Source organism: Rousettus aegyptiacus, unplaced genomic scaffold (genome assembly GCF_014176215.1).
Source record: "Rousettus aegyptiacus isolate mRouAeg1 unplaced genomic scaffold, mRouAeg1.p scaffold_m13_p_6, whole genome shotgun sequence".
Classification (NCBI taxonomy): domain Eukaryota; kingdom Metazoa; phylum Chordata; class Mammalia; order Chiroptera; family Pteropodidae; genus Rousettus; species Rousettus aegyptiacus.
Window position 1 is genome coordinate 32,272,978 of NW_023416309.1, and position 144,179 is coordinate 32,417,156.

The 144,179-nt window shown below is 34.7% G+C and overlaps 1 protein-coding gene and 2 long non-coding RNA genes across 9 annotated transcripts; 2 read left to right on the plus strand and 1 right to left on the minus strand.

Moving 5' to 3' along the window:
- Positions 1–19,006: 19,006 nt before the first annotated feature.
- LOC118603994 lies at positions 19,007–30,394 on the minus strand. The gene is made up of 2 exons (XR_004951582.1): positions 30,150–30,394; positions 19,007–19,202 (listed from the first exon to the last, which is right to left on the minus strand). It is a non-coding gene; the product is annotated as an uncharacterized LOC118603994 (long non-coding RNA).
- A 9-nt stretch (positions 30,395–30,403) lies between these two features.
- On the plus strand, positions 30,404–99,277 carry KIF20B (kinesin family member 20B). 7 transcript variants are annotated; one of them, XM_036223628.1, is made up of 35 exons: positions 30,503–30,539; positions 31,539–31,604; positions 33,803–33,950; positions 41,888–41,974; positions 42,087–42,203; positions 42,684–42,822; positions 43,354–43,538; positions 45,171–45,207; positions 45,682–45,909; positions 46,840–46,951; positions 47,816–47,887; positions 47,980–48,126; positions 48,817–48,979; positions 49,528–49,815; positions 52,854–52,993; positions 53,262–53,400; positions 54,353–54,581; positions 55,416–55,468; positions 56,463–56,579; positions 60,125–60,263; positions 63,169–64,408; positions 64,744–64,882; positions 72,345–72,464; positions 74,133–74,193; positions 80,095–80,220; positions 80,864–80,991; positions 82,795–82,950; positions 88,339–88,518; positions 89,484–89,594; positions 91,444–91,641; positions 92,420–92,488; positions 93,854–93,949; positions 94,357–94,507; positions 97,758–97,897; positions 99,037–99,277. In XM_036223628.1, the coding sequence occupies exons 2-35, from the start codon at positions 31,588–31,590 to the stop codon at positions 99,112–99,114; spliced, it is 5,550 nt and encodes a 1,849-aa protein (XP_036079521.1). In that variant the 5' UTR covers positions 30,503–30,539; positions 31,539–31,587; the 3' UTR covers positions 99,115–99,277. The 7 variants fall into 7 exon arrangements, with proteins under 7 accessions (XP_015983425.2, XP_036079521.1, XP_015983428.2 ...); XM_016127942.2 differs by having other exon boundaries at positions 54,473–54,581; XM_016127939.2 differs by lacking the exon at positions 31,539–31,604 and having other exon boundaries at positions 30,404–30,539.
- A 28,933-nt stretch (positions 99,278–128,210) lies between these two features.
- LOC107501622 lies at positions 128,211–138,082 on the plus strand. Its single transcript, XR_001594817.2, has 4 exons — positions 128,211–128,590; positions 133,516–133,604; positions 134,819–134,917; positions 137,926–138,082. It is a non-coding gene; the product is annotated as an uncharacterized LOC107501622 (long non-coding RNA).
- The last annotated feature ends 6,097 nt before the right edge of the window (positions 138,083–144,179 follow it).

The window sequence follows — 144,179 nt, forward strand, 5'->3', positions numbered from 1 at the left end:
TGTGTGGTGAGGATCTTCCCAAAGTTGTGTAGTCCCTTGAGGCCTCGGCTTTTGATTCTACTTGAAAGTTACCTGATACAACCCTGGCACACAATGCTTATCCTTATTACATTGTTATTACTATTTCAACCTTCATTTCAAACCAGGGAGCAAACCACGCTCAAAGCCATACTTATTGATTTTTGTGTGTGTGATGTTCTCCATCATTTGTACTTAATCTAGGGAGAAGTCAAAGGCCTCCCGGCATTCAGCAGCAGCTGGGACCTGTAGCTCAGTTGGCAATGCCCTCCAGCAGAGCCTTACCTAGAATCAGAGGTTCAGAACCAGTGGCCACTTGAGATCTCTGATCTGTCCACTCTTTTTTTATTTTTTATTTTTTGCAGCCACAGAGTGATGGCTGAGATTATTAAGAGCAAAACTGAGGCTAGACCCTAAAGTTTCTAATTATCTCTGCTTCCCTAACCTTATCATATTTGAAGAAATAGAGAAAAAACCCTAGGTGATCTGGCCCCTTGCTGCCTCATCTTAGGTTCCCTGTGCTTCCCTCTACAAAGCAGGCTTTCAGCTCCCCCAAACAAATAGTTATTCCTTTGTATTGGCTGTTTGCATTACCTGAAATTCTCTTCCCCCAGACCTTTGTCTACTAGATTCCAATTCAATCCTCAGATCTCCAGTTCAATCTCTTGTAGAGAAAATTTCCCTAGCCTTGGGACTAGGTTAGGTCCCCTGCTCCTTACCTTTTACCTTCCTGACTTTATCAGTTTTAACTCTACAATGGAGATACTAGAAAGAACACCACTGAGTTGTTATGATGAATAAATGAACATATATGTAAAGTACCCCTTACATCATAAGTACTATGAAAAAGTTAGATATTATTTGATTGTCCATCTTCCTTCACTACACTGTAAGGCAGATGACTTCTGTTCATTATATCCCTAGGAAGCTCTTGGTAATTATTTGTGACTGAATAAATGACTTAGGTGATATTTCACCCAGGGTGTCTGCTTCTACTGTAAATTTGCTTAAAAAACAAACAAAAACAAAAAACATTGCTACTCTTAAACATTCAAATATATAGTCTTTAATTTCCTATATAATTTAAGCCCAGTAGTTTAGGTGGCAATTTACATCAGAGATGCAAATAGAAGCTTTAGCAATGCAGAATCTCCAAGGGCATAGTCTCTTCAGCTTCATTCCCAGACATGGTAAGGAAGGCCTGAGCCAGGTGGCTCAGATCCAGGTAGGGCAAAAGTAGTGGTACTGGGGACAGAACGTCCTCCACCTGCTTCCTTTCTCCCACTCTTGTCAGAATGGATCAGTTACATCCCTGCATGTGGTAGGCAGGAGCCCGGTGGCATCTCACAGGTTTATTGGGGGAGAGGGGGTGTTGGAGGAGTAACTGAGGCATGAGCTATCATGTGCTCTAGCAGGGACATGGAACAAATGTTTGGAAGAGCACGAGTGTGGAAGGAACCCACAAGCCACTCCTCTCCTTCTGTTCATTCATTTATTTGCAATTATTTATTAAGTGTGTACTATGTTGCTATGGAGGTTAAGAACAAATCACCCCGAGATGTGCATCGGTAGTATGCATATTCCTTTGAGCTAAAGGTAATTTTAGCTTCTGGTTCAAGAGAAACTTTGGCCCCTCTAAAGTTTCTACAATCTATAGAGCAGGGAGAACTTCTATGTATTAAAACTGTTCTTATCATTCTGCAATGACCCTTTGAAGCCCCCAAGATGAATTAGCTCATCCCCAGCTCAGGATGTCTTATGTACCTCAATCCACCTTTCTATCTTCAAACTCCTCTTGCATGCGGGATCTCTGATTCTCTCATGTATGTGGGACTTTGTACTTCTGTATGTATTAAATTTGTTCCCCCCCCCCCTTGCTAATCTGTCTCATGTTGATTTGATTATTAGAACCTTGTGCAGACCCTAACACAGATGCTGGGAATACAAAGACAAAATAGATGTCTTCACTGCCTTCTAGGGCCTTATAATTTATTGAAAGAGAAGTAAAGATAACTCAGCTGGTTTTTCCTTTTTAACTTTTTTTTTTTTTAATAATATACATACAGAAATGTATATACATATTCTAAAGGTAGAGCTTGATGAGTTTTGCACAGATGAATACCTTGTGTAATCAGCACCTGATCAAGAAATAGAATATTACCTAGATTTTTACAGAGTAGATTCTGGGTCCAGGTCCATAGACTAATTGTGTACGTTTAGAGCACAGGTGTCTGCCTGATGATGATAATAAATATATTTTAAATTAAAGAAATAAAACAATAATAACAGTTTTTAAAATAGGATTGTGATGCACATGGTCTTTGCTTGGAGAAACAACAAAACAAAGTATGTCACCTATGCCATATGGATGGAAGAGGCTGTGTAATAAATTTAACCAAAAGTAACCTCACAGGGTGATCTGATCATAAATTCCTAACTCGGTGGTCTTGGTGGGTAGTCAAGCCCTCTAAAGTTTTCATCTTCACCTTGAGCAAGCCCTATCTAACATACCTTTGAATGCCTCTTTTTAAAGATGCTTCCAAGGACCCTCTAGAGAGCACATGATCTTGTTAACTACCTTGTACCATGTTTTCTTCCATCTTCATGTAACCTTCCTATAATCCCTCCCTAATTCCAAATGTATAAAAGAAACTGCAAAACTGTCATTCTCCAGAGCATGTGAGATCTTGCATCCTGGCATGTTGTCAGTTTGGCTCAAATGAACTTATAAAAATTCTCTACATGTTTGGATGTTATATCAACCGAGCTGACTCTGGAGGACTCCAGAGTGAGCAGTGATCGAGTAGGGGAAGATGGAGGAGGGAGGTGTGCTGAGATAGATGTTAAAACAGGCTTCAGGGAAGAAATGACCCTTAAACTGAATTTTCAATAATAATGCGATTTCTTCAGAGAAGGAAATACATTCAGAAATGAAGGGAGTGGAGAATCTGCAGATGTGTTTGAACCCTTCTGGAATGTTTGGGAAACTGCCAGTAGTTCAACAAAGGATGAAGGATGGCCAATGAAGGGAGGAGGTAAGCAATGATCCAAATCTCAGATGGCTTTCTGCGCCATTGGAAAGAGTTTAGACTTTTTCCCATGGGCCAGGGAAAACCATTGAAGAGTTTTAGATTGTGGGAAAACTACTAGATTTGTATTCTGGAAGGATCTTTGGTAGCAGCCTGGAGAATAGATTGGGGAAGAGGTCCCTAGTCGGGGAGACCAGAAAGAAGACTACTGGAAAAAGACTAGATAAAAGGTGATTAGGGACCGAGTGAAGGCTATCGCATTTGGAATGAGATCATGGAGTGGTTAGAAGAATTACTGAAAGGTAGAATCTGTAGGACTTTGTGGCCCATTGGCATGGTGTGGAAGAGGCATGGCTAGGATGATTTCCGTGTTTCTGGTTAGACAAGTGAAAATGTGGTGGTTTCAGCACAGGAGATAAAATATGCAGAAAAAGACCTTCTCCTTCTACCTGTATTCTCTCTGGGTCTTACACTTTAAAAAGAATAATCCTTTAAAAATATATATCTGATCACAACATTCTTGTAGCAAAAACAAATTCCCTAGCTTTATAGATTACAAAAAGACAGGGCTTCAGCACATAATCACCACAAAAGCAACGATGTAAGTACATTTTGAGAAGTGCAAAAAAAGGTAAGACTCCCTCCCAGAGTTATGACGACACATACCAAGGTAACCTGGTCTACTTGTAAGCTTTAGTAGATGAAATGGCATTTAAGCTAAATTCTGAATATTGAATAGAAGTTAACTAAGGTGGAGGTGGGTGTGGGGGAGATATTCTTAGTCTATCTTATATCATTACTATGGTAGGCACTTCCTAAACACTTGCTGAGTGAAAGAATGCATTTACCCTCTTTCTCTCAATAGGTCAAGTTAAATGTAAGCAAAATTATCCACATGAACAAACCATTGCAGAGGGGTTAGGCCAATCCCTTGCTCTTTACTGTTCTATATTTGTTGCTTTTCTCTCTGGTGGCGGAGTATTTTCTATTAGATAATCTTGCCGTCTATTTTTTTTTCTGGTCAAAGAGATGGAAAAATATAGCTTCAGCATCTGCCACTACCAATGAAAGCTGTGTGTACAGGAATAAAATACACCCCACACAAACAAACTTCTTGTCAGTGGCTAATATTTTAGGGTACCTACTAATTATGATCTGGTGAAGGGAAATGGAGTAGAAAATCTGATATGATCAGAGGAACCCCAAGTATTGGGTATAATTTCAAGAAAGGAGCTTGGTTCCAAAATTAAAAGTCTTATTATCTAATATTTATTGAGTCTTTATATGCCATACACTGTACCAAGCACACCGTAAACACACTTTTTAGTCAGCATAGTAGCCATGTGAATTGGGTACTATTACTATCCTCATATTCCAGATGAGGAAACTGAAGCTTAGAGAGGTCCATTAACTTGCCCAAGTTCACACAGCAGAAAATGTATAACTGATATTTGAACTCAGGTCTGGATGGCTCTAGAAACTGCGCAATTCATAACCGAACTATAATTCTTCCCCAACAGGTGGTGCATCTCCCATTAGCTGCAGACTTTGCACCATGGCTGCAAACACCTGATATAATATCCCACCTTCCACGTAGCATTGTCTTTCATAATAATTATTGGGCCTCTTTACTTCTTACTAAAATAGTTTTTCAGTCTAGTATCTTAAATTCTTGTTTTCAAAAGAGCCAATTTGTCCCTTTAAAAAAAATCCTAGATACAACAATCTCTACTATAGCGTCTCTATATTGTATATTTATTCAATAAATACTTTTAAATGCTATCTTGTACAAAGCCACTGTTCCAAGTACTAAGGTTACAGTGATAAGCAAGGTGAAAAAGGCCCCTCCCATCATGGAGCATACATTCTTTCGGGGCAAGGACAAGGGAAGATAGAAAATAAACAAGTATAAGTAAATAAATATAGACTGTGTTAAGTGACAGAAAAGTTCGAATAAAATGAAGTGAAAGACTAAACAGAAATGAGGGCAGTTTAGGCAGGGGTAGTTGAGAAAGCCACATCGATGCTGGTACCTGATGGTTGAGAGACTGAGGTGAGAACTGTCATGTAAAGCAGAGCATTCCATCACACAGAGGAGGAGAAAAAAGTGTGTCCAGCATTCAGAACATTCAGATTTGTCATATAGCTTCCCTGTTTTCTAGGTAATGTTTATTCTAAATAGTGGTTTCTTTAGCTGCAAATAATATACTTACTTTAACTCATTTCAGCATAAAATGAATTAATACAGGGAATTGGATAGATAAAATTCACTGGAAAGGCTGAAGGAACAGCCTCTAGTGTGGGCTCCCAGTAATGGCTCCTGGGATTCCGCCACAGAATCAGCTTACCTGAGAAATGTGTGCCTGTATTCTGTCTCTACAAATCCATAACATCCAAGATTAGATGTTGGGATCTCTGGTGCCACTGCACTGCTCACCAGACAGACAGCAAAAGTGCAGTCTTCTCCTCAATCTGGCCCTCCAGATGTTGCCATGTACAGGACCCAAGCTCTGCAGGAATCTTGGAAACGAAGGTGTCAGCTTTCTCACTTCTAGCCGGAAGTATGGCTTTTTACAAGGGGCTGAAATGGAGTTGAATGAGCCCATCTATTTACCCTCCACAAACCTCTACATAGAATTTTGATAATTAGGTAGCATCCAGGGAACTCCCTCAGTCCCAGGCAAACTGGAATAGTTGGTCATTCTATAAAATGGCCAGGTTTGAAGTTCTTTCGGAGAAGTGAAATTGAAAGTAGGACTAAGAAAGCAATAATGATAACTATGTTACGGTGTTGAGTTCTACCTCTGAAGTCACTCAGAGGTAGGTTTGAGTCCCAGCTCTTCCTCTTAGTAGCTGTGTGACTTTGGTTAATTTGCCTCTCAGCCAGTTTATTCTTCTATCTAGCACTTTCCAATTAAATTCTGTGATGAGTAAAATACACTAAATCTGTTCTGTGCAAATGGTAGTCACTAGCCACACATGGCTTTTGAGTGCTTGAAATGTGGCTAATGTGACAAAAACAAAACCTGGATTTTAATTTTATTTAATTTTAATTAACCTATATTTATTTACTTATTTTTAAAAAATAATTTTTTATTAAATATATTGAGATAACATTGGTTAATAATATTATATAAATTTCAAGTGTTCAACTTTATAAGATGACATCTGTATAGTCTATTGTGTGTTCATCACCTGAAGTCTAGTCTCCTTCCATCACCATATATATGACCCCCTTTATCCTCTTCATCCTCCTCCCCCTGCTCTGGTAGCCATTATTTTGTTGTCTATCTATATCTATGAGTTTATTTATTTTTGAAACCACTGTATCGAGGTACAAATGATATATGAAAAACTGTACATATTTAATGTATACGACCTGATGAGTTTGGAGCTAAGTATGCACCATGAAACTGTCACCACATAAACCTATCCATCACCTCCCAAAGTTTCTTTCTGCTAGTATTATTACTATTATTATGATGGTGATAATGATAAGAATACTTAACATAAGATCTACCTTTTTAGAAAATTTGTAAGTATACAATGTAGTATTATTAATGACAGACTTTACAGTATAGTAGGTCTCTAGGACTTTATTTATCTTTCATACATATGTGACTTTGGGTCAAAGTCAATGCCGATAGTGAGCAACTGATTTTTATATAGGAGCCAATTCGACAGCTAGAGTAGAGAGGGCATTTATTTTCAGCCAGTGTTTCTCATTAGAATATCTTTTTTAAACCCTATAGTGGATAAAGAAAAGTCTTTGTTTGTTTGTTTAGTGGCATTAAACAACATTTATTATGCTCTTGATTTTGTGGATCTGGAATTTTGACAGAGGTCAGGGGAAATAGCTTGTCTATTTCACAATAACTAGATGGCTGGCATGGCTAAAATGGCTATAGTTGTCTGGGATGGTTCAAGTTGGTCCATAGATCTGAAGCCTTAATTCTAGTTGCAACTTGATTCCTCAGTTTTTCTCCACATCATGCCAGCTAGAGCTGAAATGTCCAGGATAGCTTCTTCGCTTCCATATCTAGCACTTAGGTTGGAATGACTGGAGCTCCTTGGGTTGGCTGGTCATCATTCTCCTTTCACATGCTATCTCTACAAGGCTAGCTTGGGCTTCCTCCCAACATGGCATTCTCAGGGTAGTCAGACTTATATGGTGGCTGCCTTTAAAAATGTATGTTCACACTGCTTAGATTAACCCCCTTTATGGCATAAAAGAATGTCATTGAGAAGATTAGCACTGTAATTTAGCCACAAAATTACTAAATTATTAACACTTGAACATTTGAGAGAAAAATCAACTCAAAAGGTTTTCCGTTCTTTAATCCTAAGATTAAATCAAAGGCTGTATTATGAAGTTAGGCCAACTGCTGGCCAAGGCTCGTTCATACCATCTTGCACCTTTTTACACTTGTTCTGCCCCCATCTTTAGTCTCCAGAGTGCTTGACTCAATCTGCCTGATCATGTATTAGCTAGGATGACTGATGGTCTTGACACTTTCACCTCTTTGACACAAGCTACAGCATGTTAAGTAAAGTTGTTAGTAGACGTACGAAGATTTAGAAATATGGCCTCACCTTGTAATTCATCTTTAAATCTTTCTCATGGGAATTTATCTTAATCCAAATTCAAAAGAAGGAAAATAAGCTATATGTACAATTGTGTGTTACAGTGCCATTTATATAAAGAGAGAGAGAGAGAGAGAGAGATTGAGAAAACAAGTAACCCTTTACCAGTAATAAAGGGGAATGGTTTATGTTATTTGTTCAAGAGGTTGTATAGTGTAGTGATGATTAGGAGGAAGGACTCCAGAGTTGCAGTCACACTACACAAGTTCAAATCCTGATCTTGCTAATTATTAGCTGTATAATTTTGGGCAAGCTACTTAACCTCTCTGGGCCTCAGTTTTCTCAATTTTAAAATGGTAACAATAGTATCTATGCTATAGGGTTGTTTTTTTAAAATAAGATTAGATGAGATAATATGTGAAAAACAGTCTGAATAGTGCCTGGAAAATGTTGCCAAATTAGCACAGTAGTTATAATTATTATATTAATGAAACACATTTACTGGTACTTACTATGTCCCAGAGGCTGAAGTGCTGGAAAGAACAAGCTGAATGGGACATTATTCCTACTCTGATGAGAGAGATGAGCATGAAGCATGCATGGGAAGTATAATATAGAATGGAGGTATGTACAAGAGTGTCTAAGAATGTGGAAGTGGGAGCACCTCCCTCCTTTTGAGGAGGGAGACAATTTTACACCAAGCCTTAAAAGAAATGTAGAGGTTTGCCAAGTAGATGGGAGAGGGATGGGGCTGGTGGGGGGTAGTAACTCTGGACAGAGAAAACCCCATACGTTATGCGGCATGCTTTTCAGGATACACAAGCAATATAGATTGGGAGTAGGGGGAAGAGGAGTGATGAGGCTGAAATTGTAGGCAAGAGTTCCAACCTGAAGGGCTATGTGAGCCATCGGAGTGGTTTAGCCTCTAGTGTTGGGAGCCATCGAAGACAAAAGTTTTAGGCCTGGCTATTGTGTAGAGGATGGATTGGTAGAAGATCAGCAAAAAAGCAAGGACACCAGTTAGTAAACTCCTGTGCAGTAATCTAGGCAAGAGAGTAGACTGTTCTGAACTAGAGTAATGGCAGGAGTAACCTGGGTATAGCTCAGGTTTCTGGCTTGGGTGTCTGAGTGGATAGGGGAATGCAGTCAATTAGATGGAACATCATATAGCCTTTAAAAGATCATTATGAAGACTATGTAGCAAGATGAAAAAATGTTCATGATGTAATAGTAATTGTTGGAAGCAACCTACTAGTCATGTTTATACCACTTGTAACTATGAACCAAGCAAATATATTCAAAGATGAGGTGAAGAATAGATTAGAAATTATCAAAGTAGTTTCATTTCCTAGGATATTAAGAATGTGGATGATTTTTGTTTTGATTTATATAAATGCCCTTGTAATTTTGAAGGAAAAGAATAGTATACAAAAATTATAATAAAATACCGTGTTTGCAATTTTGTCTTTGTTTTAGATTTCTTTTCATTCTTTTTAACTTTTGGTAACAGCTTAATGAATGTATAATTCATGTACTGTACAATTTGCCCACTTAAAGGGTATAATTCAGTGGTTTTTAGTATATTCACTGAATTGTGCAACCATCACCAAAATCAATTTCAGAACATTTTCATCACCCCCAAAAGAAACCCCATGCTCATTATCAGTCATTCCCCAATTCCCCTTAAACTCCAGTTCTAGGCAAACAGTAATCTACTCTCTGTTTCTATAGATTTGCCTGTTCTAGACATCTATATAAATGGAATCATACAATATGTGTTCTTTTGTGACTGCTTCTTTTACTTGACATATTTTCAAGTTTCATCCACATCGTAGCATGCGTCAGTACTCACTTTCTTTTCATGGCTGAATAATATTCCATTGCATGGATATATCAATTTACTTATCCATTCATCACTGATGGACATTTGGGTTGTTTCCACTTTGAGGTATTATGAATAATACTGCAACAAATATTTGTGTACACGTTTTTGTGTTGCTGTATGTTTTTGTTTCTCTTAAGTATACATTAGCTTTTAAAGTATGAAAATGCAAAGGGGTATAAAGAATATTGGGGAGGCAATGGATAGATTATATTATAATTATGGTAGTGGTTATATATATCTACACATTGGTCAAAATTCATTGAATTGTACAGCTTTCATAGATGAAATTAATTCTACTTAGGTTATAACTCAGTAAAACTGACCCCCAAAAATAAAAGATAGACTTATAGGGGGAAAAAAGTAAAAATAAAGAGTTGTAAGGAGACATATTTAGAGGCATATTAAATATGTATAATGTTTTAACACTATATAATGCTTTTCTGTACACCAGTATTTTCATATACATTATCTCTTTAAAACAAACAAAAACTATGATCATTCTAATAAGCCAGTGAGATAAGTAGGAAAATATTGTTGTGTTCATTTTAGATATGAGGAAAATAGACCTGCAGAGGTTAGTTAAGTGGTTTGCCCAATATCATCGAGCTGTGAAGTATCAAAGGCAGCATTTCTTCCACCTTTCTTCTCTGCAGTTTTCAAATGCTTAATCAAAGTTGCTTACAAAAATTGAAGGAAAAAAAAAAAAGCTAGACCTGCATAGATTTGATATTTCAACACAAAAATAAAGAAGTTTCCCATATGCTGGTTCTTCATGACCTAAAATAAAAATGAAAAAAATGATAACTTAAAATCACAATAACTAGAACAGAACCTCTGAAAAGCAAAAAAAAAAAAAAAAAAAATTAAATATCCCACTTTTGATCACAACGCTCTTTTAAGTTCCTCTAACTCCTGGGCTTTGCCTTTATTGAAAATAGGATGCCCTTGAGCTCTTATTGTTTCTACCAGTTTCCGCGGATCCTACATTTACATGTGTTCGGATCCTTTGCCTGCTGTCCCCCTGCCACGTGCAGTAAGGCCTCTGCCCCTGCCTTTCTAAGGTTTCAGAGTCAGGTGTCATCCAGCCAATGGGAGGCATAGTAAGAGAATAATAACAGGGTATTCTCCTTCCCTCGCTGCCTTGGGTGACATCTCCAAAGCTGCTTCTCTGTTTCTGGGGTCTCCAGCACATATTGATTCTGTCTCCTGCAGGGTGAGCTGAATTCCTGGGATCCAGTTATACCACCTTCTCCCAGTGTCTTGCCGGCCTAGAGGTGATGGTGCCTTTGTACATTGTCTCACTGTCCTCTGATTAGTTTCTCTGCCTCTTCCTCTTTCTTGAACCACTGTCCATTTCTTCTGAATACCCAGGATAGTTTCTCTTTTCCTGGCTGGACCTCGAATGATTAACAACCTGTGATGTTGAGTCGGGACTAGACCTAGGACCATACCTGAAAACAGCGTTAAAGCTTTAACCACTTCATTTCAAATCCTTTTCTGGCCCACCCCTCAGGTACATTTAGACATGACATTCATTATTCCATTATTGTGGATCAGAAATCCCATTGTATTTGTGTCAGAAAAGCAACCCTTAGAAAATTAAAATTTTATTTATCAAATTGGCTGGTCTATGGTCATCCAATAGCTGAAATAATGTATTTAACAGGTCCGGAATCTGAATTAACATTTAACTGCCCATTTGTCATATAACATTTAGCATGATAAATTAGTATACTGGAAATTTTATTAGTCAGCATAATTAATACTGTAATAAATAATTCTGAAATCCGAGTGGCTTAATACAATAAACGTTTATTTGTAGCTCACAAAGAATTCAGTGGGGTCGGCTGCGGCTTCCTGCTCCATGCAGTCATTTACAAACCAAGTGTTGCCAAAGATGTTGATGAAGGATGCAAGAGAGCATAGAGGGTTGTGGGGGATGTTTTAGGAAATAGACCTGGAAGCAATGTACACCAACTCGGTCCACATCTTATTGGCCAGAATTCAATCATGTGCTCCCGCCTAACTGCAGGAGAGACTGAGAAATGTAGTTTAACTTAATGCCTAGGAGGAAAAAGAGATGAGCTTGGAAAACAGATGGCCAGTCTCTGCCATATCTGGTCAATAAATTTCCATTTCACTCTTCCCCTCATATATAAAATAAACTCCTCCAATCACCGCTCCCACCCCCACCCCCACCCCCACCCGAACATTATTTAAAGCCACTGTAGCCAGCTAAAAGCCCTGGGTGATGCTCAGTCATCTCCATCTGGTTCACATGTGATTCTTTTGGGTCAAGTAATTTAAACACTAAAAAGAAGAGCCATTTGCCCCCTGCTCCTTCCTCATCTCAAATATAAAACAATGGCGAGCAGACACAACTTCGGTGTTCCATTTGGAAAGAGAAGAAATAAAAGATACAAAGCCAACACTAGTCTAAAGCAGCAGGGCAGGCATTGTGACATTTCCTTCCCTGCCCATGGCACTTTGGGAAACATCTTTGGTTGAACTCTGTTTCTCCTCTATGCTAGGAATGATTCTGTTCGTGGTTCCACTCTTCAGGAATTTTCTTCATTGTTCATTACCTTTCATGGCAATATCTGAAGTGGATGATTAGGAGGAGTAAGTTATCTCTAGGGCTATGTAGATTTTGAAGTCTGCTTCTTTCTCATGAAAAACTGGGAGTGGAAGGCTGGTTATTGTTTTAGGCCTTGACTGGTCTTCATCCCAGACTTTTGTTTTCTTTGGAAATACTACTTCCTCAGAAATTTAACAAGCTTCTCATTGATTTACTTTTAGACAGTTCCTATGTCACAAACTACACCCCAAATGCTTTCCTAGACATAGTTATCAACTTCTTTATGTGTTTTCCCCCTTGTCCTTTTGTCTTTTTCAACTTAATGGTAGCCACCTTGATGCCGTCAGGATTAAGTGGGAGGGCCACAACGTTAATGTCATCTTTGCCATATGGTGCTAATCTGGCAGGCCTTTGCTACTCATAGTTTTCTCAGTCTTCCTACTATTTGGGGTCTGGATGACTTAAAGACCTCAAATTTATGTAATTTTCCTATTTTATTTCTTCCTGCCAACTAACAAAACTTGCCAACCAATAGTGGCCAACATACCCCAACAGTTCGGTTCTTTCCAACTGTTTCTCTTGGACCTGACAGATCAGTAAGCATATGGCTTGCTTCTTAAGTTATTATAAGCAAGAATTTTTTCCAAACGTTTCACCATTTTACAGCATGGACTGCCACATTTCTGCCTCTGGAATCGATTTCCTTTCTTCCCACAACTGGCATACTAAGCCAGTGACACTTATTTTATATTTTTGTTTTAGGGGTGCCTGACTTCAGGGTTCCATTTGGGGTTTTCATCACAGTGTTAGTGCTGCTTGCATAAAATAAACTTCCAAATCTTAGGGGCTTAGCATAAAAAAACACAGTAATACTTATATAATAAAGTTTATTTCTCACTCTACACTCCTACGAAGGAGGCGGGGGTTGAGAGAAAATTGCTTCATGTAGTCAGGTAGGGCCTAAGCTAACAGAGGCTCCATTATCTTTGATGCATGACTACCAAGTTTTCTCTGAGCATGGATATCCAGCTAGCAGCAGGGAGAGGACAGACTGCACGGATGATCACATAGTATGTTTTAGAAGCCATGCCTGTGAGGGACATATACCTTCAATAGTTTCAGAAAAAGCCTTGGGATCAGCTCTGCTTGATCCTGTTGGGTCATCATTGCCTTCTGTTAACTGACCCATGTAGCCAGGAGAATTCAGGTTTTTCTTATCAGAGCTGTGTCACATGCTTAATCCTAGAGCTAGAGGCCAGGGTCAATTCCATCTGAAGTTACATTGAGAGATACAAGATGTGGTTTCCCCAAAGAAACCACTAAAAAAGGAGAAAAGAGATATCAGAAAGTCAAACCAACAGATGTTTATTATATAAACTTAAAAACTTGACAGACTTCTCTAGGAGATATGCTTAGCAGCTCCCAAGCATAGTCTCATGGACACAGTAACTATCAAATAAAGCAGAAGAGGGTAAAAACGCAAGTGGCAGGAGGGAAATAGGGAAGGGTGATGATAGCAATCCAACTGAGGAAAACATGGGGTTCCCAGAAAACCTTATTACTTTATTTTACACTTCTTTCCTTTTGTTATTTATTAAATTGACCCCCACCTCCAGATCTGCCAAAAGACAGGGAAATCTTGAGCATTACTTTTACCACGAATCAGATGTCACAAGAGCCAAGTAGGTTATATAAGTGAGTCGAGTGGGAACCAGGATGAATACAAGAAGTACGTGCTCCTTCCAAAGTGGGCAGTAGCTATTCAAGTGCGACTAATTATTGTCAAGAGGGAATGCAGACCCAGGATTGGCAGATCTAATTTTTCAAGAGATGTCAGAAGTGAAATCTTAAGATGTTTGAATGTTCGTGTTATAGTCTCTGAGACTGCCTCCAACGATCCTCTCCCCATGGTTTTTGCATCCTGGGTAGTCACCTAACAAAGTATATCATTGTATCAGGGTCGGTCTGAGTGACCGAGAAAAGATGGCAAAATTATGATATGTGACCTACTTCCAAGGTTAGGTCATCAAAGATATAAAAGACTGCCTTGCTTTCTCTGGGATTAGGTACTCAGAGAAATCAGCCACTCTGAAATGAGGATGCTGAAGCAGCCTGTGAAGAGGCCTCCATAGGAGGAACTCCGATCTCCCAGCAATAGCCTAAGTACCACCTTGTCAACCATGTGAGTGAGCCAGTCTCCAATCAGACCTTCGATTGATGCAGCCCCAGCCAACATCGCATCTGAAAACTCATGGAAGACCCTGAGCCAGCTAAGACGCTGAGATTATAGATGTTTGTTGCTGTTTTAAGTCACCAAGTTGAAAGGTATTTTGTTGCACAGCAACAGGTAACTAATAATGGTCATAGAAAATTTAAAAGTTAAAAAAATTAAACATTGTACAAGTAAAAAGATTTCTTTGAGTTGAATTTAGACTGCTAGTTTATAGTATCTACAGAGAGGAACAAGAAACAGAAGTCCGTTTTCTAATTCTTGCTTGCTTTGAACTTTTCAAGCACAATGAATTCAAGAGGAAAACTGATTTTATAAAATGAATGTTTTTTTCCAGATAGTTAGATTTGTGTTCAAATATGATTCCACCACTTTTTGGTTATAAGATCTTGGAAAATTTACTTAACCTCTTTGGCTACAATTTCCTCATTTGTAAAAGGGGAATAACAATAGAATTACTTTTGAGGAAAATTGAGAAATACTTGAACTGAAAATAAGAAAAAATTAGTAGGTGTTCTATCTAGTTTACTCATTCAGATTATCTCTGCATTTCATTGTCTTTGAGCAATTTTATAGCTCTGTAAGTTGTAGAAAACAGTGTAACACAATGATTCCTGTGCATAGAAATATAAATTATGTCTAGTGATTACTGTTCTGTGACTATAGATCAGTTTCATACCTATAAAGTAAGTTCATTTTAGCATGTCTGCTCTTTGGATAGTCATTTGAACTGGTTGTAACAGCTTACTTACTTCATCACTAATCGATAGGTTAAATAAAATCATATTTAACCTATCGATTAGTATTTGTATGTGAATCATGATTCAATTTATAAATTATCCTTGAACAGATTTCAGAGTGTCATTATAATGAGCAGATTAGTCAGTGCAGGTAAAGCCCTTAGCATAGTGCCAGGCATATAGTACTCAATAACATTAGTTCATTTTATAATGATAAAGAAAGGGTAGTGAAGAAACAATGATGCAAAGTCACCAATTTAGGTGAAACAAGGTCTACACATTCTAAAGTATTTCTAAAAAGGAGTACAGACAACAATTTTGTAAATCGAAACAGCAGTCAAAACTGTAACACAATAATTACATAACCACAAGATCTCAGAAAAATCAGCTAATGTCACCCTCCCCAATGAGAATGTAATACTGCAATAGTTGTGAAGGCTTGTAAAAGTAACATACATGCAATGGGAGTACCGTGAATGAACTAGAAAGGTCGGCGATCTGCAGACAGATTTAGAAAGCATGTGTCTGAGTGTTCTGTAAAATTCTGTGCCTCCTGTCCAGTAACTGAAATGCCTTAAATGGGCCAGGTATAAGACACAGCCAGCTATCCACCTATTTTTGTTTTAGAGATAAAATATTTGATAGAGATAAATATTTTTTGTTATAAGATGAACAAGAGCAAAAACCCGATGATAGTTGAAATTGATACTCTGACCTGGTGTCAGAAGCAGTATGGAATGGAATGGTAAACTGGAGGGTTAGCTTCAGTTAATTGTTGCCACCCAGTAATTCAGGCTCAGAGTTGTATAAAAGTGAGAAATCTCCTGTTAATTATTATATGATATTTATTCAGGCAATTGGTTAAATATCTGTGCCAGCCAATCAAAATACATCTACCATCTTTTTGTGACCTCCGATTAGGCCATAATGTTTTAGATGTGCTCTTTGGCAACTGCTTGTTGGTGACACTCATCATGGATTGCTCATTACTGAAGGTTTTTTTGTTTTTGTTTTTGTTTTTTTAACTAGCATGAGTAGAAGATAAAGTGCCAAGGAACTGCCTGGTCATTTTTGCTGATTAAGCTGGAGTTGTTAGTAGTCAACACATAAATGATAATTCTAGCTCTGTTGTCAAAGATGTCAGGCACATTGTTTTTGCCCCTCACACTTAGCTTTGTCCATCACAATGTGTAAATGTGGGGACAAAGTGTTCTACATTTGTTCATCCTTTTGGGAATCTTTGTAGTATAGTAGAAATAGATGACTTTGGAGTCCTACAAACATAGATTTGAATCCCAGCTGCACTGCTTGAGAGCTAACTGACCATGAATAATCTGCTTAATGTCTGAGTTTCAGTTTCCTCATTTATAAAAAGAGGTTAACAGCAGTACATTGAACTAGGATCCTTTTATCTTTCTGCTCTGTAATCTTCAGTGTACAGTTTTTAGTGCTTAGGTTACAAGGTGGCTGCTGCACCTGTGAGCATTGCTTTTGAGTTCCACGAAGGAAGAAGGGAGGAGAGTTAAGGTTAAAAGGCACATATCAGGTGAGTACATTTCTTTTATAAAAATTCAATAGCTTTCCCAGATTTCACAACTAGTAGACCTTGGGCCTTATTAGCCACCCTCGGTTATGAGGAAACTTATGAAATAAAGAGTGCTTATTTCAACTGGGCACATTTCCATGACCATATACATCAGAGTTTTAAGAATCCAAATGGAAGATCAGCTACTAGGTAACAAAACAAAACAAAACAAAACAAAACAAAACAACCCAGCAGTATCTACCGAAGTACTCAATAATCCTAAATATTATATTTATATTAACTTTGATGTCACCTAGTTGCTCTTCTGTCATCATATCCCAAATGCTGGGCATATGGTATGTATGTGTGTGCATGTGTGTGCATGTGTGTGTGTGTGCGAGCACGTGTGTGTTCATTCTGGTTTCTTGACCATTTAAGTGGTACATCAGAAGTATGCTCTTCCTAGGTAAATTTCATAAAAGGCTAAAAATGTTTTAAAAGAAAGGACTTCTTTTTATAAGTAACTATATCAAGAAAGTACTTTTGGGTTTTCTTTCTGTTAAAAATTGCTATAATAACAATAACCATTTTCATTATAATACTAGCTAAGATTTACTGAGCATTTACTGTGTGCCAGACAGTACAAAGTGCTTCATGTTTATTATATTCATCATAAAATCTCTATAAGGTAGACTACATAATCCCTGCTTTACTAAAAGTCATTAATATGGGAACTGATGCTCGGAGAAGTCAATTTGCTTAAGATTATACAGTAAATACATAAAGGAACTAATACGTGAATTTGGCTCTGTCTGCAAAACTGCTCTTAGTCACCAGATTATACTCAGATTGCAAGATGTTTCTCACCTACCTCTGGAGAGTTGTCCCAATTCTAAAGCTCAAATCTTAAAAAAATAAAAATAAAAAATAAAGCTTAAATCTTGGCTTTACCATTTGGTCAATACCACAGTAATAGTTGTTGTAGTTTAGAATCATCATAGGATGTTAAATTACTGGGACTAAGTTTGATGAGAGACAGGATATATGCATATTTTCAAAGTATCTCCATACATGATCATTATTAATTATAAAGAGAATAGGAATAACTTTACAGTGGAGAAATTAGTCGCAGCAACCAAGTAACTGAAGTTAACATCACTAGTAATGATGTGACATCAACATCATATAAATCCTGAAATGATGTGCTAAGAAGGGCACAGCATCATTTCTGTATATTCTTGCCAAAAGTGCATAACCAGAATTTAAATCATGAGACCATCAGACACACCTAACTTGAAAGACATTCTACAAAATCAGTGGCCAGGATTCTCCAACTATCAATGCCATAAAGGAAAAGAAACACTGAAGAACTATCTTAGATTGAAGAAGACAAAGAAAACATGAGAACTAAATGCAATGTGATCCTGGATTGGATACAGGACCATAAAAAAAAATTAGTGACAGTGAAATTTGAGTAAAACCTGTATCTTAGTTAATAGGATAGTATCAAAGTCAATTTCCTGATTTTCATAATTGTACTATCATTTAAGTTGTGAACGTTTGGGAAGCTGGGTGAAGGATATATGAGCACTGTATTTTGGGTTTTGGTGATAAATTGGTTTCTTTATCTTTTTGCAAGTCTGAAATTATTTTAAAATAAAAAGTTAAAAAAAAACCCTTATCTCCCCAATTTATTTGTTAAAGTTGTTTACTTATCAAAATAATGTCTGAACAAAAAGTAAATGGACTGTAAGTATGTCTCCAGCAGCTCTGTCATCTGTTCTGCATGCTGTGTTCTGTCTCTCTATAATAGGCTGCCATGTTCTTTTGTCCAGATGGTGCCAGGCTCAACAGTTCCAGATCTAAGAGAGAACTATTTATACCCTAGATAGCATATACTGTATATTCATTATGACAATTTTCTGGCAAATGAAGGAATAATGTTTTGTGCTAACAAAATCAATGTATTATGACAGTTTACCATCATATGGAAGTAAAATATCTGGGGTAGGACTTTTTTTTTTTTCTAATTCACATAAAAGTACAGAATTGGCTAGCAGTTGCACTACACTCTGTCCCCTCCGAAGTTACCACTCCTCCTGTAGATTAGATCTAGTCACAGCCCTCTCCTGGCAGGAGGAATCACTCCCTTCTTCATCCAACCTTCAGCCAACAGAATAGAAAACGCCTCTCAGATTTTAAAATGTCCCAAAGCAGATGTCCCCGGGGATGGTTGTGAGAATACATTGACAAGTCAATGTATAAAGAAGAAATGCAGCAAGAGCAGGTGTTGACCTCAGAGTTGTAAGATAAATAAGTGATTCTCAAAAATTTCCCCTAGGGTTTATGAACAGTAGAAGAGAGTTAAATCAGATAGGATGCTTTGAGCTGCAAGGAACAGAGAACCCAGCTCAAACTAGTTTAAGCAATGAATAAGTTTATTAATAGAGTTAAGGTCTCTAGGCCCAGTACCATGGGGGTGCCACTCTATTCCTTTGGCATTCTCTTGCTTCAGTCTTCTTTTGTGTATCAGTTTTGTCTCCAGATTAGGCCTCCACTGTTAATAAATGGCTTCAGGGAGTATATGGGGACACACATCCCTTTGTTCATGTTCTGCAAGAGAAAAAGAAAACCTTTCACTCAGTCGTACTACAGAAACCTTTCCCTTCAGTCTGATTGGGTAAGCGTGGGTGACATGCCATTCCTCTGCCAATAACACTCCTCAAGGGAAAGCTGTCTCCTGAATGACTGTAGTCTGAGTTCCTACACCATTCAGTGGCAAGGTAGTGAGATTATCATGAGAGGTCTAAAGTAAGCAAGATACGCTTCCAAAGCAGGGGACGAGGTTAAATTCCTTTGAGCCATGGGCCTTCTGATGGAAGAGTAAACACCTGAACAAAATCAGAGCTTTGTCAGGGAAAGGAATGGAAATAGTGGAAGCTGGGGAATCGAATTCTTGCCCTTTATGAATCTAAGGTGTTGGTCCAACATAATCCTCTACAAGCAGGATATTTCTTTGCCCTTTCTTCTTTTTTAAAAAATAGGTTATACTGCTATAAAAAATAGTATGGAGCTTCCTCAAAAAACTACGATCCAGCAATCCCACTGCTGGGTATATATCTAAAGGAATTGAAAACAGGGTCTCAAAGAGATATTTGCCCACTCATGTGCTCAACAAAAGATGAATGTATACATATATATATACATATATACACACATACATATATATGTGAAGGAATATTATTTAGCCTTAAAAAGGAAGGAAAGCCTGTCATAAGCTACAACACGAATAAACCTTGGAGACATTATTCTAAGTAAAATAAGCCAGTCACAAGGAGACAAATATTGTGTGATTCTATTTATATGAGGTATCTAAAGCAATCATAGTTATAGAAAAAGTAGAATGGTGGTTACCAGGGGCTAAGGAGAAGGTGAAAAGAAGAGTTGTTTAATAGGTATAGAGTGTCAAATTTGTAATATAAAAAGTTGTGGAGATGTTTCATAACAATGTAAATATACTTAACATTACTGGACTGGACACTTAAAAATGATTAAGAAGGTAAATTTTATGTTACATAATTTTTAAAATCACATATTTTTTAATTTTTAGGAAAAATGAGTTATAAAAGTCCCTGCATAAATCCATTTTTAAACATACGATGTTTCCGATAAAAAAGAAATACAGAAAACTTACTTTAAATAATACAAAAAGAAAGAAATATAAGAAAAATTATGCCAACATGTTCAACAATAAAGGGCACTTTTCTTGTTTCATTATATAAAATATAAGCAAAATATATGCATACTTAAAATGGAGCAGAAATTCAACAGAAGCAAAGCAAGGTTTGGTTTGGTTTGTTTTCCTATGTATTCATACAGACACTGCCTTCTTACATATACATCCAGAAGATGTAAAATTAAATATTATAAAAGACTATCACATAGTTCTGCTAATATGTCAACAAAATCATTTCCTCTTCAGCCACATTTCATTTAATTTTTAAAAACCTTTTCCTGCTTTATCTTAAAAGTTCATTTCTAGTTCTATTTCTTAATACATCTTGATTGGGTTTATTTTAGAATGAATCTCCTCTTTCAATTTTGTGAAAAATTGATTACTCTAAGAAGATATTTATCTTGTGGCATCTAGAAAACCCTGGTAGTTGGCCACATACGCCAATGTCGGTTTGAGAGGCAAGGTATGGAATCCGGGAGAATGGATTTGCTAGAAAACAATCCTTCTATGTCCATTAAGAGAGAACTAGTGAATTGTAATGCGGCCATGTGACAGACTAACAGACGGCCATTAGAAGGGCTTTTGAAAAGCCAGTTTTTTAAATGAGGAAAATGCTTATTTTGTAATAAGAACTAAAAAGAGAATGCAAAGTTGACCCTGACTATAAAAGAAACAGGCAAAAGAAACAATAGTGGAAATTTGAAACATATGTCTATGAAAACACCCCAAAAGAAACAGATGAAAATGTTAACAGTAGTCATTCTTTGGGTGGTGTATCTTCAGGAGAATTTTTCTTTGTACTTCAATTTTCTTGAACTTTTTCTTTCCATATTTTATGTCATCTAAAATGTTTTAAACTGAACTGAGTCATCACAAAGATGGTGAGTCCAAGGGTCTCACTTATGAAAACCTGAACATCAAAAATCCTATTGAGGCTGTTCAGAGGACTCACACTACCGCCCCATCCCTGCTTTTTTATTTTTAATGTGTTTTTGACAGTTGCGGTCAATACAAAAACATTACTGTAAACATAAAAATAAAGATAGATCCAAAATTAAAAGATGGCTCTGTTTTCTCTGTGATTTAACTCCTTAGCTATTTAAAATTTAATTCCTGAGTAATAACAAAAAATTCCTATTAGCATTGCAAGTAAATTAATTTAGAACAAAATGAAATTCTTGGTTGTCTGAAACAAGATTAAAAGTCTTCCACCTAGAAATATGAAATTATTGTTCAAAGGAATATAATTCGAAAATCTCCTAAAAGCGCATTTGTGTGTAAAAAGTCATTTCATTTTATATCTTCCTTACATAATGCATTACAATTTGAGCAGGTGCCAGGGTTTGTTCCATTTAAGTGCTCATTAATAGTGTTGTAATTCTGCTTCTGGCAAGCACAGTTTTACATAAACGTAAACCATGTTGAAATTACTATATTGAAATAATTTGGATTCTGTCCTTGGGACACAATGTATTTACATAGTATAAGACGTGAATGTCCCTCTGTAGGTGATAAAGTTCTGGATTTAAATTGCAGACTCTGTTAAAACATAAGTCCCTGGATCTCATCTGATCACCATCAGGGAGGTCACAGGGCAGCTCTCAACTGCGACCTGCAGCTGCTGCTCTCTGCAACAAGTGCAGGTTGAACTTTGCATGTGTGCTCTATTTAAGGGATGCACATAGCTCTTACTACAGTGAGGCTGTGGATCAATCAGTTATTTAAGTTTTTTGCAGCAGGAAAAATTGAGAATCAATTTTTCATATTCTTTTTATCCTGTGCTCACTCTAAGAAGAAGATTCTTGGTATTTTCTTACCTTGGGGATTTCTGCACAAGGAAAGCAAACATTTCCATGGAATAACTTTTATTTTATAAAAGTTCAAACTCTCCTAGATTCGGCTAGGTGATCTTTGAAGGAGAGGAGAAAGGGAAACTCTTGAAGGGCAACAAGAAAGAAGAAATAAATACCTCCTTGTCACTAAAAAAGGAGTGTCTGGTGGACAGAGGTTTCCTGAGATCTGAGTACTCTCAGTGCAGTGGCCAGAGAAAAGTGCTCAGAGAGGATGGCTGTGTGGTGAAGTGTACCTTGGGATATTGAATCCCAGGGACTGGGACCCCAACCTCTCAAAGATTCTTGACATCACAGGTCACACAGAAGCCATGGAGTGGCCCAATCCAGAGTAAACTTTTCCAGTACAGAAAATGGGCAGGTATTATCTTAGCAAATACTTGTGCAGATATTATCTTAGCAAATCATCAATGTAATTTTTAGTGGTTTCATGATCAGCTTTTTCATCATAGATTTTAAGATACTTTTTAAATTTCTGCAGCCAGACTTCTGAATAGTCACACAGATCTTCAATGTTCAGTTCTTCATGATATATTCTAGCTTATTTCATGACCAACAAACCAGTCAGTGGCATATCTTTACTTCTTTCCTGTTGAATCCATTCAATTGATGCACAGTCAAGATTTTCATTTTTTGCCTAATGCATTTTTAAAAATTTTTTCATTGGTTACCACCGTTACTGTAAAATTTCAACTACCTGTCTTTCTACTTCTTCATGTCATATATGGTGGTCGTTTCCTACCATATTCCTCAGTAATATGTCTCAAAGACACACCATCATCAAGCCTCTGTAATAACTTCACTTTCTGAGCTATTAATAAAGACAGATGCTTCCTTTTCTTCTCACTGTCACCCACAGGTATGTCTTTAACCCTTTTGGGCATTTTCACAGTGCAATTAATCCCCAAATCACAAAATGTCAGCAAATAGAAAAAGGTACATGACTGATGGACATGAGTGCTGAGATATAACCTAGGTTTCACATTTGTCCACAGCAGGTTTTGCTGCCAAATAGACCTAGTGCCAAACTTACAAAAACAAAAACATTTCCAGGTTTCAGAGGGTTTTTATCTTTTTATTTTTGTCTTATTTTTGAATTGTGCAATAGAGATTGTGGACCTATATTAAAAATGTTATTTTAATAATGAAAAGACCGAGACCTAATTTAGTAACTTGTCCAGGGTTACTCAGCTGCTACTTGTCTTTTCTGCTTCTATTCAGTCTCCTAAAATTTACTTTACTGAACAAAGAAATTTGAGTTGGGGGGAGTATTGTCTGCCAAGATGATTTGAGTTGGAATATTTTGAGCAAAGGACCTGATACTCTTAGCTATTTGACTGACATAGTCAGTACTTGAGTCCAGTGCTGGATAATAGGAAGGTGCTTTGGCAAGAAGAGGCTGGAGATGCTAAATTTATAGTTATTGAACATAGATATTTCTTTTTATACCAAATTATCTGTTTGGTACTTATCTGCCTAGTTATATTGCCCCACAATGAGCAATCAGAAAAAAATGAAAGAAAACAATTCATTTCAAACATGTCCCAAACACTCCCACGAATTTCCCCTAAATATCCACTCATTTGAAAGGTTTATTGTTTTGTTTTTCTTCAACTGTTCCACAAATTATACATTCCTACTGTGGCTTAGAATTATTGCTAATCCAGGTCAGAATTAAAATATATTTTAGGCATCTTACTAAAATACTTCCTTCGACTTAGAATTCATCAGAATTTTGAATGATTTTTAAGCTTCTGTGGTTTGGGGCCTATTTTGTGTGCCATTTTATGAGTTCTTCTTGGAGAGCCAACTTTTCTTGCTCATTCTCATCATCCCCCGTATTTGTTTAGATCTCCATCAAACGTCTCATAAGAACTATTGTAAAGACTGAAGCTTGTTGATTCAGTCCCAAGTCTCTCTCTTTTTTCCCATTAGGTTCAACGGCAGTTCTTTGGGTTGAAGGATTTACAAAAATGAGTAAAGCATAGTTCCTATAATTCCAAAAGGGTTTAAAATCTAGCAAATAAATACAAGCAATGTATAAAATCTAATGAGGATTAGGAGAGGAAGAGATTATATTTCTTAGGTGGGGCTGGATCATTTTCACATTGTTGCTCTACATTGGACTCACCTGTTAGATTGTAACTGTAATCACCATTTATTGGGTATTTTCTGTACCTAAGAGAAGCTGGAACTTAAGAAGCATCAGACTCAGAAAGGTTAGTTGACCTTGCCCAGTGTGACAAACTTGTGAAGTGACAGAGCCTACAATCCACCCATCTATTTGACTATGTGGCTCTGCTTATTCCCTCCCAGCCTGACTTCAACATACTCTTTCTTGTGCCTTGAGCAAACATTCCATATTCCTACCTCTCCCTCCATTACAGTCCATTCTACTACCTTATAAAAGAAAGGCAAGCTTTCAACTTATCTGGAATCTTCTTTGTATATTGTCCCAAGGAATAAAAATCTCCTGATTGACCAACAAAGGAACAATTCAAACAATTGGTTTTAGGGAAGCTTCTTGAATAATTAATCAAAGCACATAAAAACCCACTTAGTGCTCATATTTTTAATACATATTTCTATTAAGGACCAAGTGTTGATTTAGGACCAGGGTATTTTGGCCAGTGTTGGGATATTCTGCATTAAATTAGAATGGGTGGTGCGGGTGACCCTGACTCTCCCCCTATTGGACCATCAAAGAATGCAAACGCTCCTGCGAGAGAGTCCTATGATAGCAAAGACAAGTTTAAAAAAATCTTTTTTTAAAAAAAGGAATTCTTTCAGTTATTTAAAAAACACTCATCGTAGCACTTGTCATTAGCTGGGAAGAAAAGCACCTCCAATAGCCTAAACAGTGGTGGTGGCAGTATGGATTAATTTTTAGGAATACCAACTTTTTAAAGAGATATTAGTTAATATGCACAGTTAAAAGTTTTGTAAAATTTCTCTCAGATGAGTTGTACATCATCCAAAAGGTAGTTTATCAAATCAGCTCATGTAATATTTATTGCAATTACGGTCGATTCCTTCTTTACTTCTGAATTATTCAGTTTTACTATCTCCCAATAAGAACACACAAATATGCTAGCCATGAGGCCAATTAGCTATTAGCTATGCGGCAGAGATTGGCTAATATGCTTATCAATGCAGTTTCCTCTTCCCGAGTGTGCCAGAAAACCACATTTCCCATCCTCCCTTGCAGTTAGACTAAGGCCACATGCCTGGGTTCCTACCAAAGGAATATGAACAAAACTATTAAACCCCTCTGCACCATTATCTGAACTCTCTTGTTCCCTTCTCCTAGTTCCATGGAAGTCAGTACTGCAGATTAATGATGAGAGGAGCCGAGCCACTGTTCTGAAGGCAGCTGTCCAGTACGGTCACTCTACTCACAATCACTGGGGCTATGAAACAGTGTGGAGTCATTTTTTACAGCAGCCAATTTTAATTAACTTGATTAATATAAATAGTATATACCTTTATCTTTTATTAAACATGTAAAAGTTTTGGTTATGATATCTAATGCAATTAATGACTTTGTTTCTGAATTTTAAGCATGCTTTTAATTATATTTCAAAATTTAATATCAGAGTGCAAATCATACATTAGGAAACGTGTACATTTCTTAAAGAATATCACACCTACTCTCATAAGTCTTGTTTAATACATAACTTTACTTTTAGCTGGATGCTACACTGCATTACTACAAAGTAGGTAATGAAAAATGTATTACGTTGTTTTAATTAACTAATGTAAAATTAATTACATTAGAGCTATATAATTTTAAGCTTGACTGCTTTTAGAAATATTTTGTACAGCACAGATTCTATAACTTATTTCTCAGTGTTTTTGATACTATTCCTTAAAACAAACATTACCATATCAACTTGAACTAAAAAATAAAATCAGACTTTTTCTGACAGAAAATAAGCCTTATTTGACTGAGTAGTTTGACACCAAAGACTGGCTTTGGCAATTGTGTTATATGGCAACATTTTCCCATACAATCAGTTAACAAGAACTTTAATATTTTGAAATAAATATTTTTAAAACATCCGATAAAAGTTTCATAAAAAATATTGTATTAGCTCACATATTGAAATTAATATTTCTAATTTTTACTGAGTATATTGGTTTAAATAAAGTGCCTCTGGGTGAAAGAGTAAAAGGTATAATTAATAGTCACTTAACAATCCTTGATAAAGACATTTTTGGTGTATTTTCAGGGACTGAGACTCTAGTATCTGTGTAATGAAATCCTTTATAAGTTAAATGGTTTCTAACTTGGCACTTTCAACAAAATTACAGAAAACCTAATTAAATTATTAGCTGATAAATCTTTACAAATAATTTTGAATAATAAATCACTGTTATTTTTGGCATCTAATTTGAAAAAAGTTCAAAGAACTGGGTGACTGTTATAATTAAATTCTTCTATTCCTATATTATTTTTCTATGTAAGGTAACTTTATGCTTACATCTATAACAATCAAAACCAGCAATACAGTAGAAGTGGTACTTTGTTTCATTTTAGACATGAATTACTATTCTTTCATAAGTACCTGAACTAATGGAAAATAAATCTCCATTAATGTCAATAAGAGATTTCTGAAAATGTAGATATTCAGTAATTATCAACTATATTTATTTTGTTTTAATTGTTTATATTGTTCTAACTACTTGTATAATAATTGTCATGATAACTACAGGAGTGTTTTTTAAGTCCTTTTGAGCACAAACACTTCTACATTAGAGTAGAATTTGGGGGAAAATGGAATGAAAAAGAATTCAGGAGGCGAAAAGAAGTATATTAATTTTTTTATTGCTAAAGAATTTGTTCATATATTTTTAAAAACTGTGTACTATGAGCTCATACTATACTAATTATTTTTTCCTGTATATCTATTTTTTAGAAATTGGTTATATTCTGTCTATTCATATTCTGGCTCTGCCACTCACTAATGAGCATAGGGCAAATCATTTATTTTTCAGAGTCTTGTCTTTTTTCTTAATATAAAATGAGAAAGTTGAACCAGATCATTTGTAGGCCCACTTTTGTCCCTTATCTTCTATACTTCTGTGACTAAAGACCCAGACATATTTCTTTAGATGACTGAAAACAAAAAGTATCTAAAAATGCATTTCTTTTTTTTTTTTCCTTCTTCATTTTCTTTCTTCCTCTCTGCCTCTCATCCTTCTTTTTTCCCAATATTACTAATGCCCTGTTGGTACATAGGAAATATTTTATTTTTTGAGGAATTTACTGAAATTTGTCTTGTTATTAATTACAGTCATTCAATGGTTTCCCTTAACCAAAAATAATCAAAGTATTCAAGACATCTTGATTTTCCCTAGTAATTGAAATCTGAAAAGCATAAAATAAAGACAATATTTTCTAAAATAAAAGGATCATACTGGCATGATTCTACTTCTTCTTTCTGAGAAAGCTAGAACCTTGAAATAGCTCATCAGAAATAAAACTCTTTGGAAAAGATATATTCACTAGAAAGTTTATAATTGGTGCTGAAGAATATGTATGTAAGGTTTACCAGCACTGCCTTGTGCTATTTTCAAAACAATGCAAGACATGATCTATAAAGATTGCCATTTTGGTTTTCAATAGTTCTATTTTAGTAATGAAATGTTCTGTTTTTTCGTATTTGCTATGTTATGAGCAGTGAGAAAAGGTCTTGAAATGTTAGTGCTGTGCTTTTCTTTCCCACGCCACAATTTCACGTAGCAAGTGACTTGAGAAGTGAAGGGAGCAATTTCAGGTAGGGTAAGCAAAGATAGCCTCTTTGGGGAGGGTATGCTTAAGATGAACATTGAATAATGAAAAGGAGCTTGTTATATAAGACATTTGGAAAGAACAGAAGCTCTCAGGCAAGTACCGGTTTAGTATGTTCTATAAAGATAGACAGTGATGCAATCTCTGCAGGCTCAGGAGGTAATGGGGTCTTATAGCCTGATACACAGTAAGCGCTTAAGAGGAATGCTTCCTCTGACACATTAAAAAAAAGTTTACTACATATTTAAAGAGAATTTATTATAAAAATCTCAGTCATCCACACCTCCAGTTCTGGTTCCCAGAAAAACCACTCTAACAATTTGTTTTTAGTTCTTTTGACAGTTACTATTCATATCTTTGAATAACATACTTCTAACATTATTTCTTCATGCATCAATTATAGATATTATCTATTTACTTACTACAATGACAGATCAGCATTTAGCTCAAGAGAATTATGGTGATTTTTCTTCTGCTGCTGGTTACCTTTTACCTATAAATAATAACCTTCTATGTTCTGTTCCTTCATCTCTTGACTCCCACTTTGTAAGACTTAGATATTATAGACACAATCTTTCCTCTGCTTTTTCTTCCATGTCTCTGCTGGGCACAACCTCCTGGGCATTACAGAACATAAATTCAACTCTTTTGAGCATGTCATAGGCCTTTTATGATCTAGGGCCTACGTTTTTCATCTGCCAGTATCCACTTTAGCTATACTAACAGTCATACTGCGCAATGTACCTACAGTTTTGGGAAACTTTTATGTGCTCTTTTTTTCTCGTTGCCTCACATGTTTTCATCACCTAGGATGGCCTCTCTCTGTGATTCACTGGCAAATCCCATTCATTCGTTTTAGCCTATGTGCCACTTTAAAAAATCTTTCCTGGCAGATGCTATTTACTAAATCAAAAAATATTTATTGAGTGGCTATTAACATGCAAGGCACTGTTCTAGGTGTCAAGGTTATAGTGGTCCAAGACAGACATTCATGAGCTTGCATTATAGTCACTTAATAAGCAGACTCTTAAAAATAACCACCATCATGAAAAGTACTGTGCATTGGGACTATATTACATAACTCACACATGCCATTTTAGTTTTCACAACTGTATGAGACTCAAAGAAGATAAAAGTCTTTCCTGAGGTCACTTCCTGTAAGTGGTTGAGCTTTTCTCAAACTTAAATCTGACTTCAGAGTTGCTACTCTTAAATTATACTCACTCACTCTGCTCTTATCACTCCTTGTACAGTTCTATCGTAGCATTTGTCATATTGTTTGGAAATTGTGCACAGGTTCCTCATATAAACTATAATAAAAAATTTAAAAATTGTGTGACTATTTTTTCAGTTCTCTCAGGACAGTACAGAACTAGTACCATTCTAGATGCACAGGAGAGAAATTAATACATTCCATGCAAGGGGTACCTTAAGGAATTAGGGATTAATTCTCCCTGGGAATCCTAGATTGAGAAATGCTGGTTTGGACTAAAGGCTTCTTAAGGGTGGAGACATCTGCCACATCGTAGGTGCTTGATAAATATTTGTTAAACCTGTTATTCAAACGTTTGTAATCAATATGTACTCAGTTTTTGGACTGAGAAACCAACTTCATTAGTCCTGCTTTTGGAGGTGGCTTGCTACGTACTCAGTCTTATTTTAATAGCATTCCAGGGGTGTCGGGCCCTCACTTTGAGAGGCAGTAGACTGCAGTGGTTACTTGCACAGATTCCAATTCCAATTCCACTGTTTACTTTTTATACAAATTTAAGACATTATTTAATACAAGAAGATCACTTTAAAAGAAGCAGAGAAAGATGTCCTGGCACTTAATTTTGAACACTGCAAAGACCTTGCCTTTGTGTGGAATTTAGATTGTCACAGTACAGCGCCTCCCAGCGGTAGCTGCTTTATATTTTCAGAAAGAAAAGATAGGAAGAAAGAAAATGCTTATAAAAATCTATTCTGGGAAAAATTTATTTCGTCCATTATGGTCCCTGCGGAAGACAGGTAGGGTCATGCAGCGAGGAAAGTGACCCTCGGAGTGCAGGTGGCGCTTGTTCTAAGCGACTCTCCAGATGCTGGCCCACAGAGACAGGGCCGAGCAATGACTAGCCCCGCTATTCTTCGACTCGTCTTTAGGGGAGTCGCGGGGCTAAGTGTGGTGGCAGCGGTCTCACCTCTGGGCTTCCAACAAGTCTTTACTGTCTCTGGGATGGTATCCGAGATCTGCGTCTCCGCCAACAGAGAGGGTGGTACACATCGCGGCCGCGAGGGGGCGCCGTACCCGGCACCAGGTGCCCAGAGGCGCGAGAAGCTCGCTAGACGTCCACTAGCACCTCTGCTCACTTGTCATCCAGCGTTCTGAGATTCGCCCTCAGATTTGAAAGCTGCTTTCGCAAGCAGGTGAGAAACCTACAGCGCGAGCCTGCGGCGCTTACCAGCGTCGTTCCGGAAGCTCCGCCCACTCCCAGCGTTCAGTGCGCAGCCCTGGCCGCCATTGTTTGAATTTGAAAACTACAAATTGGTGGCGCTGCTCGCGGGTCGGGCAGGCCAGGCAACGTTTGCAGGTGAGGAGGTGGTCCGGTTGATGGTGCGGAGGAGGGGGTGGCTGATTGCGCGCATACCACGCCCGAGACGGGGAAACGGTTCTGTGGCAGTGAGCACTGTCCGTGGGGGGTTCGTGACGACCTGGAGGTTACTCTCAGGAACTGGGCTGCGGAGCGATGGGGGCGCCTAGGGCACCTGGTGCGCGTTGGAGAGTTGAGCCGTATTACCTTGGTTGGGGTTTAAATTTCGTTTTCACCGTGTATTAGCTGAGTGACGCGAGGCAATGTGTTTAATCTTTTTGAGCCTCAGTTTACTTATTCGTTAAAAAGATAGTAGTAGTATCTACCTTTTCCGGTTCTTGTGAAGATAAAACGATAATATGTAAAGTCGTTAGGAAGGTGCCGATGTATAGTAGGCACTGAATGTTTTCAACCATTAACATTTTTATTATTGTTCTGCTTTTGTTCAGGGGTAGGCCTCTACTGCCAAATTAATTTTCCTGAATCCCCGAGGTTGAGTACTTTGCTTGGCAGGTGATATGGCCTGTTGTGGCCATCTGTGCCATGTCCAGGCTGCTGCCGTTCCTGGGGCTTGTCCGTGGGCTTTGCAGTACCAAGCGAAAGGAGGCGTGTGTGGCTAAGTGTAATGATGCTGTCATCATTCCCCAGTTTAGAAAGTTTCTCCCATCTTATTTCACCTCCTGCTTCAGTGATTCATGCCTGATACAACTCTAACATTCCTTGCTGAAGGACTAGTTGACACAAGTTCATGACTTAAGCAGGCTTTGCCTAAGGTATTCAAATTCAGGTTTGCTTTTATTTTTAAAACAAGGTAGCATGTTTACCCAGAAGCAGCGTAGCAGTGTATGTTTTATTAGCTGTCTAAGACCTAACACTGCAGATTCCACAGTAATATAAAGGACTCATCAAGTAGTTAATGAAGACTTTTTTTCAGGCTGTATTTTGTTGATGATACTCAGAATCCTCATTCAGTAGCAAATTTTTAAAATTTTTTGCTAGTCTTCAACCATGGAATCTCACTGGAGAGAAGATATTCAGTTTCTCTATCATGGCAACAGCCTTAAGGTGAGAAATGAGATCTTGAACCCTGCCGTTGCTAAAGATAAGATCACTAAAAGAGTAGTACCAATTTTATTTATTTATTTATTTATTTTGGTACAGATGATTTTATTATTATTTAAGTCACTATACAGGGAGTTTTTATCACTCTTACATTTCTGAATGTGTTGTAAGGGATACAAAGTTATATAAAACGAGGTCCTTGCCCTCAAGAAATTTCTAGTCTAGTTAGGGAGACCACACATAAATAGAAGTAAACTAAAAGTACAGGAAGTAATAGTACACCTCAACAATTTTATAGTTGTTAAGAGACAGTTTAATCAATGAAAACAGCATATGAACAAATACAATTTACTATAACCTTTTTTTAGGAACAAATATTCATTTTAATTTAGTAATTTTATAAAAGATCACATTTTGGGGAGTGGGGGGAACATTAATTGAAGGCAAAGAACGAAGCTTACCTTCTAGCTTCTTGGGCATTTCCTTGAAATCTTAGTTATGAAATGTCAAGCCAGCACTTTGTTTTTGTAACGTTTCCCCTGTCGTTCTAATTCAGTGGTTATTTTTTACTCTATCATCAGATACCTGTTTTTTAATTTTTACCCATAAATTGCATGTTTGAAATATTCTATCAAACTGCATTAAGTAATTTTTCCACTTTCATTACATTACTGATTATACAATAAAAACAAAAGCAATAAAAGTGTTAAACTTGTCTGTATGATTGGTTGATCCTGTAGTTTACTTGGCTTTGTTGAAGGTAAAGGTATAATTTCTTCTTCTTCTTTTATTTTGCAATTAAAAACAAAAACAAACTTGTTGTATTGAGTTTGGGGGTTTCACGGTTTATCAAGGAAAACGATATGACCACAAAGTGGCAAGAGCACATGTAGGAGCTTTATAGGGGTAGCACTCTGACGGGATTGCATGCAAGAGAAGTCCCCCACAGCATGAAACCTTTGAGACTAGGGTGAAGGACAACCACCAAGAAGGGGAAGAGGGCAGTAGAGCTTGGAGTAGGGAGAGGAGAATCAGGGCACTTAAGGTGTCTTAGGTGGTGTTGCTCAGCAGCACAGTACAGAGTCCGAGTCCCTGGGTCAGAAAGGGCAGCAGTGGCTTAGAGTCTTGATAGTCCTGGGTTTATCTGTGGCTAGCAAATGTTGGATGCAGTTTCATGAGATGTCCAAAGGAGTTAGGTTATAAATGGTTAAACATAAGCTTATCCGAGCTATATTAAAAACAAATGGATGTGTAAAAATTTAGGTTTGGTACTCAGTGGGCTTGTGAACTAATGTTCCTGGCCTGCTGTGAAGAAGTGAACAATGTAAGGCCAATATACAGGAGCCATTTTTGGCTTGTTTATGTAACACCTGTGGATGCCCATTACTACCTTCCTGAGCCAGGAACCTGAGTTTGGGAGTCACTGTCCTGGATATTTCACAGTATTGTCAAAGAACAGTAGAGAACTCTCTCTTTCTCCCTGGTATTATGCACCTAGTAGATTCTCAGTAAATATTTGAATGTTAATATTTTTTCAGTTAAGGTTACCCCTATTTACCTTTAAGTTTAGTGACTTGATGTTTCACTTAGTTGTAATATTTTACTGATACATTATTCCATATTCACCTTTAGTTTTTAAGACTTATTATGTGTCAGGTACTGTTTTGAATATGTTCACATACATAATTTCCCTTTTCACTTGCATTATTTAGACGGATTCAATTGAAAATGTCCAGGTAACTTAGTTTAACTCCTAAATCCTAAAACATTACAAAGTAAGTAACATTCTTTAGAAGACACCAAATAACTAAAATAACAGAAGGTTATAATTTAGTCCATCCTTACCATTTGATTTCTGAGAAGATTTCAGGCAGAAACATAAAGTTTTATATTGTCTTACTTTATGGATTACCTTAACTCATGAAGTCTTTTTGATGAATCGATCCATAGGTTGGATCATAAGAATAATAGTGGTAGGCTATGTCCAATAGTATTTGATAGAATGTGTAATAATTTCATCTTTTGTTCTTTTCGTGGGTCATCATGTTATAGATTAAGCAGTCTAATGTTTTCCTTCTCTGGAAATCTAGTGATGCGTGAGGGGGCGGGGAAATATTGGGCTGGACAGACTTTTTAAACTATAAGTGGCTTACATGCTGATTTATTAAGGATGTCTAAAGAAGTTGCTATTATTCTTGCAGAATGGAATCTAATTTAAATCAAGATGGGGTGTCTAGACCATCATATGTTTTTAGTGCTGACCCAGTTGCAAGGCCTTCGGAAATAAATTTTGACAGCGTCAAGCTTGATCTCTCTCGTGAATTTTCCTTAGTTGCTTCAACCACTGAGGTAAGTACAGGAAAATTACTCTGATTATATGTTTGAGTGGAAATGTATATGGCGCACACACACTTGCAGACAGGTCTTACTAGACCAGAGCTTTCCAAACTTGTAGATTTAAAGCAACCTTCTGAAGGGGACCAAAGTTTTGCCACCTCAAGACGAGCCTTTTGGGATATTGATTTTAAGCTGGTTTTTAAGAAAGAAAAGACTCAGAATCTTTGACCCTTTAACTTTTCTGCTTAAGGTAATTCAGATGGAGAGCCTGCTTTAGGAAGGGAATCTTAGCATATTTACCTTAGCGTAAAGGATTTCACTTTAGCCTAATTTGAATTAAGTATGGTAGACAGGAAGAATCCAAGCAGGGATCTGTTAGCTAGAGTCCCCTGTGTCCCATTTTATCTGGGTTGCATAGCAGGAATTTATTTGCTGCACGGGTTCTGCTCTTTTGCCCATTTCCCCTTTGAAACCTCTGTCCCCCTTCCTTTTCTATGGTGGCATATAAGCCTGAACAACCCAGTGCCTCTTTGGAGTTTTCATATTCTTATGGACCTTCAAATGTATGTTTGTATAATAAACTTTGGACATTTTCTCCTGTCGGTCTGTCTCTGTTAATTTGATTTTTAGCCCCATTAGAAGAACTTAGAAGGTGGGGAGAAAATTTTCTTTTTAGTCCCCACACTTCTTATCTCAGTAATTTTTCATGATGCCTTAAATACATAACAGTTTCTTTTAAAGTAATAAGTCCAAACAACTTAATAACTATGAACCTAGTAGGCATTTGAAAAAAGAGTTATGTAAGAAAAATTTTAACTTCATTCTTCAGTTACCATAGTTAATGTGATGTGTGCCTTCTGGGCACCACATAATTTCTCAAGCTTTGGAATCATGGACATTGCCACCCTCATTCCCTGTTCCTCATTGTTTTGGGGTAGTACTTTTTATCATAGTAATCACTGAAAAATCTATCTTCACAAAGATATGACTTAAAATAAAATAGTGTGATCCAATATTGATACTATGAACTACTTTGAGCTAATAGTTCATAGTGTTCAACATATGTCAGGTACTATTTTTACCTTCTCAAAAATGTAAAATATTTCACAATGCCCCTAGGAATTTCAGGCCTTAGTTTAAAAAATTTTTACAGATTTTTAAAAAGTTAAATAACTCAGTAATATTTAACTCATTTTATGTTTAGAAAAAATAAGTGTAGCTTGCTGCCATCTTTAATTTATATAAACCCTCTCTTTGAGGCTGGACAAATCTGACTGGTTTTCAGTCAGGAAATAAAATATAAAAACTGTTCTTGGAATTATATTTCTAAACAGAACTTGTCCCTAATCCTATTATAACAGAAATGTATACATAAATCAAATGAATCTTTGAACGACATTAACATCACATGTAGCAATAATGTGTCTTCTAGGATTTGGTATTTTCAGCGATTGAGAATTACTGTGTTTTGTAAATGGAAGTACCACTACTAAAAATGGAATGCTATAAATAGAATGATATCATTTGTTTCTAAAGACTATGGATATACTAGAGTGGTGCAAAAATAGTAATAAAGGTGAGCTATTTTGTGGCAAACTTTGGGGGGTGAGGTTAGGACAGTAATCTGAGTTATCTCGGGGTAAATGCTGCAGCCCCAAGCACCACCAGCAAGTATTCTCGGGGTAAATGAGAAATGAGTTAAGTAAAAGTCCTTCTACCCTACCTACTACTACTGCAGTGTTTGCTATATGTCCTGGTAGACCTTTTCTTGTATGTTTAGTTTTCAGTTTGTTTATGTTCAATTTTTACTTTTTAGATTGTTAATTTTGATATTTTAGAGAGAGGGATTAACCCAGTTAATAGTGATGGATGTAGATAAAAGAATAATATTTAATACTAATCATGTGTGAGGCTTTTTCACTTTGGTTCATTTAATCATGAAGAAAAGAGGAAGGGATAAGTGCCTCTTGGTATATAATGGAATCATATTTATGTAGTCTTTTGTGTCTGTCTTCTTTCACTTTACGCAAAGGTCAATAAACTGGTCTCTTTTTGTATTGCCTATTTTTGTAGTGCTTGCAAGCTGAGAATATTTTTTACAGTTTTAAATGTTTGAAGAAAAATCAAAGAATAATGTTTGATGACATGAAAATTATATGCTTTTTAAACTTCACTATCCATAAAGTTTGTTAGTTAGCATTGTACTCATTGGTTTATTTTCTAGGTCTGCTTTTGCACTCATGGCAGAGTTGAGTAGTTGTGGCAGACTGTAGGGCCTCTGTAGCCTAAAATATTAACTATCTAGCTCTTTAGAGAAAAAATTTGCTGATCCCCTGACTTAGCATGGTATTTTTTTTTAAATCGATCATGCATCTCATATCAGTAATTTGTTAGTTTTTATTGCCAAGTAGTAGTTCATTGCGTAGATATGTCACATTTCCATTACGTTACAATTTGATGGACATTGGTGGTTTCATTTTAGAGACCGTACAAGTAATGCTGCTGTAATCGTTCAGTGCAAGACTTTCCGTGAACTTGTGTTTTCTTTTGTTTTGGTTAAATACTTAGGAATAGAAATTGTGGGTCAAATGGTAAGTACATATTCGAATTCATAAGAAATTGTCAAACTATTTCCCAAAGTGTCTGTACCAACACCTGCAATGAAGATTTCAGTTCCTCCACCTTTTTGCCATCACTTGGTAATTTTGTGAGTGTGCAGAAGTAAACTTAGTGTGTTTTTAGTTTGTATTTTCCTAATGAGCACTTTTTCAAGTAATTCTTGGTCATTACTGTGCCTTCTTTTGTAAAATGTCTCTTCAAATCATTTCTCCATTTAAAAAAATTAGGTCGTGTTAGAATTGATTTCTAAGAGGGTTTTATAAATAATGAATACATATTCTTTATCAGACAATGGTGTCTTGATCAGTAGTGTTTTCCCCCGTCCCTGGAAAGGGTTACAGTTGTTTTAATGGCTATATTTTGTTATTCATCTTGAATTAGTTTTTATATATAGTCAATACAGAGATTCACGTTGATTTTTTTAAACTTTCATTTACTTAGTTATTTCAGCATTATATGTTGAATTGTTTTAATGCCAGTTGATAATCGAATAACTGTGTGTGGATCTATTTTGGAATTGTTCTCTTCCATCGACTTGTCTTATAACTATACTGCTTTATTTCTGTAGTGCTATAGTAATTCTTGAAATAAGATTGTGTGAATTTTCCAACTTAGCTTTTTAAGGAATGTTTTGGCTTTTCTAGGCTCTTTGCATATTCATAAATTTTAGAATTGACTTACCAGTTTTTGCAAAATAGTCTGTTGAGATATATTGAGAGATTGTATCGAATCTATGAATTAATTTGGAGAGAATTGACATTTTAATTGAGTATTTCAATCCATGAACATGGTACATTTCTCCATTTATTTAGATCTTTAAAGTCTTTGCAGTGTTTTAGAGAGGACTTTTATGTCTTTTGTTAAATATATTTGTAAACATTTCATGGTATTTTATGTGTTGTAAATTATATTTTAATAGCTTTATTGCAGTCTGATTAGATAAACTGCACATACTTGAATTATCAAGTTTTACAAGTTTTGACATATTCATAAGACCATCACTACAATCAGTGAATATTTCCATCACCCATAAGTTTCTCTGTATCTCCTTGTAATCCTTCTCACATTACACCTCTAAACACTCCAAATAACTACTATAATCAGTGTTCTGTCAGTATTCATTAGTTTGCACTTTCTAGAATTTTATATAAATGGAATCGTAAAGTTATGTGCCCTTTTTCGCGGGGAGGGGATCTACTTTGATTTACTTGGTACAATTATTTTTAGTTTCATGCACGTCGTGTGTAAAAGTAAGTCATTTCTTTTTATTGTTCATGGTATAGATGTGCCATAATTTGTTTATTCATTCACTTGCTGATGGACATTAGTGTTTGCAGTTTTTGGCTATTACAAACAAAGCTATGAATGTTTGTGTACAAATCTTTTTATGGACATATATCTTTTATTTTTTTTCTTGGCTGAATACCTAAGGATGGAATGGCTGGATCATTTTTAAGAAAACACCAAACTTTTCCAAAGTGCTCATAGTATTTTACATTCTCCACAGCAGTAAATGAGAGTTCTAGTTCCTCCACATCCTCACCAACACTTGATATGGTCAATATTGATTGATTGACTGACTGACTGGTTTTACTGACTTTTATTTTTTAGAGCTGTATAATGTTCACAGCAAAATTGAGCAGAAGGCCTTTTCATGTTTTAAGAGCTCACTTCTTTTTAGCACTGAATAATGTTCCATTGTCTATACCACATTTTATTCATTCATCTGTTGAAGGACATCCTGGTTGGTTTCAAGTTTTGGCAGTTATTATTAAAGCCAAAATAAATATTTACAGGTTTTTGTGTGGCCATAAGTTTTCAGTTCCTTTGGGTGAATACCAAGGACCGCAATTGCTGGATTATTTGGCAAGATTAGTTTTGTAAGTAACTGCTGAACTATCTTCCAAAGTGGCTGTACCATTATACATTCCCACCAGTAACATATGACAGTTCTTGTTATTCAACACCAGCGTTTGGTTTTCAGTATTGCAGATTTTTATTATTCTAATAGGTATGTAATGTATATCATTTTAATTTACATTTCCTTGTTGACATGCATTGGGGAACTTCTTTTCATATGCTTGTTTGCCACCTATATATCTTATTCGATAGGTATCTATGGAGATCTTCTCCCACTTTGAAATCAGGTGGTTGTTTTCTTATTTTTGAGTTTTAAGAGTTTTTTTTATATTTTGGATAGCAGTTCTCTATTTGATATATCGTTCGCACATATTTTCTCCTAGTCTGAGGCTTGTTTTTTCATACTCTTGTCAATGTCTTTCACAGAACAGAATACTTTCATTTTGGTGAAGTTCAGCTTGTCAATTTTTGATTTCATGCATTGTGCCTTTGGTGTTGAAATCTAAAAAGTCATTGCCAAACCTAAGGTCATCGAGATTTTCTAGGACTTTTATAGTTTTGCATTTCGCATTTAGGTTTGTATCGTTTTTGAGTTAATTTTTGTGAAGGGTGTAAGGTCTGTGTCTAGATTTTTTTTTGCATGTGGATTTCAAGTTGTTCCAGCACCATTGGTTGGAAAGCCTGTCTGCTCCAGTCTATTGCCTTTGCTTCTTTTACAAAGGTCAGTGGTCTGTAGTCACGGGGATCTATTTCTGGGCTCTCTATCGTGTACCTTTGATTCTATTCTTTTACCAACACACCACCATCTTGATTACTGTAGCTCTTCAGTGTGTCTTGAAATCAAGTAGTATCAATCTTCCAACTATTTTCTTCTCCTGCAATTTTATATTGGTTATTCTGGGTAGTCATTTAATTTTAGCCATTCTAATAGGTATGTATTGGTATCAAATTATTACTTGCATTTACCTAATAACTGATGATGTTGAATGTGTATTCATGTACTTGTTTGCCATTTGTGTATCATCTTTGGTGAAGTGTCAATTTAAATCTTTTGCCTATTTTTAAAAATCGGGCCGTTTTCTTACTCTTGAATTTTAATTGTTTTTTATATTTTTCTGATACAACTATTTATCAGCTATATCCTTTGCAAATGTTTTCTCCCAGTTCATGGCTTGTCTTTCATCCCTTCATGTTTTTTGAAGAGCAGAAGTTTTTAATTTTGATGAAGTCCATTTTTTCTGCTTATTCTTATTAGGGATTGTGCTTTGGTGTCATATCTAAGAAATCTTTGCCTAACTCAAGACTAAAAAGATTTTTTAAGTTTTCTTTCAGAAGTTTTACAGGTTTAGTTTTATATTTAGTAGGTCTATGATCCGTTTTGAGTTAATTTTTATATACATGAGATGTGAATTCAATTTTTTTATGCCTATGTTGTTGTTCCAGCACAATTTGTTGAAAAAGATATTCTTTCTGTACTACATGTCCTTTGCACCTTTGTCATAAATCAGATGTCCTTATATGTGGGGGTTTATTTCTTAATACTGTATTGTGTTTCATTGATCTGTTTGTCTTCCTGCTAATACTCCACAGTTTTGATTATTGTAGCTCTAAAATAAATGTTGAATAAGGTAGTGTTAGCTCACCAAATTTCTTTTTCAGAGTTGTTTCGATTATTCTAGGTACTCTGCATTTCTGTATGAATTTTGAAATGAGCTTGTTAACTGCTACCCACCCCTTCACTCCTACCCCTGCCAAAGCTTCTGAGATTTTGATAGTAATTGCTTTGAATCTGTAGAAGAGCTTGTAGAAAATTAACATCTTAACAATATTGTCTACCAAACAGTGAACAAAGGTGTATCTCTATTTATTTTGGTCTCTAATATCTCTGAGCAGTATTTTGTAGTTTGCAGTGTACAGGTCTTTTGCATCTTTTGTCATATTTATCCCTAAATATTTCATAATTTTTGATGCAAATGGTATTGCTTTTAAAAATTGATTTTGACTATTCTCAGTATGTAGAAAAACAATTGATTTTCCATATTAATCTTGTATCTTGCTTCATTGCTAAACTTGATTTATTAGTTCTAGTAACATTTTTGTAGATTCTGTAGGATTTTTTTATGTAGACATTCATGTTGTTTGTGAATAAACATCGTTTTCTTTCTTTACAATCTGGATAGATGCCTTTTTCCTTTCTTTTCTCTCCACTTTCCTCTCCTTCCTTTATTTTTCCTGATTACATTGGCTAGAACCTCTAATACAATGTTGAACAGAAGTGGTGAGAGCAGAAACTTATTTATCTTGCTACTCAGATTCAGTTTTCCACCTTTAAGTATGACGTTAGCTGTAGGTTTTTTGAAAATGCTCTTTATCAGGTTAAGGAAGTTCCCATCTATTCCAATTTGCTGATAATTCTTATGAATGAATGTTTAATACATGTTAAATTCAAGTCATCAATCAAATGCTTATTTTTGCATCTGTTAGAGATAAAAGTTTCTTTTCTTTTATTCTTTTAATGAAGTTAACCTAATTGATTTTTGAATACTAAATTGACCTTGCATTCCTACAGTGAACCATTTTTTGTTAAGATATATTATCCTGTTTTATATATTGGCTAATATTTTATTAGGGAATTCTTACATCTATCTTAATTAGGAACATTGATCTGTAATTTTTTCTAATGGCATCTTTGTCAGGTTGTGGTTTCAAGGTTGTCAAACTCAAAATTAGTTTAAGAAGTTTTCTTTATCTTTATAAAGAGATTATTGACAATTTGTGTTATATCCTTTAATATTTGAGACAATTTATCAATGAATTACTAAGGCCTGGAATTTTTTGTGGGACTATTTTGTTTGAATGTAAATTGAATTTTTTTAATAGATAAAGGGTTATTCAGTTTTTCTAGTTCTTGCCTATTTTTACTAAGTTGTGTTTTTCAAGTAATTGTTTTGAGTAATTGTTATGAGATTTATTCTTTTTACTTTTTAAAATATTTAAAACATTTCTTTAAAATTATTTAAAAAAATAAACTAGGCTTATTTCTTCCCCAAAGGAAACAGTAAAGAGAATACTATATAGCAAAATATTCTAAATTCATGGAATTGAGCATTTGTGTTAATAGACTATTCTCATTACTTGTAATTTATTCTAGAGTTTATGTTTTACTGCCTTAGAGCCCTATTATTTGTATTTAGCTATAAAGTGTAGGATTTTATGGAAAAGAAACTTAAAGTGTAAATATAAAAGGTAGAGGAAATTGAATTTTTGTGTTTTTTTTTTTAAGATTTATTTTTCTTATAGTAGGGTTAAAAACAGAAGAATCACTGTTCACTTAGAGGTTCTATATAATCTCAGATTGTTATGTAACAATTAGATACATTAAAAAAAGATCATCTCTGAAAAGCCTTTTTTTTTTTTTTTTTTGGTATTTTGTATTTTTTAAATAGAGCTTTTCTGGTCTCTATTTTTAGGCAGACATTTTGGAATCCAAAGATTATCTCCAAGTTTTTCTTCGAATAAGACCATTCACACAGTCAGAAAAAGAACACGAGTCTGAGGTTTGTGTTAAATTTAATTGGGTTTTAATATTTTGCCTTCATTAAACAGACAAAATACCATTGTTTTTATTTATTTAGTGTAAGATTATTCTTGTTTGTTTGTTTGTTCTAGGGCTGTGTGTATATGATGGATTCACAGACTGTTCTGCTAAAAGATCCTCAAAGTATAGTTGCTCGATTAAGTGAGAAAAGCTCTGGGCAGATGGTACCGAAATTCAGTTTTTCCAAGGTAAAGTACCCTTGTGAAACTGAAGATTTTTCTCTTAAGAAAAGAGACTTAGGCTAAGTTGCTACCTAATGGTATATAACTATATATATCTTGTCCTTATGGAACTTAGATCTTAGATACTAATACTTTTTTCTCAAGAGTCGGACTCAAATTTCAGGTCTGTAAATATATATTGGAAGTGAATAAATCACAATATAGTTATTATGTTTTTCAATTACAACTGATATTCAATATTACTCTATATTAGTTTCAGAATTTAGATAAAAATTCGTTTGGCTCAGTTATTTCTATCTTGAGAATTTTATGAGAGTAGGTAAACTCAAGTGTGTTTGTGGGAGTTGGGGATGTGGCACCTATTTTAAGAATGAATCTCATAAAATGATTAAAAAGTTTTAATAAACATGAGAGATAAGGTAGAACTCATTGTGAATATTAACTTGAATTTTCTAAAAAGATTTGTTTTAAAAAATGCCTACTTAGGTTTTTGGCCCAGAGACTACACAGAAGGAATTCTTCCAGGGTTGCATTTTGCAGCCAGTGAAAGACCTCTTGAAAGGACAAAGTCGGCTGATTTTTACTTATGGGCTAACCAATTCAGGAAAAACATATACATTTCAAGGTAAAATGTTTTATTTTTGCTGGAACGGAGAAAAGCACTAGTCACTTATTTTCATAATACTTGCATGTAGTAATGTTTCCATTACTGAGTATTTTTTAATAGTAATAGCATAATTGAATTTATTGTTGATGGCTTTTAATTTACATTGATTTAATTCATTTGTGAAACTGCTTTACCCGTATGCTAGAGAATTAGGTGATAAAAATTCAGAAAAAGGATTGATGTGACATAGTGAGTTAAGCATGGATAACCAAAGAAACACTATATTTAATTTATTTTTATACTTGGTGATTATGAGTGATTGCAAATCTCTGGCCTGATCTGAATGTAAAACTTTAGGTTTTGCATCAGAATAATAGTTGATAAAATGTCTATTGTACAATGAAGACTAGAGTAATAAACTGAGTAATCCTTCAACTTCTCTCACTCTTGTGTTAGCTGTTTACTCTTGCATGTAAAAGAAACCTTGGTAGTCCAGGAACATTTTTGCTTTCCTAATACTCAGAGTATGAAACAAAAGTTCTTTCACAGGCACAGAAGAAAATATTGGCATTCTGCCTCGAACTTTGAATGTGTTATTTGATAGTCTTCAGGAAAGACTTTATACAAAAATGAACCTTAAACCACATAGATCCAGAGAATACTTACGGTTGTCACCAGAACAAGAAAAAGAAGAAGTTGCTAGCAAAAGTACATTGCTTCGGCAAGTTAAGGAGGTAAGGAGGCATTTTAGTTTGTAAAAAAATATGTATAAATCATGACTTGTTGTAAACTCCTTAGTTTGTTTCAGCCCATGTTGGAACAATGGTGGTAGTGGTGGTAGCTTTTAAAAGGTTGTTTGAAGACATCTCTTCTTATTTTATATTGTACAAACAGTAGAAATGTTTAAACAAAATAAACGTAAATGGTTTTTCGGTTGTTGTAAACAGCATTGTACTTTATGTAATAGTTTAAAATTTTTTTTAGTTGTAAAACATGTATACACAATCTAAACAAGAGAATGTGAAAAATAAAAAAAAAGTGAAAATTTATTATAATTTCATTTCTGAAGAGAAAACCACCATTAACAGATTGGAAAATATCCTTTATAATCTTTTTTTTTTTTATACAGAGCATTTTATATATGTCTGTATATGCACACACAAATAGCAATCATAGTTGTATTTATCTTCATATCTTTACATGTATCATATAGTCTTTTAAACAAAATTGAGATTTTACTATATGTACCTACTGTTCTATCATTTGCTCTTTCAGTTAGCACATTTTAAGTCTCTTATTTCGTCTCATATATTATGTATTTACCTTTTTTTTTAATTGGTTTTTCATGAAAAAAATTTGAAATAAAGTTATATTTGTCTATTCCTCCTGTTCCTTCTGGATTTTGTGTTATGTTTTCTGATATTTATCCTATTCAGGATTGTTAAAAACTATTAACAGTTTCTATAAAAATTTTTTCATTATCGGTGGAGATTTTTAAAAGACATTTAGAAATCAGGGTCTCAAGGTAGTAAAAAGTTGTTGATTAGTGGAGTTCAGAGTTCAGAGTCCATAATTATGGTCGCTGAAAGTAAAATGAGTATTTTGTAAAAAATTATGGAGATTGGCGGATAATTGCATAGATAATATGTAGAGAAAATTAATCATTAATAATGAAAAAATTTTTCCCAGCAGGTTATCCAGTTAAATTATTATTTTGCCTATGAAATTTAAGATGTTAAACTAACGAGATACTCATTTTCATGCATTGATTGAAAGTGTATTTCTAGAAAGTAATTTGGCAATACTATTAAGAGTGAGAACTTAAAATTTTCTAATACTTTGCCGTCTACCTAAGATTTAGGTATATGTCTTAAGGAAATAATTAGAATGCAGTAGAACAAAATAATATATTAAGATGTTTATCTTAGTATTATTTTTACTGATAAACCGTTGTAAATGGTCTAAATTTTCACTAATAGAGGAATAATTAAGTTATTTCACATTTATTCAGTTATATAGCCACCAAGTGTTTATTAATAAATTTTAATTATAGAGAGGAAAAACAACTGTAATAAGTCTGTAGAAAAGAATAGGAGGAAATATATTGAAATAGTAGTAGTGATTGCCTATGAGTGTCAGGAATTATATATAATATATTTTTTTAAACTCTTCTGTAGTTTCCCAAAGTTTTTATTATGAAAATGTATTATTTAACTAGAAAAAAATATTAGTAGACAGAGGTCATTGAATTGAGTAGATGAAAGTCTGTGGTTTGATTTTCATTATTTGGATAGGTAATTAATATACTGGTTATTTAAGCTTACCTAAGATGGTTTTTAACTTTTAAAAAAATCTGTCTTTTACAGGTTGTTATGCAAAATGACAGTTATGATACTCTTTATGGTAAGGTTTCCTTTCTTACCCACCTTTAAATTGTTGATTATATGAAATGCATTTGAAAAACTTTTAATTTTTGAATCACTCCTTGTGATTTAATTTCTTTAATAACATAATATTATTTGAAAAATGATACATAGCTATGTAATGTCAATTACTATAAAGTTTTATTTACATTTCATATCACAGATATCCCATTAACTGATTGTATCTTTTATGTTGAATTAAATGTCATTTACATTTAAATGTTTAATTTCAGATTACTTCATTAGTATATTTTCAAAAAGAAAAAATAAGAAGACCAACTTTGGTTGTTTAATGCATATTTTTTACATCTACTTTGGTTCAAAAAGTGTTTAACATAGCTGATCAAAAGATTAAGGGTACTTAGTTTTTTCAAGTCTAGGAGTCTTGATCTGTCTTATCTCATTTTTTAGTCAATTGTTTAATTTAGTAATTAACCTTTTTTATTTTTCATAGGAAATTTAACAAACTCTTTGAATATGCCAGAGTTTGAAGAATCCATGAAAGATTGTAAACAAGCTAGCTTGAATATGGATAAAAATATAAAATTTTCTCTGTGGGTTTCTTTCTTTGAGATTTATAATGAATTTATTTATGACTTGTTTGTTCCTGTGTCATCCAAGTTCCAAAAAAGAAAGATGCTACGCCTTTCCCAAGATATAAAGGGCTATTCTTTTATTAAAGGTATACTAATGAATGAGTGTGTTTTATTTTATTGCTCTGAAGTTCTTTCTAGGCTTTGTTATAGCTATAGGAAAGCATACTAGAAAGTGAAAAATTTATTACTGTTATTAACATCAATATAAGTTAAATTTGTGCTTTGGAAGTATGTTTTGCTATGTTAATTAATCCTGAATATAAAGGGGTCTATATTTGTATATATTGTGTTTACTCAAGTATCATTGATTGAATTTTGAGAGATGGGAAAAGATATTCACGTTATTCTGCTGCTTTGTAACTGTCTCATCTTTGGAGATGTGGAAATGTTTTTGTCCTTTAACTGTGATGTCTTTTCCAGCTTTTTAAACCATTACAGTAGGTAATACATATATGTTAATAACATTATCTTCTGATACGTGTATGTGTATGTATGTATGTATGTTTACAACTCAGAAGTCCCTTACAAGGAATGTACTTTGATGTTTTCTATATTCTACATCATTTTTACAAAATGTTGGTTATGACTACACATAAATCTGGTTCGATAATTTCCTAATGAATTGAATCTGCAGTGTTTCACAGCTAGGTAATTTTGTAGATTTAATCTGTACCGTGTTTTGTTTTTTTCTTTCTTTTTTTCTGGATTTCAAATTCTAACAAATCTTACCTGTTTATAATTTTCTCTTTGGCTGAATCTGTAGAAGAACATTTACTTTGTGTGTTTATGTGACTTAACTACTGGAAAATAATTAAAATATCCTTTTTTGTGTACCTCTTTTCTAGTGGAATATGGAATAGCTAGCTGAGTTGACTTCATCTAGGGCATGTTATTAAAAGAAAGATTTCATTATATGTCTTTGAGAAAAAAGATTATAAATCTTCAATGAGATTACATTGTATAATAAATACTACGTTTTTTTTTAAATTGATATGTATCCTTTTTATTTTTTAAAGATCTACAATGGATTCAGGTAGCTGATTCCAAAGAAGCGTATAGACTTTTAAAACTAGGAATAAAGCACCAGAGTGTTGCCTTCACAAAACTGAACAATGCTTCTAGTAGAAGGTAAGTAGTAAACCTATGATATAAGCCTGAAGCACTCAGAGTATCCTGTGCTATTTTAAGTACTACTAATTTATAATTACAGTAGGTTTTCTGATATGTTAAGTCAATTCATAAGCATGAAAACATTTTTTAAACTGAAGAACATTAAACACATGACTATCAGGACTATTCTAAGAAAAGATTTACTAATTTGCATGAAGTCTCAGGTTTTTTTATTCTTTCTTTATATGACTAAGCTCAATATGTTAAGAGTTGCCTATGATGGTGGACTTCTGTGTCTCTTCCACTTAACTCATGAATACAAACACCATATGCAAATACTGTTAAGACAGAATCTTAAGGGGTTAAGAAAAAGGATGTTTGATGAAAGGGATTGAGAGGTGAAAGACAAGGAAGTAAGTTTAAGCAGTGAGAGATTTAAAACACATTTTTTCTTAAGGGGAAAAGAGCCCTGTCCCTCATAATTGGTGTGACACAAGGATAAATGTAATTTAAATAAACCTATATTTAGGCCAGATGTGTGCTTTGCATAATTTATGTATTCAGAGAATATTAGCTATACATAGTATTATTTTAACTAACAATATGATCTTTGAGACTTTATTATAAACGATTACTTTAGTACAAGTTGGAATGTTAAGAAGAGTTGGTTTGAGGGATTTGGAGCTGTGTGATATTTCCTTTTAGAAAGGAATATAGGTGACAGTGACACATTGGATTAAGTACCTGACAGCTATTTAGCAAATGCATTGCTGGAGCTTTGGCTAGTATTAGGATATAAATAGATGTCAATTTAGATGCTTGTGTCTCTTATTTAGAGTACAGAAATTAAAAATGAAAGATAATATTTGATGTCTCTTTTAGTCACAGCATATTCACCATTAGAATTCTACAGATTGAAGATTCTGAAATGCCTCGTGTAGTGCGAGTCAGTGAGTAAGTTGAACATTCTTCAGCTTGTAATTATTTTGAATTGTTGTTGTTTTTTTTTTGAAGAACTTCTCAAGGTTTTTTGTTTGTTTATTCAGATTATCTTTATGTGATCTTGCTGGTTCAGAACGAAGCATGAAGACGCAAAATGAAGGTGAACGGTTAAGAGAAACTGGGAACATCAATACTTCTTTATTGACTCTAGGAAAGTGTATTAATGTTTTGAAGAACAGTGAAAAGTCAAAGTAAGTGTTGCTGAAGGTATTATTTGCATATTAAGTATTATTTAAACTTTCACCTTTGCTAGTTTTAGAAAGTTCTTTTTTGTTTTTAACCTGCTTTTTGTATAATGACTATAGATTACGATGAACATACTCAGAGATCTTAGGTTTTAAAAAATGATTTAAATAAAAAACAGTATCATTCAACAGTGACTCAAAAAGTAACCACAGTATTTTCCATAGCAAATATATATCAACAGACACTTTCCATAATAAACTTATCATGATGCTGGTTTAGCATCTGAAATCACTTTATCTTTACTAGTGTAATGTGTTCTAGATGTGATAGATTTCTGCATTAATTAACATGTTAGGCTGAGTAAATTAGAAATCAGCTTTCATCATTTCTAGTTAAGTGTTTTATGGCATATATTGTATAACTGTTCTACACTAGAGAACACAACCCAGTTCATTGTGGTTTTCTTGACGTTTTGCTTAATGGGTTGTTATTATGAGTATTATTATTAGTAGCAGTAATGTTTAAAGAAACCAACATAAATAAACAGAAAAATTACTGTTACAAGTGGAACTAATCACTAATTTAGAATTTAAGTCCATAATAGCTAGATTGATTATTTCTTTGTAAAATTTACCAGCATTCTGATTTCATGAGATTTCTTTTAACTTATGATCATTTGAATATTTTTTCCATAGGTTTCAACAGCATGTGCCTTTCCGGGAAAGTAAACTGACTCACTATTTTCAAAGTTTTTTTAATGGTAAAGGCAAAATATGTATGATTGTCAACATCAGCCAGTGTTGTTTTGCCTATGATGAAACACTCAGTGTGTTGAAGTTCTCAGCCATTGCACAAAAAGTAAATATTTTCAAACTTCCGCAGAGTTTATTAAGCATCTTATTAGAATATTAATTATTTTTTTTCTTAGAGAAGATAATATATTTTGCATTTATAACTTAAACTTAAGAAATAATTGGAAATTGAAAATGTGAACATTTGACCAAGTAGGAGGACATGAGGAAAGATCGAAAGTTACCCCTGTAGAATTGAAATGACCTCAGTATTAAGTATTAACAATAGATACCTGTCACAAATTATCAGTACTGTTCTTCCAATGGATTGTCTACTTTTTCATTCAGGTTCATTTGGTTACTAATCAAGTACCCCCCTGCTAAGGATAGTACTAAGAACTTAACCCAATAAATTTTCCTGTAGTATACATGTGTAATTAGCTTTTTTGTTATTGGAATATTCATTTAAGGATGCTGGTTCCTTTTCGAGTATTTGTTTGCATAGGTTTTCTTTTAAACACTTAAATTGTCATTTGACGTATATGTATTAAATTATTTTTAAATAGACAGTTCTTGCCTTTTCTGTTTTAAAAGTCACATTGGATATTTTAATAGGTTGCTGTTCCAGACATTTTAAATTCCTCTCAAGAGAAGACATTTGGACCTGTCAGACCTTCTCAAGAGGTATCACTAGATATCAATAAATCAGTTAAAACATTAAATGTAAAAAGATCTACAATTTCATGGGAAAGTAGCCTGGAAGATCTGGTGGAAGATGAAGACTTGATGGAGGATCTAGAAGAAGCTAAAGAAAACCAAAATGTGGAAACTGAACTTACTGATGAAGATCTAGATAAAACATTAGAGGAAGATAAGGCTTTCATTAGCCTTGAGGAGAAAAGAGTATGTATTAACAACTCATACTTCTAAACTTGGTTTCTAATTCTGAAGTTAAGGTTAACAGTTCTTAAGACTCCCTCTTGTCCAATTTTTTTAAACAACACTAAATTTTTATATCTCAACTTCATACTTTGAAAAATTTCAAACCGACAGGAATAGTACAATGAATACCCATTTACACTTCACCTGGATTTGCCATTTGTTAACATTTTACCATATTTCCCTTAGTATTCTTTCTATGTGTATTTGAATACACTGTAGGCATAATGACACCTTATATCTACTTTAGCACGTATTTCCTAAGAACATAGAGGTTTTTCTCATGATCTCAGGTCATTTTCATTCCTAAGCAATCTTAACATTGATATAGTAATAAAATCTATTATGCTGTCCACATTGAGATTTCTCTAGTTTTCCTAATATGTCCTTTATAACTACTTTGTTTTTGATTTACAACTAAAGTTAACACATTGCTTTTGATTGTTATGTTTCTTTAGTTATCCCTAATATAGTATAGATATTTTTTAAAAGTTGACACTAGTTGTCTTACAGAATACCCCCCATCTATATTTGTCTGATGATTTACTCATGATTCAGGTTTAATGCTTTAGGCAAGACTGTTATATAAGTGAAACTGTGAATTTCTCATTGCATCATATCAGGAGACACATGTCCATTCTTGTCCATGCTGTTTTGTTCACATGGTTAAGGTATTGTGTTTTAGATCTCTCTTATTGTAAAAACATAATTATCTGTGGGATGATATTTTGAGACCATGTGAATATCTTGTTCTGCAGTATCTTTTCACTCAGTAAATTTAGCATATTTCATCAAGCTTTAACTTTGCAGTCTTAAGTGCAAACACTCAATATGTCTATCCAGTACCAATTATTCTGTTTATTCAAAAACATGAATTGCTTGGTTGTCTTACATTTATAGTAAATAAAGAAGATTTAACAGCCTTGTTCAAATACAGTTCACACATGTATTTAAGTTGTATTAATCCCGAAATCTAGATCGTGTCCACATTAACTGGTCATAACTTCATGTATATACCTGGAGTCTTCTTGCCAGATAAACTGGTAATCTTGTGCTCGTGAATGTGTTCTAATGATGATGATACATCTCACATCATAGTACTATTTTGGACTGTAGAAGTCCAAGTAGATGGATGATGTATTGAGTTAAATACTCATTTTAAGTATTTACTTCAGTGGCCCTGAAAGCCATCGTTGCACCTGTGTTGTTTGGAAATGAGCATGAAAACTACAGATGCTACTTAGTCCTAGTTTCTCTGGTCACTGTGTGATTGCACCTTGTTTACCTTGGGCTTCTGTAATATATCCCTCAGTGACAAAAGGAGCCATTAATAGTCCTATTTTATTTTGTACCCATCTTAAAGCTAAAGTTTATATATAATGTTAATTAAACTTGAAATATTAGTAACATTTCTGAATTTACTAGGGAAAAGTGATGCTATAGTTTATATTAGATAGTGAAAATCCATATCATAACATCGATTAGGTACTTTAAAATAATTCCACCAAATTTTTTTTAATATTTAACTTTTAAAAATTAAATGATCAAGTTTATATGCTTTATGTTAGCCTTTTAATTGGAGGATTGGAAGTATTAAAAATCACATTGGGATATACTGATATTAGCATATTTATGCTTATAGTTCATTTAACTAGAATAACCAGAAATTTTTTCAGTAAAAACTTTATCAGATGCTAACAATGATAAACTAAATGTCGAGAATTATTAAACCAATTTCTCAAAGTATACTTACATTCATGCAGATTTCTGTAAGTCTTCCACATTTCTTCTACAGTAGTTACTGTTTTAAATAGTAGGATAGTGTGTAGTTTAACATTATAAAAGTATTATATAATCATGGTGGAGTCTGGAAAAGGAAAAAGAGGGAAAAAATTAAAGATCTCTAATCTACTTCTTATGTTAACGGATTTTTACTATACACCTGTTTTATAATTATTTTTTTCATTTAATAATAATTGTGAAAAGTTTGAATTAATAAAATAAGCCATTATTCATTATAGTAGTTGACAGTACCATAATTGAACCAATCTCTTTTGTGTAATTGTTGAGTTGGGTTTTACTTTAAAAAATTTTAAGTATAACCACTGCTATAAAACAACAACACTGTAATAATCATTCTTACAGCCAAAACACTGGGTTTTGTTGTATAATTACTTTCTCAGTATAGGTTCTTAGAAATGAAATCTCAAAGTTAGGATATTTATAAAAACATTTTTAAATATAAAATCAAGACATTGAAAGATCTGTACCTTTGAGAGTTAATTGGTTAACTTATTGTTAATAAACTTTAACCAAAAACTTTAAAGAATAATAGCTGTTATTTTAATTTTATAATTTATTACAAATCTATACTGGCCATGTCAAGTGTTAATTGCTTTATTTATTGTCCATATTGCATGATTATATATGTTTTTAAAGGTTATAAAGTTGTTACTCACAGTTGGATAGTTATAAAAGCCCAATGAGGTAAGTTTACATAACATTTCTCTTTGCCATTTTGGAAAGTGTTGTGGGATACTGAGTAACTACTCTATGTAACATTTAAGTGTTAGATTTTGACTAATTTTAAACCCAACCTTAAGCATTTACCACAAATCTGGTCCTTATTTTCCCCACCTACAAATGTGGATGCTGCTACCAAGCTCACAGCTTATGTTGAATAATATCAAATATGAATTCCCCAAAGTAGTTCCTGGTGGATAATAGTTGCTCAAATTTTCGTTTCCTTTCTTTCTTCTTGTAGCTAGACATGGAGAGATTTTAGTTACTATAGGTCTTTTTCCAGAACACAGAGACGCCTAACTGATTTTTCAGATTAATGAATCTCTGTAAATACATAAATTTCAATGACAATATTATTACTGTTAAAAGGATGCATAATTATAATCAATTAAACGAAAAGTTTTTTTTTGAACATTCAGACAATATTTCTCTTGGGATATATTTGTTCTTTTATTAGAATTTTAATATTTATGTTTTAGAAACTGTTGGATTTAATAGAAGACTTGAAAAAAAAACTGATTAATGAAAGAAAAGAAAAGTTAACATTAGAATTTAAAATTCGTGAAGAGGTTACACAGGAGTTTACTCAATATTTGACTCAACGGGAAGCTGACTTTAAGTAAGTTCTTTCATGTCCTGGTAAAAATTGAGAATTTTATTTATTTAAATTTTTTTAAACTTATATTTTATTAAATGTCTTCTGAATTCCTACCTTTATATATAGGCTTAAAAATAGTTGTTACTTAACTCCATGGTGATTCTGAATTATACATGGATAATTACTTAAATCTGCCTTTAATGTATGATTTACTTAATCTTAGACATTTAAAACAAAACATGGAGTAGTGCTTTTTCTGTTTCTCAATGGGACTCATTTGATTATGCAGGGAAACACTCCTTCAGGAACGAGAGATACAAGAAGAAAATGCTGAATGTCGTTTGGCTATCTTTAAGGATTTGGTTGGTAAAAGTGACATTCAAGAAGAACAAGTGAATCAGGATTGTACCATGAAAGTTGAAACCGAAGTACGTTAACAAATATTAAAACCATTGAGGTTTTTGGTTTAGGATTTTGTGTATCACATCAACGATGAGAAACAATGTACTTTAGAATTAAAAAACTTACTATGTATCTTTATTATAATTAAGCATGCTTTGTTAGGAATGTCAGCATACATAGTTTAAATATAGTTATTGGACCTGAAAAATTTGTGTCTGTTAAATTTATATTTCATTTGGTGTAGCTTAAATCATAATATTGATTATAGGTAGATAAATTCCTTTTTGTTTAATTATGAATACCCCTCTCGGGTATGCTTTAATTTAAGCTTAAAGAATTTTAAAGGTATAAAGGACCTAATGGGCCATTTACTTACTGCTCTGATGAAAACAAAAACAGTTCTATATAAAAGATTGTTGTTGCAGGCCAACTGACCATTCTCTACTATTGAAGAAACGTTCTTTTCTACTGCTTCCACTGAGGCTGAAATTGATCACATTTTTTTGTTTTTTCTTGTTTTATTTTTTAATTACTCAAACTAGGGGCCTGTGATGCTGATGTCCAGGCTTTTGCAGTCACATCATTATTCTGTGTCTCTGATGTGGTTTGGGTCTTGGTCTGAGTTGTGGAAATGGAGGTTGGTTTTCTTGGCTATCCTAACAAAGCCATTTAAGACTCATCATATAATTAAAAGTATACCTGAGCTAGATAATAATAATTGTTCTATAATGACTTCCCATAGTTTACGACATCGTTTTTATAGGGAAATATGTATGTCATGTTACATAAAACGGAAAATGAGTAATGGAACACAACTGTTTCATAATTGGAGGTACTTTGACATAATTTATTTAAAAAAATTTCAAGTTGTGAGTTTTTTTTGCTATGTGTTTTTAAAACTGTTGAAATCAGATGATAATATACTGTAAGAATGAAAGCCACTGTTAACATTAGGCATGTGGTTTTTGCTATTTTTAGGAAGCACATAATTATGTAGGAATTGAAGATATTATTGATTCTCTTCAAGATGATGTCACTGATATTAAGAAACAGGCTGAAATTGCTCACTTATATATTGCATCTCTTCCTGACCCCCAGGAAGCTATTGCTTGTTTAGAAATAAAGTTTAATCAAGTTAAGGCTGAATTAGCTAAAACCAAAGAAGAATTAATCAAAACCCAGGAAGAGTTAAAAAAGAGAGAAAATGGTAAGTAGATAGATATATTTTACTCATATTTAAATGATATAAATGCATAAAAAGACAGCTGGTTATTAGTATAAGAGATTCATGTGGCTTATTTACCATAGTAACCAGAAAATTATTTGATATGAGTAACATAGTTCATATTTTATCATTTTGATGACTTTATAGTAGTTTACTATTAAAATATTGTTTACCTTCATTTACTTTTAGACTAATATTAGACAATTGACCTCTAAAAAAATAAAGGGAAGAACTAAGTATTGGCTTCATTAGCAAATTATAAAATCTCATAGGAAATTGTAACACCATAAATTTTGTTCTATATTCTTTATGAACTCTCTTACTAGTAGATTCTCTTGGCTTGCAAGTTTGGGATAGAGCAACTCTTGTGGAGTGGTCTTAGTCTGTTAGGCTGGTGTTTCATTCCAGCTCTGAGAGCAATATATTCATATATATGTATGATTGTCATATCTGGGTTTTAAGAAAGTTAGGTGAAATACTCTACCCTTTCCTCTGTGAAACAAAGTGGGTAGAAAATTGCAGGTAAATGGTGCCTCTTCATTACAAGTAGACCTCAAAGGTACTAGCTCCTTCTGTTCTCAAAGTTTTTGCATGTCGTTCATTTTTATTCCAAATGTTGAACGTGGCTTTTTCAGAAACATTACCCTCTGGTGGTATAATTAGTAATTGAGTGCTGTGTGCTTCTCGTGCTGTCAAAAATCTTTTTTTTCTGAATATAACACTAAAGTGTCAACTATAGCAGCTTGTTTCGTGATTATTAAGTGATATATTTTTTATATGCTTAGATTTTTTTTTCACTATTTTTATATTTTTCAGAATCAGAAATTAACTTACATTCATTAGTTGAAGAGCTGGAGAAATCTAATGAGGTAATACTTTAAGCTTTATTTTTGTGTTGATAAGGAACTTAATAAATAATTGAAGGGGCATGGGTTATGACATTTTTTTAAAAAATTAAAGTAATAAATAAACATGATTTTAAAAATGGAAAAATATGTGTCTTCACCCTCATACCTCTTTACAATGATGGTCGCTGGAAAGTTTCTTCAGTCCTTCTAGAAAACATTTACTTAGAGAACACATACATGCATACATATACTTTTTAAAATTTTTACACAGATGGGATTGTGGTTCTGGTCTTTCTTCCCTTAAAAGATGTCTTGGATTTAATTCTACATCAGCACATACAGATCTATGTCATACTTTTACTAGGTGCATGGCATCTATTAGATGATTTAAACAGTAGCAGAAGATATCACAGCTACTGTTTAGACAGTTCCTAATATTTTTTTTTGTAGTTATTAAAATAGTAGATGCTAGTTGTAAAAATTTACTTATGTTAAACTATGCAAGATAGAAAATAAAAACATCCCCTGTAATCTTTTTATTAGATTACAAAAAAAGGGAGAAAACCAGTAAATTCCTTGGTAGCTTTTAGATTTTTGCTTTACATGTATTTTTTATAGAGCATGTACTATGTACTCTTTTAAGAGCTTTATATATATTAATTTACTTAAATCTCAGAACACCTTTATGATGTAGATACTATTTTATTTTTACAGAGACATTAAATAACTTGTCCAGGATCCCACAACTAGAAGGTAGAGAAGCTAAGATTCAAACCCAGACTGATTCCAGATTTCTCTTTCCCAATATGCTATATTGCTTCTATTTCTTTTGTTTATATATATAAATACATGTTATTTTTTAAATAAAAATAAGGTCATGCTATGCATAGAATGTTGTTCTTGGTATTTTTGCTTAGTCTTAAACTTCGAAGAAATTCTAAGACCGTATCATATCTGCAGTTTACTTATTCTAAAATATATTTACTAAACATTACTATTTTTCTTATTTTCAAAGAAAATAATAATGCAGAATCAAAGAATTCAAGAATCGAAAGATATGATCGATCAAAAAGAGGATACTATTAACTTTCAAAACCTAAAGTTTCATGTGGGAGACACATTTAAAAGCAGTGTAAGAATTTAACTTTGCATTTATAAATTACATTAGTATGTTTTGGTTCAAAATAAAATTAAATAGCTTAAGACTAGTTTTCTAAGAATGTTAAATTGTTTATTCTGGTGTCGAATTCAGTTTGCTATTTACAAACCTGAATTTTTAAGAACTTAAAAGAGGGCATTTGACCTCTTTGAACATAAGTAGAAGAATATGAGACGAGAAGAATTTATAGCCTTTGCCAGAAGAATTTATAGCCTCAACTGTTCAGAAGGGGAGTTTGGGGGTTAAAGGAGCTTTTTGATAGGCTTAAATTTTCACACATAGTAAAGATGTCTATCTCTGTATCTGTAACCTAATAATATCTGTCTATAGGACTATAAATGAAATTCAGTGGAATTCGTTTGTTTTTTTTCCTTAGTGGCTTGTTTTTATTATATGCATGTTAGCTAACATTCATATGCTTAATATCAAGGGTATTTTCTTTGAAAAATTACATTATGTACTGTAGTATGTAAAGCCTTTAAGGGTTTCATAATGATAAATTTATATGTTTTCATAATAGTTGGTTTTGTCTTAGACAATTAGCCTGTCTTAATCCTTTTTTAAAACAATGGTTTTTGGTTTTCTTTTTTGGGGGGTAAGTTCCTTCAAGTTACTTTTTAAGTAGAAATGGTAAAATATATAGTAATAACGCAATAGGCTGAACACCTAATAGCCAAACCGCTTTGCTTTGTTTAGAGATGATTTTGTATATATATATTTTTGTATATCTTTTCTCCGACCAGAAGAAGCCAAGAGGGGTATCTTATCAAAAGTGACTGTTGACCCTCCTTTGTGTCTTGACAGTCAAACTCCAATACCCACCAGCTTCTCTGAATCATCTCAACATTAGGTGGGCTTTGGATACTACAGGGGTTAAATAAGAAGCATTGTAGAATAGTAGCTTACCTCCTGTCTAATCTCTGGGAGCAGTCTTCTCTTTTGGTATTAGTTGCATTAATCAATCTGTCTGACTTTCCTGTACCTGAACTGGGAAAAACAGTTTGTGATAAGTAGAGAGTAAGGATAAGAAGCATAAAATTATTTATTTTAGTCAAGAAACATGTATTCAATGTCTACTTTGTGCCAGGTACTATACCAGTCCCATTAACGATGCCCCAATGGGAGAGAAACCACATAAACATAATAATGAAATGTGCAGTTGTAGTCAGTATGTACAAGGAGCTGAAAATAGGTTGGGGTTTAGGGAATACTTTCTGGAGATTAAAATCATTAAGTTGAATCTTAAAGAATGATTAAAATTTAGCCAGTTGAAAGTAAGCAGAGGGTATAGTTTGTAGCCAGAAGGGACAAGAATATATACTGATCTTCCATGTATAGGAATCAGAATGCAGTCATGCAAATGAGAAGCCTCTCAGTCAATAGGGAAGTACAAGCAATTTGTTATTCAAGAAAGTTTGAATCAAGGAGAGGTGAGACATGAGGGCAGGGAGCAGTAGATTGGGATGGTTGAACACCGTCAATACCGCATTAGAGTTTGGATTTTATTCTGTAGGCAGTGAGGAGTCACTGTTTTTTCTTAATTTTGAGTAGACGTTTTTGGAAACTTGAAGGATGAAATTGTTATGGAGTTATACTGGAGGCAGACCAGTTAGAAGCCTGTTGGAAGAGTTCACATGATCATTGATGAGGACTTTGATTTAGGGTCGTTGGGTAGTGGTGGTAGAAATTAAGCAGAGGAAATTGATTTGTGAAATAAGTGGGAGTAAACTTTTCGCGGCTTGGGGCCTGAGTTTTTCTAGTAGTTGAATTGCTAGACCTTGAGGCTCTCAGCACTTTTATTTGGTTATTCACCACATGCTTTTGCTCTGATCACTTGATTTGTATTTTAAGTCTGATCTTTGGTTTGGTGGAGGAAAGTGAAAACAAGAAAAAAAGCCAGAGACAACATCCTGGTGACTACAACTTTGAAGACAATTGTTGGAAATTTAACAAAGAATTATATTTATTTTGTAATATGTTGCATACCATAATATTAGTAACGTTTAAGTAATAATAAGAAAGCAATATAAAATAAGCAATATTCTTAATTTAATAGTCCTGGCTTATAAATACACTTTTTAGATAGGCTCTATACGCTGTATCAACTAACTTAAAACAGTGCTAAATTGTTCACATAATACTTAAATAAATGCAAAATAGTTTGTTGTAACTTAACCTGACCCTGCTGATTAACTGTTGATGTAGGGTCACTATTGCAAGCTTGTCTTGAAAGCATATTCTTTCTAATCATGAAAAAGTTTATTTTGAATGGCGGTTATTTACTGTCCTTCTAACCAAGAATAACCTCGGGGCAGAGAACACTCCTTTCAATAATGGAGTTGTGTAGCATAGATTTTTTTGGTGAAGATTGTATCATTTAAAGGAGGAAAAAAATTGACCAGGTCATTACGATGGGTCTAGGAGTGGTGAAGGAGACAACTTGAACTATGGAGTTGAAAATTCTCAAGCTTTGTCAGAGGTATGATCTATTTGTCCCAGGATTTTGTCATTTATTAATGACACCAAGGTACTAATAAAAAGCATGGAGGTTGTTCTTCATGACATCCTCTGTTTAGGGTGCCTTTTTTTTTTTTTTTTTTAATAACCCATTTACTTTATGACTTAAAAAAATAATTTCATCTATATCTCTTAAGAATAAAATGTTTGCTGATTTTATAATGTAAAATAAAATGGCATTTTGTTTTTTCATACACTTTATTTCCCCAAAAATGGATTGCTACCAGTATATATGGATTGAAGTAATCTCTGCATTAAAAAAAAGTCCCTGCCTTTCCCATACCTTTGATTACTTTATAAACTTGTACTTAACTGCTGAGTTTCACCCTTCCTTTTTCTGAATAAGATTACATGCCTCTTTTCTGGTAGACTTTTAGGGAGGCATAGTATTTGCCTTATAGAAATGAAAACCTAAATAATTTTTATCATTTAGATGAACTGAGAACCCAATTTTAAACTTATATGTTGACTATATCTTTGTATGTAGATAGGCTAGAGGCTAAGGCCAAAGTTTTCTGGCAGTTCTTAAAGTGTAAGAGTGCTGCTTATCTCTGAGAGGCTTTGGTTACAAAACAAAAACAATTGTGGGTTTCTAGAGTGGGATCTCAAAATTTTATATTATTTCAGTATTTTTGTATTTTTCTTTTCAAAGCACGTTATGAATGTGACTTAGAGGTTAGTGTTTTAGAGTTCTATAGTTTTCCCCAAACAAGTCTCCAACCCACGTGATCACCTTAAGAAAATCTAAAGATGAATTTGTTTTTGTATCAGGATGAAACTACTCACTTAATTGATTTTAGGACAGATTTTTTTTGTCTTCCTTAGTGTGTACACATTAGTTAATATTACTCATTTGCCAGAGCCATCATTTATTTTAGGGTGAGACTTAAATAATTTATAAAAATAACATTTTTATGATACACTACTGAAACATAATTTATAGTTTTTATATTTATTGTCGCTTTCTGTATGTGAACTAATCTGAATTTATTTTATTTTAGGACAAAGCTAGTACATCTTTAATAATAAACAAATTGGCTTATAATGAAACAGTTGAAATGTCTAAAGACAGCAAAACTACAACTTACTCAGGAAGAAAAAGATTAAATGAAAATGAACTTCAACCACCAGCAAAGAAAGGTACTAATTCACTTGCCAATAAGAGGCCCTTAGAGCTAATTCCTCAATCAGTAAACAGAAAAGTTGCAAGTACAAGAAATGTACTGTCTAAGGAAAAAAACCCGAGGAAATTTAAATATCACTAATATTTTTGCTAACATGTTGTAAACTGTCTAGAGGATGGGTGTTTTTAATGCTGCCTTTTATTGTAATAAATATATTTTTAGATATTGTGCTTTTATCACTTTTGTATATCTTTAATTCTTTTACTTCTGAGCTTATAGTAGTGAAAACATATCACTTTTATTTTTATAATTTTATTACTTTTTTCTGCCAAAATCTCTCCACATTGTTTTGCCCTTGCATTCTTTATTTGGGGAAAAAGACATTTGACAGAAAGACTTAGAGGTAAATATTACTAATGACAAATGTTCTTGTATTTACTATAGAATTTCTAAAGAAAAAAAGTGGGTACATGCTTACTCTTTACTATTAAGTCACCTTGTTTATGTGGAAGAACATACCAACTTTTACATTCTTTCTAACCTATTTCCTTTGGAAAACTTTTGTAGTCTGATACAGGGAAGTATGGCTTTCTAAGAGAAAGTACATTAGCTTTAGAATCCTGACTAGCTGCCTCACCTTAGGAATAATGTGTTAAGTTAAACATTACTTAGGTCACTAGTAAAATAAAATTAATAAATAATATCTGCTTCCTGATAAGAATGAAAACAATTGGGTAATACACTAACATATAAACACCTCATAGAATCCCAGTAAAATGTTTTCAAAAGTAGGTACCTTAAAGTATAACATTGGATACATAGTTTATAGGATATACAGTGCTTGTATGAGCTAGTACATTGAGACTAATGTGCATATACTTTGTTATTTGTTGAAGGAGAGGTACTTTGCTATTGTTCTTTATTTTAAATTTTTTTTCGGTTTCAGTTGACATATAATATATTAGTTTCAGGTGTACAACATAGTGATTAGACATTCATATAACTTACAGAATGATCGTCCTTTGTATCCTGCTTCTTAGAATATAGTAAAATAAAGGGCACAACATTACTTGATCACAGAAGCTTTCTGTATTCACTTCAGGGGGTTAGGAACTGTGTCTATGTAGTATGCCTGTCAGATTATGAATTTGCATGTATTTAGAACCAATATAGGTTACTGATTGCAAAAATTCCATTTTTCTGGTATGGTGATATATCGCAGAGATAGGAAAGGAGAACATAGATGATGTAGTTAAATTTAAAAAATATTTAACTTAGGGTTATTGTCCAGGTATGTTAAGATAAGTAAGACACAGAGAGTCTGCTATCAGGGAGTTTGGAATCTAGTAGATGGGAGCGACAAACGTTATTTCCATGTAATATAAGGCACTGATATGCATAGGATAACATGAAGGACTCACTAAAATAGGAATTGTAAAATATGCCTTTTATGTTCATTGGACTTATACCAACTGAAAGTAATAGTTTTCTTAACAGGAGAATTTCAAGCCAACCCTCTCTTATAACTTTTTTCTTGTGTGGATTAGTACTGCTTATTTTTCATATTATATCTGGAACCTTTAAGCATTAAGAATTTGACTCATGTGGTTTCACCTATAGCTAAATGCTCAATAGGGGAGTGAATAAATGTTGAAAGGACATACAGAGTTGATATCTCAGAGCAATATTGTGTAGAAAGTTCACATATAAAAACAATTTTAAGCCCATAGTTACAGATTTTTAATATTTTGAAGTAATTTTCCTAGGATGTGAGATCCTAAAGAGACCCTGATCATAGCAATGGAAAATATATGAAACCCTAAAAAGATAAACTTGATCATCTAGAGGATTGGAAATTATGTTGAAGATTTAATCATACAGTCTGTGAGAAAAACTTGAACATAATTTTTTCTTGACTGTTGTGTGAGGTGAGTTAATTTGTCAGAATGAACATTAAGAAATTAAGTGTTAGCCGATAGTGCGTCTACTCTGGGCATAGTTTAATCTATACCAAGTATGATTGTTAAAATTCTTCTATTTATATAACATTTATAAAATGTGTTAACATACTTTATATACTATTTGAGCTTCTTACCACTATGCTATAGAGTAAGTAAGGCAGGTAGAAATATTTTTAATCTAGGACATAGTTATTGAGCCTGATAAAAAAGCAAGTTTTGTATTCAGTTTTAATTAACTGAACTCTTATATACAGTTTTTTAGGTTCTAATAATAGCTAACTGTATCCTAAGAACAGTGTTCTAAGCTCATTTTTTTATCTTGATCGTCACAATAACAAGGTAGGTGATAGTATTTCCATTTTACATTTGACAAAGCAGTTATAGGATTATGGAGTTTATTGATATTTACACAGATGATGAGGGTAAGGCTACATTAGACTTCCCAGAATTTTAGACAATTTTTTCCCAATTTTAGCTATGAAAATTTAAGACACTTCATTTTCAAACCGCTAATTTAGTAGATCTGTCATAATTGTACTTTAAAGTTGTTCTTTAGGATATGGAATATCTGTCTTAGATTATCTCATTATGTGATCTCCCCTCTGTACCATGTTATAATAATAATAAAGATGTGTGGTAGAAAATTTAAATGGTACTGAAAGTTATAAAAAGAAAGTATAAATAACTGGTAATCCTACTCAGAGGTAGCTGCTGTCATTTTGGTGTACTTCCTTTGCTAACTCTCTCTGCATTAACTTACAGAACTATAATTTTTACATAAATGGGCTTATATCATGTATGTTTCGCAACCTGTTTTTTTCTTTTTCATTCATTAGCTTATTTCTGTTTTTTGTTAAAAGTTGGCTTTCATGTTTCATATGTTTGAATATTGGCTTATCTGGTAACTTTTCGGTTTTATTAAGATTTGTCAGATTAATAACAATTTTCTTATTTTTAAAGGACCTATACATGTTAGTCCAACTATCACTGAAGACCAAAAGAAAAGTGAAGAAATGCAACAGAGTATTTCAGAAGATGAGGAAAACTTTGGAATTTTACCAGAAAATAATGATAATGAAGAGCTGAAAACACGATTACTCCTTGTTGAGAATGAACTTAGAAATGAAAAGGAAGAAAAAGCAGAATTAAATAAACAGATTGTTAGTTTGCAGCAGGAACTTTCTTTTTCTGAGAAAAAGAGCTTTTCTTTAAGTACAACAGTCCAACAAATTCAGTCAAATTATGACAGTGTAAATTCTGAGTTACATGTACAGAGAGGTATAAATCAAGAACAGGAGGAAAAGATCATGAAATTGTCAAAGGAGATAGAAAACACTAGAAGAAACATCACAAATAATGTTTCACAAATAAAATTAATACAAGCAAAAATAGATGAACTACGAACACTTGATCCAGTGTCTCAGGTTTCAAACATAGATTTACTTAGTCTTTGGGATCTATCAAGCAGTTCTCAAGAGAATAATTTGCCAACTACACAGTTATATCTTTTGGATAATGATTATTTGGTAAGTAAACAGGTTAAAGAATATAAAGAATTCAGTAGGCAAAGTTCTTTCCACTGTAGTATTGAAGCCATTTGGAAAGAATGTAAAGAGATTGTAAAGGCCTCCTCTAAAAAAAGTCATCAGATCCAGGAACTGGAACGACAAATTGAAAAGTTACAAGCAGAAGTAAAAACCTGTGAGGACGAAAATAAGAGACTAAATACAGAGGCTAGGAAAAATCAAAATCAAGATGACGACCTAAAAGAAAAAGAAAATCTTATTCATCAACTGAAAGAAGAATTGCAAGAAAAAAATATTAATCTTGATGTTCAAGTACAGCATGTACTTGAAGGAAAGCGAGCACTTTCAGAACTTACACAAGATGTTACTTGCTATAAAGTGAAAATAAAGGAACTTGAAACAATCTTAGAAACTCAGAAAGATGATTGTAATCATTCAGCAAAGTTAGAACAAGAAATTTTGGAAAAGGATTCTATTATCTTGAAGCTAGAAAAAAGTCTGAAGGAATGTCAAGCAGATCTTCAGGATTATACCAAAAACAACAAAGATTTAAATGAAAGGGAAGTCAAATTAAAAGAAGAAATCACACAATTAACAAATAATTTGCAAGATGCAAAGCATTCACTTCAATTAAAGGAAGAAGAAAAAGAAACCAACTGGAGAGAAACAGAAAAGTAAGCTGAATGTGATTCAGATATTTAAAATGTACAAAGCATTCATGTTATTGATTTTCTCATGTAGCTTCTAAATTAGGTGGGCATAACAATCTGGTAAAGTATAGCATAAGTGATGAATGAAGAACTTGAACTTTGTTTATATAAACCTTTAGAAACAAAGTTCTATGCAGAGATCTTTTTATGAAATCTGAAATCTTCCTAAGGGCTCATTCATGGTTTGGAAATTCCAAATTTGTGAAAAGATGTAATTTTGTAGACCGTTAGTAGTTCACACGTATGATCCCAACTGATGAGTGGTGTGTCACTATAGAAAAGTTGTTTGTGTTTTATAGGTTGAAAGAGGAGCTCTCTGCAAGTTCTGCGCTTATTCAGAATCTGAAAGCAGATATTCAGAGGAAGGAAGAAGATAATGCTGAGCTGAAAGAGAAACTGGCTGATGCCAAAAAGCAGATTAAGCAAGTACAGAAAGAGGTAGGCTATTAATTTAAATGATAAAATAGTTCTCCTTATATGTCAAGTTTAGACACTGATTTTAGGATTGAACAGAACATTTGTCAACTTCAAATTTTTCTGAAAATAAGAACAGTTATTTCACAAAAGAAAACTTAATCAGCTTAAATAAACTAAGGAATCTGTCAAACATTAAAAAAAGTATGTGCCTCATGGAGGATTGGAATCTTTTGTTTCTCTTAGGACTTCTATGTTCAAGTTTCTCACCTAAAAGTAAAAGCAAACTTGAAAGTGCAGATAGTATTTAGGAGAGTATGCAGTACCATTTAACAAATTTTTATTATAGTTTAATTTTAAAATGGGAAATGCAGTCACATGATTCTAAAATCAAAATATGCATACTTAATATATTTTGAGGGAAAAAAATTCCCCCACCTCCCAGCCATCAAGTTTTTTTCCAAAGCATCAAATGTTATCAATTCCTTTTTTTTACTTTTACCCCCTTCCATCCTTTCTCTTATAAAAAATAAAAACATCCTGTAAATGCTGTTGTAAATGTCAGTTTTTTCATTTAGAATTACATCTTGGCTGTCATTTAATGTCAGGATATAAAAAGTCTCCAATGAAACTTTTTTATGATGACAAAATGTGTTTACAATTAGTTAATTATCTCCTGTTGTTGAACAATTCAGATAGTTCCTACTCTGCCAATTTTAAGTATGTAGCAGTGTCGTTTTGAACATTCGCAAGTCTTTCTATGGTATAATTCCTAAAAGTAGGATTTGTGGGTCAGTGGTCTATTTATACGTTTGTAATTTTTATATTTTTTATGCTCTTTGGAGGTTAATGCCGATTTACACACCAGAAGCATGTATGAGAATTAAGAGTATCTTTTTCTCTATACCCTTATCTACAAAGTAATATTTTATCATACTTTCTCGATATTTGCTAATTTAACAGTGTGTCTGAATATAATTCTCATTTCTTTAATTATTAGTGAACATATTTTTGTTTAAAAGCTGTTTGTATTTTTTGTTTCCATGAATTGTATTCATATCCTTTTCCTTTTTAGTTTGGGTTATTGGCTTTATTGTTATTGTTTTATAAGAGCTTATTACACATTCAGGAAATTTAGCCTTTTAAGGATATAAATTGCATATTCCTTCACCACTTAGCCATTTTTTCTGATTTTGATTGTGGGTATTTTTTGCCTTGGAGCAAATTTTGATTTGCATAAATTTAAACATATTTTTCTTTTATGGCTGCTTTATTTTATGTTGTACTAGACCTTTTCTAAAAGCTGAAACAGTTTTAAAGAATTACATTTTTTATTACTATGAGTTGGTTACAAAAGAATACTTAATGTGTAAGATCTAAAAAAATTGATACAACAATTGCTTGTAGGTCCCATCCCTATTCTGTTTCTACTCCCACAGAAGTTTATACTGAATGTTTTTATGTTTCTTTTTTGTAACTTTAAAATATGTAATTAAAACTATAGTTTTTAAATCTCTAAACAGCATATTGTATTTTTCTGAGACATTTTTTACATCATATTCCTCAGATTCATTTATGTATAATTGTAATTAATCACTTTTATTGCTGTATAATACTCCCTTGTGTGACATATTATAATTTATCCATTCTGTTGACTGATTACAGCATTTCCTTCATGTTGCTCTTACAGCCTGTGTTCCTGTTTTATACATTACTTTGACAGTTAAGCAAGAGTTTATATTCCAAGGGTTAGATTGCTGTGTCACAGAATGTGAAGGGGTATCTCATTCTGCTTTGAAAATGTATTCTTCTGATTGCAGATGAAGTGCAGTATCAATTATGTTTTTATTGGCTATTTCTCTATTCCAGTTTCCACTCTAAAATTTATTCATTCATATAATTTTTTAATTGTGCTATTCTTTTTATTATTATTATTATTGTGTAGGATTTCTTTATTCTTGATTCTCATTTTTCATCAGTTAAATATGTTGCAGACTTTCTAGTTTGGCTATTGTCTTTTAATGATTGGAATTTTTTATTCTAATAGCATTATATTTTTTCCTTTTTAAAAATTAATTAAATTGAAGAAATGATTTAAAAAAATTTTCTCCCTGTCTACCTAATCCCTCCCCCCCCATCTCCTAACCTCAGGTAACCACTAGTCCATTGTCTATGTCATGAGTCTCTGTTTGTCCTGTTAATTTGTTACTTTTAGGTTTATATTCCACATATAAGTGATATCACATGATTTTCAACTTTTTCTGTCTGGCTTATTTTCCTTAGTATGATTATTTTAAGGTCCATCCATGTTGTCGCAAATAGCAGTATCTTATCTCTTCTTATGGCTGAGTAATATTCCATTGTATATTTGAACCACAGCTTCTTTAGCCAGTCATCTATCATAGGACACTTCGGTTGCTTCCATGTCCTGGCCACTGTGAATAATAAATACTGCTACGAACATCAGTATGCAAATACCTTTTCAGATATGGGTTTTCAAGACTTTGGGGTAAATACCCAGTAGAGGGATTGCAGGATCATCTTATGGTAGATCAATTCTTAGTTTTTTGAGGAACCTCCATATTATTTTCCATAGTGGCTGTACCAATTGCAGTCTTACCAGCAGTGTATGAGGGTTTCTTTTTCTTTGCTTCCTCTCTAACATTTGTTATTACTTGTCCTGTTGATTATACCTATTCTAACAAGTATGAGATGGTATCTCATTGTGGTTTTGATTTGCATTTCCCTAATAGCTAGCGATGTTGAGCATCTTTTCATATATTTGTTGGCCATCTCTATGTGCTCTAGGGAGAAGTGTCTGTTCAGGTCTTTTTTTTTGGATTGGATTGTTTTTGTTGTTGTTGTTTTGAGTCGTGCGAGTTCTTTGTGTATTTTGGATATTAGACTCTTATTGGTGGTGTTGCTTACAAATATATTTTCCCATTCGGATGGTTGTTCTTTACCTTGTTGATGGTTTCTTTTGCTGAGCAGAAGTTTTTTGGTTCGATATAGTCCTATCCAATTATTTTTGCTTTCAGTTCCCTTGCTTTGAGGTCATATTTATAAAATCCTCTTTAAGTCCAAGGTCCTTGAGTTTAGTTCCTGTTTTCTTCTGTGCATTTTATTCTTTCAGGTCTTATATTCAGGTCCTTGATCCATTTTGGGTTAATTTTGGTATATGGTGATAGACAACAGTCTAGTTTCATTCTCTTGCAGGTGGCTTTCCAGTTTTCTCAGCACTGTTTACTGAAGAGGCTTTCCTTTCTCCACTATGTTTTTTGCCTTTTTTTGTCGAAAATTATTTGCCCATATAAATAGGCATTTACTTCTGGACTCTCGATTCTGCTACATTGGTCTGTGTGTCTGTTTTGCTGCCAATACCATGCTGTTTTGATTACTGTCGCTTTGTAGTATAATTCGAAGTCAGGCAGAGTGATGCCTCCAGCCTCGTTCTTTTTACTCAGGATGACTGACAGTTCAGGCAGGGTCTTTTGTGCTTCTATACAAATCTCATGATCCATTTTTTAAAAAATGTTGATGAGATTTTGATGGGAATTGCATTAAATCTGTATAATGCTTTAGGTAATCAGGTCATTTTATATGTTGATTCCTCTCCAATCCAAGAACACGAGATGTCTTTCCATTTCTTTGTATCTTCTTCGATTTCTTTTATAGTTTTCATTATATAGGTTCTTCACATGTTTTATTAAATTTACTCCTAGGTATTTTATTCTTTTTGTTGAAATTGCAAAAGGAATTAATTTTTTCCACTTCTTTTTCCGACACTTCATTATTAGAGTACAGGAATGCTATGGATTTTCGAACATTGATTTTGTATCCAGAAACTTTACCATATTTGCTTATTGTTTCTAGTAGTGTTCTTGTGGATTCTTTAGGGTTTTCTATATAGAGAATCATGTCATCTGCAAACGGTGACAGTTTGATTTCTTTGTTTCCTATTTGGATGCCTTTTATATGTCTCTCTTGTCTGATTGTACTCTCTAGGACCTCCAATATTATATTGAATAACAGTGCCGATAGTGGACAGCCTTGCCTTGTTCCTGATCTTAGAGGGAAAGTTTTGAGCTTTTTGCCACTAAGTATAATGTTGGCTGAGGATTTGTCATACATGGCCTTTATTATATTAAGTTACTTGCCTTCTATACCGATTTTGTTAAGTGTTTTGATCATAAATGGGTTCTGTATCTTGCCAAAGGCTATTTCTGCATCTATTGATATGGTTCTTATTTTTTAATTTGTTTATGTGGTGTATCTCATTCGATTTGCATATTTTGAACCATTCCCGTCCCTCTGGATGAAGTCCACTTGGTTGTGGCATATAATCTTTTTAATATGTTGCTGTATTTGGTTTGCTAGTATCTTATTTGGGATTTCTGTTTCTGTGTTCTTGAGAGATATTGGTTAATAGTTTTTGTGTGTGTGTATTATCTTTACCTGGTTTTGGTATCAGGGTGATATTAGCCTCATAAAATGAGTTGGGAAGTATTACCACTTCTTCAATTTTTTTGGAAGAGTTTGAGGAAAACAGGTATTAAATCTTCTTTGAATGTTTGGTAGAATTCACTGGTGAAGCCATCTGGTCCTGGACTTTTACTTTTTGGTAGGTTTTTGATGATCGTTTCAATTTCCATACTGCTAATCAGTCTATTTAGATTTTCCAGTTCTTGATTCAGTCGTGGAAGGTTGTATTTTTCTACGTACTGGTCCATTTCTTCTAGGTTAGTAAATTTGGCGTTATGTACTTTTTCATAGTATTCTTATATGATCTTTTGTATTTCTGCGGCGTCTGTCATTATTTCTCCTCTTTCATCCCTAATTTTGTTTATTTGTGTCCTTTCTCATTTTTTTTAGTGAGTCTAGCCAGAGGTTTGTCAATTTTATCAACCTTCTCAAAGAACCAGCTCTTTGTTGTATTTATTTTTTTTCTATTTTTTTTTTTGTTTGTTTTCAATTTCATTTATTTCTGCTCTAATTTTGATTATTTTTTTCCTTCTGCTGACTTTAGGCTTCATTTGTTCCTCCTTTTCTAGTGTTTTAAGATGAAGTGTTAAGTTGTTTATTTGGGCTTGTTCTTGTTTTTGGAGGTAGGCCCGTAATGATACGAACTTTCCTCTTATAACGGCTTTTGATATGTGGTGCTATCATTATCATTTGTTTCTATGTATCTCTTGATCTCTCTTTTTATTTCTTCTCTGACCCAGTTATTCTTCAGTAGCATGTTGTTTAATCTCTACATATTTGTTGTTCTTTCTGCTTTCTTTTTACAGTTAATCTCTAGTTTCAAGCATTATGATCAGAGAATATCATATGATTTTGACCCTCTTACATTTGTTGAGACTATCTCTGTGTCTCAGTATGTGGTTGATTCTTGAGCATGTTCTATGTGGACTAGAGAAGAATGTATAAGCAGCTGTTTGAGGATAAAAGGCTCTGTAAATGTCAGTTATGTCCATTTGGTCTCTCGTGTCATGTAAGGATGTTATTTCCTTATTAATTTTCTGTTTGGATGGTCTATACATATCCGACAGTGGGGTATTTAGGTCCCCTTCTATAATAGTGTTTTGGTCTGTTTCTCTTTTTAGCTCTGTTAGTAATTGCTTTACATATTTCGAGGCTCCCTGATTGGAGCATAGATATTAATAAGTGTTGTGTCTTCTTGGTGCATGATTCCCTTTATCATTAGGAATTATCCCTCAGTATCTTTCTTTACTTTTTTTATTTTGAAGTCTATTTCGTTCGATATTAGTACCCCTACTCCCACTGTTTCTCTGAATGCCATTTCCTTGAAATATCATTTTCCACCCTTTCACTCTGAGCCTGTATTTGTCTTTGGAGCTGAGATGTGTCTCCTGGAGACAACATATGGTTGATTTTTTTTTTTTTTTGATCCATTCTGTAACTCTGTGCCTTTTTATTGGTGAGTTTAGTCCATTTACATTTAAGGTGATTATTGAAATATGAGGTCTTCGTATAGCCATTTTATCTTTTGCTTTCTGGTAGCTTGGTGTTTCCATTGCTTCCTTGTCCTTGTGTTTTTGTTTCCTTTATTTTGGTTGGTTTTTGTGGGTTTTCCCTCTGGTCCTTCTTGTTTTATGTTATGTACTTCGGTTCTGAATCTTTGGCATGTGGTTGCCATTACGTATATATATAGTTATTGTATGTACTGGTATGCTTTTATTTTTATAAATGGGATCAACTATATATAAATATTGCTTTTTAATTTATTCCATTTTTAAGGATTTTTTTTCTACTTATAGAGGTATCTCTTTTTATGTAATGTTTTACTGTATAGATGACTTTTTACAATTCTACAGTGGGAACTAAGAGTGTTTCCTATTTTTCAAAATAAACAATGTATAGCATCAATGCTAATAATAATAATAGGAGCTTATTCTGAATTCACATACATCATCTCATTTAATTCTCAGACAAATGTTAGGAGTAGGCACTGTTTTTAACTTCCATTGTTTGGATAAGGAAACATGCATTAAGAGATATAACTTGTCCAAGTTCATTTAGCTAGTAAGTGGCAGGGCCAGGATGGAAACTGAAGCAGCCCGATGTGCATCTTGGTGCAACACATAGTCTCTATTTATTATTGGCTGACAGTTTATTTCTGTAAAATCGATTAGGATGGTGTTTATTGCTGTAGTTCCATATTTTATAAGAAAGAGATAGAAGCAAATATTTATATTTATAAATATTTATTATAGTATATTTGGAACATATAGAGGGCCTAAAAAGAATGTAAAAATCCCAGGAAACCAAATCACATAGAGCCATTATTATTATGACATCTTCATGATTATTTTGAAGGAGAACTTTTTTAAATTAATTTTTTTCAGTATTTGAGATCTGTACGACTGACAAAATGGAAATTGGCCTAAAGATGTACAGAGATTACCTTCGTTTCTCTCTTTTTTTTTGGTGAAGATTTTCATGCTAGTTTATGATGCTTTTGATTTCTCTAACAATTTTGTAGAATTAGGTACTGGTAACACCAAAAATCAGTTACCTCTCACATGGGTACCTTTTAATCACATAATTGTTTCATTTTTATCCTCTACATGCTATTATGAGTTTTAAATGCATATCTTGTATTACTGGATCATATTACTCAATAAACCTTGGAAATGTGAGCCAGTATTTTCCCTCTAGAATGTCTCCGTTGATTTTTCATTAATGATTTTGCTGTTGCATGCAAGGTGCTATGTTGATTCTTTTTTGAGAGAACTTACAGAATTTGATATTCTTTAAACTCTGAGTTCGATATGTTGTAAGAAGAAATGATTTCTTTATAGGCATTCTACTGCTGATCATTTGAAACTCATGTAGTATGTTAGAATATGTAATTTTTCTAATGAGTTTTTAAGGACATGAATCTTTAACCAGTGGCCATAAATTATAAACAACAAAAAGCAATTAGTATTTTAAAAATATTTCATTTGTTTTATAAACATTGTAGGTATCCGTTATGCGTGATGAGGAGAAGTTACTGAGGATTAAATTTAATGAACTGGAGAAAAAGAAAAACCAGTGTTCTCAGGATATAGATATGAAACAGCGAACCATTCAGCAACTCAAGGTAACAGTTTTGTTTTCAAAGATAGGTTAAATAGATTCTGTATATTTTAGTGTCTAAGTAAATATCAGTGTTTATAACATTCTCTTTTTGACTTTTTCTGGAATCAAAAAATAAATTGGTTAAAATTAAATAACTGCTAGTGATTTGCTTCTTGTGAATAGAGTATGGAAAATAAAAGTAGTAACTTTACAGTGGAGAAACCTGGCAGACACCACCTTAACCAAGTGTTCAAGAACAATATCACCAGTGGCAAGTCCTATCGATATATGTACTTCCTGATTTGATGTCACCAGAAGGGCACATCTGTGTGGTATTCTTCCCCCAAATTCATTACCTCAGTCTAATGGTGAGAAAACATAAGACAGACCCAAATAGAGGATGTCCTAAAAAATACCCGACCAGTAAAAACAATCAAAGTCATTAAAGAAAAGTTACCAAGGAACTATCACAGACTGGCAACTAAGGAGACGTAATGGCCAAGTGCAGTGTTGTATCCTGTATGGAACCCTAGAACTGAAAAAGGGCATCAGTGAAGAAACTGGTGAAATTCAAATAAAGTCTATACTGTTATTAATAGTAGTATAAGAATGCTAATTTCTTTTTTCTATACAAAAATGGTTGTTTCAATGTTCTAAACAGCTTCACAACGCAACTGCTGATTTTTCTGTGTCCAATGTTAGTTTCTTAATATTTAAATAAATATACCATGGTAGTAGAAGATGTTAATCTTAGGGGAAGCTAAGAGATTATACAGAAATCTCTCTATCTTTGTAACTCTTTTGCTAATCTTTTGTCATCTCCGCTATCTTTGTAAATCTAAAACTATTTCAAAAATAAAAGTAAAAAGAAAATAAAACTCAGGTCTTGTTAAAAACATTTTTTTAAAGGACAGTTAAGCAAACTTTCTAAACTTTCTAAATGGTTATATTTACTCCACATCAATTAGTTAGAAAAGGCAACAATAAAAGAAAAGTTGTATTCTTTGTATGTTTGCTTTTTAGTGAAGCAAACTAATGAATATTCAGGTATAAACATTTTATTTAAATTTTTAACTGATTAAAATACTAATAAAGCAATCTGTGCTCTTATAATATGATTTACAGTTTCCGAAGTGATTCATTCTAAGACTTACAAAGCGAGGGGTTAGTGCTGAAGTTAGATGAGATAAGGAGTGAGGTTAGATTACCTGACAGGTTAAAATTAGAATTGAAGGATTTCCAGTACCCATAATTTAATCTTACCTCTTAAGACTGGTTACTTTTCAAACCTTCCATCTACTTTCCATTTAGGGAATGGAGGGCCCTGTTCTTCTGTATTTTGAATTTACTGATAAGAAACTGTTTTGATTTTTCTTGTTCCTCCTTTGTTAAATACATAGTAAACCTCCATTTCCTTATTTTTGCTTTTTATAGTGAACACAGTAGCTTAAAAAGTTAAGTAAAATGAGCAGTAACTTTGAGATAGTATAAAAGTATAAAGTTATTATTTTTTTTCTTATTACACTCTCACTCTGCCCTTTTCTCCAAGGTAAAAGAAACTTGGAAACTTGAGACTAATAGCCTTGTAGGAGACAGATTTCAAACCTAATTTTGAACCCTGTTTTTAAATTCTACCATTAAATGTGTGTTTGTTACATTTGCATTTAATTCATATTCTTTCATTTTGCAGGAGCAGTTAAGTAATCAGAAAGCGGAAGAAGCTATACAGCAGTATGAGAAAGTATGCAAAGGTCAGGAGCAGACCTCTCCTTCTAGTACTAAAATGACTGGCAAAGTAGTTGTAATAACAATTGATTTAGCATTTTCCTTTGAAAATTCTAAAGTAAAGTAAGGGCAGCATATGCTGTAACTTTATCAAAAGAGAAAAACATTGATTCTGATGCATTATCAACGAGTAACTTTATGCTTGGAAAAATAAAACATTAAGAAATATTCAGTCAAAGCAACACTGATTTCTATCTAGGTAATGGCTAGTATTTTTGAAAAATAAAGACAGAGTTACGAATGGAATAGATTTCCAGACAAAATCATGTAAAGAATATAGTTCAAGTAAAATGTCTTTAAAATTATATTTTATGAAGTTTTAAAAAAACATTTATTTAGATTCAAATTGTATTTGCCAAATTATTCTTTTTTTAATTCAAATTGTATTGATTTTTTATTTAAAATGTTATAAAAATTCATTTTTAGATGATGTCTATATATTTCTGTTCATAAAATTATGCTGATTCCTTCCCATCACTCACCCCTTAACAAAAAATTGCATTTTTAGTTCCTAAGGCTTTCCCTGGCTTCTGTGTTTCTTTTAAATACTGAATGCCATTCACTTGGGTATCCTAATAAATTAAATTTTTTTTCAAAAAAATTGAGATACAATACATATACCATAAAATTTACCCTTTAAAAGTGTACATTTTAGTGGATTTAGCATATTCACAAGGTTGTACAATCACTACCACTATCTAATTCCAGAACATATTCATCACCCCCAAAAGAAACCCTATGCCCATAAGCCAGTCCCTGTCAACCACTAGTCTACTTTCTGTTTCTCTGGATTTGCCTGTTGTAGACATTTCGTGTAATTGGTTCATAGAATATGGCCTTTTGTGTCTAACTTTTTCACTTAGCATGTTTTCAGGTTTTATCCATACTGTAGCAGGTGTCAGTACTTACTATTTTTTACGGCCAACTAATATTCCATTATATGAATAGACCATATTTTATCTATCAGTTGATGATATAGATTGTTTCCACTTTTTGGCTTTTATGAATATTCGTGTACAAGTTTTTGGGTGAACATATGTTTTCAGTTCTCTTGGGGCTATATATCTGAGTGGAACCACTAGGTCATATGGTAACTATGTGTTTAACTTTATGAGGAACTGTTAAAATTTTCCACAGTGGTTATACCAGTTTATGTTTCTACCAGCAGTGGATAAGAGCTCCAGTTTCTCCATATTATTATTAACACTTGTTACTTTTTCATTTTTAAAGTTGATCTTTATTTGTTTCTTAGGGCTGCTGTAACAAAGTACTGTACACTAGGTTGCTTAAAACAATAGAAATTTATTCTCTCACAGTCTTGAGATCTAGAAATGCAAAACAAAAGTATTGATATGTTCCTTTTGAAGGTTATGGGGAAGAATCTTGTCTTTTCTAGTTTCTGGTGGTTGATGGCAATGTATCAGCATAACTCCAGTCTGCATTTGTTTTAATGTGGCCATCTTCACACTGGGTGTGCCTGTCTTCTCTCTATGTGTTTGTCCAGATTTCATTCCTCTTGTAAGCATATCAGTCATATTGAACTTAGAGCCCACCTCAATCCAGTATGATTTTATTACTGATTATGTTTGCAAAGAACCTATTTCCAAATAAGGTTATATTCATAGTGGGTGGACATAAATTTTTTGGGAATACTATTTAACCTAACATACTGAAAAGTTATTAAGTAGTATGTTGTGGTGATATGTCATATGTGCATTTCCCTAATGACTAATGATATTGAGAGTCTAGTCTTGAGCTATTGGTCATTTGTATATCTTCTTTGGATAAATGTCTGTTAAGTCCTTTGGCCATTTTTAAATTGGGTTGTCTTTTTATAATAGAGTTGTTAAGAGTTCTTTTTATGTTGTTGATACTAGACCCTTATCAGATAAATGATTTGCAGATGTTTTCTCCAATTCTTTGCGTTGTTTTTCACTTCCTTCATAGTGTCCTTTGATGTGTAAAAGTTCTTTAATATTGGTGAAGTCCAATTTACCTACTTTGTTTTGATTGCTCGTTCTTTAGGTGTGTGTCTAAGAAATGTTGCCTATACCAAAGTCAGCTAGGTTTTCTTCTAAGAGTTTTATAGTTTTAACTCTTATATTTAAATATAATTTTGTGTTTTGTGGGAGGTAAGGGTCTAACTTAGTTCTTTTAAGTACATGGAGACCAGCTGTCCCAGCACCATTTACTGAAATGACTGTTCTTTTCTCGCATTGCATTAGTCTTTGTGCTTTTGTTGAAAATCAGCTGACCATGAATGTGAAGGTTTGTTTATATCTGGACTCTCAATTTTGTTTCATTGATCTACATGTCTATCCTTATGCTGGTACCACACTGTATTGTTATTGTAGCTTTATATAATTTTTTAAATGAGAAGTGTGAATTCTCCCACCTTTGTTTTCCTTTTGCAAGGTTGTTTTGACTATTTTGGGCTTCTTGAATTTGTACATGAACTTTAGGAGCAGCTTGTCAGTTTCTGCAAATGAGCCAGCTGGAATTGATGGGGATTGTGTTAAATCTGAGGATCTATTAGGGGAAATTGCCAACCTAACAATATTAACCATGAATGCAGGGTATTGTTTCATTTAGCTAGACCTTGTATAATTTTTTTGATGATGTTTTTTAGTTTTCAGTATATAAGTTTTGCACATCTTTTGCTAATTTGTTTCTAAATATATTCTTTATAGTGCTTTTGAAAATGGAATTATTTTCTTAATACCATTTTTGGATTGTTCATTGCTAATATATAGACACATAATTGTTTTGATTATATTGGTCATGTATCCTGCAACCTTGCTGAACTAGTTTATGAGCTCTACTAGTGTTTTCTTTGCTTTTTTTGTGTGTGTGGATTCCTTAGGATTTTCTATATACAAGATCATGTCTTCTGCAAATAGTGTTACTTTTCTCTTCCCAATCTTTTTACCTTTTATTTTTCATTCTTGCCTAATTGCCCTGGTAACACCTCTAGAACAGTGTTGAATAGAAATGGTGACAGTGGACATCCTTGTTTTGTTTCTGGTATTAGGAGGAACTTTTTATTCTTTCACCATTATACATAATGTTAGGTGTGGTGTTTTGTAGATGCCTTTTATCATGTTTAAAAAGTTAGTTCCCTTCTTTCCTCATTTGTTGAGCATTTTTATCATGAGAGGATGTTGGATTTTGTCAAATGCTTTTTTCTGCATATATTAAAATTATCATATGATTTTATTCTTTATTAGTACAGTGTATTGTACTGATCGATTTTCATATATTCAACCAAACGTGCATTCCTGAGATAAATTCCGCTTGGTCTAGTGTATAATGCTTTTTATATGTTGCTAGATTCAGTTTGCTAATATTCTGTTGAGGTTTGCATCTATATTCATGGGAGATATTGTTCTATAGTTTCCTTTTCTTATACTGAGTGGTTTTGGAGTCTTATTGAATTCTGAACCTGATTGTCTCTTTCTGCCCAAACTATCTTAACTTTATTATCTGTGTTTCTACTGTGGATCACTTACTGTTTCCAATGTTTGGACCAGGGGTTAGCAAATGGCAGCCTTTTCACTAAATCTAGCTTACTGCCTAGTTTTGTAAATACAGTTTTATTGGAACATAGCAACACATTCTCTTCTGTATTATCTGTGGCTCTTTTTTTAAAATGGGAAAAAATTTATTGTAAAAAAGCCTTAAGTAATCTGAAAAAATTGGTTAGGCTAGAGGAGATAAAACTGATTTTAATATGTACACAAGAGAACCCTATTGCAAGGAATAGAATCCTTCCTGTGACCAAAGACATGATGTTGATCATAAATGAAACATAATTTCAGAGTTCAGTAAAGGGACTATTATATGCTAATTTAAGGTACCCTTTCAATTGCTTGTAAAGTTGAGATAATGATTCCAACTGTCTTAAGTTTTCCCAAATTTTAATTTAAAAAGAAGGGAGTCAGAAGGTTAATACCTGAATACCCTTTATTAGATACACTATTTTTTAATATGTTGCCATATTTGCATCTCTCTCATCTCTCATATATGTATAGAGTAAACCGAGCAACTTAAAAGGTATTTGCATGCATCAGTGGCGCTTTACACATAAATACTTTATCATGAAATTTATAAGGTAAAGACATTGTCTTACATAAGCACAATATCATCATATCTAAGAAAATTAATAGTACATTGTACAGTCTAGTCTTTGGTAATATGACCTCTTTTGACGAAAAGATTTTTTCAGACATTTTTGTTATAGACATCGCCATGAATGTTTTTGTCTTTGTGCACATATGTAAATATATTTATAGAGGAAATTTCTAGCAATGTAGTTGTTGGCCCAAATGATGCATATTTGAAATTTTGAAGACTATTGCTCTTCTGCCTGTCAAAATGGCTATACTAGTTTATATTCACACGATAGTATATAAAGAGCCTGTTTCCCCACATTTTGCCAGTATTAGGTATTACCAAACTTTAAGCTTATTGCTAGTATGATAAATGAAATGGTATCACATGATTTTAAGCTTTTGTACTTGTTTAGTAGACATCTGGAATGCTGGTATTCTGAAATAAAGTTGAACTATAACTGAGTATTTCTAATCTAGGGCTTTGCATGACATTTATGTGTCATTTTTATCTCTAGCTTGTGTAATGTCCTTTCTTTCTTCTTTGTACCTACCTGTTCTCAAATGTTATGCTTAAGCCTTTCCTCCTTGAATCCTTCCCAGGACATTATAGCTCTCATGATCCTCTCTCCTGAATGTTAAGCACTTGACTGCTTGTTCATTCGACAGTCACTTATTTAGCTATAACTCATAGCTATCACTATGATGAGATATCTGTCTCATAGCTGTCTTTATGTTGCTTTATTTTCTGTTTTTGTTTGTTGCCTATTTCTGGATTCTTTCCTGAAATAAAAGGTTAATTATTGGAGGCATTGACTGATAATGTAATTCTCTTTTTTCTTTCACTGCTCCTGCCTTTCAAATAATAAGTGGATAGCCATTGGCAAGTTATTGATGTCTTGGGACTTTCCTAATTGATAACTAGATATTTAAACTCTTTCATTCTGGTCCTCAAATTTAGTGCAAAATATAGAGTGGAAGAGGAAAGGGATTCTTTAAATAAACTTATAAAATTACTTAATTGTATAACATGAATATATTTGAAAACCACGCTTTTTGAAAGGAGTTGATATGATAATACCAAGATTCCTTTAATTCTAAGACGCCTCTTAGAATTAATACATCAATAGAGAGATATACTGAAAATTACTCATATGAGTAAAATTGTTTGTAAGGCATTATTGTCATTTTCCAAGGGCCAGAAACAATTTTCGTAAGGGCGGTCACACAGTCATTTCTGAAGAGCTGGTTTTAAAAACACTAGAAATAAACATTTCACTTTGAAGTTTTTTCTATAAAACAATTCTTGAGATTTAAAAACATGAGTCAAATTGGGACTGAGCCTTTTTTGTTTTTAGGCAATAAAAGTTTTAGTTTGAGAATATTAACACTAAAAATAAGTGTTTTGCCAAATAGTCTTTTTCTAAATCCCCAGATATGTGTTTATTAGTATTAATAGTTTTATATTATGAAAATTTGTTAATTTTATCTAAAAAGATTTCTTTTGCATCTATCCATCCATTCTTGTAATCCTCCAAGCATCCACCAGTACATCAGATATTTATTTGGTGCTTCATATATGCCAGTGCTGTTCTAGGCATTGAGAATGTAGCAGTGAGTAAGACAAAGTGTCTGTCTATATAGAGCTCATATTCTATTATAGTTAATAAATGTGTATTTTAATTTTAGAAGAACTCAAGAAAAATTGGGTATCTATATTTAGATGTAATTTCTAAAATGTTCACCCCAAATTTTTAGATCTAAATGTTAAAGAAAAAATAATTGAAGACATGCGAATGACCCTGGAAGAACAAGAACAAACTCAGGTAGAACAAGATAAAGTGCTCGAAGCTAAATTAGAGGAAGCTGAAAGTTTGGCCACAGGTAAAACAAGATTGCCCAAATATCTTAAGGCATGCACTTCCATTTTCTTATTTTCCTGGATATCTTTTAAAGTAGTATTTATAATAATTCATAGTGAAAAAGTATTTGTGTTTTTGGAATGTCCTGTCACTTGCCATCTTCCAATGTGATAAAAATTGTTTAAGTAAAATTGTATATAGTAAAGAAAGAATCAGGACATGTTCATAATAACTGGATGATAACACAGTATTCCCTGGACATTAAGAATAAACTCAACAGTTTTAAACCTCTGTCTAGTTCTTAGTATCATCTTGTATGTTTATCTCCATATCAATACTCTAATTTTGTCCTTTAGAATATCATCACAGTTTTTTTTATTTTTGAGAACTACATTATTTCCTCTATAATTAATGTTGACATTCGTTTATACTGTATGTTTTGATTACCATTCAATGGGTTTCCTAGAGGTCCTTGTAGATCCTCTTTTCTAAGAATCTGGAAAGAACTTTTAAAAATGCAGCCCTTGTATAGTCTTAGTTCTGTCCTAGTCTGTGTTCTTTACCTGGATTCTGCTGATTCTTGTATATAGCCCATGCCTCATATATCTCTAAATGTTATAACTTTTACATGTCCTTTAAAAAATAATTTTATATTTTCAAATCAGAATTGGAAAAATTGAAGGAAAAATGCAAAGATCTGGAAACCAAAAATAATGAAAGGTCAAGTAAAGAACTTGAGGATAATACAGACATACTTAATAAAAAGCTCAGTAAGCTTCAAGATGAGTTACAGGTATGATTTTATTTATATATGTATGTATCTGTATATATTCATTATGTTCCTCATGAGAGGAGAATTCTGTAAATATTTTATAATTAATTTAGATATGGGTAAAATAATTCATAGGAAGTATTAATATATTGATATAATTTTTTAGTATACTTTGAAATAACATGGGGAGGAAATTACCAAGACTCAAACTACTAATTGCCAAGGAATATACAGTGGTTGAATCTTCAATTTTATATTTTATGTATTTAATACTTAATACTTTCATACTACGCCTTATGTTTTTGTACCTATTTTTCTACTCCTTAAGCTTCTTACTTATCAAATATGGTTATAGAGAAGGTGACTATTAGGAAATGACTATTTGATTATTGTCACAATATATAATTATTAACTTGGAAAAGAATAGAGTAATGTATGTCTGAACACTGGAATATATTTGAAACCATACTATATAGAAGATATTCTGTTTTGCGTTTATATTTTTTTCCATGTTCAATTCTAACATACTATGTATAAAATACACCATGTAGAGAAAATGTTTTTTTAATGAGAGTTACCAAATATTACTTAAAATTTTGTGCATCAGAAGTCACATTCATAACTAGATTTGAGATTGAATAAAATATAATAATGATTTTGAAATGTTTGCTGCATCTAAATTACTTTCTTAATTTCAGGCTATCCATAATCAGATACTGAACAAATATAAAAAATTACTTTCTTTTGTGACTTAATTGTATATTCTAGAATTTACCCTTTCCACTGTGAAAATCCAAAAGAAACTAGAGCAAAGTAAATACTCCATTAATTATGAAAAAAATACATTAACTATATTGAGAATGTTCATATTAAGGAGTATTGGTATGCTTTGCATTGTTCTCAAATGACATAATCACTTATCTTAGATTATAGCCTTTGTAATCTAGGAATGGACTGTCATAGCTAATATAGTATAGTGGTTTTAGAAGCTTTTAAAGCAGCGATATATATCTATATATATTTCAGTGGTATTATTGTTTTTGTTTCAAATGAGATTTCCCTTGGATTTTGAATGTATAAATTAGATAGATGTCTTTGAATCCAAAAGGTATGTGGAAGCCACTTTGAAAATTACTAATCAACTACATTCTCTGTTCAGCTGTTCTCAGTGTTCTTCAAACTAATAAATGTCCTGAAACCCAAGTTATTTTTTATTTTGCATCCTGTATACCCAGGAATATTTTATTTTTGAAACTATACAATTAGAAATGACCATTCCTTTCTGGATCTCTCATTTTGGGTCTCTAACTCTTTCAGAAATTTAAATTGTTTATTTCTTCTTACACTCACTGATGAAAGAAAAGTCCTTAAATAATGGACTTCATAGCAAAGTAGAGTTCATAAGGGAAATATTGTATGGCAGGGGTCCCTAAACTCCAGGCCGCAGACCAGTACCAGTCCATGGTCTGTTAGGAACTGGGCCACCCAGCAAGAGGTGAGCGGCAGCCAAGCAAAGCTTCATCTGTATTTGCAGCCACTCCCCAGCACGAGCATCACTGCCTCAGCTCCACCTCATATTATTAGGCATTAGATTCTCACAGGAGCACTGGTCCCTGGTCCCAAAAAGGTTGACCACTGTATAGGAAAGCAAACCAGCAACGTTCATTTTATAATCTGAAATAAACTCTGATCTTGTCATTGTTGAAAGAAAAGCATTTAAGTTTTTAAAAAAGTGAAAAATAATGGGTGTATGAAAATGATATAAAAATGGTTTTATTATCTACTTAAGCATGTGATAGTTATTTGTACTGTTTATATATACAGGAATCTGAACAGAAATATAACTCTGACAGAAAGAAATGGTTAGATGAAAAAATGATTCTTATCACTCAAGCAAAAGAAGCTGAGAATCTACGAAACAAAGAGATGAAAAAATATGCTGAAGACAGAGAACGTTGTTTAAAGCAACAAAATGAAGTGGTTGGTAGCAATTATACTTTCTCTTTGATGTATTACACCTGCTTTCTTTGGTGTGTTAAATTTATCCCTGGGGTTCTTATCAATCTCTGCATGGCTGACTGTTTTATTTTTTAAAGGCAGCTTTTGTGTTTGTGTTTTGAATAAAAAAGGGCCTGTGTAATAAACTTGACAAGCTCAGCAGGGGCCACATAGTAGACTTGACAAGCTCAGTGACCAAAAGTTAACCACATAGGATAATCCGATTACTGATTCCTAACTGGGCAGGCCATGGTGGATGGATACTCACTTCCCAGGCCTATAGGTTCTTTAGCAAAGGTCAATCTTCACCTTAAGTGAGCTCTGTCCATTGTTCTTATGCAGCTCAGATAACATACCTTTGAAATGTCAGAGTAATTTTCTTTTCTAGACTTGTAAGGCACAGCCACAGGCACCAGAGCACAAGGCCCTCAGCGCATGAGACCACAGAACCCCTCATTGTTACTTTGTTCTCCGAATACCATCTCTATGTGCTGTAAATGTTATTAACTATCCTGTACCCACCAGTGTAAAAGAAGTATGTGTTACTCCATTTTCCTTTTTATCCAATCCTAGAGACTTCCCCACTTTCCTATCTCCTGCCTCCTTAGTCTTCCACAATGGATTTCATGTACCTTACATTTTCTCCTTTAATTCTAATGTGTAAAAGGGACTGCAAAACTTCCAATCTCCTGAGCATTTTCTCAATCCATCGAGATCTTGTTTCTGTTCATATCCTTAAAAATTCAGCTCTAACTTTTATGATAAAATTTTTCTCTGGGTTTTAAATGTTCTTTTGTTGGCACAAGATGACTCTTCTGTCTCAATTTATCTTATAGTTCACTTATGTTCTTATTTTAACTTTTCAGCCTAGTAAGCAAGTTGAGGAAATACCTAATTTCTGTCTAGATACAGAACTTAAAAATCTCTTCCTTTTGCTTGCCACAAGATTATTTGTGGATTATATTGTAAAACTTTTTTTTGCATTTTGAAGTGTAGATTCTACTAACATGGTATATATATTATCTCATATGCCAGTTTTGTCAGGACTTATTTTTTACAGTCAACAAGTTTCTAGCATACGATAGTTAGAAATGACCTTCAGTTTTACATTGACTAGCTTTATGTCCTGTAGTGATTCTATCTTAGCTTGCTTTATTTCCTCCTTGTTTAAACTGACAGCTTAATCTGTTTGACACCCAATGTTGACCATCAGAAAAAAGAGGTTCAATGATCCTAGGTAAACTATTGAGCAACACATTAATATCTTTAAATGAAAAACTGGCTATTTACAGTGATAGTAATTTGGCAGTAATTGCATTGTCATCTGTTGGTATTTCCTTTGTTAATGACAAAATTTTACTAATAACAGCTAAACCTTATAGTGAAAACAGGAATATTAATTTTGAAAAGGTTAAGGATGATTTCCCCCACTGATTTTTAAAAACATTTTCACCTTTTTATTTCAAAATCATTTTTATTTACTGGAAAGTTGCTTAACTAGTAGAGAATTCCTGTATACCCGTTACCCAACTTGTGATGTTGGCATCTTATGTAACAACAGTGTAGTGATCAAAACCAACAAATTAAAATGATTATAGTACAGTTAGCTAAGTTATAGATCTTACTAAAATTCCACCTAATTTCCCAGTAATGTTTTTTCTGGGTTTAGGATCTAATTCAAGATCCTACATATTTATTTGTTATCTTTCCTTAGAGTCTCGACTCTTTTTGTCATATGCCAAATCATATGACAAATACTTAGACTAATGCTTGTCATTACTAAAGCTCCGAGATGTCAGTATGTTTCGTTTCATGTGATTGGAGGTGTGCCTTCAGGAAGTGTTGGTTTAAGCAGGATTCTGATGCATCTGTATTAACAAGAAAGGTTCTTGCTGGTTCTCTGTTCCTGTGCCACAGCCCAACACACTGTTCTAAGCAATAGTAAGATTCAAGAAATGAAACCAAAACTGTCGGCTGTCACAGACACTCCAGTTCCAAACCAGGAATAGAGCCACTCTCTTTTCCCAGTCAGTGGTCCATGTGTCAGCAAGTAAAGCTACTTTGAAGTTTTAATACTAGAGGAAGCTAGCTGCTTCATTTTCCCATATATTTCTTTACAGTCATACCTAGGATAAATGTGTCTGCCATATTTAAGAAATAAATTGTTGACTTTTTAAGTTTTTAAAATTGTAACATATAACAGTAAGTAAACAAAACAAACATAGTTCATTGAATTATTATAAAGCCAGTACCCATTTAACTATGACCCAGTTCAAGATAAAGAACATTGCCAGCACTGCAGAGGCCATCTCTTCTACTGCTTCCCCAACGACAGTAACAATTCTTTTAATGTTTTAGTTTAATGCTTTGCTTTGGGCCATTTTTGAATTTTACATCAATGGAAACATAATTTGTCTGTTCCTAGCTTTTCTCACTCGGTGTTGTTTGTGAAATCATTAATGTTATTTTATGTAGTTGGAGTTAGTCCATTTTCATTGCCGAATGTTTCAGCATATGACTCTACCACAGTCTGTTCGTTTTAATGTTGAATATAGGTGGGTTATTTCTTGTTTGAGGCTGTTGAATAAATTTTACAAACATTTGCACATTTAGTGCACATGTGCATGTATTTTTTGCATATTTAGCTAAGAATAGAATTGCTAGGTATAGGGTTTACATATGTGGAACTCTAGTAGAATGCCACACTGACTTTCCAAGTAGTTATACCTATTTATACTCCAACTGATACTGTAGTTGCTGTATAGTTGCACCAACACATGGTGTTATCAGTCTTTTTTTATGGCTTTGATGCACTTTTTCCTAATTAGTCAGGTTGAAGATGGTTTCATTTGTTCATTGGTTCTGCTTTCACATGTCCCGTTGCCTACTGTTTTCTCTTGAAATGTCCAGCTTTTTCTTGTTGATGTAGGAGTTGCTTATACTTCCTGGACAGGAACCCTTTGTAATGTACAGCAAGTTCCCTCTTTCAAATCTCTAGTTTACTTTTTTACTCTCTTATTGCCTTTTTATGAAGAATGTATAATCTTGAACTTAGTTGATTTTCCCAATCTTTTCATTAATGAACTCCAAGGACGGGAAGAAGTTCTCATACTTAGATCATAGAAATGATTTTTGTGTTGATGTGAGATAAGAGTGAATGGGAGCAGAGTTTGCCACCCCCAAAATATGCTGCTTTAGGATATTGATTATTTTAGACTGGTTAATTTTTAAAAAAACATTAGACCTGGGAGAAGCTGTGAAAACCAAGTAGAAATTACCCTTCATAAAAGAACATTTACATTTATAAGGGAAATTTCCATGTATAAGGTTGTTCCCCACACTGTACCAGGCCTGCTATCTCTATGAATAGAAAAGGCAGGATTAACTCTGCATAACAGTCTTACCCGTATTCACACTGCTTTTTCTGGTGACTTCCTTAACTGAGTCTCCTCCCCCAACATTGTTTATCTTTAGCTGCAAGGAGATATTTAAGGTGATGGCTTCTGCCATCTTGCAAGTTAGTATTCCTGGGTCTTTCCCATGTTTGCAGGAGGCATACGTGTTAGTAAACTTTGATTGGTTTTTCTCCTGCTTATCTGTCATGTGTTGTTTATTAGTCCAGTCAGAAGAACTTGAATGGAAGAGGATAATTTTACCCCCCTGACAGGGGTCAAGGCTGGTTTGTCGTTGTTGTTGTTGTCTGTTGTTGTTGTTGTTTGTTTGTTTGTTTTTAATGTAGATTACCAATTTTCCTGGTAGTGTTTTTTTTTTGAAATAACTGTTTTCTTTCCCACTGCTCTGCAACTTTTGTCATAAATCAGTTGTCCAAGGATTAATTTTTATGATATGGTATGAGATTAGAGTTGGGGTTTATTTTCTTTTCACTTGGCTGTTCAGTTGTTCCAGCACCCTTTTTTGAAAAGACTGTCCTTTCCTCCATCAGATTTCTGTGGTATTATTGTAGAATGTCAATTGACCATATATTTGTGGACCTTCCTTTGTTCCTTTATTCTTTCACCAGTATCACACAGTCTTGATTATTATAGTAGACTTGAAATGACATGGTGTGATTGCTCGTACTTTGTTTTTCATTTTCAAAATAATTTTGATTGTCCCAGATCACTTGCATTTCCATATTCCAACTTTTAGAATCAGCTTTTCCATTTCTATAACACACATGCACACACAGGCACACACACCTGCTTGGATTTTGATTGAAATTTCCTTGACGCTTAAAAGAAGAAAATTCTGAAACGTTCTGAATTAAAATAACAGCTGCCAGAGAGTGAGAGAAAGTGAAAGAACAGTTAGCCTCTTAATAATAGCTGTGGGCCAGCTCAGACAAAAGACAGCTCACATTTCTGTATATCATTTGGAATTTAGGATTAATTTCCAGGTGGCTATTTCTACGATTATCTAAAAGAAAATACCCAGATGCCATCGAAGCTCAGGAGCTTCTACTTATTTACACATGAACTTTCCAGTCTGCTGCTTATAGCTAATCCACAGGAGCTGACACTTCTTCCTCACAGACTCTATGCTTATCCCAGTGCTGGCCCCACCTCAGCTTCTCCCACTTGCTTTGTGTATAGCTAATGTAAATTCTTTCAGAATGCCCCCGATCTCCCCCTCGCCCATACACACACTTGATGTATGAAGACACTCAACTTCTAGACTGTGGACATGCTGTCTTTTCACTTGGCCATGCTGCTGGTGGTTTAGACTTCATGCCCTAGGACCAGGTCTTTCTTGCTAGCAGTGGTCTAATAAACCCTTTCTTCTAAAAAGTCTTATAGCTGTTTTGTTTAACAGCTCTATAGATCTACTTAGGAAGAATTGACATCTTAACAATATTGAGTCTTTTGACCCTTGAACAGAATATCTCTCCATTTATTTGAGTGTTCTTTAATTTCTTTCAGCAATGTTTTTATAGTTTTTTCATGTTTAGGTCTTGCACATATTTTAAGTTAGCACTATTCATTGATTGTTTAAACCTATTTTTAATGATGTTTTTTATTTTCCTTTCTCTATTGTTGCTATTAGTTTTGTCATTTGTGTTACTGTAATTTTATCCTCTTATTTCAGTATTGGGGGAAATACTGATATCAGTTTGAGTTATAATTTTTATTGAAAGAAGTGACCAGTAAACTGACTTTTGGAATGAGGCACCACATAGATGTTAAAAAATATATATAAAAGCATTATGTATTTCATTTTGCATGTACAGTAAATACTTTAGTATACTATGCAATCTGTTATGTATTATATTCACAATTGTATTTGTGTTATTTATAATAAAAATTTCAAAAAAATTCTTAGATACATAATGTTTCAAGATTTATTTTAACATTTTCTCTATTTCCTTGTTAGGAAATACTTATGGCACAGCTGGCAGAGAAAGATAATAACCTTCAAAAGTGGCGAGAAGAACGAGATCAACTGGTTGCAGCTTTAGAAATACAGCTGAAAGCACTGGCCTCCAGTAACTTACAGAAAGATAATGAAATTGAACAATTACAAAAAAAGATCACTTCAGAGGCCTCTAAAATAGTCAGTAAATCCTTATTTTTTTATGCCTTTTTAAAAATTGAAAATAGAAAAATTTCAGAATTATTCGATGAATTACTAAAGGCTAAAAATGTAAGTTTTGGTAGACCAGGGAAGAATCAGAGTTTAAAAAATTATTTGGATTTTTTCCATGAATTTCGTGTTTTCAGAATTTATTATGATTGGTTCAGAGATAATAATGTCTTCCAAATAGAATTGTGAAAATTAATTGAGAGCACTTGTAAAACAATTAGCACAATTTTCACCACAGTGAAAGTATATGCTGTTATCTCCTCATGATTTCAGTAGAATCTTATTTATAAGGCAATAATGAGTCGGTGACATAAGGTATGCATTTGACTTTTGATTTTGATAGCCGTAATGAGAAGGCTCACGCTGGAATTTATCAGGTTTAAAAAACGTAATCTGATACTTTTTTATAAATCCCTTAAGTAGGGTTTAAGAATAGAAACATACCCTGTGACTGAGAAAGTAGGATAACACTGTACAGTAAGAAAAGTGTTAGTTGTCAATATGGTCATTTCTACTCTAATGCATTTCCAAGACTCTTTTAGTTTTTTAAAATTGTATTATTAGAGTTCAAATTCCAGCTCAGCACAGACACTTCTAGTTCTCTCTTTCCTTACCTGGAAAGTAGGAATAATGATTCTTGACAGATCTAACTCAGAGTTACAATGAAAGTAAAATAAGACAATATATGTAAAACACTTCAGAAGTTGAATGTAATCTTTTACATTCTCTTTATATCAGACTCAGAAAAGGCTGGAAAATTTCCTGAGTCTCTGAGGATGAAAGGGAGGAGCAAGGAAAGTTACATGGTCACTGAAGATGTGTTCGATTACTTCCTCTATTTATTGCACCCAAATCTTGATTTTATATTTTTAGGTGAAGTGTTTTAATCTACTTCTGTTATAGCGGCTTGTTGCTCTAATATTTCTTTACTTTAGGAAAAAGAAACTATGACTATCAAGCCCAGACATACAAGTTCAACGGATCCTGGCAGAGTTAAAACTGAACCGCAGTCAACGAGTTTTGAAATTTCCAGGAATGAAGTAGAGGTGGGCATTTGGTAACATAGTCCACTTTTTTACCCCCTTTACCAATGACCATTAATTACCAAATAACATATGGAAGTATAATTTAATCAATTGTAGGTACCTTGCTATACAGTTATCTATATGTGTTCTCAGCTATGGGAAGGAAAACTAGAGGCTTTTGAGGAGAGGTGAAATTCTTTTGGGAGATTGTTAGGTCTCCAAATATTAACTTCTCAAAGTGACGTTGATATCAAACAACAGATCTGTTAATTTAAACAAACTTGTTGGTCAGAAATAGGAAATCCCATAAAAGATAAAATACACATAATAATGTACCCTTATTAGGTTCCTTTCATTAGTATCTATTAAATAATATACGTTTTTGAAATCATACCCATTTAATAACTAGCATCAAATCTCACTCATAATGAAATTCCTTAATTTGTGATGGGCTTAGGTTTCTGTGAAAAACTTTGGATAATACAGAGATTCTCAGATTACATATGAAATAAATAAAAATTCTAAGTCACAGCTTTGAAGATAAAATTACTTAAAACAATTTTTTTAACACATTTATTAAGATTAATGTTGGGAACCTTGCTAAATACTGAGAATACAAACATAAATAAGACATGATCGCCATCCTCAAGGAGTAAAGAAACTAGTAAGACCCATACATAAATGACTGCCTTATTTAACCTTACCTTATGGGCAAGTGTTAGGAAGAGATTGCTAAAGAAAAAACACTAACTGAGGAGAATACCATGAATTTTGCCTGAATGATAGTGGATGTGGCTTAGAGAAAGTAATGTCATCCTGGGTCTTAAAAGTGAATAAAATTTTACCCAGCAGATAACAGGAAGAGAAGACTTTTTACTCTGAAGAACTAACAAGCTATTTCTTTTCTTTTGGCCTTTGCTTGATAGTTTTTGGTTGAGTTTCAAATAATTAGCATTGACCTTAGAGACTAATACAAATCATAGAAAAGATTAATTCTTAATTGCGTAGTCAGTCACATGTGGAACGTTTATTCTTTTATAAATTTATGTATGCTGTCTTAAAACCTCCTGATTTCCTATTGAGAATTCCAGCAGTTTTTGTATATTTCACAGTTTTGGAGAATGGTGTTGTTAGGCTATTTTGTGTATTTTTCTTGCCTTCATGAAATCAGTATGCTCAACTGGGTTGAAAATCCAAAATGATTTATTCACATAGCTGGTAATTGATTCTTGTAGCTCAACTGGACATATATGTGGCCTCTCCCTGTGGCCTGGATTCCTCACAGCACAGTGGCTAGATTCTGAGCTGGGGTATTTTGAGGGTGAGTGTCCCATAAGTTAGTGTTCCAAGAGCACAGGGTGGAAGTTCAAAGGCTTCTTAGGATTGAGCCTCAGAAGAACCATGATGTTACTTCCACCACATCTTGCTGGTCATGGAATGGACATCATTAAGGCCAGCCCAGATTCAAGGAAGATGAATAAAACTCAGTGGGGAGAGTAGCAAAGAATTTGCAGCAAACTTTATAATCCATTTACAAACTAGGTATTTATTAAAATTTCTAGACTCTTTCCTTGGAGAGTTCTGATATAGGAGGTTTGCAGAAGGTCCAAGAATCTTCCAAACAAATTCTCTAGATAATTATTATGCTCATACAAGTTTGAGAAATACTAATCTCTAAGTTTCCCTCGATTGTAATAAAGGTTAGATGGTAACTCATTCTCTCTGTCTTTGTCTGGTGAATTTGACCCAAGCATACTTTTTATCTTTGCCAATTCATTGTCTTTAATATGTATTTGAGAAAGTAAATTCCTTGCAATTTACAAAATTCATATTCTGCAAATTAGATTTTTTTTTTTTAATTCTGTTGTAGGATGAATCTGTAGTCCTTGACTCTTGTGAAGTGTCAACAGAAAATAATCAAACTACTCGATTTCCAAAACCTGAGTTAGAGATTCAGTTTACACCTTTACAGCCAAACAAAATGGCAGTGAAACACCCTGGTTGCACCTTACCTGTGACAGTTAAGATTTCCAAGGCTCGGAAGAGGAAGAGTAATGAAATGGAGGAGGTAAATACTTAACCAATGAGTGAATATAACAAGCAAACATTATTATCATTATATATAGTTTTATAGTAAAGTCTTTTACACTGCCTTCATGTTCACAAGCACTGCAGAGACCAACATCATAATTTATGGCATATTCTATACTCTTTAAGAATATCACTATAGTTTAATAGTCTTCAAACAAAAAGCTTATGTATAGATATTAAAATATATAGCTTATCCCTTACTTCAGTGAGGTTGTGTTAGGTCAAATGATGGTTAGTTTTATTGGGGAGCTATTTCAGTATACCTGTCCTGTTCAGACTTAGCCATGTTTGCTCCCATGGAAGAGAAAAATGGTCGATAAAGAAATTAGAGAAATAGAAACACTAACTTGGTTGAATATAATTTTTGTTATTTAACTAAAATCTTAGGTCTCAGTGGTCATAACTGGTACCTTTTAGAAGAGAAATTCTTTTTCTAATAGCCAGCATATTAAAATTCAGACCTCTATTTAGTAGTAGGCTAAAACTATTTTCTTCTTACTGCAGCTTTCTGATTGTAGGGTTATCAGACCTCCTACCATACCACATAAACTTTCTGATCCTCATTTTCTTTGTTTTGGAAATAAAGGAGTAGATATAATATATTTTAAATGTTTAGTTTTTGCTCTACATATCATAGATACATATTAAATGGTAATATTTATTTTTATAGTTACTTGTTTTAAGTTTAGAACTAAATATTAACTCTCCAGCACAATAACTATATCTCCAACATTTTTTTTTTTTACTCCTTAAAGAGTAGTATATTTTCAAGCTGGTGGAAGAGCAGAAAGAGTATTAACCATACTCCTGAGGCTCTCTGTCAGGTAATAAATTTGCTAAATGAATATTATTTAGTATATTTTCTGCTATACTTAGAACATCTTTAGAGATTGTTTTGTAGAGTCTTAGTTAACTTATTCTATAGTTTATATTTAATACATTTTAATATACCAAGTATTTTATCATCTGTGTCGACTTTTCCTTGATTATATTTTTAAGGGAAAAGGAAAATTTCCTGTGTACTCACAGGGTTAAATACAATTATTTTATTCATTTTACTATTGTTATATATTCCCCATGTGTATTTAAGAATAGATATACAGATGGTTGTAAGGTAAATCAGTTAAAAATTTTAAATGATTTTGCTAGCTCTTTACTGCTGTAATAAACTGAGTATTGTATATAGTGCTATATTCTACTTCAGTGAAGACACCGAAGAGCTCTTTATTGAACACTGCAAGTGTGATGGGGTTGTACCTTCTTCGTTTGCTTCCCATGATTGCCATCTGTCTTTCCCCTTTAAAGAGAAGCCTGCTGCTTATGACCCTTATGGCTGCTTCTTGCTTTGTAACTTGAATTCTGGTCTTTTCTCTGCTTCTCCTTTTTTTCCCTTTTATGCTTATAACCTTTGGTAGAAGTAGAATTTGTACCAGTTCTTTTCTGTTAGTATATACTACAAAAGGCTTTTCCTATGATGTCATGCCTATTTAGTAGGGAAGAGAGAGTATGTTTCTTGATTTTCACATTTTACCCATGCTTATATTAAAGATTTTGTTTGTTCGTTTTATTTTGTTTTCAGTGCTACCAAAGTTCAATTAGAGGTCTTAGACATAGATACTTTCAGGATTTGGGAGTTGGGGAAAGGACAGGTATATTGCTGTGCTTTATTTTATTTTACATGTGTCTTATTTTAAAGATAGGGTTCAAATAAAAGTTGTTATCCATTCTATCTTTTTTAGCTCTCTCATAATTTCATTATTTATGGTATGTGTGGAAAATTCATACTTTCAATCATTTCATAGTATATATGTATATTAAATCACATGTTGTACAACTTAAACTTATATAGGTTATATCTCTGTAATATCTCAGTAAAGATGGAAAAAAATTCATACTTTCCATCAGGATTTTGTAACTTCAACACAATTTATATTTTGTACTAGATATCTCTTTCTTTTGGAAGGCTGTCCTGTGCATTATAGGGGTGTTTAGCAGCATTCTGGCGTCTACTCACTAGTTGCCAATAAAATGCGCCTTCCCCCAGCAATGACAGCCAACAATATCTCTAGACATTGCCAGTGTCCTGTAGGGTCAGAATTGCCCCTGGTTAAGAACCATTTTCTTTCTTTACTTTTCTTTCTTAACATATTGTCAAGAAGTTAACCAGTGCTGAAATGTATTATTTTTAGGACTTGGTGAAATGTGAAAATAAGAAGAATGCTACACCCAGAACTAAGTCCCCTGTTTCAGAGCAGAGAAATTTTTCTGTCAAAAAAGAACAAAAGGTTTGTTTTTTAATTTGCCTATAATTGACCTTTTTTGTAACTTATATTTATAAAGTAGAATATGAAAATAAAGATGTCAAATTTCATTATTAATTATCCAGAAATCTAGTTTCATCCGGTTATAACTCATTTATTTTCCATTACCCATTCATCTAATTCACTTTAAAATATAAACTTTAGCATTAGGCCAGTAGCAGGCAGTTCTTGTGTTCACTTCTGACTTAGCACTGTGCCTATTATACTCATTTTGCCATCCTCTGGCCCTTTCGTCCCTTTCGTATACTTAATCCCATGTTTCCTGCCTGAGAATTTATAACCTTTGTCTGGCCTCTTTAATACACCCATGGCTATTACTATTGCCTTCTAACATTCCTCATCAACAATTACAAAAAATATTTGTTTATTAGGTGTTCACACGTTCATCATCCCAGAAGACATATTCTTTACGGAGTCAGGCATCAGCAATTAATATAAACTTGGCCCCCAAGAGAAAAGAAGGAACGCTACAGAAATTTGGAGACTTCTTACAACATTCTCCAACAATTCTTCAATCAAAAGGTTTGCAGAAAATTAATTAAATGGCCTTTCATGTTAGATAATAGGGTGTTTTCTAATGTTTCATTGGTATAGAATCTCAACAACAGTGATTATTTCAGGTAGACATTGTCCTCTGTTAGGTGTTCACTTTTTAGTGGAAAAAGACCTATATTTAAGTAATTGACCCAGAGCTGGCTGCTTAATATAGTTACAGAGATACAAGCAAAGTGCTGTGGTAATATTGGAGGGAAGCAAGCTATTCTAATTAGGGGGCTTTAGGAAGATTTTACCAAAGAGGTGGGATTTAACTGGGTATTGAAATGTTAGCAGGATTACACCTTCCAGAGATATCACTGTTAGTATCATGGTATATATTCTATTAGTGTTTTTTTCCTAGGCATAGATAAACATTACCTATTTATATATAATATCTCAAAAACATACTTCTATAAATGTCTATTGAGTTTAATTGCTTAATGGTTTTTTCTTCATAATAGCCATATTAATACCTGTATATTAATATGTGCTCAGATATACACTATACACGTGTATATATATATAAACATACACATTCATATATATGTATACACACACATCTACTATAGGGAACAGTTTTAACATAGGAAGAGTATAGGGAATGTGCAGGCAGTTCCAGATACCTGTATGGATCAGGTATGTAAAATGTGGAGAGATTGAGGGAAGGGGCAGGTAGAGGGGCAGGTTTTCATAAGATTACCTGAGTGGTAGTAATAGGATAAATTGGAGACTAGAAATGAGGAGCATAGGGAGGGAAAGGGACTATAAACAGAGACAGTTGAATTGAATCAGATAGGTTGTATAAAAATACTTTCTGTAAAAACTTAACTACAGAGGTTTTCAAACTTTCTTGGTTCGTAGTGCCCTTAGTAACTCAGTCATATTTTCAGTGTGCTTCTGCACCTAAAGAAACATCTATAATAGTTCTATCCATTAGTATTTAAGGCCAGACAACCACTGAAAATTCAGTTTCTGAAAATCCTGGTTGCAAAGATACATCATCATCAAAAGGAATACAATATTGATTTGAAACTAAACGAGCTGTTGTCACTGTGAACATCCAGAGCAGGCCCTTTAATGTAGTTACAGAGACTAGTGGACCTGGGCTCCTGTGCATTTGCTGCAGCCTGTCTCAGGGCACAGTGTGGGAACTGCAGCCCTACCAGACACTTTGGTATATATATACACACACACATATACGTATATATGTGTGTGTATATATATATTTTTTAAAGGGCTAGTTTGCGTAAGCATAGAAATAATCTGAAGCGACAGATAACAAACTGTTAAATGTCTAAATTTGGAAAAGCAGGACTTGTTATTTTAGATTCTTTTGTATTAGATTCAATTGTATTGACTATTGCTTATATATTAAAAGGAAATTTGTTTTCAAGGAGAGGGAGTTACCCATATGGTAATTGACTCTCTTACTTAAGATTGACTCAGCTCCTTTATAACTTCTCTACCTATATACCTGATGTGGACTTTTTATAAATTTATTTCTAGGAACATAAGATATCCCTACTTTGGATTGTAACTATAATGCATGTCTATTGTTGATCACTTGGAAATATAGCGGGGGCGGGGGATGGGGACCAGATTAGTTCTGACAACCAGTTAATTAACTATTTGGTATCACTGGTCTTTTTGCCTGTTTCCTATCCATTCAGTACATGGCAGACAAAGTGATCTTTTCAGAGTGCAAACTGAATTATTTAAACTATAATTTTTTGTTTTCTTGCCATATTTTTCACTAGAATATAAGCTCCACAAGTGAAATGTCTGTCTAGTTTATGTCCTCAGCTCTTAGAATAGTGGCTGATACATAGTAATGAGGAGTTTGGTGGCACCAGGCCAGAATCTTGTGTGATTTTATTCAGGCTGACCATGGGCAACTACAGAGGCTTTACCTGTTAGGCCTCACTGAGGAAGGCTTCCCTCCCTGCACCAGACTTGGTACACAGCCAATGCATTTCAGTCTTTGAAGTGAGTTAATTTCAGTCTCTGTAGTTGAGTTAAGTTAAGGATTTGGGCCCCTGGCCAGCCGTGCTCTTATACATACCTGCATTCCCAGCCTAGCCACCTTCATTTGAAGCCTCTTTATTAGGGGCCTTTGTCAGAGAACTTCCTCAGGAGCCTCTGCCTTCTTGTGACAGAGAAGTGAAGGGAACTCGAAGACACCTTTCTATACTCTTATCTCTACTTTTCAACCCTGGCCCTTCCTCCTGGCCTCCAGCTTCAAGGTCCGTAAAACAGAATGCATGAGCCTTTTTGTCCAGGGTTCCCTTGGCAATAAGATGACCCTCCCTTGTGTGCTTATCCATCTGACCTGGACTACATGCCATTCCATGGGGAAATACGGACAAGGGGGTGTGTGGGAGTTGGGCATTCTCAGGTTTAGCTTCTTGCTTATTCTATTGCTATAAGCGGTTAAAGGCTAAGCGTTACTTTCATTTTAGCTTTTGTCAGTTGGCTACTCTGACATCTGGCAGCTCAGCTCTCCCAAGCTCAGCTCAGCCTTTGACAAAGAGATCCTCAATTTAGCATATTTTCTTAAATGTTTTTTCTATTTTAAAAAATATGTAGTTGCTATCATGTATATGGATTTTCTATCCAGAAATTTTCCCAGTTTCATTAAAACTAATATGTGTCTGTTGAAAAACAAAACAATGTACAAATAAATTTAAAAATTCATATTCCACTGACCAGAAGCAACCAACTATTAACAGTTTGCTCTCTTTCAGTGTGTGTGTGTGTGTGTGTGTGTGAGAACTATAAGTAAAGGACTCAAAATTACAAACTACCTTTAGTTAATATTCATTGTGGACATCTTTACATGAGAGTATTGACCTAGATCTACCACTTTATTTTTAATGCTTTATGGCCCACTGTATATGGATACCACATTTTTGTTTAACATAGAATAAACCTCTTTGAAGTCATTAAAGACGCCTGAGTTTTACTGATGGTATTTAATTTACCAAACCTTTTCACTATTTGAACACTAGCCAAATGACATATTATTTATTCGCTTTTATTGCTTTTGCTCTTGGTTAATATTTCATGCATTTATTAGGTATTTCACTTTTTTCTTTTTGGATTGTCTATTCATGTACTTTCACCATTTATAAATTACAGTGCTTTTGTTTTTAATTTGGTATTTTTATTAAGGATTTTAAACTTTTGCAGTTAGAAAGTTATTTCAGGATTTAATTAATATGTTTTTTTTTCATAGCAAAGAAAATAATTGAAACAATGAGCTCTTCGAAGCTCTCAAATGAAGTAAGCAAAGAAAATGTATCTCGACCAAAGCGGGCCAAACGGAAATTATACACAAATGAAATTTCATCTCCTATTGATATATCTGGCCAAGTGGTAAGCTACTGTTTCAGTTTTCTTAAAAGTAAAACTGTTCATGTTCTTTTTAATTCTGAAGTATTTATAACAATTCAAATTTTATAATTGAATTTTTATTCTTTAGATCAAATCTCTTAAAACATGCTTTAAACGTTTTACTTTTGGTATCAGATGTATTAAATTCATAGTAATTCAATGTAAATGCTACATTAATGCATTCATATCATGCATTGACATTTATAAATCCATTAGTAATTTTAATTCCATCAATAGAATTATCCTTATTTAGTAATTTATTTGCTCCTAACATCTATTTTTCTTATATTTATTACAAGAGTTGTACAAATCTGGGCCTACGTGTGCCTGGTAAAAATATAGAATTGACCTTCAGTCATTTCCTCCCACTTTTCCTCTAAACCTTACAGATTCTATTAAGAAAAGACTGTAGTTTGTCACCCTGACTCTATGACTCATTCTCCTCACTCAGAACAGGCTGTGCTATTACAGGGAAAGTTCTAATTTTCTATCGTGCTCACATTTGCCTAGTGGATAAAAGTGAAAATAGAAAAGTAATTAAAGGGAAAGCCTTCAACAGGAAGTGGCCAAGAAAAATCGGGACAGTCTTTTTGTAATAGTAGCTATTAGATATAAGAGAGACACTTAAAGACAAGTGGTAAAGATTTGGGGTCAATTAGGACATGCTGTTGGAAGTACTATTCTGTGGTCACTTTTCACCATCTGTCTGATTAGTATGAAATTTCCTCACTTGCCTGAAATGATTCCCTTTTTAGTTGCAATATAATGCTCTTTCTGCTTTCTAATTTGTTATATACTTGTTGCTGTGAAAGATCATTTCTTAAAAATTATTTGAGTCACATGTTTCCAAATAGGTCAGTAATTATTTCAAACTGTGTATGTCCTGAATTTAATACGGAATGTAGATTATTTTAATTTAAAATTATTTAGTGTTGAAAGAATCTTTTACAAAATTTATTACTGTAGGTGTGCTTATTTTGTAGAAGATAGTGTACCTATAGTCCAAGAGGACAAAAAATATAATGTACCTGTTACATTTATTAGCAAGCTCATGAACTTATCTTACTAATTATTAATAAGATTTTATTTTTATTAAAAAATTTCTAAATTGTTAATTTCAGATTTTGATGGATCATAAAGTGAAGGAAAGTGATCATCAGATTCTCAAACGACGACTTCGAACTAAAACAGCCAAATAAATCACTATGGAGAATGTTTTAATACAGATTTTATATTCATAATCATTGTAACTTACATCCTGACTTTAAAGATAGTTGTATATATTATGGCATCAAATCCCTCTGTATTGCTGTTTTATACATTTCATAATTTTAATTCAATAAAGAAAATAATTCAACCATATATTTACTTGTCTACTTTTCTAAAGCTTTTTGTAATAGCTTCTTTTCAAACTGTATGTATTCTGTTATCCCAAGCATCGGATCAGCGAGGATCCTAGGAAAGATGGTATTATTTTTGTTTGTTTTCTATACATAGATGCCATGGGTCAGATATTTGGTTTACATTTATTTAACAATGCCTTATGAGTTGTTTTTACTCTGTGAGGAAATACAGATGATTTTACATATCTGTTTGGATTATAGCTGAGATCCAGGGCATAAGTGCATACAGATCTCCTGTTGCCAAATAGGTACAAGTTTTGCTTTCCTTGGTTTCAGTTACCCAGGTCAACTGCAATCCAAAAATATTGTCAGAAATTCCAGAAATAAACAACTGATAAGTTTGAAAGTGTGCAGCATTCTGAGTAGTGTCACTGTCCTGCCCTGTCCACCCTCCATCCCACCCAATACCACCCAGACGTGAATCATTCTTTTGTCCAGCATATTCACGCTGTATACACTACCCACCCATTAGTCATTTAGTAGCCATCTTTGTTATCAGATCGAAACTTGTGGAATCGCAGTGCTCATATTCAAATAACCTTTATTTTATTTAATAGTGGCCCCAAAATACAAGAGTTGTGATACTGGCACTTCAGATATGCCAAAGAGAAGACATAAAGTGCCTTCTTTAAGTGAAAGAGTAAAAGTTTTGATTTACTAGAGGAAGAAAAAAAATTGTATGCTGAAGTTGCTGAGATCTACGGTAAGAACAGATCTGCTGTTAGTGAAATTATGAAGAAAGAAAGAAAAGTTCTAGTTTTGCTGTCACACTTCAAACTGCAAAAATTTCAGCCACAGTGTCTATCTGATAAATTGCTTAGTTAAGATGGAAAAGGCATTAAATTTGTGGCAGACAAAACAGAAAATGTGTTCCAATTGACAACAGCCTATTTCACCAGAAAGTGTTGAGCCTGTATGAAGACTGAATATAGCAAGGGATCTAAAATGAGTGACCACATTCACATAACTTTTATTACAGTACAATGTTACAATTGTTCTATTTTATTATTAGTTATTGCTAATCTCTTACTGCGCCTAATTTATAAATTAAACTTTATCATAGGTATGTACGTAGAGGGAAAAAAAGTACAGGGTTTGGTACTATCTGTGGTTTCAGGCATCCACTGGGACTACTGTATGCACATAATTTAGAAAAGAATGTCTTATTTTTTATGCTCTAATAGAGTTGACTTTCTGATTTTTCCAGGACATAGATGATCAGAAGCAGAAAGTTAGAAAGGAAGAGGAGATAGCATCTAGCAGCCAAAAAACACGTAGCTAGAAAAGATAGAATTTTAGACCTGGAGGGACCTTTGGAATGCATTTTCTTCATTTTATATATGAGAAACTGAGACCTATAAAGTTTACTTTCTCAAGGTCATACAGCAAGGTAAATTGAGCTTTGGTTTAAAAAAAAAAAAACAATAAGAGTCAAAAAAACAAAGCGGCTTCAACAATTGTCAACTGGGGCCTTTTAATCTACAAGCATGCATTTATCTAAAAGCTTAAAGGTTTCATTGGATTTTTGTTTACTTTATCATAATGATGGCCCTAAGTCAGGAAGAAAAGCTATCTTTTAGTTTCTTGTTTAGGAGAGACAATACCATATTTAGGGAAAACTATCAAAATAATTAAAATGTAACCTCTTGAAGCACTAAAATGCTTTTATTATACTACCTGGTTTCAATCTAAAGACATAGGGTGGCTGAATGGATAAGAAAACAAGACCCTTACATATGCTTCCCACAAGAGACTCACTTCAGATTGAAAGGCACACACCAACTTAAAGGGTTGCGAAAAGATTTCATGAAAATGGAAATAGAGCTGGGGTAGCAATACTTATATCAGACAAAATAGACTTTCAAACAAAAGTCATAATGAGACAAGCACCCAGTTATCTCACTTCTGGGTATTTATCTGAAGAAACCCAAAACACTACTTTAAAGGGACATGTGAATCCATATGTTCCTTGCAGCATTATTTACAAGGGCCAACGTATGAAAGCAACCTAAGTATCCATCAGTGTGTAAATAGATAAAGAAGAGGTGGTACATATGTACAATGGAACATTAGTCATGAAATCTTGCCGTCTGTAACAACATGGATGGACTTAGAGGGTATTGTGTTGAGTAAGTAAGACAGACAAATGCAATATGATTTCACTTGAACAACATAAAACTCAAAACACAGAGAACATTTTGACAGTTTCCAGATAGGCGGGGGGTGAGGGGTGCGGTGAAAAATGGGAAGGGACCGAGAGATACAAATTGGTAGTTACAAAATAGTTATGAGGATGTAAAGCACAGCATAAGGAATCGAGTCAATAATATAACTATGGTGTCAGATGGGTACTAGATTTATTGACACTTTATAAATTAGATAAATGTCTAATTACTATGTTGTATGCCTGAAACTAATACTGTATGCCAACTGTAACCAAAATTTTTTTAAAGGAAGAAGAGGAAGAATGGGAAGAAGCAGTGTATTGAAGAGGTGTTAAAACTATATTAAAACCAAAATATAAAGACAAAACAAAACAAAAATTTAAAGAAGTTTTAAACATGTATTTAAAACAAAAAACAGTGTTTTACTAATCCCCCAAACAAACCAATAGTCCAGTGAATCAGAATTGAGTACTCACAAACACATGCAGGCGCGGGCACACGTGCATAGAGTTCAGGTATGTATTGCTACTTAACAAATGACCCTTGCCTCCCTCAGTTTATGCCCCACAGAGTAGTCAGAGTGATTCCTTAAACAGTAAGTCACATTATGCCTTCCGTGTGCTCAAAATGTTCCAATGGCTTCTCAACACACTCCAAATAAAATCCCAAGTCCCCAGCATGCCCTGGAAGGCCTTCCATACTCTGATACTTGTTACCTCCAACCTTATCTTTGAACACCTTCTCCTTTGCTCACTTAGCTCCAGCCACCTCTATATCGATCTTTTAACATACTGACCTTAGGAAACTTGCTGCCTCCTAGTCCTAAACTATAATCCCTCATCATATAGCCTTATGGCTCAATTCAGGTATTAAAAAATCCTAATACTTAGCCTCTTATATTATCACTCCACATATCATTTATTTTGAGACTCTTTATTCTTAGACGACCATTTTAAAATTCCTTTGGCAGTAAATTACCATGAATAACCATATCAAATGTCATTGAGATAAAACATGTACATGGATTGTTGGTCAAAGCTAAAATTAATTTTAAAAATTTTTAATAGAAAACAAAACAAATGAGATTTAAAATATTTTCTCAGATAACACATGTGGGAATTTTAAGAGAAGATACATATTGATCCAGTATACCAGGGGTCTATTTATTAAACCACAGCCATACCTTTTATTTACATATTATGTTTAGTTGCATGTGGTTGCAAGGGCTGAAATATTTATTATCTGGCTCTATACAGAAAAAAGCTTGTGAGGCCTTCTTGCACTAGACAATCCAACATAGATATGCCAGCAGAACTGGCTTTTTAATAACTAAATTTTATATCAATAATGTATGTATCATGATGAAAACAGCCATTATCAGGGGGAATTAATTTGAGAAGCTTTTTAAAGAGAAAGTGAGCGACCAGTTTGGATTTATTTGTCTTCATGTGAATGTCTTCTAGAATATATAAAAAATAATAAGCGTATCTACCATGCTACATGTATAAGAGTTTCTTGTATATATGCCTTTGATATATATCTTCCTCAAGATTATCAGTTACATGTTTAACAAGTGCATATTAAATAAATCTGTAATTAGTTGAAAATAAAGATAAAAAACTGAGAAAGAAGCAGATCTTGGCAAAAAAAGTTTAAAATATTTTTAAAAACACTTTATAAATAACAAAGATGACAGAAAAGTTGCAAGAATAAGAATATTACATGGAATACTCACATAATCTTTACCCAGACTCTCATATATATATATATATATTAGATTTATTGAGTATAGTTGACAATTCTAAGATATTTACAGTGTACAAAGTGATCATTTGCTCTAAGTACACGTTGTGAAAGGGTTCCCCTCTTGCCCCCATCAACACATCCATCTCCTCATGTATTTGCCCTTTTATGTGTGTGAGAACATTTATATTCGACTAACAAATTTCAATTATTCAATTTGGCATTATTTAGCAAGTAAGTTTTAACAAGATGAAGGGGAAACCGGGTCTGAATGGCCACCTAAAATACTCCACGGCCCTATGTTCTTAGATGCGTATTGACACCATGAGAAGAAGGCATACCCACTTTAATAGGTTCTTGAGGGAATTAAATGAGAAAATATTTAACAAAGTTGTCTGTAAACATATAAGTTATCAAAATCAAACTGAACCAACTTGACAGTTTTTCCCAGGGATCAGTCTGAATGTGTGTGTGTGTGTGTGTGTGTGTGTGTGTGTGTGTGTGTGTGTGTGTGAGCACATTCTACCTCATCATAGGGAAAGTCACACAGGAAGTAATTTAGATTTAGGTTTCTTATATACTTAGCAACTGCTTGATAATTTTCCTTCTGGAAGTTGTAAAAAGGCCTCTAGAAGATGACAGAATTTACCTCTGTAAATAGCTCTTTTTTCTTCAGCAATATTAAGGGAGGAATGACTGTTCAATATTCACTGATTTAGAGCTTCTAACTAGTGTTTCTTAACCCTAATAGCACATTAAAATTAACTATAGATCTTTTAAAAGAATACTGATGCCTGGTCCTATTCTAGACCTGAATAAGTTAGTCTGGAGACAGCCCTGGGTACTGGGCTTGTTTGCAAGCCGCACTGGTGATCCTAAAGGGACGCGGGTCCTTACTGCTGACACTGTAAAGGTAACGTTGTCCACCAGATGGAGCCAAAGCACTTCTCTGTGGAAAAGGCTCTACGCAAAACCCATTCTCTGACTTTTCAGCTGCAGCAACTCCAATTTATGTAATGTACCAAGCAGGGCAAACGTGTGGGAAGATGGGTAAAATTATCTTTGGTACTGTTGCCTGCCAACCAAAGTATTCTTACCACCACTGGAGAAAATTCCAGGAACTAATTTAAAAAATAATGTGGCTAAAAATATGTTGTTCACCCAATTACCTGAACTAGCATCTAGAAATATTTCCAAACCTTTTCCTAGCTTGCTTTGATAAAATAGACTATACGAAAAAGGAGGGTAATATTGCTTATTTATGACAGAGTGGGAGTTTTTAACTTAAGACTGCTCCAAGAATAATGCAAATAGAAATCAACATCAGCACAAGTAAATTAGCTTGAGTCTCTCGCAAGGTTTTAGGAAGGATGTAGATATAATAACACGACTTAGATTTATTTTTGAGTCTGAAGTACTTGACCGGCAGCTCCCAACTTTCATTGCTGCTCTCTCTCGCTTAGCTGTATCATAGAAGCTGTAAAAGCTACAAGCCTGATCTCTGACTCTTTGTTGTGGAGATGGTCAGTTAGATGTAGGTAAAAACAATTGGGGTGGTCTTCCATTCCAGTATAAAACGACAAAAAAAAAATATTTTCTTCTTTTCACTCACTCCCCTCCCCCTATCTTCTAGGGAACATGAAACTTGGAGGTGGAGCAACCATCATTGTCCATGAGCTGACAAGTATGAGGATAAAGCCAGGATGGCAGAGAGGACAGGCAGGAGGAGCCTGCATCTTGATGGGTCCCTCTGGGCAGCCATTATGCTAGGCAGGGATTGCCTAGCTCTTAACTTTTTATGGGAGTGAAAAGGTTTCCTATGATCTGCAGATGAATTTATTCCTAACATTCATCGCTGAAAAGTTAATATATTAGCCCATAGACGTAAATATATTTATCATATCGACCTTAGACATTTTCTCCTCTGGTAATTATTTTTTTTAACTTTTTTGTTTAAAGAAGCCCTGTGGGCTTTAGACAAAACTATGAATTTAGAAGCTCAACTTCCTCTTTTGGCTATCATTTCTAAAAAGCATATATTGAATGCCTAATTGCAAATATCAGGCCATCTACCAAGCATTCCTGTCCTAACCACATTTTCCAAGGCAAAAAACATAGTTTGACATATCACCTGGTTATAAGGTGAAAATTTTCAACAGAATGAGGCTAGAAAATTCAGACCGTCCCGTCATCCTACCTGACACAGCCTGTGATTATTTCACAGTGTATACGAGGTCAAAGCACACAAACCCCCCTGGGGCCAAACACAAAGACAAAAGAATAGAAACAATAAGCCAAATAACAACCAGCAACAATATTTGTATCACACAGGCCTAATCTGATCTTAAGGGTAGACAATACACAAAGGTATCTAATTGGAAAAAGCACTGGAAAAGAGTAAGATTTCTACATTTTGATTAAGCAGAGTGGCAATTTGCAATTCAATAGCCAGGATACTCAGGATAATTGCTATTCTATGCTTGAGGTCAGGAGGATTTTGAGGGAAATGGTTTCACAGAGTTCAGGAGCTGTCTAAAGAAAGAGCTTGAGAGGGCTGAGTTGATGAAATGCGCGGGGGGGCGGGGGGGGGGGAGATATGATTGGCATATGATGTCGCCTTGGAAAGGTCACAAAGGCAGAGCCGGGCCCTCCCTCGGACACAGCATAGAAATGCGTTATATGCCAGCTCTGTGAGCTGCCCCGGGGACAGTGATGGTGGACATCTAGAAGGCAAAGGTAATGGACCAGGAGTAGGAGGAAGTAAGTCTCTACATTAGGGCTGCTCCTGATGCTCTTCTCACTTTCATGATTTTATCACGTGCTGGTTAACTCTCAGATCTTTATCTCCAAACCTAATCTTTCCCCATGTTTCAAACTCGTTTCCAGCTGCCTCCTGGTTATCTACACTTAGATATTTGCAGCCATTTCAAACTTACCACATCTCAAAAGGAACTTTTTAGAGTGTATTTTCTTCCATTATATTCCCTTTCTCATTCTATATCTTTCAATAATTATGTATTTATTATTCATCTTTATTAAGATATAAGTCACAAAACTGTAAGATATTCAAAGTATAATGTGATGATTTGATCTACGTATTCATTGTGAAAGGATTTCCCCCATCAGGTTGATGAAGACATCTATCACCTCACATGTTTACCTTCTTTGGGGAGGGGGATGAGAACATTTAAGTTCTATTTTCTTAGCAATTTTCAATCCAGTGATATCAACTATAGTCAGCATCTGATACATTAGATTCTCAGACCCTGTTTATCTTATAATTTAAGATTTGTACACTGTTCCCAGGTTCTCCCTATCTCCCTATTTCTCCCACACCCCAAACCTCCCTGTCAACCACTCTTTTATTCTTTCTAGGAGTTCAAATTTTTTCTTTTTTCTTTTCTTTTCTTTTCTTTTCTTTTCTTTTCTTTTCTTTTCTTTTCTTTTCTTTTCTTTTCCTTTCCTTTCTTTGCTTTGCTTTTTCTCTTCTCTTCTCTTCTCTTCTCTTCTCTTCTCTTCTCTTCTCTTCTCTTCTCTTCTCTTCTCTTCTCTTCTCCTCTTTTCTATTTTATGTTTTTAGGCTCCACATATATGTGGCACCATGCAGTACTTGGTATTTGTCTTCTCTTTGAGAACTACTTATTGATGCTGACTCTGTGCCCCTCCCAGGGCTGGTGCTGGTGAGACAGGATGCACAAAACCAGACATGGTTCTTCCCACACTGTGTTTTCAATCTAGAGGGGCAGACTAACCAAGCAAGCGCACAATTCATTGCATATTTCAACCTGTGATGATGAAGAGGTGGACACAGGGTGTTATTTGAGAGTCAACAGGGGAACTTCATGTTTAATTAGGCGGAATATTACCCACGTGGTCACTTAGGTTAGAAAAAAGGACATCACCTTTCCTTTCCCTCTGTTACCATTGAAGGGGACCAAAGTTTTGCCACCTTGAAGCTGCCTTTTTGGAATATTGATTTTAAGTTGTTTATTAAGAAATGAGACACAGAAAGAAACTTTTAACCCTCTCCCTTCCTGCCTAAGAGATTCAGATGAAAAGGCCTACTTCGGGGAGAAAATCTAAGGATGTTTATCTTAGCTTAATTTGAATGAAGTGTGATAAATTAGAGGGTGTCAGGCAGGGGCCTGTTAGCTAGATGCTCACTGTGTCCCATTGTTTCTGTGTGGCTTAGCAAGAATTTGCTCATCAGGTGTGTTCTGCTCTTCCTCAACTACCTGTAAATCACCCATTCTCACTTCTGAAATCCAGCACCCCATTCCCACCACTCTTTTCTCCTTTGTCCAAAATGTCATATATACCCAAAGTTGCCTCACTATCTTTGGAATTCTCATGCTTATGTGAATTCCCCATGCACATGTATTGAAATTTGATTTTCTTCTGTTAATCAGTCTCTGTTAATTTGATTAGGCCATCTAGAAGAACTTAGAGGGTGGGAAGAAAAGTGTTATTTTTTTTGTCTCCACACTATTTATATACAACCAACCAGTGTATCTATCTTGCTTATTTGATCTGCTAAATATTTCTGAAGCCCATCTCCTCTTTCTTTTTCTCAGCACCCTAGTTAAGACTGCCTCCATCTTCTAGAAGGACCATGTGCTACTCTCTGATAGGATTTTCACACTTTCCCCCTTGCCATTTGTTCCCCTCTGGACCCTTTTCTGTGCTGCCTCTAGATAGCTTTATCCAAAACCTGTATCTGACCATGTTACTTTCCTGCCTAAGGCTTTTCTAGTGGTTTTCCATTTTATGTGGCAAAGTTAGCTCAGATTTTTAATCTCCCTGTCATTTTTTTTTTTTTTTCATTCCCCTTGAAATTCGCACTTGAGCAACACCGAACTGTTCATAGTTCTTGAGCACATTTCATGCCTCTGAGTCTTTGGTCACACTGTCCTGCCTCTGTGGTTCCACCTCACCATCTCATCTTTGTCTAACTTCTGTTTTGCTTCTGTCCCACATGACCCTCCTGTGTTCATAGTTATTTATGCTTATTTATCCTCGTTACAGCACTCAGCATACTACATTACATCTGTATATTTCACATTTCTTCCCTTTTGAGAACACGGGCATGTCAGTAAGGAGACGTACTTTATTCATGTCTATGTCCAGCGGCATGCTTGGAAAATGCAATTTGTAATGGAGCTCATTATGAAATGGAACTGGAAGTAAGAGATATTAGTTTACCTGGAAGAAATGTAATCTGATGCCTAAGACAAGGAAGCAATTAATGATTAATGGTTTCATTGTCCAGTTGGCCCCAAAAGTCAATAGCAATCTGTGTTACAACTTTCTTACATAGACATATATCCTTCTCCATCCCAAATGGACACATCTACTTGATCCACTAAATTGTGAACATGGGCAGGACATTAGCTTTGAGGTAACATCAGCCAATCCTGCCTTCCATTTTCAATAGGAAAGCCCTTGTTCTGGCCCAATGAGTGGTCAGGATCATTGTGGTAATAGCTGCTTGACCCTAACTCCATCCAGAACAGCACGCTGAAGAGTATGGTTTATGGGCTGAGTTTTTATCATTCAAATTGGGAAGTAAAGGATAGTTTCTTGAAAGTGAGAAGAAGCAGTGTGTACCACCCCAAAATATGCCTTTTGGAATATTGATTATTTTGAGCTAATTATTTTTGAAAAACCAAATCCCCAAAAGAACATTCGACTTTCCCCCTAACCGTCCCCTAGCTCAAGACAGTATAAGCTTTAACTTCCAAGTCTGTCCTGGGGTCTCATAGTTTTATGAACCCCTATGTGTGTATATATGTAATAAATTTGGTCATTTTCTCCTGTTAATCTGTCTCATGTTAACTTGATTATTCGTCCAGCCAGAAGAGCTTAGAAGGGTAGATAGACAATTTATTTTTCCTCCCCCGCAATAGCAATACACTGAAAACCTAGGTGCTGCAGCTACTTCTAAGGTGGAGCACTTATGGACCCTGGTGTTTGGACAGAGGGGACAAGTGTGGCTGTATTTGAGACATTCTCATACTAAATTTTTTGTTGTTGTTTATCTGATATTTAAATTTAATGGGCGATAGATGCTTTATCTGGCAACTCTACGTGAAAGCTTCTTGAAAAATATATTCTCCAAATTCGGGGCTGATTGACATGGGTACAATAACCAGATACTTAGAGCTCCTCCTGGAAATGCCATTTACATTACGCCTCAATTTTTTGGGAAAGAGGGATATGGAACATCTGAAGTGGAAATGGGGACTTTTTCCATATTCTCTTGTGGCTGGAAGAGAATGAGCTCCCTGAAGGGAATGCTAGTGAACTCTAAATTTCAGAGTTGGTGGGCAAAAGCTCTACCTTATGGAAAAGCCAGAGAAAGCTTTTCTGACGTTTTATGGGGATGAATAGATTAATTCCTGACTAAACTATAGGGTCTTGTGAACAATATATGGCTTGTGAACTGTAGGTCGACCAACCACCATACATCAGTCATTTAGATAGAAACACCGTTTTTCGTTTGTTTGTTTGTTTGTTTGTTTGTTTTCTTAAGCCTTGTAAAAAGCAGGGGCATAATGGGTGGGATGCTCTAAGTGAATAACCTCAGTTATAGAGAAACCATTTTAAAACCCTCTGGAAACATTTGGCGTGGAAACATCTAGCAGAGCAGCTGAGAGGGCTAGGAGGAGACTGGCATTGGGCAAGAAGAAGATCATCCCATAACAGCAGTGTGGAGTCCCTGTCAGAGTCGGGAAACATCAGCGGGCAAAATGGCCCTCTTCTTGGGAGACAAAGTTGAGAGTGCCTGTGTGCTGTCCAGCTGTCCTAAGAATTCAGCTGCAGCTCAGAGGAAATGAGAGATCCTGGGATCGTCCGCTGCTGAAATCTGGGTTTTAAAAAGCTTTTTTTTTTTTTTTTTTTTTAATTATTGCAAAAACCCACAATTTGGAGAGGTCACAGGGGTCACTTTAGATAACCAATAAGCAAACTAATCAAATGCCACAAAAACACAAGAACAAAGAAAATTTACTCCTCACTCTAAATTGAAATGTGGACTAGCCTCTGACAAAGTCCTCTTTGGGGACTAAGGGGAGAGGAAATAAATTAGCGTTCTAGGAATCTGGTCTGTAGAATAGGACTATCAAACTCATGTGGAACAATTATTAAACAATTTTCTGGACCACAGCACAAATTTACCAAACATAATTATAATGGTTAAGAACTGGGAATCTGTCCTTTTAATAAGCACTTTGGGGGATGCTAAATGTGAAGTGAAGTTGCGATGATTTGCTCTAGGGCAGTGATGTTCAAACATATTTGACCACTCATCCATAGAAGTGAAAAAAATTTAAATATAAATCTTCAACATATATATGCATTTCTTTATAAACTTCTCTATCATTCCTATTCATTCTTTAAGTTTTGCATCCTGAGGAATGGTTAAATAGGCTTGGCTTATGTTCCTAGTATATCTTGGGTTTTTCTCTTCAGGACACACTCCAGTCCGCTAGACTGGAACTTCATGAGGGTAAAGGACTTGGTCTATATCATTCACCTTTATATTTGCAGTAGCACAGTGCTTGGCCCATAGTAGATGTTCAATAAAATATTGGTTTGAGTTAAATTTGGGACGACCCCTTAAAAGAAAGAGAGAGCTTGTCTGTGGAATAGTGCTGCTTAATGTTAACATTGTATGTCCAAACTGCTTCATGTTTCTATGGAAACATAACCAGTAGTTCATGTAGGCACCTCTACCTGTCAATGCCAGGTACCTAAAGAGAGTTTAAAATCCAATTTCTTGGTCTCCAGCTGGTTTTGTTCTGCAGCAGCAGAACTCCTGCTGCAGGAGAAAGGACCCTCCACTGACAGAGCAGCAGGAGACATCAGTAAGAGGCTTTCCATCCAGACAAGTAAAGAGGAAGGGTGTGAAACAGCTTCATTCTTTAAATAATACCTCCCCTCAGGCGGCATGACTCAGGGGGAAGCCTCCCTGGACTAGGAGACAAGAGAACAAACCCGCTTCACTCTTTTCTGGGGGCCTTACTGTTGAATTCCAGTGATTGCTAACATCAATTATGCCATCACTACTTAATAGCACCTCTGAAAATAAGGATTTGGGAAAAACCTCCTCAGTTGCTTTATCTACTATTGATGGAAAAGATCTACACCATAATAAAGATCGAAAGACAAAGAGTGCTTTCATGGTTATATAAATGCTTCCAGGAATGGGAGGTAGATGCTGTACACATTTCAGATGAATTGTAAAATTGTGGGATATTGTAGCTGGAGAGATCTTCAAAAGTCTGACCCTCAGTCTGCATCTTCACTGAGGTAGGTGTTTTGTGAAATAAACCATTAGTTATTTGGAGCAAATGTAAGTGGTCCTGAATGACTAGGAGCTGCTAAGGGTTATGTATTCCTGCTCACAACTTTCTACTAATTATAATAGAAGCAAGATTCATACCAAATCCTGCTGCGTATGTTCCCATTTAGTAGCAAGTGGGCCCCAAAATTACCAGACCTGATTTCTGAGGTCTTCCGACCATTGTTAAAGGAAAAAACTATTCATGACACTTGTTAAAACTGTAAGGCAGGCTTTATTCAGGACTATTGAGGTAGGTGTAGGGACTAGTACAATGTTTTTTGTTTTTGTTTTTGTTTTAATTTCAAGTATACAGTACATTGGTTAAACATTTATATAGTTTATAAATCTGTTCAGGTCTTCTGCCCATTTTTTAACTGTATTGTTTGTTTTTTTGTGGTTGAGTTATATAAGTTCTTTATAATATTTTGGATATTGTAACTGCATTCCTTATGCAGTGCTCCCCATCCCCATGACCATCTATTAACTACTAATTTGTACTTCTTTAACACTTCACCCTATTCTCCCAGTTCCCCTCTGTCCGTCACCAAATCATCCTCCGTATTTGTGGGTCTGCTTTTGATTAGTTTGTTCTTTTTGTTCCTTAGATTCCGCATATAAGTAAAGCCGTATGGTATTTATCTTTCTCTGTCTGACTTTTTTCACTCAGCATAATAACCTCTAGGTCCATCCATGTCCTTGTAAATGGTCGGATTTCATGTTTTGTAATGGCTGAGTAATACTCCATTATACATATGAACCAAAACTTCTTTATCCAATTGTCTATTGATGGGCATTTAGGTTGCTTCCATATCTTGGCTATTATAAACTGTGCTGCCATGAATATTGGGATACATAGATTCTTATGAATTATCGTTTTGGTTTTCTTTGGATAAATACCGAGAAGTGCAATTGCTGGGTCAAAAGGTATATCCATTTTTAATTTTTTGAGAAACCTCCAGACTGTTTTTCATAGCGGCTGTACCAATTTGCAATCCTGTCAACAGTGTATGAGGGTTCCTTTTTCTCTGCATCCTTGCCAACATTTATTGCTTTTTGATTTATTGATCATAACTATCCTGACGAGTGTCAGGTAATATCTCATTATAGTTTAAATTTACATATCTCTGGTGATTAGCGACCTTGATTATCTTTTTATATGTTTATTGGCAAACTGTATTTCCTCTTTGGAGAAGTATCTGTTCAGGTCTTCTGCCCATTTTTTAATTGTATTGTTTGTTTTTTTTGTGGTTGAGTTATATAAGTTCTTTATATATATTTTGGATATTAACCATGTATCAGATGTATCATTAGTGAATATCTTCTTCCAAACAGTTAATTGTCTTTTTGTTTTGTGGATGGTTTCTTTTGCTGTACAAAAACTTTCTAGTTTGACGCAGTCCCATTTATTTATTTTTTCTTTTGTTTCCCTTACCCAGAAAGATATATCTGGACAGAAATTACTGTTAGCAATATCAGAGAGTTTATTGTCTATGTTTTTTTCTAGAAGTTTTATGGTTTCGGGTCTTACATTTAGGACTTTAATGCATTTTGAGTCTATTCTTGTATATGGTGTAAGAAGGTGGTCCGGTTTCTTTTCTTTGCATGTATCTGCCCAATTTTCTCAACTCTTTTTATTGAAGAGACTGTCTTTATACCATTGTATATTCTTACCTCCTTCATCATATATTAAGTGAGGATATATGCATGGATTTATTTCTGGGCTCTCTATTTTGTTCCATTGATCAACATATCAGTTTTCATACCAGTACCATGCTGTTTTGATTACTGTAGCCTTGTATTATAGTTTGATATTAGGTAGTGTGATACCTCCACCTTTGTTCTTCTTTCTCAAGATTGCCATGGCTATTTGGGGTCTTTTACGGTTCCAAATAAATTTAAGGATTATTTGTTCAAGGTCTCTGAAAAATGCCATTAGTATTTTGATAGGAGTTGCACTAAATCTATAGATTGCTTTGGGTAGTATGGCCATTTTAATGATGTTGATTCTTCCTACCCATGAGCACAGTATATGCTTCCATTCATTTGTATCTTTTTCAATTTCTTTTTTCAAGGACTTATAATTTTCTGAGGACAGGTCTTTTACCTCCTTGGTTAATTCGATTCCCAGGTATTTTATTGTTTTCAGTGCAATTGTAAATGATATTGTTTTCTTAATTTCTATTTCTGAAAGTTCATCATTGGTGTATAAAAATGCCACTGACTTACGAATATTTATTTTGTAACCTGCTACTTTACTAAATTCATTGATCAGTTCTAACAGTTTTTTTGGTGGAATCTTTAGGGTTCTCTCTATATAATATTATGTTATCGGCAAATAACAAGTTTTACTTCTTCCTTTTCAATTTGGATAACTTTTATTTCTCTTTCTTGTTTCGTTGGCGTGGCTAAGACTTCTGTACAATGCTGAAGAGGAGTGGTGAAAGTGGGTATCCTTGTCTTTTCCTGATTTTAAGGAAAACACTTTTAGCTTTTCCCTATTAAGTATGATGTTAGCTGTGGGTTTGTTATATATGGCCTATGTTATGTTGAGGTATGTTCCCTATATTTCCACTTTGCTGAGAATTTTTATCATAAGCGGATGCTGGATTTTGTTGAACGCTTTTTCTGCATCTATTGATGATCATGTGGTTTTTATCTTTCGATTTGTTAATGTGGTATATCACATTAATTGATTTGTGCATATTGTAGCAAGCTTGCATCCCAGGAATAAATCCAACTTGATTATGGTGTATGATATTTTTAATGTATTGTTAAATTTGGCTTGCTAATATTTTGTTGAGGATTTTCACAACAATGTTCATAAGAGATATCGGCCTATAGTTTTCTTTTTTTGTAATGTCTTTGGTTTTGGAATCAAGGTAACAGTGGCCTCATAAAAGGAGTTAGGGAGCCTTCCTTCTTCTTGAATTTTTTGAATAATTTGAGAAGAATAGGTGTTAATTCTTTGAATGTTTGGTAAAGTTTGCCTGTGAAGCCATGGTCCAGGACTTTTGTTTTTTGAGAGGTTTTTGATTACTGATTCTATTTCATTGGTGGTAATCGGTTAGTTTAGATTTTCTGTTTCTTCTTGACTCAGTCTTGGGAGATTGCGTGTTTCTATGAATTTGTTTATTTTTATTGAATTGTCCAATTTGTCAGCGTATAATTGCTTGTAGTGTTCTCTTATGATCTTTTGTATCCTGTGGAGTCCATGGTTATTTCTCCTCTTTCATTTCTGATTTTATTGATTTTATTGATTTTTTTCCTTGATGAGTCTGGTTAAGAGTCTGTCAATTTTGTTTATCCTTTCAAAGAACAAGCTCTTGGTTTCATTAATCTTTTGTATTGTTTTTCTAGATTTTATTTTATTTATTTCTGCTCTAATCTTTATTATTTCCTTCCTTCTATCCACTTTGTGCTTTGTTTGCTGTTCTTTTTCTAGTTCTTTTAAGTGTAAGGTTAGATTGTTTATTTGAGCTTTTTCTTATTTCTTGAGGTAGGCCTATATTACTATGAATTACCCTCTTAGGACGGCTTTCTCTGTGTCCCATAGATTTTTTAGCCATTGTGTTTTCATTTTCATTTGTCTCAAGATATCTTTTGATTTCTTCCTTGATCTCATTGATGATCCATTCTTTTTTTAGTAACATGTTATTTTGCCTCCATTTGTTTGTGTATTTTCCAGTTTTTTCCTTGTAGTCGATTCCTAGTCTCATACCATTGTGATTGGAGAAGACAGTTGATATAATTTCAATCTTCTTAAATTTATCAAGACTTGTTGTGCATCCTAACATGTGTTCTATCCTGGAAAATGTTCCATGTGCACTTGAGAAGAATGTATATTTTGCTGCTTTGGGGTAAAATACCCTGAAAATATCTATTAAACTCTTCTGGTCTAGTGTGTTTTTTAGGACCATGGTTTCCTTGTTGATTCTTTGCCTGGAAGATCTGCCCATTGGTGTCAATGGGTGTTAAAGCTTCCTACTATGAGTGGATTACTGTTGATCTCTCCTTTTATGTCAGTCAATAATTTCTTTATGTATGTAGGTGCTCCTATGTTGGGTGTATATATGTTTACTAGGGTTATATCCTCTTGATTTATTGATCCCTTTATCATTATGTAACGCCCTTTTTTGTCTCTTATTATAACCTTTGTTTTAGAGTCTATTTTATCTGATATAAATATCGCTACCCCAGTTTTTTTTTCCATTTACTTCTGTGTGAAATATTTTTTTCTATCCCTTAACTTTCAGTCTGTGAGTATTATTTGATCCGAAGTGGGTCTCTTGTAGACAACATAGGCATGGGTCCTGTTTTCTTATCCATTCAGCTACTCTATGTCTTTTGATTGGAGTATTTACTCCATTTACATTTAAAATGATTACTGATAGGTACGTAGTTACCGCCATTTTATTATTTGTATTTGTTTTTTCTTGTTTCTTTTTTATCTCTTCTCTTTTTATGGAAGTCCCTTGAACATTTCTTATAATATTGGCTTGTTGGTGATGAATTCCTTAAACTTTCTCCTGTTTGGGAAGCTTTTTATCTCACCTTTCATTTTAATCGAATGCCTTGCTGGTTTGAAGAGCATTCATGCTAGTGAAAAAACAGCTTATTATCACTGCCTGTAGTTGATAAAGATACCTGAGATCTCTGAGAGGTGGCTTTCTGTTACGGCCTTTCAGACACTAGCTACCAGCTGTGGAGTGATATTCTCCTTAGGACAATGGGCCACTGTGGGTGTGTAACTTGGACAGCAGGCACTCAATGCCAAGTATGTAATGTAAAGTACAGTCCCATAGGATGGTGGTACTCAGGATAAATAATAAAATCTATAACTATAACCTGAATGAAACAAGGTATTCATGTGCTTCTTTTTTATGTAGAGCACGGGTTGTATTTAAGGATGATTTTAAGGAAGTTCATATCAATAACAAAGTAGTTTAAAAAAAATTAGTCTAATGAAGTGGCAAAGAACATTCTTAATGTACATTATAGCAAAACTTAAAATAGTTTGATCATTACCCCTCTTGAAATATTCCTCATGGCCAGAAGTTGCTCCCAGAAGCTCTCCTTTTCTCTCAACTTCCAATTTTAAATAATATTCTAAACCTAGAACTTTCTATCTCTCTCTCTCTCTCTCTCTCTCTCTCTCTCTCTCTCTCTCTCTCTCTCATAATTATTTTTAACATTTCTAGTGGAAATCTAGGCTTTCCTACTGACTTTCACCATTCTTGTCATCTGTGTAATAAAGCACGGGAGTGAGAGGTGGGCGAGGAGTTAGGGAAGAATGTAGGAACAATTTCAGAATTTTTGGAGGAGGGAAAAGGGAGTATGACTATTCACCACCCCCTTATGTAACTTATGCAAACGACAGTTTCGTGGATGAGTGTGACATCTCTGGCAATGAATTATTCATTTCAGATCTCTTATTTCTCTTAAGCACTCTCTTCCCATCACTATACGTAATAGTACTACAATTAAAAATATTTTCATATTTCAGATTTACTGTAGCGATAACATATAAGCCAATGAAATTATTACAAATTTCATCCACTAATGGAATTACTATTTTTCTTGTGCTTGGAAATGATAGCAATAAAATTTACTCTCAGTTCTACCACTGCGATGTTTAAAAACAGAGAAAATAATAAATAGAGCAACAGGGGCCCTGTAACTATATAAATAGCCTTCTCAGAGTAGTTGGCTTTGGTCCCTCTCACAGTGGGAGTCAGGTTATTTGACCTGGTAATGAGTAGGACATAAATAAAAAAAGAAGAATCCTTGGTCTCATTCTACTTCTCTGCTCTAATAAAGAAAAGTCTATCCAGAGAAGGGCAAAGATTTTCCTAAGATTAAACCAGCCAGTTGGTGGCAGAATCATAACCAGAACCTGTGCTCTTTCCTCTCTTTTATGCTGTCTTTATTCCAGATTTTGGCTGGCAGAACATGGTTTGTTTTGACTAGGACATAAGAACATAGAAATAGAAATTCATTTCTACACACACACAGAATCGAGCTTTGGGTAACTGGGAAATTTTGGATGAAAAGAAACAAAGGAAGAGTGTGGTATAATATAATTTGGCATCTGTTTTCTGGTTTGCTCATAAAAAAGGAACTCAAATGCATCACCTAGGTTGTTGCTGTTAGTTAAGTTGCAAAGTAGCAGCTGGGAATTTGCTATGATTGAGACTTCCCTTGGCTTGCTAAGAACAGGCTGGGCCATGCCCAGTGCCTCCAGCAGAGGACGTCTATTTAAAATAGAAGGGGTTGTCATAGAAAAATTGCATGGGTGGAGTTAAACAGACAAGGAAGACTTTATTCAAGACCATCGCAGTAGGGGTCCGGACTACTGTAGTACCAGAGAGAGTGAACTCAACTCTACTGAAACAAAAAGGAGAACTTTCAACGTTGCAATGAGCTAGGGGAAAAGTACTGGAGCTCTTTGGTCAATGTGATTAGGCCATCTGCATTTGCTAACTGGTGCTTATTGAAGTATGGCTCCTACCCTCCCACAGAGCCTGGGAGACAGGGGCCTTATGTTTCTTGATAATTACACCTCAAAGAGCTGGCTCCCAGCGCCTAGAGAAAGATTCCTAGCTTGTAGAATATGTACATCTCAGAGCAGAGAAAGAATCTACAATTGCAAATTTTCTCAGATATTGCTGAGGCAAAAGAAGTTGGTCAAGGGCCTATAGTCAGAAAGCAATGAGTCCAAAAGTTAGTCAAGCCGAGGGTCAGGTAAAGGCCCTCTTTGCCATGCAAGGCTTTAGGCATGGATGCAGGTAGATGCAGGTGTGTCAATTGAGATAAGCTGGGTTATACTAGGAAGAGACCCAGTTTAAAACTGTCTCACCACAGGCAAGCCAGTAATACCTGAAATCCCACTGCAAGCGATTCATTCTTCTGGTGTAACTTTACTATTCCAGCTCAGTCCACTTTTAAGTGAAGCACTGAATGGATCTAAAGAAAGGTGGAGAAAGAGCCCCACAAAAGTGGCCACCTCAGGGGACTTAGAAGGGGAAACGTTTGAAGGGGTAAGGGCAGATGGTTTTGAAACATTTTTGAAGTATGATCTTCTGAAAATTTACCTTTGACTTAGAGGAATTTAGAACCTTCAATTTTTGCAGACCTCCATGCATATCCGGTGTACCTTTTCCTATTTCTAGATGTAATGCTCTTCTATTTACCTTTATACCCTCTGGTCTTTGCACGATTCTCAGCACCTGGCAGTGCAGAGTCAGTGGCTGCTCCAAAGCTATTCTGAAGTTTCCTGGGTCTATTGTTAAGGATTTTCAGGCATCTGGGCCACATCACTTGTTAGATCAAAGGAACCTATGGCTTGGCTTTTCTGAGACTTGGTGGCTGTGAATGAACCTCTGCAGGGCAGCTGCACTCCTCACCCCAGGGTCCATTCCTTGAATTGTGCTTAAGGTGTTGCTGTGCACTTAGAGTACAGTGTGAATGATGCCTCTTGGAGTTGTTCAAGGTGAAGGTTGCCGCCCTTTATTTCTCTCCTTTCAAAGGCTGCTTCAACTCCCCCTTCCTCTTTGGCCAGTGGGTGTGCTTCCTGCATAGTCAAGAGTTTGTGAAAGGCAGGCCTGTGCTGTCCTGGCGTCTTGATTTCTGAGGTGGGTGGCCTTTTCTGAATCACAGGCGACTGTCAAAAGCTGCTCTAGAGGCTAGACTGGGCTGGATTCAAAAGGACACCCTCTGTTCAAGAAATCTTTTTCTAGAGTATCTTGTTTTCCTCCACATGACAAATTCTTACTTGTCCATTATGACCCAGCTCAGATGTTACTTTCCCTTTGACATTTTTGCCACTTCTCCAGGCAGACTTAGAAAATTAGCAGGTTTGGTCCCCTTCCTCTGGGCCTCCTTAGTGCACTGTTTATCCTCTGTAACAGGAAGGATCACATTTATTGAACATATCCTCTGTGTCAGGCATCTTCCTGGGTGATTTAAGTGTGTAATCTCATTTAATCATCTCCAGAATGCTCTGAAGTGATGTTATTTCTCAAGTGTGGAGACAGTCTCAGGAAGGTCACTTTGCCTGAGGTCGCCCAGCCAGCAAGAAGTGGAACTAGGGTTAAAACGCTAGGTTAATCTGGCTGACTTCCAGATGACATGGATGTGCTTTTTCTACTGTGCTTCACAGATCCACTCCTGCATTACTCTGCACTGTAACTGAGTATCTGCAGCTAACACAAGACCAGATCTGTGAAGTTAGAAGACCATGTCCTATTACCCTTGAATCTTTGAATTGTAACACGCTACCTGACCCACAAGGAAGACACTCAGTAAATGCCCAAGTCTTCACTAATTAGTAATTCAATCACATTAACCAACAAATACCCAGGAGAAGAATGGAGTCTCAGAGGGCCTGTTAGTCTTCATTTAGTGTGGCATGACCCCATGTTGCTAAATCCTTAGTCAATGCTCAGTCATCATCTAATTTGATCCATTTACATTCGAATCACTAGAGAGCTCCCTCTCCTCAATACTTGACACTAAGTTCTCCTAACGTTTGGCCTCCCTCACCAGTCACATCTTGGTCAGTTTGCTGACTTCCCTTCATCTCTCGTGTCCTACTCCTGGAGTGCCCTGTGCTCTGTCCTTGGTCCTCAGTCTTCTTCTGATCTGCTCACTCACTTGGGTATCTCAGCCCACCTCATGCCTTTCAACACCACCTATATATGAGAAAATATTACTTCTCCATCCACATTTCTAGCTCTAATTTATCTCCTGAATCATGACACATATATCCTACTGCCTGGTACATATCTCCCCTCAGATGTCTAATAGACACTTCAAACATGGCATGTCAAAGCTAGACTTCTGGTTGTCTCTCCTGCTCACATTCCTTCCTCTTTCCAAGGAAAAGAAAACTCCTCCATAGACTTCTCCATTCCCGAACGCTTCCTCAACTCTCTTTTTCTTATGTCTCACATCTAGTTTGCAGAGAATTCTGGTGGCTCAGCCTTTAGAATGTATCCAGCATCTGATCACTTCCCATTACCTCACCGTTGCTAAACCTCCATCACCTCTCACCTGGATTAGGAGGCAATAGCTTCCTAACTGCTCTCTGTGCTTCTCCCCTAAGACCACCTTCCCTAATACTCACACCTCCTTAAAGTTTTCTAAACACCATATCAAGAGTGATATTTTCTCCCCAAGTTTACTGAGATATAATTTATACATAACATTGTATAAACTTAAGATGCACAATGTGATGATTTGATACACATGATTTATCCCTGAGAATGTTCCATGTGTGCCTAATAAGAATGTATATTCTACTGCTACAGAACAGAATGTTCTGTGTATGTCTGTTAGGTCCATTTGCTGAAAAGTACAGTGCAAATTCAATATTTCTTTACTGACTTTCTGTCTAGATGGTCTATTTATTGTTGAAAGTGGGGGTATTGAAGTCCTCTACTATTATTGTTCTGTTATTACCTGCCTGCAGATCTTTTAGTTTACTTAATATATTTAGATGGTGCAAGTTGGATGCATATGTTATATCCTCTAGATGAATTGACCCATTTATAATTATATGAAGACCTTCTTTGTCTCTTGTTAAATTTTTGGACTTAAAGTCAATTTGTCTGGTATAGTATAACTACCCTTGCTCTCTTTTGATTTCCAATTACATGGATTAAATTTTTCCATCTCTTCACTTCGAACCTATATGTGTCCTTACGCTAAAGTGAGACTATTATAGGCAGTATTTGTTGAGTCTTAATTTTTATTTATCCAGCCACTCTATGCCTTTTGACTGGATAGTTTACTCCATTTAAATTTAGAGCAATTCTTGACAAGTAAGGACTTACCAATGCTGTCTTTTAATTGTTTTCTGACTATTTAGTTGTTCTCTTGTTCCTTTTCTTACTCTCTTGCTTCCTATCTTTGTGAATTGATGATTCACAAAGTAGTGTGCTTTGATTCTGTATTCTTTATCTTTTGTTTATGTACTATAGGTTTTTGTTTTGTGTTTACCATGAGGTTTACATAAAACATCTTATAAAGAAAACAATCTATTTTATCCTGATAACAACTTAATTTTGATCCTATGCAAAAATTCTACCCTTTTGCTCCTCCTTGTTTTGTTTTTGATGTTATGAATTTACCTTTTTTGTATTGTGTATTTGTTAACAAATTATAGATGTAATTATTTTTAATACTTTATCCTTTAACTTTTATACAAGAGTTAAGTGATTTAACTCTCAACCATATTAGAGTATGTGAATATTTTAATTTGACTACATACTTACCTTTACTAGTGTGTGGTGTATTTTCACATTTTCATGTTAGTAATTCGTATCTTTTCATTTCAGCTTCAAAAACTCCTTTCAGCATTTCTCATAAAGCAGTCTAGTGATGAACTCCATCAGTTTTTGCTTATCTGGGAAAGTTTTGATCTCCCCTTCATTTCTGAAGGTCAGCTTTGCTGGATAGAGTATTCTAGAGTGACAGTTGTTTTTTTTTTTTTCAACATATATATAATCCATTTTATGCTGATAACAACTTCAATCACATATAAAAACTCAACTCTTTCATTTCTTCTCTTCACATTTTATGTTTTGAAGTCAAAAGTGATATTTTAAAACATAAGTCGACCAAGTCATTCCTTTGTTTAAAATACATTTATGCAAATAGTAAAAGCCAAATGACTTATAATGGCCTGCTGCCAGTTTCCCACCCTCATCCCTTACCTCTGTGACCTCATTTCATACTATTCTTCATCTCTCTTTCCAGCTACACTAGCCTCTTACGACATCTCTAGGCCACACTTGCCCCAACCGTGGCTCTTTGTCTGGTTGTCTCCCTCGTATCTCTTTATGCCCAAGATGTGTACTTGGCTTATCCCTCACCTTCTTTGTGTCTTTATGCAAGTATCACTTTCTCAGTAAGGCTTATCTGGACCATCTTACTTATTACAGCAAACTGCCTCATTTCATCCTTAATATCCCTTACCTGTCATTTTTTTCCAGAGCACTTCCAGCTTTTTAACATATTGTATAATTTACTATATTTATTTTTTATTGTTTGTCATCACCATCCACCATGAAAGTTCCCTGAGATCAGGTATCTTTATCTGTTTATTTACTGATATATATCAAAGGGCTTGGCACACAATAGGAGCTCAATAAATATTTGTTTAATAATTGGGTACAAGTGGGCCAAAAAGTGCCCTAAAAGTGGGAGTTTTGATTTGGTTTGGGTAGAGACTGGGAGGGAAAAGTGTATGAAGACATTCTGGTACCTAAACCACATTAGAGCTACATACAGTGAGGCCTTGAGGTGGTGTTATGGACTGAATTGTGTCATGCCCTCTCTCCAGATTTATGTGTCGGAACCCTAATTCCCAATGTGGCTGTATTGAAATTAGAGTCTTTAAAGGGGTACTTAAGATTACATGAGACCATAGGGTAGGGCTCTAATTAAATAGGACTGGTGTCTTTAGAAGAGGAAGAGACACAAGGGATGTGGCATGCAGAGAAAAGCTCGTGTGAGGACACAGAGAGAAGGTGGCCACCTAGAAGCCAAGAAAAGAGGCCTCGGGAGAATCCAAACCTGCCAACACTTTGATCTTGGACTTCTGGACTCCAAAACTGTGAGAAGTACCTTTCTTCTGTTTAAGCCACTCAATCTGTGGTGTTTCATCATGGCAGTCCTAGCAGATGGGTGGTATTTGGCATGAGAGCCCTTGCTCCTATCTGGGGCAGCACCATTAAGGGGAAGGGGAAGTGACGTGGGCAGGAAAATGGGGATGGAAACTTACTAAATCATGTGCTAATTTGAATTTTTGCCTAGGTCTGTGCTCCTTCCACTGTGCAGGGGTGAGATACACTGTCTACTTGCCAGGTTTCCTTAATAAGCCTTAAGCCCATTTCATGGCTTCTGTTTCAATTGAACTCTGGGTATGGGGAAGAGTGCCATGTGGTTTATTTAGGCATTTTTTTCACTCATTCATCAGCTATATGGTCAGTACCTACTGTGTGGAAGCCTCCTATGATACAGAGATGAATACAGTGTGCTCCCTACCCTAAAGGTTATGAACAGGAGTATCTCTTGGGAACTTTTTGGTAAATCCTGAAAAGTTAACAAATGCCAAATTTAACACAGGTGCATACTGGGCCAAAGAGAGTAATTTTGGTTCAAGTATATTAAGAGTTTTGCATTCACATAGAGCCCTTCAGTGTTTCCATAAAACAATGCACAAAGCCTCACTCCAAAGGAAGCAACATTCTTAAATGAGCACCTCTTCAGGCCTAAGTCATCACAATTCTGAAACCTCAGCTTTTAACTAAATACTCTTGATGAAATTTGGGTTTTGAATTTTCTATTGCATCTCAGCAAACAATGCACATATTTGGCTGCAATATGCTCAAATATGAGCAAATCTACTGGCCATCTGCTATGCCTGAGTTTCTACGGGACGGCACTTAATCTCTGGGTTAAATGGTTCTTAAGTGGCACAGTGAGGAGGATAACATCATTATCAGCATATTAAAAACTACCCCTGTTCCTCTAGTGGCATTTTGTACTTTGCGAGACCCCAAAGTACAGTTTAATGGGAACTGTTTTCACCACAGGATGGGTAAGGATATTTTGTCCCAGATACAGTACTGGCTTAGAGAAAGGAAACAAAATGAGTAGATAGAAACGCACATTTGTTTGGAAGGAAAAGGGTAAGCACAGTGGGACTCCTCACAGATTGATTTGGCTCGGTCTTATTTAATACCTTTACAACTGATCCGAGAAAGGTTTGCACAGTGAAATGTCCAAGCCTGCAGCTTATGCTGAACTGTTCTGAGTCAGGGAAAGCCAAGCTGTGAATACCAACTGCAGGGAAATCTTAGGAGGCTGTGCCAGTGGGTCGGAACATGGGCGATGAGTTGAAGTGTTGACATGTGCAATGTAATATGTTTAGAACAGAAGAGTTCAAAACATTTCAAAAGGAAGATTCTAAAATATGACACAGGAGAAAGACATAAACCCACATGCTTGTGCAGCCAAGTATGTGCATTATCAAGAGGGAAAGCAACTACAATTATTATCATATGCATCACATTAGATTGTCTAAAACTTAGGTTCTTGGCCATGCATTTGTTTAATTTATGTGTTTATGGAGCACCTACTGTGCAAGGCCTACTGAATAGGAACACGCCTCTAAGGGAGATGGCAAAGGGAGTGATGTGGGGAGACCAGGAGAACCCTTTAAATTACCAGGAGCCCGGCAGGCAGCCTGGAGTGAGAAGCAGGCAAGGACCTCAGGCATTGTTGGGAACAGCTGCCCAAGAGGGAACTACTAGCCAACGGGTCCTTTGAAGGGTAGTCTTTACTTTTCTGTTTATTCTAAACAACAATTGTTGCCACTTAGATTAAGTGGGCTTAATCTTTGTGCTCTTAGTCTCTCTGCTAAATGCTTTTCATACCTTATTTTGACTGTGTTGCATTTCATCTGAGCAGCACCAGTAGAGAAATTTCCCCTACTCTTTTGTGTTCTGGGAAATGGTAAGTGTAAAGGATCATCTGCCCTTGCATATACCAAAGTATGATCAGTCTCCATCTTTCCCGTGACTTTGATAAGACTTAAGGATGACAACCTTGTTTACATAGACCCTCTTCCCTTTGATAAAGGGAATCTTTTCCCTATTACAATAACCTTGATAAAATAATCTCCTTAATTGTCTGGGGCATTTTATCTTTCTCAATTTCAAGTAATCAATTATAATCAAGTATTTATTTGATCACTTCTGCTCTGTATGTCTGCTCATCTGGGCTCCAGATGTGTAGCACTAAGCAAGGCAGATGGAGTTCCCTCTGGAACCCCTAACTCTTACTCTAGTAGGAGCATCACACGATTAAATACGGATTTACAATGAAGTGTAATGAGTGTTGAGATAGGTGAAGTAAGTGAATTATTGGTTGTAAAACAGAAAAGAATTTAACCCAGCATTAAAAAATGCAATGTTTGATTCCCATTAAATGCCTCTTTAATATATCTTTTCAAAATTCTCCTATTATCAAGGAGAAATCTTAGTAATCTTACAGAAACCTGATGTAGTTGAGAGAGGTCTGGCCACGCCTCTGGCTGCTCAGGGGGCTCCCAGAATGAATAGACAATGGCTGGGTGCATTTCCTTTGTTCTTTGATGCTGGAGAGGACTCCACTGTTGAACAAGCAGGCCACCAAACCTCAGGTTTGCTACAGTCCCCAGACTCAAGTTCAAAGATGGAGAACATGAAGAAGGTGGGTTTCCTTACATGATGTATAAAGCTGAGTTGATCTGGAATTTTGATGTTTGGCAAAGTGCACAAGAAACTTGTTAATGTCCATTTAGAAGACAGAAAAAAACATCTTAACCAAAAGCTCTCAACAAGAAAGCATTAGAAATATTTCCTTCGATCCTATTTTATTCAGTGGATTACCATGGCAAGGGCTATTGGGAGGAGTGATTCAATTCTACTTACAAATTTTTGTGTGTGAAAACTTAGGACTGCCTGACTCCCACAGTGTGTGGAGCTCAGTGTTTCAATATTTCCTGATATTCTGGTGCCCAAGTATTTTCTAAAATTTAAAAGATTACATGAGGACCTTGAAAGGGGCCATGATGTGTAGAAACGAAGGTTCTGGTTGTTATGACAATTTTATAATAATGATAATAATAATAAACAATAATATTTCGGTAATGCTTATTATTATAATGACTATAAAAGTGATCAGCATGAAAGTGACCAATTGTAAAAATGCAGAGAAAATAAGAATAAAGCAGCATTTATTAATATTCTCTCCCATATATGGTAGTTATTGACACCCTTATTTTACACATGAATACACTAATGAACTGAAAGCGGAATGCCCTGGTCTGTTTGCTGCAAAGCTCACACTCAACCACTCTGCTATTCTGTTTCAAAGTTTCGACATTGTCATGTAGATTCCCCATGGCTATTACCTTTAAACACTGACTATTAAGAGAAGTTGCCCCAAACCCACTGATGTAATTTGTAACCTCCTTTCTGGGAAGAAATTAACATTCCTGATAAAATGCTTAAGTAATCTTCTGGTAATTATTAATGGAACAAAGTCTTGTTCTGGGAAACCAGTCCCCTATCCACACTGCTGACTGACACTCAACAATTTGGTGACATTTAACAAGTATTCTTTTTGTATTCTGTAACATTATAACATTTTCCTATAAAGAATGCATTTTTTGATCTCCTTACTAGGGGCTTTTGTCCTTGCAGCAAAGTTGTAATAAACTCTGACATTGCTCATAACTAAAGAGCCTGAGGGGTTTTCATGAACACTCTAGACTGGAATCTCTGCTGTGGAATCTAGCTTTGTTATAAATCCAATGGATGAGGAGCCCCTCGACTGCCTACGCTTGTCAACCCCCTCCCTGCTTCTCCATCATCTCCAACCCTCAATGATTCCTGTTCCTAATTGATCTGGCCTGGAGACACTGGAGACTCTTAGTCCTTGCCTCTAGTGGAGCCTTGTCTTGGAGCATCTTTTCCCTTTAATGATTATGAGCCACATCTCATGGGAAAGATGTCATGGAAGAGATACCAATAGAGACTGTTTCACCAAATCCTGAACACAAGAGAGACCAGCCTCCCTTGCAGCTTAGGCAAGGCGTGCGTGTTTAGGATAAATAAGAGGAGATTTTACTTCCTGTGGTGGCTAGTAAGCCAAGAGAGAACTACTAGGAGATTTTAAATGTTTTGCTATATTCATGAATAAAAAAGCCATGATTAAAGGACCCTGAAATGCTTGAGAAATGTTGTTCCTCTTAAGATTGTGATCAGGGGCAACTTAACATTCCAAATGTATTGTTGAAGATGCTGTTGGGCTAAATGGACCATTGATCCAATCCAGAAAAGTTATCATTTCTTGTTTTTGTTTTGGCTGGAGGGTTTTGTTTTTATCGTTTTGATAAAAATTATGGAGAAAAGGGCATATAGATCATCCTGCTAAGTTTCTCTATGATAAAGGGAAGTGAGGAAGTTTGGCCATGAAAAGGGCTCAAATGGTATTATATATCATTTCCTAAAGTCTTCATTATCAGAAAGATTGAAGAGTGCTGTGGCTCAGAATCCAGACTTGAGAGTCTGAATCCCACTCAGCTGTGCCATTTACTAGGCATAAATTTTTCAGCCCAGCCTGTTTCCTCTTATAGAAAATGGAAATACCTTCTCCATAGTATTTCTGAAATGACCTGCTCCTGTTTTGTTTCTGTTCTTCTTTGCATCACTTTCTTCTTCCTTAGGAAATAATTTTCCTTTAGAGAATAACTTATTAACTTTGATCCAAATAGTTCAAATAAGACTGATCTCCCACACCAGCTCAAAGGGTCAGCAGGTGACCCAGGCCAAGTAATAAGAGAAATGTCCACAGAGGTTGGTTTAGTGGTGGACATGTGACCTGACCAAAGTCAATCAGAATCAATACTGGCACATTTGCTGAGGTTGTTGGGTTGCATATTAGCCAGCTGGGCTGCCATAACAAAATAGCATAGTTCGGGTAGTTTAAACATAATGATTGATTTCTCACAGGTCTGGAGGCTGAGAAGTCTAAGATCAAAGTTCCAGAAGGGTCAGTTTCTAGTTTACAGGCAGCTGCCTTCTCACTCTGTCCCCACTTAGTGTGTGTGAGAGAGAACTCTCTGGTGTCTCCTCCTCTTATAAATTCACTAGTCCCATCAGATTAGGACCCCACTCTTATACCCTCATTTACCCTTAATTACCTCCTAAATATTCTGTCTCTAAATACAGTCACATTGGGGGTTAGGGCTTCAATATATGAATTTGGGGGTGGGCACAAGTCAATCCATAGCGAGTTGTTGTGTTGATAGGATTTAAGCATGCAGCTAATGACACTCATCTCATAATTACAGGGATACCCCAAGCATCAAGTAACTTAGAGGAAAGTGGAGTTGAGAAAAGCAGCGTTGTGACGACAGTGTCGAGCCTGTGGATCCAGCCATGTCTTTTGTCAACTATGTTCTAAGGTACCTGAGCTTATTCTTTTACTTAAAAATTTTTGAGCTGCATTTTTGTCATTTACAACCAACAAAGTCTTGATTAATAGTGGGTTTGGGGGAAGATAAAATGAGATTACACATATACAATGTTAAACATGGCATCTGGAGTGAGTAAGTGCTCAATAAATACTAGTTGTTGTTATTATCAGTGATTGCATCAATGACAGAGTCAAATGATTTCAGAGTTTCTTAGACATCTAATGAAATACAGAACCACTTATCATCTGAAAACCTTTGTGAGGGTAATTTAGAGAACTTCGAGTTTTGTGGAAACTCATTTTTGAAGGGCATGGGGTTGTTGGACAGATTGCTCTCAGCCAAAACAAAAACAAAAACAGACAGTCATAGCAACGCACAATTCATAACTTTTAGATAATGTGATTTGTCTTTCCAATGAGTTGGAGAAAAGGCCAGTGGATATATTTTAAAACGGAGAGCTGAAGTTACAAAAGGTGATTGCTTTTGATCTTCAAATCAATTCAACAAAATATGAGTAGAAAGGAGAGGAAGAAAAATAGGAAAATATATAATGTTGCACCAAACCATCTAGCTATTTTATTTGAACAAACATAGAACAAAATAATGGTTTGATGTTTTGCTTTTCATACCTGAGATGTTATATTGATTAAAAAAAGGAAACTTCACAACATAGGTTCTGTCCAATTTATGATTGAATTTCATTAACATCAGTGGATTTAATTTGTTTTAATGGCAGAAAGTAAATATTCTTATCATTTTGCTTATGGAAATATTTTTTGTCCAAATATTTTTAAAAACCCTATATTCCATTTGAAATTTTGAATTAAAATTTTACACTTTAAATTTAAACTGATTTTTCTGTCTCTCTGTCTCTATCTCTGTCTCTCTCTTTTTCAGAACAGGGGAACATTTAAAAAGGATATCTAGAGTTTAGATAACTCTGAAATATTTACAGATATTAAAAAGATTGTAATCTTCACCAAGTGAAGAAAACCTAACAAAATGTGTTTGTGTGTGTGTGTGTGTGTGTGTGTGTGTGTGTTAAAGTAGAATAAGAAATTTTCAAAGCAATGAAAATGTATAATGATGCGTAGGAGTGGAAAACCTGGAACTTAATTTTTAGAAATGACTCAGCTCCAACGTTCTCTGTCAAAACGTAGAAGGTCCAGAGATTTAGAAGAGTCTCTGGATTTCATAACTTCAAAAATTGGTAAATAAGTACAAATCCTCAAGCTTTTGTTATTTCAAGGGATGAAGAAATATAAAACATAAAAACAAGGTATCTAGATAGTTCAGGCATGTGTTATTCTGTATCTTCATTTAAAAATTATTGACATAAAGCAAAAATTTCTGTTTTGTACTAAGCATCATGTTCAATGTGATAAGAATTTTTAGCAATGAGATCCAAATTTATTTTTGGTGTTGCCATTGGTAAAGACCAAGTCTTTATAGAAACATGTTTTAGAGCATCTTGAGTTTAAAAAGTCGACAGAGTCCTGGGGTGGGGTCATGCCCATCAAGGTGTCTTACTCCATGAGAGCAGAATTAGAATGGCCTAGGTGAAATGTTTTTGTGTCCTTCTCAAAACCTCAAAAGTATAAATATATTATTTTACTTTCTATTTAGTCCATTGGTAGAAAAGAAGATGAAAGTTTGTTTTAAACTCAGAATTGTGTGCTAAATTTGGTCTGTAATAATTGCCATATGGATGCTTTCTCACATTTATCTCCCTGGAGTAGCTGATGTAAAATTAAAGAAAAAAAAAAAGAAGGAAAAAGTCTATCAGTCTATCTATTGGTGGCAAGGGCAGTTCATTCGTTGCTTTCAGTCATTGGACAAGGATTTCTATAGCACCTTAATGTGTACCAAGCAAATTGAGATAGAGGACATATGATGATATATAAGGCAGGCATCTACCTCATCCAAATGGAACTTCTAGTTTAGTAGGGGAAACAGTCCAAAGATACAAAAGCCTAGAGCTTAGAGAAAAGGGATCAAAGTTGGTGCAATGATGAATTGGTACAACCTGTGACAAACCCAAAAGGATGAAATAAAGTTATTCAGCTTTAATTTAAGAAATACCGTGTGAGCCATAGAATGCATCTGTAGGCACTTTAGACCTATAAACACACCATTTAAAACCTCTAAATTGCACGAATAACAGTGTAGGTAGAAAGGAGATAAAGACTAGAAAACAGTGCAAGAAGTCATGAGAAAGTGATTTCTTACTATAACGACTGAGGAAGTTACAATTTATTAGTGACCTGAGAGGTTAATAGTAGTTAGACAGTGGCGATTAAGGAGAGAAGAGTTAAATTGAATACAGCAGTGAGGGAACAGGGTATTTGAAGTTTTAATGTGTCTGTAGGTCAGAGAGTGAGACAGGAAAATAGCAAGGGAGGAGCTGAAGTTTTAGGGGCCAGACAGTCTGAGACTGAATAAGTCATCTTAAGAATTTTAAACTTCTGAAATTAATGGGAATTCATTAAAGAATTGTAAACAAAGACGTAATTTAATTATGTGTATATTTTTATAGGAATATTCTGGTTGGTATGTGTAGAACTGAATGAAGAGAGGCCAAGACTGGGTGTGAAGGCAACAGTCAAGATACTGTTGCAGTAGTTCAGGTGAAACATATTGGGCTTGGGCCAAGAGGCAAATGTAAGGCAAAGAACAAGAATTAACTAGCCTCTGAGAGCTTGTCTACCCTGCGCTCAACATTATAGAGAGGCAATTTATCAGTTTTTTTGTTATGTCTTTCCAGAGATATTCTGTACCCATATAGACATGTGGGTATCAGTGTGTGTATATCTGTATGTATACACACTCACACATACACACACATTTTTTTATGAAATAGTAGTGTTTGATCACATCATTGTATACCTTGAATTTTTTACTTAATATATCTTGGAGATGTTTCCATATAAGAACCTGAAGAGGTGCCTTACTATTTTTAACTATCATAGAATATTACATAGTATAGCTGTAACACAATTTAAACAGTCCCTAAGTTGTTTCTTTTTTGTTCCTCTTATGAAAAATGCTGCAATGCATGTCCTTACACATATATTATTACCATATGATTAACTATAACTGTGGGATAAATTCCTTTAAGTAAAATTTTGGGTTCAAGTCCATAAGCATTTAAATTTTCAATTTGCCTGTTTTACTTCATGGAGATTTTAGCGATTTATACTCCCACCAGCAAAACATCAGTGTCTCTTTTCCGATATCCTTGGCAACTCAAATGTGTCACGCTTTCTAATCTTTGCTAAGCTTAGAGCTTAAAAAATGGCACTTATATTTGATTTCGATTTTTATTTTTCTTGCAGTGAGTGAGATAAAACACTTCATATGTTTAAAAATTAGTTTTTTTCCTTTTCTAAATATGTCTTCATTTTCGGTTGATTGTTAATCTTTTCATTGATTTGAAAAAAATGGTGATATATTTAAGAGATTATCTGTTATGTTTTGCAAATATTTTTCTGTTTATTCTTTTATTATATTTGGTTTTTCCTCACCGTAAATTTCTTTCAGTAAATTAAATTTATTTCATTGTTATTATGTTTTTATTGAGATATAATTGACATACATTATATTTGTTTCAAGTGTACAACATAATGATTAAATATATGTATATACTGCACAGTGATTACCACAATACGTCTTGTCAGCATCCATCACCATACATATTTACTAACTTATTTTTCTTGTGATAAGAACTTTCAAGATCTACTCTTTCAGCAACTTTCAAAGAGAGAATACAGTATTATTAACTGTAGTCACCATACTGTACATTACATCCTCAGGATTTATTTTATTACTGGAAGTTTGTACCATTTCACGACATTCATTCCACCCTTCATCCCTCCCCCACCCACCAAACTATTCTCTGTTATATGAGATTTATTCTACATATAGGTAAGAGCATACATATTTGTCTTTCTCTGACTTACTTCACTTAACTTGATGCCCTCAAGGTCCATCCATACTGTCAAAATGGAAGGATTTCCTTTTTTTATGGCTGAATAATATTCAATTTGATTATTATTAAAGACTTCATATTATTATGTAAATTCAATATAGGTACCTTGTTGGTACTTCTAACAATTTTCTTTTGCATATGCAATTTTATAAGATTTACTCATACCATTAATATTAGGTATCTGCTTTTATTCCCACTTAACAATGGAAAACTTTTTATGTCATTCAATATTATTAAAAATCATTTTTAATGGTTGCATGTATGATTTTGTCATTTGAAGATACGATAATTGACTTAACCAACACCCTTACTGTTGGGTGTTTAGGTTATTTTTATTTGTTGAAAGGAAAATATAAGCTATAACATGAAAATTTAAAATATAACCAATATAAGCTGCATATCCATAGATATTTCACTAAGTTGAAGTCCTTGAAAGAAAACTTGTAGGTTATTCTGAAAATGTCTCTCCTGGTGCATCAACACCTCCAGCAGCTCTGCCAATCCTCGTGGTCCAGGTCCTAGGAACTGGGGCTCCAAATTCTGGCCCCATGAACATCCGGTTGAGCCAGCAGTCGGTGGGCACTTGGCCCCTTTGCAGCCCTGCTGCTGGCTCCCATCAGGGTTATTAAAGGCATTGATGTGTTACCAAACCGCCTTGTAGAAAGTGAGTTACATGTAGACTTTCATCAGAAATAATTCAAATATTGCAGGAGAAAGACTGGTTCTAATGTGGCTACTTACCTTGCAAATTACACAATATCAACTCTTTTTTCTTTTCACCTTCCCATTCTCTTATAAGTGAGCAAAAAATGTGTTAATAATTTACTGTATCTCTCAGGCTATTAAAAGGGGAGTATGATTTAGCATGTACAGGATGAACATTCCCCAAAGATAAACTGACATCTGAGACTTCATTCTCTTTTAGGGAGAGGTCTATATTGTTTTCACTTGTACCAGTTGAATCATGTTATGAAGCAAGATTTAGCTATTGGAAATTAAAGTTGACTAAAAGAGGTGAGTCGATGCCAACTTGACAAGGGTGGTGGTGCTGCTTTTGTATGATGGCAGCTGATTGAAGCTGGAACTACATTTTCTTTATGGTTCCATGATGGAGTTGGCCAAGAGGTACCTGTGTAAGACCTAGAAAGTCGAAGTGAAGCAGCTGCCATTATTCCCTGTAGGTAGTGGTTAGATGCACTGAGAGGCAGATGCAGATATTACAGTGGGTTGTAGCTTGCCCTTGCTCTCCTCTGTTTTGTTGCTGGCTCTTTTTTCTTCTGGCCTGTCCTACTCACCAACAGCAACCTCCAACCCACCATCAGATGCAGAGGCAACAGCCTTTCATGGACTTCAGCTCCCTTCTGTCTCCTGATTTTACTGCTGGATGTGCAGTTCCCTTGACTGCCCTGCAATCTCTGCGTTCCCCTCGCATGACTGCTTTGGGAGGGCTGAACACTAGCTGACCACTGACTCTTCTCTTTGTCTCACTGTCTTCAGTCTGGACTTTCATCCCCCAACTCCCCTTATCCTTGTGTAAGATCTAATTCTGTGAGTTCTTAGATCATAAGCTCTGGGAAGGTAGCCATAGTGTCTGTTTTGTTCACAGCTATAGTTCAAAGCTAGATGCCAGGACCTGGCACCTAGAAGACATTCAATAAATATTTATTGAATTAGTAAAAGACCTAATACAAGTGGTTGGCCCATAATATGCACATAGTCAATGATAGCTCTAATGATTATTTATCTAGTATTCAGATTCTCAAATATGAAGTTGTAGCCTGAGAAAGGAGGTACATGACCAACTTGATTTCACTATCTGGCTTAAAAAATTTATTAGGGAAAATTATTATTTTTTAATATTTTGGGCAGAGTTTGAGTGATCTCCAGGGCCTCTAAACCCATGTGAGTCCCTGGGAAGCTGGAAATTGCCTTGAGTGTGGCAGGTAGATAGGCTGGTCTGAGAAAATTTGGCTTGTACTTCACTGTTCACTGATATCTTCATCATAACTCTTTTTTGCTTTTCTTGGATTTTTGTTGTCTTCAGAGTGCTATTGTCAGCAGAATTTTCTTTGTCTTCTTCTGAAAACTGACATGGACTTCTTTCAACACTATTGTTTTATACATAATTAAGTTTTTAATGCATGTCTGAGAGAATTATTTTATTTGATTTTGTTTTAGCTGAGAGTATCTTTTTCATTTTCTTTTTTCCTCTTTTTAAAATTGCACAGCTCAACAATTCATGGATTAGTATACAGCATTGTGGTATGGAATACCATTGTTGGAAAGTTATGAATTTAAAAGAATCCACAAGACACATTCTGAATTTTGTGAGTAATTTTATGGCAATAGATTTTCAAATATCTTCAAGGCTTTTTATATATTAATATTCTACCTAATATATGTCATTTTAGCAGACCATAATATTTTATTAATAAATAATAATGTTTATAATATTTATTAATAAAATATTATAATAGTCTATTGCTTAGCTCATCCATCAGTGTCTTTTCAATGGACAGCTCATATTTATAACCTATTTTGTATTATATTCTTCCATACTGACTGTTTTTGACACTTTTATTTGATTAGATTTAGAATTAGCTTTAGAATTTTTCACATTCCTCATTTTCAGTCATTTTTCTCTTTCTGAAGTATTTTCGTCCATCTCTATCATGTCAGAATTTTACTTTGGCCTCACCGTCTACTCATTGTCTTTAATGTCCTATGAACATGTCTTTCATGGTTCTCATATGCAATGCAATCATTTTTGTGCTTCTTAAACTTTTACGAATTTAATCCATAAATACTTATAAAAATAGAAAATTCTTCAAGTAAGTATATTAACACTCAGTAATACTTATAGTTCCTTTAATTTTAAATTTAAAGTAACATATATTCTTCTTCACGAAGTCAAGAGGTATATAAGTCATATAATGTAAGTCAGCACCTTGTTCCAATCTTCACTCCCACAAATTCTCACTCCCCAAAGGCAACAACTTTTATCTCTTTTAGCTTTTTCTTCTATGATTTATCTTCACACTTCTGTGATATGCCTCTAATACTATTTTTTTATTTCTCAACTTTTTTTTTTTTTTCTTCTTTCTAATATAGATGATGAGGAATTGGATCTCTTACAACTAGGCACATATCCCCTTCTTCCACCTTCCTAATCTGGAAATATATATTTTATTACATCAATTTTAGCGTTTATTTTGACAATGCATTTTTTTCACAGCTGATCTTGTATATATTAAAATTATATCTTTTATACACCTTTTTGTTTTCCCAATGAATTTTTTCATAGCTGATCTTATATCTATCTCTTATAGACTTTTTCTATTGTCTTGATTTTTCTTTGTACTTATTGTTAATCCATTCTGCCAAATTGTGACTGAAGTCTAAATCACCTTTCCATATATTCAAATAAAACTATCCAATTTTTCTCCCCCTGGAGACTAAGGCCACATTATGACTTTTATAAGTCCTAAGCAGTATTGCCTTTGTGAACCCTTTTGTCCATAAAAATAATGAAAATTATATTTTACAACTGCATTAGTATAAAGGTAAATATAATTCAGACTTGATTTATTATTATATATTTACTGTCATTATAGTAAGTTACTTATTTTGATTTGAAGGGAAACGAAAAATAAAATGTTTTCTTAAGTTCCTAAAAGAATCATGGGCCCTAAGCACTGTGCCCATCATGCCTTAAGAATAAGTTGGCCCTTCTGGAGGCAACCATCCATTCTGGAACCCTCCTTTCTCTTGCTTGAACCTGGACTTCTTATTTTCTAGGCCATGACATCTCCTTTTACCTTCATCCTGAAAATTCTATTCATTTCTCTCATACTTCGGATCCTCTATCTTTTGAGATCGCATGTCTTTTCCTTCCTTGTATTTTAATGGAATGCATCTTTCAGAAGGCTCCTGATGGTGTCTGGGAGGTAAATTTACATGTTAAGATCAATGCTTCAATCTACCCTCATAAGTGGTTGATATTATGGATGGGTATAGAATTATAGGTTGAAAATAATTCACTTTTACTTAACTACTTGCTCATTGTAAAGAATTTAACAAAAACATATCCATATAAACAGAAAGATGAAAGTAAAGGTATCCTGAAAGCTGTACCCTAAATTAATCACCAATATTCAGGGAACCTAGTAGACAAGGAGGCCAGAGAGTCTCACTCTTTGGTGTGTAGACTCTCGCTTGTTTCTGTGTTTTCTGTGCAGCCACACTGCCTATAGAGAAGACCGTGGCCCCAAATTCCAGAGCTTTGTTGAATTAACATCTCCAGAGAGTGAACCTTCAGTCTCCTGCCAGTGCAGAGAGGATATGGGCTTCCTGCCATTCTGTGTTCAGACTTCCAGTGATTGTCTTGATTTGTCACCTGTCTGTTTCACCGCAGGGTCCCTGATGGCTCTGAAGCTTTTGAGGGACCTGCAGCAGGAATGAGCTTGCTTATACTTCTGCCACTGCTGGCTTAGGTTTTGGCTTTCTCAGTTTTGCTAAAAAGTTACTACTCATACATCTGAATTATTGCTTTCAAAATTTTATTGCTGTTGTCTCCTTGCAGCTTCTCTTTCTCCTTGTGGTTTGACCTTTTAATCTAAATCCTTTACTGTTGTTTTAGTGGAGTTATAGGAAGGAGTGAAGAGAAATGTCCATTTTTTTTAATGATTAGTGGGAAGAGTTTCACAACATTCTTATATGCATTTTTAGGCATTGTTTACATTTAATCTAGTGTTCTAGAACCCTAAGAGCAAAGTAACATTTTGTGTTGTATGTGTGTGCGTTATACACACACATTGAGGTTAAAAGGGCATTAGTGCTAGAATCAGATGCTTAGCTGAGGCTTAATTTTATATAAGCAATTACTATATTAATTTAAATCACAAATTTAATCTTCCGTATTCATTTCCCCCACATGTTATAAGTAGCTTAAATTTTAAATCTATTCTTTCTTTCACACACTGATATTAAATCTATGTCAAAACAATTTCCTTTCCAGGAATAAACAAGAACTGTCTAGCTTGGAACTTAAAAATAATTTTTCAAAATACAAGACCTTTTTCTTCTTTTTGTTAAACGTGCTGTGGCCCACCTATGCATATTATGAAAAGACAAACTTTAAAAACTATAGAAAATTTTCATAGTTCTAGGTATGAGGATTATAAAAACAAATCTATTATCATTTCAGTTTTTATTACCCCATTTACTTATGATACTTATAGTTCTCTCATATAAGTCCATTTATGTATATAGTCCAAACTAACAGAAACAAATGTTAAGTACCAATAATATTTAAATACATATATTTTTATTCTAGAAACTTTGGAGTACAAATGACAGAAACTCATCTTAAACTAACTGAAACACAACAGGTAATTAATATTTTTGAATACCTGGGAATTCCAATAGTTTATTTAGCTCTTGTGACAGCTGGATCGAGGTAGGTGTTAATAAATATTGTCAGAGTGCTAGTGTTCTCTCTCTCTCTTTCTACGTAGATATAGATTAAATCTCTAAATATGGATATTTATATTTATATATGTGTGTATATATGTGTGTGTATACGCATATATTATACATATGTGTATATATCTATATCATGCAAACATTTTTAAATAAAAATTTTATCATGTTGTTAATCATGTTCAAACAAATACCCAAACGAATGTTAATCATTTAAGGTAGTTGACTCAGGAAGCTAAATCACTAAATGAATGGGACATTTTTGTAATTCGTTGTTTGGAGTTTCCTTCTGGTAGTGTGGATTAGAGTCACAGAAGGAAACCAGTCTGGTAATTTTATAATAATAAGACACTCACTGATTTTGATTTGATGTACTTTTTCTATGGACACTTGTGACTTTTTTGGTCTGCTTAGCATGTGCAATCCTTCTATGTTTGATATTTCTCAACATTACTAACTACAGTGCGATGCAAAGATTGCCTCACCCACTGGGAGACGAAAATGTCAAACTCTTGCTTTCTTAGATTCCTTTGCAGCTGCTATGAGGTCAAGTGACTACACGGACTTAAAGGCAGGAACCAGTCACTCAGAGAGGTAGGGACTGGGAGCCTCCACTCAAACTGAGCTCCTAAGGCAGAGACAGCAGAGCTAGGGGTGGTATGCAGAGTGCAGTGCTAGAGGGGTTGGTGGTATGAGCTGTGGAGTGTTGTGCTTGCCAGTTGTGGTAGGGATGTCCGCATTTAATGAATTGTGCCATGTGGTAGTGGGTATTGATTCTGTTTCAGAGAACCTGGCTCTCTATCAATATTAGCAATTTGTGATCTATTAATATCATTAGCATACATTTCTTTCTTGTCAAAATCAACCCAATGGTTTCTGTTGCTTGCAAACAAGACCCATGAACCGATAAGTCTCTTCTTTCTCTATGTCATCTCTCCTTTAGCTCTATATTTACTAACTTACATCTTATATTACTCCTTTTGTCCTGTGCTACTTGACTTTTCTCATATTAGCTGAAGGAGGGCTTCTGGGAGAAGAGGATAGAAGGTCATTCTGGGCCTGAGAGGCAGACGGAGCCCGGCTGGATGTCCATCAGAAACCAGACCATCTGATTGCTAATTTAGCAGGTACAAGCTGCCAGTCACAGGGACACACTCCTCTTCCCACCTTTGCTTCCATGACCCTGGTCCAGTCTATCATCACCACTCACCTGCATGATGGTAACATTTCCTGGTGTCTACCTACTTCTGCCCTTGTCACTTTATCAAACATAAGGATCCTGTTAAAACATAAGTCAGCTTATGTTAGTTCTCTGTAAAAACTCCAATGTCTATCTATTTCGCTCAGATTAAAAGTCTTCATAGAGTCCTAACGGTTCCTCTCTTACCCTCAAATTTTCTTTACTATCTGTTTGATCCATAGGAGATAGAGATACTAAATACAGGAGGGAATGCTGGGCAGGGAAGGCCCCGCTCCCTTCAGGAGTCAAGCCATGCCTTCCTGGACCTTTTGGACAATCTGAGCTATTCCGCAGGGTAGGAGAGGGAAGTGGAGAGAGAGTCCTTGGTCTGAGTGGGAGCCCGGCGTTGGGGTATGGAGTAGGAGGGCTGATCTTGGTGAGGATCCTCTCACCAAAGATCCCACGAGGATCCTCTCATGGGATCCAAAGACTCAATCTGCTTCTGACTGGAGACTGTGAGCAGAGATGGGGTGGTGGTGGTCATGAATAGGGACAGCATTATGGCTTCTTCCCCAATTTCTCAAGAACTGAAACAGAGAAATAAATTGAGGGGTGCAGCAGCCGCCACCAGCCAGCACTCAGAACCTTTCATTTCTACACATCCATGAGATTGGCAAACAGGCACCACTTTGCCCCACCTGTCCCCCAGCCCACATGCAGGTGACGTTGTCAGGAAGGGACAGCTAGGGAGAGAGAGAAATGAGGCAGCAGGATGAGGTGGGTGAGGTCACTGCGGTGGAACTTGCTGGTGCCCAGATCAATGCCATGATGGGGAAGAAGACAGCAGGTGGTAGGTGCTTTCAGACAAAGGCTCTTCCAGAATCGAGAAATTAAATTCTATACAGTGATTCAGTGCTTTTTGCCTTTCTAGTTTGGAAAGCTCTCATCATTTTTGGCTTTTAAAGAACTTGTAATGTATACACTTAAAATATTGTTTCTTTTTCTTTAAATTCTGAACAATTACACTCAATATGATGCCATGACTCAACTAGCATCAGGATACTATATGAAAATACTCTGTTGCATAAGACACAATAAGGTACATTATTAACATCTCTAATGCTGAGGAGTGTATAGCTGTCATATTTGCACTTATTTACAGTTTGACCCTGTTTCTTAGGAGTAAATTCCTCCTGCAAGCCAGAGAACTCACTACCTCAGTTTTAGAATCCTTAAATGTAGAGGTTGCAACTGTAATTTGAGAAAGCATGTCTTCTGTTGGTCTATAGGCCAACAATCTATTCAGCATGTGATGGGGGCATAGGGGCATCTGGGTGTTGGTCATATCACTGGTACCTCAGAGGAGGGAACCAAGATGCCACTATGTGGTTTTTTAGAAACATTTTATCAATGCGTAATATAGATACAGAAAAATGTCCAAATCATCAGCGTGCAGCTTGGCGGCTGTTCATGAATTAAACTCAAGTATATAACCAGCATCCAGATCAGGAATGAGGATATCACCCGCTCCCCAAATCCCCACACTCCCCCTTTCCAGCCACTTTCTCCACAATGGTAACCACTGTCTGTCTTCTAGCAGCATAGGTGAGTTTCACTTGTTTTTGAACTTTACATCAATGGATCCACACAGTGTTAAATCCTTGGTGTCTGCTTCCTTTGCTAACCACTTTTGTAAGATTAGTCTGTATTGTTCACTTTCTTATTCTAAATGCTGTACCATAGCCCATTATTTGTGCATTTTGCTGTTACTAGGCATTTGAGTAGTTCTAGTTCTCAGTTTTTGGATGTTAAGAATAGCGCTGCTCTGAACATTCTTGTTCCAGTCTTTGGTGAACATTTATATGGTTTTCTGTTGGATATATAGCTAAAAATAGAATTGATTGCTTAAAAAGTAGGCATATATTTAGTTTTAGAAGACATCGTGCCAGTTTATATACCTACTAGAAGTATATGAGGGTTCTGTTTCCTCTCTAATACCTCGTACTGTCTGTTTTTTTAATTTTAACCTTTCTGTGGCTATGTAGTGGTGTAGCATTGTGGTTTTAGTTTGACTTTTCCTGATGCCTAAAGAAGTAGAACACTTTTTCATATGCTTATTGGCCATTTCCTTTTCTGTGAAGTGCCTGTTCCAGTCTTTTGCCCATTTTTCTACTGGGTGACCTGCATTTTTCTTATTGGTTTATAGGTATTCTTTATCTATTTTGGTTATGAATTCTTTGTTGGATTGGACCCTGCATTCGCATTGTCCCCTCCCCATCTATCTCTGTTAACTTTCTGATGCCACCTCTGGGTATTTTACCCATTGATCATCCCTTTCCAGCCACTGACTTCTTATTCCTTGGAGAGTTCTGCCAGGGTCACTCCTACCTCGAAACTATGCGAGCTCCGATTTCTGCCTGGGATGTTCTTTCTTTGAGATCCACATAGCCCCTTCTCTTAAAATCTTCAAGCATTCATTCTCAGCATCACCTTCTTGGCACCTTCCCCAATTTACCTATTTTGTCTTGCAACACCCCTTCAAGACATATCTTTCACCCCTATCCATTCCTTCCTTTAAAAAAAACAAAAACAAAAAACTTCATATTATGTAAATTTTTAAACATACACAAAATTAGAAATATTGGTATAAAGACCCTTCCTCACATATCTATCATTCAACATCAATAATTATCAAAATTTTTGTAATATTTTTTTATCCATAAATGCTTCAGTCTGCATGTTTAATGGATAAATACCCACCTTTTTTTTTTTTAACACAAACATTATGACATCATCAAATCTAAGAAAATTAATAAGGTCATATTGTCCAACCATAGTCTTATTTCCCAGTTGTTTCAAAATGTCTCGTCACAGTTGATACATGTGAATAAAAGTCCATACGAAGTATACATTTTGCTTTATTGCTTTTTTCCATAGCAATATTCAAAATACTATATATTTTGCTTGTTTATTTGCTAATTCTCTGTCTTTCATTGGACTGTGTACTCTATGTGATATTTGTCTATTTTGTTATTTGCTATATCTCCAGCACCTAGAATAGTTCTCGGTACATTGAAGAAACAAAATAATTGTTTATAGAATGAATGAGTAAATGTACTTGGCAACATGGATGTAATAAATTAAAAGGTATGCTGTGTGAACGTTGTCAAATCCGTTACTTTCCCTCTTGAGAACTTTGGGCAGCTTTTTCTGAGTCTCAATTTTCTTATCTATAAGATGGGCCTAATAACACCAACTTTGAGAATTACACAAAAATAAGTATATAGTGCCTGGTAGTTTTTACATGCTCAATGTATTTTCATTTTTCATTATAACTGCTTTTAATAAGGCATAAGCAAATAAAAGGGGTGTAGAAAAGAACTTGGTCTTGCCAAAAGAAACGTCTAGGCTTTGTCCCTGGCTCTGGGGACATGACCTCAGAACCCTTGGTACTTTCTGAGTTACAAGAATGTTCTTTTTATTGCATCACACTTGATAGTTTATGCTACTAAAGTGACTCCTCGTGGACCCCTTAGGACATGTGATATCAGCTCTACCTCTGTGGTAGGGGGAGAGCTGCATGTTGAATTCAGCTATATGGCCAATCAGTCAGTCAATCAATCATGCCTTCCTATGAAGCGTCATAAAAACTCTAGATGCTGAAGATTGGGTCAGCTTCCCTGGATGGCCATGTTCCATTTTTATTTTCACATATTGGTGATGGGACGGTAATACATTTGGAAAATAACAAAAAATTTTTATTTGAAAACTTCTCAGATTCTTCCCTAAGTGTTGCTTCCTTTTGCTAACTTTCTTGTAATAAACTGTAACTCTTGAGTATAACAGTTTTTAATGAGCTCTGTATGGTTAAGCCTAAGTACGATTTTGGGAACCTTCTAAACTTGTAGTCGGAATCAGAAGTGAGGGCAATCATGGTGACTATACCCTCTAATTTTATAATTGGACCCTATTTTTGTAGGTAGTGTCAAAGTTTTAGGGAGACTTGGCACTCTGAAGGCCTGTACCCTCAAACGTCACATGTGGGCTAACCGCAAGTGGTTGGTGTCAGAAGAACTGGGATTCAGTAGAATGACCTTAAGTCACTGAAACATGGTTTGGGCTAAGAAAGAATGAGAGGGCAGAGCTTGACAAATCTTTGATTCCTGAACAGTCACAGGGTCCTGCATGGTTTGCAATGGCAGCTGTGCTGTTATCAATTATTGGAAGTAGAAGTTATCAGTGAAATTTAGGAATGATGGATCTAACTACCAGGGAGTTAGTTCATTGGATGCATAAGGAAATGCAAAGTAACAAGAAGAAAGTAGAATATGCAGTTCTTTGGTCGTAGTTATTTATTTTAATACTTAATGGAGTATAGGTGGACATGGATCCTTATAACTAAGCTTGGATGTTGGCCGGTCTGAACTTCTGCCTGCAACCTCAGGACCACAACTCATATTCTGGCTAAAGTTAAACTGAAAGTAAAATAAAGCGTTGTGGTACATCCTGATGCTTGTGGGTCTGTGTTACAGCCTCTAGCCTCAGGGCCCCTGCCAATGGGAGAAGTAAAAAAAAGCAGAAGAAAGTTCGAGGTAGATCCTGATACTAGACAAAACTTGGATTCCAGCTTGTCCATGCTATAGCCTCTGGGCTCAGGGCTGCTATCACCAGTAAAGTTAAAATTAGAGAAGGAGAAAACATTAGGGGTACTGCCTGATACTAAGCAAGTTTGAATTCCAGCAGGCAGAAGATGCAGCCTGTTTGTCACTTCTAATAAGAAAAGTTATGCTGAAACAAGAGACAGCAAATTATACATATATATATGCATATGAGTTGCATACAAAAGGGACAGGTTTCATTTTACCTCTTTGACCTGGAAAGTTCAGAACTTAGTCTAAGGTCAAGTTCAAAATGACGTTTAGTAAACA

Coding starts and splice junctions, on each gene's coding strand:
- KIF20B (XM_036223628.1), top strand. Junction 64,409..64,743: donor AACTGGAGAGAAACAGAAAA/GTAAGCTGAATG, acceptor TGTGTTTTATAG/GTTGAAAGAGGAGCTCTCTG. Junction 89,595..91,443: donor TTTCCAGGAATGAAGTAGAG/GTGGGCATTTGG, acceptor ATTCTGTTGTAG/GATGAATCTGTAGTCCTTGA.